Source organism: Oenanthe melanoleuca, chromosome 3 (assembly GCF_029582105.1).
Source record: "Oenanthe melanoleuca isolate GR-GAL-2019-014 chromosome 3, OMel1.0, whole genome shotgun sequence".
NCBI classification, from domain to species: domain Eukaryota; kingdom Metazoa; phylum Chordata; class Aves; order Passeriformes; family Muscicapidae; genus Oenanthe; species Oenanthe melanoleuca.
Window position 1 is genome coordinate 97459944 of NC_079336.1, and position 142633 is coordinate 97602576.

Here is a 142633-nt window from a genome sequence, read left to right on the forward strand (position 1 = left end):
GATTTGATTTCATTGGTGCAAGGAAGGTATCACCTCTTGTCAGATCTCTCATGCACCCTGCAGGTGCTTGATCTTTATTATTAATTCTTTCCCTTATGTTTTCCTTTGAACATCCTGAGAAAATCCAAGTTGCTTTTTCCCTGGCTTTCTCCAGTATCCCACACACTTAGTTTATTTTTTTGAGAGAAGAGGCAAAGAACAGTATTTTTCTGTTTGGAGCCAAGAAAAATCTTTTAAGACTTCAGTATTAACCTCTTAGACAGGAAGCCCATTCACAGATTTTTATATTTCATTTTTCTGTACAGAAACTCTCTCCCTGTGTTAGTTGTCCTAAGTCCCCTTGCAGCTGCCTGGAGATTAGTGGGAGCAACTCTGTAGGAACCCATTCCTAAATTCCCAGGCCAAGGTGCCACTGGCATTTTGAGGAAGACACAGATGTGCCATCGTCACTTGCCATCTCCAAGGAATTGTAAGCTGGTGGCAGCTGAGGAATGTTCCTTTGGCTGAAGGTGCCCTGTGTCTGCTTCTGGACTGGCATTTCATTTAGTCCAGCACCAAAACATCCTAAGAGGCATTTGGGAGGGACTTAGGGCAGGGTGTGAGAGGTCAGAGTGGAATGTCTTCTAACAGCTGAGCTGTAGGCTCATTGCCATGGCCCAGAGTATGTTTAAAGGTTGGATTCTTGTTTTGATTGGCAGGGGAGTTCTCTTGAAAATGGACTTCCTGTTATTTTCACTTCCTGCCATATCCATCAACACAAACTATCTTTTCTTCCTTCTTTCTTGGCTTTCCTCACCACAGACTAGCAACTGTTAGCTTATTCATTTGGAATCTGGCATTTCCTAACTGATCTGATTAGAGTTAATTACTAATTATTTGTATTACTATAACCCTGATATTATACGCACCATGGGAATAGAATTTAATTATGGAATAATATCAATCAGATGCATAAATTAAAATGTTCATGTGGACCAATTTTCTACTGTCAGCTGTATGATCTGCCAGTCTTGGAGGAGAAAAAAAAGCTCTTTCTCTAGCATTTCTCTCTAGCAGGAAAATGGGGATTTCTTCATAATCAGGCTCTCAGTTGAATAAAGGGGACTCACGGTTCCCAGGTGTGTAAGAATAATTTTTCTGGATGGATTTTAACAAGAAAAGCTGTTACTGAACACCATTATAAGCTCTACAGCTCTCTTCATGAGGATAATTCTGGGCAGGATTATGTGCAGGATCTACTCCCACTTCCCAACCTTGCATAGAGGGCTGGCACAAAGCTGCCTGTTGCCTCAGGGATATTTGGGGCAGACGTGGGACTAGGTGCTGGGTCAGGGCTGAGATGAATGTAAACAGATGTTTCTCCTGGCAAAACACCCTGCAGAAACTCAGAGCAGGTGCTCCCAGGCTCTCTTGGCTTACAGGCTGCCCCTACTGCTCTTGACCTGGGAAAAGCCAAATGTGCATCCAACAGTTTATCTGCCTCACCCCTACCACCAGTCCACCAGGATTTACTTTATGTGACCTTCTGCCATGCAGTCAAAGTGGAGCTGTGGCCACACAGCACCCTTAAAATACCTAAAAACAGCCACCCTACAAATCATGCACATCCCTTCCAATCAAAACTGGCCAGGGCAGAAATCTTCTTCCAGAGTTCCTCACATGTGATTCATGAGCTCACACAGAAGATGTCTTTTTGCAAAAGTTTTTGATTATCAAACTCCAGGTAGGCACTGTTCTTTATAAGCTCTATATCTTCCCTGGAAATCCTTTTTCTTTGAGGCCCCAGGCTCAAGTTCTCCCAAGGTTTAGGTATCCTTTCCCATCATAACCCAGGTTTGGGGCAGGTGGGTCTAGCAGCCATCACCCACAGGTGGATGGGTCAGGTCAGTTCTTCCCCTTCTAACCATAGTTTTTTGGGCAAAGCAACATCTACAGCATATCCCCAGCTTCTCCTGGGAGTGGAACAGCCTTTGCCACACTCTGGCCCATCTGCACCCAGTCTGCTAAGAAATGGTGAAACTCACCCTTTCCCAACTCTGCCTAACCCTATGGATGGCAATTTGCTGTTATTGTAAACTTTCTATCGATGAAAGCAGCAGTGGAACAATACCAGGTAATGAATATACTGGAGGGAGCAGAAGATACATCTTGAATGTGGAACTAGATCCTCCTTTGACTTCAGTTTCTCTGCTTAATCGTGGGTGTGCTGTATACATTCACCACATACAATAGAACTAAACCCAGGAACTGTTAGCATCACTTGTTACCTCTGGAGAATTAAAAAATTGAGTGAAAGGAAATGTACTTCTGTTGGTGGAACATCAGCTGAATGCTTATGAATTTCAAACAGTCAGCTACAGGCAGGAACTGAAATACCAACATCTCCGGCTTCTTTCTATACCTTACTCCTTTCTTCAGAATTATTATTTTTTTCTTTCTTCCTCTGTTCATTTGAGTTTCTCCACTGTTGTTGATGTGGCTTGCATCAACAAAAAAAGCTTTGAATAGAACCAGCATAAGAAATCTTTGATATACCAGCATGGAGCTTGGATAGCCAAACACTCAGACTATGAAACCAGGATTCCAGTGCCTGGTGAGAAAATTTTGAACCATGATACCTTTTGTCCTTTGATTTTCTATTTTTGTGTTTGTTTGAGTTTTGTTTTGTTTTGTTTTGTTTTGTTTTTTTAATTTTAATAAGATTTTAGTAGTTTTATCTCCTAGGACACAAAAGTTGTATTGGAATAAAAGGCTACAGAGAAATTAACTTATTTTCTTGAAATAGTCACACTTTCTGTGTACATATATATGTATGTATTTTTAGCAAATGAAGCAGTAAGTATAATTTAAAATTTCAGCCAACTGAATTAAATGGTTTTATAGAGAAACAGAGTTTTACAGCTCCTGCTAATTAGTTCATGACTCTGATGGAGCAGCTGAAAAGCTAGATGAAAAAAGCTGCATTTTCTAACTTAATTTCAAACTAGAAATTGTTAGTTTTTAATTTTATGTTGAAATGCTAATGGAATATTAAGGACTCATGTTTTCCAAAATTTGTGGCTGCAAAAGTTACTGAGACAAGGAGAGTGAGTTTCATCTTGATTCTGTCATGCTTTGTTCCTTAAAGGTAAAAAAAAGAAAAAAAGGACCCAGGGAAAAGAAGGTGTTGAGAATAAATCTTGAAGTGAAGATTAATTGAGCAGATGCCAATTAAAAAAAGGAGAATGACAAAGGAATGGTGAAGTTACCTTCTACAGACCATTTAAATATTTTAAAAAGAGAACTTTTTTCATCCTTATCTATTTCTTCTCACACCACACACAATTACATCTTTGTCACAATTCCTGTGATGAAAAACAACCAGCTCTGATTGCTGTGGGGATTTACTGTTGCAGTTCCCTTCCCAGCAGATTTTTTTTTAGCACTGAGAGTTATAAGGAGTCCTTCAAGAGCCTACTTGGATGAGGTGCTTAGTTGGACTGCAAACTTTCCTGCAGACACTTCCAGAAGTTTGTAATTACCACCTTTGACACTTAGACATGCTGAGGTTCTACTCTGCATTTTGAGAAACCTGGAAAATGCAGACTCCAGAGCCACTCAGACTGTGCTGTGAAACCTTTCATAATTTTCCTCCTCTGCTTTACTGCTCCTATGCAACACATAAGCAAACATGCCAAGAAAACCCACTGTAAAAAAAACCCACAATAAAATATACTGTTAATGCCTTCATGCTCTCCAACCTTCCTTTGACTTTGAGGCCACCTGTAGGAGGCAGAGCCTCTCCATCTGCCACCTTCCCACCTCTCAGGATCCATCTCTGCTGGATCTCAGCACTCAGGTCTGAGCCAGCCCACCTGACAAAGCCACTCATGAACTTGAACAGCAAAAGCATTTGAGCCCTGCATGAACAGCAGCCCTGCTCCAAGATGTTCCCCTCTAATGGCCCCTCTGCTCTTAGCCTTTCTCCCTTCCTAGGCTGTGGAAATTCTGGTAACTCACCAGCAAAGATAAAGGGTTAAAACAACAAAACCATTCCATTAATTAAGCTGGGTAAAAACTGACTTCCCTTTGGAAAAAAACAAAACAAAACCAAAAAACCAAACAGAAGTGACATAGGAAGTTATATTTAAAGCCTTGGTTCCCATCAAAGGACTTGAGGACAGCTATGAACTCTCCCTCATTAAGAGATGAAGAGCATTTCCTGGTCTGCTTCCTGATTCCTGGTGTCTTGGTTGGAGGTGTCCTGTGGGTCATCATCAGGATGGCACGTTCTTGCACCTGGAGGATGCTGTTCCATCACCTTTACCTAAGGCACTGCCCTTCAAACTGCTTCCCATGGGATCCCCTGCTCTGAGGCACAGCTGGGACTCTGGCTTCTGAGAAATTCCTGCTGCTGTCTTCCCAGAGCAGCAGAGCCCAGAACTGCATGGTACAGTACAGACAAAACTGTAAAACCACAAGCAGAGTGAAAGGGATAAATAGCATCAATCCAGGACAATGCTGTAGAAATCACTCTGCTTGGATCTATTCTTTGAGGGATTAAAGGGAATACAAGGCAAATCAATCGGGTTTCATGGAAAATAAGCCTTGTCAAACAAACCTGATTTCAGTCTGTGATGAGATTACAAATTTTGTTGATAAAGGGAACTGTCCAGATGTAATAGGTTTAGATCATCAGAGTGTTTTTGACTTATTATGAAATGATATTTGGGTTTAAAATGTTGCACTATATAGCATCAATAAAGCTTGAAATAAACAGGTTAAGAACTGCCTACCTGACAAATATCAATAAGAAACCAGTAAGGGGAAACCAACACAGCCTTGGTGAGGTGGCATGAAGATCAAGACTATGACCAGAATTCTTTTGCTGCTTTCAGCTGTGCTCTGGGAGTTGATGCAAATAAAATTGGCAAATGAAGCAAAATCCAGCAGCTAGCAGAGATGATTCTGTGATACCAAAATATCTGGGTCACTGAGGATGAGGGGATCAGAACTGGGTTGAATATACACAGTTATGTGTCTAGAAAGGAGAAACTTCTTGGACAGAGACTGCAACCTAAAATGGGAAGTGCAATGGATGTAGGGCTGAATGTGACCTCACAGAACAAGGATTGGCAGAAAGACAAAAATCCTTGTCTACCAATTGATCGCACGTGGCTGAGTTTTCATGCTTTGATGAGGACATCAGCTCTGGCTCAATACAATCTTCTGGCACCTGGAGATCAAGAAATGGAAATGTCAAATGCAGAGGGAGGAAATGCAACATAAGCTATCCAGATCAGACCCAGCTTCTCATACACAGCTCCTTCCTGTAGGTTGGGGAGATTGGAAAGGATAATCAAGTCCTAGCAGTGCAATCTGACACACAAACAGGCCTGGGAATAATGGGCTGTGTTACTGTAATTTGCAATTTTTCCCAAATGACACATTTACATGTTAATTGTCTGCTACCAATTGCAAGATGGGCAGTACATGTCCTGAAAAATAACACCAGCCCCTTTGGGGAACATTAAAAAACTGTTGCAATCTCACCTGGGCATTTTCGATTTAGAGGCTTAACCAACCAAAAATGGCAGTTTTTTGTGAGTTCAGCAGTGCTATCTTGAGACAGCTAGACAACATTATTTTGAAGATTCTGGTTTTCAGGGTTTGTTTTGGTTTTTTTTTTTTTGTTTTGTTTTTGGTTTTGTTTTTTTCATGGAAAGGAGTGTGGGGAAGGAAAAAAGAAGAAATACAATAAGTAAAGAGAAGGCAAATAGCAGCCTTCACAAAGGGAGCTGGATCTCCATGATAAAAAGTGCAGGCATGAGCTTTCTGGAGGACACAAGACAGCTCATTGCATACAAGACCTAGCATCTCTGTAATTCCTTCAGGCCAGCTGGTCCCCTGAGGACGTGCAGGTCACCATGGCAATAACATTGCAGTTCTTCTTTCATCAGCAAATGCAACACAGGTACTGCAAACAGAGCTGAGTGAGCTCTCCAGCAGCACGAGCAGCTACTGCTCCCAGCTGCCCCCAGCTCCCAAAATGGCTTGGAGCAGCCCAGAGGAGGCTGGAATAAAACCAGTGCACAGGAAAGGAAAAATAGGCATCGTATAGGCAAGCAGCTTCTTCTTCAAATATTTGAGAATTAACCTTCTGGGCATAGAGCTGAACAAGGGAAGTGGTGAAACAGCAGAAGGAATTTAGTACTGGGAGGACTGTGCCTAGTTTAGGTCAGCTCATTTGACATCATAACCAGGGTCAAGGGAGATTTTTTGTTTAGCCTTTTCTTATGACCTGCCTGTTTGGCATCAAGCTGCCTCCTATCAAGCTTTGTCTCATTTCCCTCTCCAGGCATCCATACTGCAGTCAACATTTTTCCAGCAGACACCAAGGAGTTTCTGTCCCAGGGAAGGCTAAATTGCAGTGGGATGTGCAGAAACAAACGGGTTCCCTGCCCCATAGTCAGTATCAGACATCACCTCTTCATTACAATCATTTCTGTTGAAACAACACACAACCACTGAGGGCAGGTAGGAAAGCTCTCTCCATTATGTGGGAGATGAAGTTTTTATTAAAAAAGTTTTTATTAAAAAATGTTGAAAGGGCCCTAAAGGTCTTCTATGAGTAACATGTCTCACAGACTGGCATGCAACTGGGTATTCTTTTATCTTCCTAAGGACAGCAAAACATGTTCTTGAACCAAGGGCTGGAAGATTCAGGAGGAGAATTTCATCACCACTGGGAAGGTAACAGGGCTGTTCATCAGGTGGGTGGGATATGCCAGAAAATTAAACCTAAATCATATGGTGGAGAAAAGCTGTCCAGGATGCTTTTCCTGTACATGGGCTAGCAGGTTGAAATGGAAGCTGAATAGTGGGATTTTAAAAGCTAAACCTGCATGCTTTTAACCAGAAGCATCCCTGGGCTGAAATCTTATTTTTCTTTTCACACACTTGCCATGAGAACAAACAGCTAACCTCTTGCAGTTCTGAAACACATGGCACACATCTTGCCTCAGAAACCTAAAATGTACTGCTCACTACACTACAGCTAGGTGTTGTCCTCTGCTTTCAAAACACTGATTAAAAATTCATCACAATGTTTACAGTAGAAATTTTGAACATAATTATAACTGAAACCCAGGTCTCTTTTTGTCTTAATAATTTCTTGCTCAGTTTAAATACCTAAAACATTTGTTATACTTAAAAGGCAACAACAGTAGACTCTCATATAGGTTGGGATAATTTTTTCAGCTTTCAAAAAAGAAAAACCAAAACTGAAAACATGATAAATACCTCTGAATTCCAATAGCAGTTTAATGTACACTTCTCTTGCAATCAGATTGTGTTCATGGAACATGAAAAAACGCACAAATCCAAAAATGCACACTTCAGTTATAGAGATTGAGATTGATGACTTGTGAAAAGACCCCTCAAATCTTCCCTGGGTGTTTGTCAGTCTGCTGGCTTGTAAGTCAGCTTAAAGCTTCAGTTTGAAATTGGTTTGTAGGGTTCTCATAGAAACTAAAGAAAGCAGAGTGCTAATTAAGTGTTTTTATCCCACTGAACACCAGGTAGAGCTCAGAGCAGCTGCACTGCAGCCTTTTCCCTGCAATGGCCCACTTACACCTCCTGAAGGCTCCAGGCTGAGCCAGGCTGGAAAATGTATTTCCTCCTTTTGTGTTCTTAGCTGGCTGAGGGGGCAGGGGCTGTGCAAAACTGTGGAGTGCATAAAACTGACTGATGCTCACCTACAAGCACAAGGAGCTGCAATTGCTCCTAGGCCACTGCAGACAGATTTCCCCTGCCAGAAAAAAGCAGGATCCCCATAGGTCAGAACTGTTATTAATAACATAGAGAAGTCTCATTGCACATCATAAGTGCTCATTTGACCATGATAAAGATAGCGATGAGAGGAAGCACAGAGACTTCTCAGCTCAGTGTGAATGCTGCACCTTAAATCACAGAACAAATTAAATTCTAAGAGAAAAATGCTATAAGGCATTTGGCCAGGGTGCCTGAGCTGGAGAGTTATTTACAGTTTCTTTCTTTCAACAGCAAGTTTTCTGAGTGAAGCTAAAGCAGATATTCACTGGGGAATCTAATTTGTAATAGACATTGAATGCTAAAAAAAAAATGGAAGGCAGAGGAGAGGAGATCAGGCATGCTAGAAAGAGATAGCCTCATTCACATTTAATTATTGACCCACAGACTTCTAAATAAGCTCTCAAGAAAAATGTATAACAGTTCAAAGTAAGAAATTTGGACATGCAGGATGCATTCTCCCTTGTAATATTCTATCCCCAGCCAATACACTGCATTAGTGTACAGGAACTGAAGATTAAATCCTTCAAAACTGTTATCTCCCTATTAAAACTCAGGATAAGCCCAGATGAATTTGAATTTTACTATCAAAGCAAAATTGAGTCAAAATGCCATTTAAAAAAAGGCATAAATTACTCTCCACAAACAGGACTGCCATCTCATGTCCAAATCTGTACTTCCCAGACTTTTCTTTTTTGAAGTCCCTTGCTTTGAAGTCCACTAGCTGCATGATAACAATTTTTTGTTCTTCTGGGTAAGCACATAACTTCCATTGGGAAGATGAAATATGAAAACTTTGACCTGGAGGATTAAAAAAAAAGAAAGAAAGAAGAAGAGAGATGTTAGAAATGCAAACTTTCGTGTACGGAAGCTGTTTAAGCTCGGGGAAATGTGGCGCGGAAAAAAAGTGAGGTGTTGAATGAACACCTTCCTAACTTCAGCCTTTATTAATAAAATCAGTTTCAAAAATGTCAGAGACCAACAGGCAAGTCTGGAGCAAGGTGGAAGAGGATCAGGTCAGAAAACACCAAAACCAACTGGACACACGTAAGACCATGTGCCCTGGTGAGATGTACTTGATAGTGCAAAGAGAGCTGGCTGATACATCCCAGCCTACATCCCAAAGGTTCCCTCTGTTCCAGTGTTTGAGACAGCTTTGGTTCAGGGCACAGAGCACTGAGCACCTTGGCAGTTTTATCAGCTGGCAGCAAGGCCCCACTACGCATTTTATCTTTTTTGTTTGTTAAATTGATCCTTATTGGTTTGCTTTGGCACTTGGGCAAAAAGAAGTTAAAATGTTTAAAAATGTCAATGGGGTTGCTTAAGTGAATCCAGCAAATACAAGTGCCAGTCTCAGAATGAAAACATACAAGCATGTTAAAATAGCAACACTGCCTCAGATGACTCATATTCATTGAATTTTAGAACAATTTAGATTGGAATGGAACTCCAGAGGTCAGTTAGCCCATCCATCTGCTCAAAACATGTCTAATCAGATCAAGGGATGCTTGTCAACTCCTCATGCATTACAGTCTGTGTTTTCTAAAGCCTTTTCCAACCCTCTCAGTATATTACCAAGGAGAAGACAGTTCGACTCCTACTATTTACAAGAGGGGACTGGAAGAAACAGTTGGTCTGGTCAGAGCTGTAAACGAAACACAAACTCCCCCCATGGGTTTTTGAGTAATTTTCATGTCAGGTTGTTCTGGATCAGCCTTCTGGAATGAACAGAATATGGAGCTCAGCATGAGTGGATACAGTGGCACTGAAGATGCTCTCCAGCCCTACATCCACTTGCTCTCCATCAGGCCACAACACAGTGCCCAGCACAAGGCCAAACACTCCTTGTGACTAGGGAAGACAATCTCTGAAAGGAAGCCCAGATGTAAGACTTTTACCTGATCAGAGCTTCTCTCTTAGGTGCTATTCTCCACTAAGTGGGATCTCAGGGCATAAAGGAATGAAGAACAACTAGCACTGGGATCACACACAGCAATTCAATCTCCATCTGCTCCAGAAGAGCCCAGGGCCATTATCCTGTATTGTCAAAGCTGTTAATGAGATACTTGGCTTCACTGGTAACATGCCAGCCTGCCTCAAAACAGACAGCAAAATGAATGGATCAGGACAGAGGAACAATGACCCAGATGTCTAACAGTGTCTTGCAAACCATGACAAAAAGAAGATAGAGAATGGAAAAGAACTCATAAAGAATATTTCTGATTCACAGAACTCAGCAAAAAATTTGGCCACCCTCATTTGAATTTTTGACTACAGAAGAGAAGAAATAAATTCAAATCTAAAAAAAAAAGTTTTAAAAAAAGCCTGATCTTTGCCATGAGATAGGGACCACCAGATAGGAACAAAGCAAGGCTTTTAGACTGCATCTATGTTTCAAGATAGAGAAGAAAGAAGGGTTCTGAAAAGGGAGAAAAATCCTTCAAAATTCTGGACCAGATGCCTTAAAGAGTAAAATGTATTCCAGAGCTCTTCCCTGTATTAAGTTATATCAATGTAGGTTATCAAAAATACTGAGAAGTGTGAATTCCTCCATTAAAAAAAAAAAAAAAAAAAAAAAAAAAAGAAAATAAAAGCAAAATACAGTTCAACACTGAAAGCTAAACATATTTAAAAGGAATAAAAGGAATTTCTTTCTGAAAAGTGGTTGTAGTCAGGTGGAGGTTGGTCTGTTTATCCAGGCAGCAACTGACAGAAGAAGATGACACTGTCTTAAGCTGTGCCAAGGGAAATGTAGGCTGGATATTAGGAAAAAGTTAGGGTATGTGTTGGACTTGATGATCTTGAAGGTCTCTTCCAACCTAGTCATTTTGTGATTCTGTGAATACACACCAATCCCTCAGGAATTCCCTCAGGACACAGCAGAATCACTGTCACTCTAAGTATGCAGCCAGCCAGGTAAAGGATCCATCCTAACTGAGTCAGGAGCTGGGGGCCAGAGAGAGAAATCACTGGGTAAAGTTTCAAGGCTTAAATTTATTATACAAGGGGATGATACAGAGCCACAATGAGCTTATCCAGCTTTAAGATCTATGAATGATGGAGTCCTGCTTTTGTTTTGGCAGCAGACAATGTCTTGGATGCAAGTCCTCAGAACTCCACTGCATACACTATATCTGAGCTAAGGGAGTGGGAACACCAGCTGATGATACTGCTTATGGGATGGAAATCTACAGAAATGAAACTAATTAGCAGCTTCCTAAGCTCAGCAGTATTCATCTGACTCTGCTACACTGAGTATGCTGAGAACACTCTGGCTATAATTATGCAGTCCTGTTCACTGCTCCACTGCCCAGACCAAGGTTTATAGAGTGACAGGAAAATTTTGGTTGTTAACCTTGGCTGTTACTGATTTTACTTCATCTTATCCCAGCCACAGCTGATGTTTATGTTTCCTATAGGCTTTATGAGGGTTTCACAGTTGCTTTTTAGGGACTGTTTTCATCTGGCAACATTGCAAGAGAACCATTGTCCTTCTTGCTTGGTAGGATCCTTCATCTCAAAGGCAGATTCAGAACTGCAGGCTAGGAAGGTCAGTTCAGATTCTCCATTCCTCACACCAGCCTTGCTAGGCAAACCCAGGCAGTTCAGTTTCTTCCACATATTCCAGTGTTACTGACACTCCCCTTGGATCCAGTGCAGATCCTTTCATACAGCAGTTTTACAAGGTGATCTTCAAGGCATCCAGAACTGCTTCATCACTGCTTTGTAAAAGGACACTTACCTTTTATTATCATGTGCTGATTGTATTGCAAACAGGCATTGCCCTCACATTATCAGCTGCCTCTGATTTATCACCAGATTTATTATATATCCATAATGGGGTCAGATTTATGCTTTCATTTACTTTTATGTCTTAAAGAGACCAGCACAGGTTACGTTTATCTTCTTTCCTGATATTTAACTGAAATCTTTGCTGCTTTCTAACCAGAGTTCTCTTTCAAACAATTAAAATCTCCCTTGCCATACAGAGAGAAACATGGCAACTCACACTTTCAAACAAGATTTTGACTCACTCACTACAGAACATGCCACAGAAGGGATGCTTTTCTGCACTGAGCAAGTACTTTTGCCAAAAGGAAAAAGAGGAAAAGGAGTCAAATAAAGAAATCTCCCAGTCACTACCACTGTACAGCCTTAACCAGACTCTTAATAACATTAATACCTCTAAATCAGCAGCTGTTTTTTCCACACAGAAATCCTTACACCTCTAAATGTGACAAGTGAAACTCAGCATTGATCCAGATGGGGTTTTCACAGCACATCTTAATTTATCATCTCATGTAGTTCCTGGGCATGAAGTGCCTACTCTGCTCTCCATGGATAAGCTGTGAAGATCTCCTGTTACAAGCCAGGAATGAAAACAGAAGCATAAAGCAGCAGAGACAGAAGCCCCTTCCAGGATGAAGCAGATCTTGGTAAAAGAATTTCTGATTACTGCATCCAAGAACTGTGCAGTGCCAGGTTAGGTATAGGCAGCAAGTTATCCACCTCACTGGCATGGGCAACATAGGCTATTGCTAATAGACTGTTTTTCATTAAAATATTGGTCCACATTGCACTTCCAAAATGGAGAATGCCTTGATTTAAGCTGTTCTCTGGCTACAAACACTCCAGCATATATTTTCAAGTAGTTTTCTCCTCATTTCCCTAGAGACTTCTCACTTGAGACATATTAAATGCCTCCTCATTCTGCTTCCTCTATCATCTGAATTTTTTTTTATATTACCATGGTTTCAAACTGGGATGATAGAATTAGAGTAGATATAAGAAAGTTTTATACAGTGATGGCAGTGAAACTTTGGAACATCAGTGAAGTGTAAATGCCCAGAGATCACTGGAAATATTCATGATCATGTTGAACAGGGCTCTGAGTGACGTGGTCTAGTTGGAGATGTCCTTGCTCATTGCCAAGCAGTTGGACTGATGGCATTTAAAAGGTTCAGTCTACCCCAAACTGGTCTATGATTATGTAATCCAACATTTCTGCCATTTGCTAGATGGGTTCAAAGCCAAAAGGAGTCCAAAGGCTCACAGCCTGCTAGAGAATGGAGCACATTTGTGCTCTTTGAGAAGAACCAGGGCAGCAGCACTCATTTAGCCCAGGATCCTACTTGGCCTGGGTACTGTACACACTGCCTACCTGCACGGTATGGTCAATGATACGAGATGCCTCTGCCCAAATTAAGGTGCAAAAGAGACCACATGCCAAAGTCAATAGTATGGATTTCATTCAACAGTAAATGTGACGTGGAGAGATAGAAAGATATAGGAGGAGGGGGGTGGGGAGGGAAGAGAGAGAGAAATAGAGAGACAGAGAGACATTAAGTAGAAAGATATCACCATGACATGGATCCCTGCAGAGTCCTGCTGGTCCTTCTTAACCCTGGTCTTTGGCAGTGAGGGCTCCTGAGTAATTCCTCTGAGGGAATCACTTTTATACAGTCCATGTCCTGGGTTTCCAGGGCATAAATGCTATTCCCACAACTTGGGCTGGAACATGTGTTGCCTCCCACAGCTTGCCATGGTGTGAATGGTAGGCCTGGAATTAATGCCCTCCTGTTTTGCCATCTGTGCTGACCTCAAATTCATGTGGTGGTGGCTTATCTTATGGGAACTTTATTCTCTAGCAGTGCCCTGAGACATGCAAATGCATCCTTTAAATCCTCACACTGCACTCATAAGATGGGACACTGGACACCTCCACTGAGCTCCCCAATCCATGCGGATCCAGCTGCTGAGCATGGAGAGAAGGCAGCAACTGGCTTGGCTCATTCCTGGGCACCAGCAGAATGCAGCAACAAGAGATGCCTTGATTTATGCCAGGCACTGCCTGACCACAAAAATTGCTTTTAGCACAGAAAGCTCCTTAAAATTCAATGCTGTTTTTGCTTGGCAGTGCTCCAGGACCCACGATCACTGTGATGAAATCCAGCATCCTCTAGCACAACAAGGCTTGCTGCTGACACCCAGGCCTGAAAGGGAGTTTGGAAAACCCATTTACACAGGCCCCAGACTGGCCACAAATCTCACCTCTGTGGCAGGGCAGTTTTCAGCAGAGCAGACACCTTTTGAACACACAAAACCTCCTTGCCACTGCAAGGGACTGCTGGAGCACTGTCACAGTGTGGCTCACCCACCCACTGCCACACAACCTGGTACAATCCACCCCAGCTGGACACTCCAGCCAGAGCAGCCAGGACAACCTTTCTGGATGAGCTGGCAGTGGCCCAGACCATTTACAATACTATGGAAGACTCTTCTACATTTCACATTTCAGTCAGTATAGAGACACTTCACATATTTTTACTAAAACCTTTTCTCACCTTGTTTCATTTCCTCCTGCTGCTACACAGAGCTTGGATTACTTAGTATCACAAAAAAATTAAATTAAATGTAACACCTTTCATCAGCTGGACTGAACAATCCTTTGCCCTATTTCAAGGCGACAAGGAATCCCAAATTTGCCTCTCTGAAGTGGTCATGCAGGTACCCAACCCAACTTGTTTTTTTATAAACTTTTGCGAGGAATGCTGCGACAGACATGGATAAACTGTGCTTTATCAGGAAAGGATGAAGCATGCAGTGTTCTGTCAACTCACTTTTTAAGCTCTCTGCTACACAAAGCACAGTGTGGAGGCACAGCACCCATGCAGGGCTCACTATCTTCACACAAAACAGCTCTGGATTTGGTCCACTGATCTCTTCCAGTCCCAATGTATGGTGTAATGACAGTCTTTGTACAATATCCTGCTCTGCAGCCTAGGAAATTCAACCCATCTCTCAACACTCCTGTATTTTCAATCTTCTCTGTCCCACAGAGATGTGTACTTCCACACCTGAGTATACAACCAGTCACCTCTTACTTGCCTTTCTTCTTGAGAAACCAGCAGCTGAGTTCTCCCTCATTTCTGTTTTGGGCTTGCTGGCAGGGGATTTTTGCTTCATTTTTTTTTCTTCCTTTTTTTGTGTTTCATTTGTTTGTTTTGCACTAGCAAGGTCAGGTTAAGCATTGTGAGGTCATGGCATGGCTGGAGAAGAACATGGGCCCATGGGAGAAGAACACTCTCAGGAGTACATATATTACAGTAACTGCTGGTGTTGATGAACACAGTTTTGTCCTGGGAAAGCAGAAAAATCTGGAGGGGCTGGGTTTACTAACACAGGTTAATAGGAAGATGGGTTTTAGTGAGACAATACCTTTCCATGAAATGAAAAAGGCTATGATACAATACAACCCTTCTTACAGAAACCAGGCAAAACCCAGATCAAGCCAGAAGCCAGCAAGCAGGGAGACATTGCTGGCAAGAATAAAACCCAGTCCTGCACTTCTGAGTGTGCAGCAGCTCAATGCTTTTGTAGTCCAGAGACTGGAAGGGACAGGGCATGGCAGTTCCCCAGCACCCCCATTAAATCAGGCTGTTCCTCAGAACCTGCCAGCTGCAGGAGTGAGCACAAATGAGCAAGGCAGCCACAGGATTGTGTGGGATTTTACAGTTCTTTTTTCCTCTCACTGACAGTCCAGCAGCCTGCGTCTCTTCCAGACCTGCAATGTCTCACCAGAAGTCCTACAGCAGAGTTGTCCAGAGCCTCGGTGGCAGGATTTTCCACTTGAGTTTCCTATGCTAATGTTCCTATGGCTTTGAATATTTTAATGTTATGGGAAGTTCCAGAACTATCCCATCTGCTCTTCTTTTATTTACCCCTTATTTTGTAGCTCTTGGTTTGCATTAACACAAAAATAAATCTTTGTGAACAGCAGTCACGATAAATACAAACTATTTACGCTGTTAGTTTTTCCTACAGAGTCCACCATGCCTGTCCCAGTCTCCTGCTGCACACACTACAGTCAACAGAGCACCCAAAGGCAGAGGAAAGACACCAAGACAGTTTTCATCTCACCAGGCCAAAGGGAAGCACTGCTGGGCTTTGGGGAGGACTGGAAGTGTATCTGTCCCACTTCTGGAAAAGGGTGAAGGACTTCCATCTTCTCCTCCCTTTCCTACCTGCAAAATCTTGCCCAGGGTAATGGCTGATTAAACACTGCAAACTGCATTATTTAAGACACTGTTGCTGTGATACAGCTTCTCTCAGAGCCAATACCTGTGAAAAACAAGCATCCAGACATACTTAGAGCTCCTGGAGTAGGAATTTAAATTGGTCAGGAAGGGCCTCTGAAAAACAAAAAATCAATTACAAAGTCCATTGCTAAAAGCAACCCCATGAAGAGCTGTGTTTTTCTTCACATGACCAGCTCCATTGACCTAAAACACACTGAATTATGTTTTGTTGTTGTTAAACAAAATTAATTCAGCAAAGGTCCTTTGCTTATTATCTTTTTTTCTGTAACTATCTTGAAATATTGGAGGATACCCAAAAGAAGGATATATATATATATGTATATATGTATATATATATAATTCATTGTTAATGGTGTTTACTTCAGACAGTACTGTGCCAATAGTTTGTGAAAAAAAGACATAATAATCTTTTATGAACCGGATGCTTCAAGGCGAACCAACTAAATAAGCTGCAAAGATTCCTGGAGGATTTGTGATCCAAAATCCTTGTGGCCATTTCCAGGTCTGAAGGACAAATTCTCCCTTGATGTTAGGACAAGTCTATTTAGTCCTGTGTGACCAGCTCTCCTTTCCTTCACCACAAGTTAAGAAAACATACTAGACTATTCAAATAATAAGTTTTTTTTGGGTAGTGACTGTCCCATCTTGAGTGTGAGCAACACTTATGACCCAGCTGCTAATTGCTAGTCTGGATTTGGGTCCAGTAGGGAGGGTTTGGGAGAAAAAGGGATGTTATGGGCACAGTCACAATAAATTACCTAGGCCAGACTCTGAGAAGGGCCTGTGCTCTCTCTGCATGGCTAATATTTCTAGCCAGAGCTTTCTCCCCTGTCTCTTCTCTCTTTAACAGTTTTATTTTTCGGAGCTACAAGATTTTTGTTTTCCCTGCTGAGTGCTGGGTTAACAAATGCAGGAAGCATATATTACAGTATTCTTTGGAGACCACCTACAGCACTGAGATGAACAATGGGCCCTGAACCATGACTAATTTGTAGCCCAGAAATATGGTGTACTTTTTAAATGTAAAACTGTTACTCAGACTTAATAGTTTATTTGAACTAAAACCATATTATTATCCCCTCATTATTTTACCTGGTATATTTTAGACAACTTATCTCAGGGTTGCCATGGCTACCTGCTGAGTGCCTTTCACTGGAGTGTTTGCAGTAATCAAAATTAAAGGCTTCTTATAAAAGGAATATACTCTGACTAAAGAGGAACTTGGACAAAATTGCCCATAATTGCATTCTTTTTCTCAGTGCTGCTGCTGTTGGGTGAGCTTGTGTGGTGGTTTGAAGCACAACTGGAAAATTAAACACACTCAAGCTGCTCCCTTTTCCCTGCCTCTTCCAATAATGGGGGAACACTAGAAGATTGAGAGTTGAAATAACAATTTACTGAAAATGGCAATAGCCACAATAATATTAATAACAAAGAGTGTTCAAAAGAGAGAAAGGGTTTTACCCACAGAAGGGTACTCACCACCAAACAAACAAAACCAAAAACACTTCAGTGTTAACTACAATCCCATTAAAAACACATGAAAAGAAAAGTTTGGACAGGACTCTGGAAATCTGTGGTCCAACCTGCAGCTCAATCTGGGTGCAGACAGGATTCGGACCTTGTCCTGACAGATGTTGAAGAACATCTGTTCTGTTGGAGAGCATCTATCCAAGGACAGAGGGAGTGTAAAGAAACCAGTGCCTGGCGCTTCTCAGTAAGGACAAAAGGCAGTGGTCACAAACTGAAACACAGGAAATTGTGTTTGGACACAGCAAGCACTTAGCAGTGACCAAGCCCTGGCAGAGGTTGTGGATCTCCAGCCTTGGCAGCTGTGCAACCAGGTGTAGGTGGAGGTTGCATGGCCCATCTAACCCCAACCACTGAAATTCACCAGCAAGGATGCAATCCCACAAACCCTTGAAAGGCAGGCAGGACAGACCCAGTGAGACCTTCAGTTTAAATGACAAATGCAATCAAAGGCAGGGGAGCCCCCAGTGAACTTGTTATCAGCACCTACCCCAACAGCTCTCTCCAAAACTAAATGCCTCCACCATGCCTAAACTGGCCTAAGCCACGATGCCCAACCCTCAGGAAGTGCAGGATGCATTCAAGCTCTGCCACTGCATCTCTGGGTGACACAAGGTAGGTCCTGGCTCTTCCCTGTTCCTCAGTTCCCCCTTTGGGTAGCAGACTAGGCACATCCCTGACCTCTGATCAGATGTCAAGGACTTGTGGGGACAGGGACCAGCGCCCCAAGTGCTCCAAAGCAGTGGCATGTGAAGCAGCTCAGCTCTCCATAGCAGTGTTTCAGGATACCTCTGCATGCATCTAAACACTCACTTTACTTTTGCAATGAAGTGAGAGCAAGTAACTTAATATTTTTGGAAATGAACCATTTTTAGTTAAAGCTAGCATGCCTTGCTGGAACCATCCAAATGAATTGCAAGTAGTTAGACAATTAAAATGAAGGTCACCAGAAGTACATACTAAACAGCCATCCTGATGAAGTATTTACAAACAGGAGAGCTGGATAGTGCAATTAAAACAGTTTGCACAGCTCTGTTGGGTTAGGGACAGACTTTTCTAAACAAATCAACAAGGCAACAGATTGCATTCAGGAGACAGACTCCTTTTCCACTGTTGCTAAAAGCAGCTCTAGGATCAAGTGGATCTGAATATTACCAGCTTTCTCCCCCACTCTACACCACCTCTTTACAAGCATCCCTGTATAGGGCTCACCTTGGAGAGTTGTGGCCTCTCCAGAGGAGAAGGCAGGCTCCAGTAACCTACTCTAATCCAGAGCGGGAGACGTGAAAAATTTCCTTTATTTCACCAGATAAAACATCCCTGTGAGCCATAACAGCAGCCAACTGGCAATGTAGGCACACAGGAAAAGTGAGTGGAGAGCTTGCAACACTCAATGGGTCCCTTGGCAGAGAACTGGAACCAGGACTGCACAGCCTACCCCTGCCTCTTTCTGGAAGGTGTGTAGAAAGGAGCCATTTGTCCTTTACCTCCATTCATTCAGCTTCCTAGAAATGAGAAACAAGCAAACAATCAAAAAAGCACAAACACAAACCACTGCAGATTGTGCTGCTACGGGGCCTGACACATTAATAAAGCAGGAAAACAATTTCTGCACTAAAAATATGGAGTTGATTTGCCTCACACCCACATAATAACCCATGTACCTGAAGCAAACCAGATGCAAAAAGTCATTCCCTCTGTGCAGAGTTCAGCACTCTGAGTCACTTTTCCAGAACTGCAATCTCCTGGTGTTCTGGTCTCCAGACTACCCAAATTTCCACTCTCCTCAGGCTTCTTAGATTACTTGCTCTACAATTAATCTGAAGTGAATTACTCCCTGAAATGAACTTTTTCTTGGGAAATTAAATGTCAGCCTTCCCTAGTGCCCACTTCAGCACAGATTTCAGGAGGAACTGTTGGCTCCCAGTGTCAATGTAAAAAGCTAATAATGCTCTTTAGGTTATCCACTGCCACATTTGAGGGATTGTCCAGTGAGAAAACCCTGGCACGTTGCCCAGCTGTTGTATAGGTCTGTGTCCAAGGTACATTTTGATCCTAATAGCTGGACAAAAGCCACCCCTCTGGGTCCTATAAAAGCAACAAACCAAATGTGAAACCCAAGGCAGTGCCCTCACACTCTCCTTGAGCTGGGTGACCAATGCACAAGACTTAACCCTGCACACTCACAGCTTTACTAAGGGGACCCACAGACCTGCTTAATTATTTCGCAGGTTTTTTATAGAAAGTTGGTTTACCTATTGCACAAAGGATAAAAGGAATTAATTCATGGCTCTTTCTGCTACCTATTTGCTCAAAAAGCCCAGGGCCAGTCACATACAAATTTGTGCTCTGCAGAGGCATGTCTAGAATTACAAACCAGCTCAACTTTATCTGTGACACACCAAGTTCAGTGGCACCCAGCTTGACAGATGCTCAGTGTTCAACTCATGCCCTTTAAGACACAGGAACTTGCACTTTTACCCTCTGACCAAGCCCTACCCTCTCACTGATCCCACTGACTGGGGACAAATAGAAACTCCCACTGAGCCTCCCAACACTGCAGCCATAAACCATCCCTCTGTATCATAGCAGTGATTCCATGCTTAGCAAACAAACCTGGGGTGTGTTCTGATCCAGGACATTTCAGCAACAGTAATAAAGGCACAGGACTCATAGCCAGCTACTCCTAGTTTGTGATCCCTGAGCATCCCAGAGCCTTTCTGCATTCCTGTGCTAAACCATGCACTGCTGCAGAAGGGAGAGCCAGAAAACTTGCATCACAGAGCTGCCTGCTCCTCCCAAATGCCTTACCAAGTGTCATCCTTCAAACACTGACTGCCAGGCATACCCAGGATACATAATTAGATATATAGAGATATCTTCTTAACTCACTTCTCCATGATAGCAAGGTGCTGTCCCAAGCATGAGTCTAGCACAGAAATGTCTCTCTTCTCATCTTGCCCAAAACTGTCTTGCTTTGCTTACTCACTGGGAAGAGCACAGCCCACTTGCCTGGCATCAGAGGATTATGTCCAAAGACAAAGCTGCAGGAGATGGGCTTTCAGCACAAGCTCAGGGACACAATTTGTCCCATCATGACAAGAAGCTGCACTGCCACAGCTCTCACCCCCACCACTGACACCATGGAAAATCCAATCAGCCTTGGCAGGAAGTTGACTGCAACAGGCACTTAAAGGAATTCATCCTTAGAAGGGGATGAGTGTTGAAATACTGACAACTCATTTGGCAGCTGAAAGGTGCCTAATGTGTGTCTGGTGCCAACATGAGGAAGAGAGGCTGGATTATCATTTAACCTTGTGTTCCAGCTCATTCAGCTGCTGAACCAAAGTTCACTCCATGCAAAAGCTGCAGTGCTTGCAGGGTGTAGGATAGAATGGGTAGATGGGTAGAAAACAATCCCATTTCTATCCCATGCCTATACCTCCCTATATACTGGAGAGGGACCAGGAAAGCAACTGCTGCCTGTCACTGTGGGATGGCAGAATAATGTAATTGCACAGCTCTTGCCAACTCCTGCATCCTGTGCTGTTTGCCTGAGCTGGACTTGCCCAAATGGCCAGAAAAAATTGCCAGTCTTCTCCATCACCTGAATATAAGGTAAATAGCAATTGCTCTATAAAGCAATAGAGGTTGTTGTGTTTCACCAGTTTGGTTTACATTTTACACTGAAATTGTTCCTCCCAGGATTGTGATTCCCCGCAAGGTCTGGTGTATGGTTGAACCCTTGTTGGATCTCATATTTACCACTGCTGTTCTTTTCAGCATCTCTTGGTACACCAAACCTTCACCTTCTGCTCCAGACCCATAAATGTGTCTCAACAGACACATTCACCACTGGCAGCCTGTTCTCCAGCACCCCTATGCTGCTCTGCACCCCTCCTGAAAAGGCTTTTTGTACTGTGCAACTGAAGCTTGAAGAAAGGAGCTTCCCTAACAGAATCTCTTCATCCAAGTTTACTCAGTGAAACACAAAGCATAGCTCATGTTCCTGTTTGTGAGCATGAAAATTGCTGCACTCTGTTTTAAGCCTTTTCATCAAAGCAATTATTCCAGCATGGACTGTATGATGAACATTAGTATAAAAGCAAGTCTATTAAAAAGTGTCTTCAATGTCATTGTGTAAAAAAAAAAAAAAAAACAAACCCCTGCACCTTTCCCACTCCGTATTGCATTTCATGCACCTTCTAAAACTGGATTTTTTGGATAGTCTTCTTTGCAGGCCAGTGGTCACTGGAAGAAAGGACAATGTATGGAGATTTCCTTAGAGCTTTGATAACACACTACACAGCCAAATACTGAGTTGCAAAAGAGAAGGATGGACTAAAAACCAATGCATTAATTGAACCTCAGGTAAAATTCTGTACAGCAGTACTTCATAAAAGTAAATGAAACAAGACTCAGTGGGAAAAACAGGTTTGTTCCTCTCACAAAAATATATACCTTAGATTCACAAAGAAAAGTTCTCTTCACAGTTCAGAAATCACCCAGGTTAGCCCTAAGCATTGAGAGCACAAATCAATTTTTCTCTGCTTGCAGGGCACACACTCCTGAAGCAGCTCTAGAGGTTTTTCTTAGGGCATCATCACAAGTACAGAAAAAATGCTTTGGAGTGAAACACACTTCAACTAAAATAAGGGGAAAAACAACTTTGGTAAGCTGCCAAGTGACATCCCTGTCACAGTGATCTGAGAACATTTGTTTTCCAGCAATACCAGAACTGTAACCCCATCATCTATCATTCCAACCCTTGGCTTTCAAGGACAGCCACACAGCAAAGTAACCAACAGACATGATGATGGAGGAAGAAATATTGAGCTACAAAAAGATGGTAGACAAGCAGATTTTCCTGGCATATTTTCCTGGGAGCTGATGCTGCTCAGCTAAATCCCAATAAGGACATGATCTGCAGTTTATAAACCATGCAAATGAGCTTCACAACCACCCCCAACTCAGCAAAGCAGCCCCTCCCTGGGCTCCATGGGTGGCCATCGCTTCAAACTTTTTATTGTAAATACACTATTCTGTAAATGTCACAGGTGAAAAGGAGAACAGAGGCTCAGGAGGAAAAAAAATCTAGTGAGCAACAATTTGAATTAGCTAAATATTGTGACAGACGATCTGCATATACACAAAGTGGATTTTGTGTTCTCAAGCATCAACTGTCGAAATACAACTAAGTTTTATTTTCTGCACAGGAGGAAGAATAGGTAAACTTCTGCAGTCTGTTAAATACCTCCATCATAGCATGAAAATAGAGTAGCAAGAGTGAGTGTTTGTTTAAAACAGCTTAACTGCAACAGAACACCCAAATCTTCTTAGCTGATAATGGAAATTGTTTGGGTATGATTATCCATTTAAACATATTTATGTCATACCTCAGAGAAACGAAAAACTAATGTTAGAGCAAAAGAATCTTTCAATGTACAATTATCTTGACTCTTGTAGCAAAGAACATTCCTATTAAGTCTACCACCTGGGGTTTAAATTTCACATTTTCTTTACAATTTTATTTTTCAAATAGCATACCTTACAGGTATTGGGGGGCTGTATCAAAGAGATTTTATAGCTCCTAGGTGTAATGCTCAGTAGCTGTTTTTCTTCTAGTAACCCACCAAGTCTGATTCTCTGGGGGCTCAACAGGGATGGCTCCAAGAACCACATGGAAGTTTGGGGGGTTGTTGGTCTGATAAGCTTGCCAGACCCATTGCTGTATTTCTCTCAGTTTAAGTCATGTCTCTCCTCTTGCTAACATTTCTCAGTGGTCAGTGGGAAGGAACTCCATATCTTTGCCTGAGAGCCCCTTAATTTCAAAATTATAATAAATTGGAGGGAGGGGGATTTGCACTCTCCATCTCAGGGAGGGGCTCCTGCCTTTCTTGGCAAATACCTGTCTTTCAAACCAGGGCAAAAACACAGGTGGCAAATCTCATGACAGCAACAGCCACACAGTAAAGTCATAATTTTCCTACACTCTGGAGACTGCTGTATCCCCTCCTCATTTTCACAAGCTTCCCAAGCCTCTTTGTTGACATCCTTTCAGTGATCCAATGCTCTCTGTGAGCAGATGGCATCAAGCTCAGAAATCTTACACATGCATTGTTGCATCAAGCCCTGTCTGACCTGAAGGTATTCCCAGTGATATCACTGGCTTTCTTGAAAAAAGAAAGCAAATCCATCTTCAGAGATTTTAGGCTCTTGTATAACCTGTAACATTATTTAGGCAAGAAGAAAATACATAAGCCAGATTTTCCTGGATTTTGTTGACAGGTGTATCTCAACATCTTACTTTATTCAAAGTTTTAGAGAGAAAGCAGTTTTTCTGCGAATTCCAAGCCTACTGGTTCCATTCAGTCCCCTGCCCTGAGAGTAAAAGTCCTCTCATTATTGCCAGAGGAATATATTTCTCCTGTCCCCTACTTCCTTCCAAGTTCTATCCTCTTTCCCTCTTCTCTTTTTTCTAGCCTGGCCCTTGGATAGCAGCTTTCACACAATCATCCACCACTGTGTAGAAAATAATTCTGTGCCTCTTTCAGCTGCTGTGTGTGAAAGGTATCCACAGGACACATCAACAGCAGCAAGGTACATGCTTGTACATGGAAGAAAACTGCAGAGATATCTCTAAAACAGGCTCAATTGGAAGCTGAATTACTCCGGTACACCCCAACCAGGACTGAACCTGTAGATATCAGGGAAGTCTCTCCTTTGTTACCACAGTTTTGGGTGGGACTGCAACTTTCCACATCAAATACCAGCTTAGGCTGTGCATTTGCCTACATTTTTGCACAGAAACCATCAAATGTACTGACTTTTAGTGCAGGCAGAAGAAAACTACCCCAGTCTGTGGCTACACTGCAGTTAATGCCTTACCAGTGAAGCAGCTATGCCACACTTTATTTGACCTGATGAGCTCTGACTAAAGTTTTGCATGCCAGATTAATATTTTTGGCCTGGGTTTTATTGGCTGCACTGAAATGGAAGGGATGAGACACTGGTGAAGCTCTACACAGAGGGACCTACACAGACAGGAGAAGGTTAGAGGAGGAAGAACCTCTGCTTTGTGGTGGTGCCATTTGAGTCTTTCTTCTGCTCCATGATTCCTGTGCCCCTGAACTCCTAAATAAGGGAAGTTTTTGTCTTTGCCACTTAAATTTGCACTTTGTGACACAGAATCAAAAACTGGGCTGCACTGCTACAGCAGAAGGTACAAACTGATGCAGCATTTTGCAAAGGGCAGCAGATAAAAGGAATCCAGAAATTCTGCTGGGGACAGTGTGTGTGTGCTTAGCACTGGTGGAGATGCAGCAGAGTCCAGCAGCAACTGCCCCAACACAGGCTTAACTCTTCTGGGAGGTTGGAGATGGGGAAGAAGTCTTCTTGCTTGAAGGAAGTTTTTGGAGAAGTGCAAGTGGAGATGTGAAGTCTGCACAGCATCAGATGTTATAAGAAAGAGAACAGAATCTTCTCCAAGACTCTGAACACCCAAGGACACAGAAGGAAGAAAATTCAGAGCCTGTACTCAGTGGGTTGGGGGAAAAAAGACTCCCATAATGGAAAAGACTGTAGGGTGGTGACTTCAGGCACCAGGAGGAAACTTGCTTCTCCACTTTCAGGTCAGCAACTACAGAATAGATTTAGTGCCATGATGTCAGATGAGGGGCTCAGAGCTGTTTTCTGAGCAGTGTTGGAGGGAACTGAACCTAAATTATACAGTGGCCCCAGAAGACAGAGGGAAGTGGGTGCTGGGTAACAGCAACAGTGTCTCCCTGCTGGACAGAAAGCTCTCACATATTCTTCTTTCAAATTGATGTGTCTCTGAAGTGCTTGAGCACTAATCCATGCAGCATGGGGAACAAGCAGGAGGAATTCTGACTCTGTGTGCATTCCAGGGTTATGAACTCATTTGGATCACAGGCTCATGTGCCTGGAGGGCTTTGATGGATGGATATGGTTCTCCAGGCAGAACTGGCCGGAAGAGCAAGGATGCTTAACAGCTGGACACAGTCATCTTAAGGGTGTTTTCCAAACTAAACAATTCTATAATTCCACAACAGGGAGATTGCTTTAATATGAGAGAGAAGAGGAATGTATGAAGCTCTATTTTCAGGTGGATGATGAATCAGCTGATAGCTAAGGGGTCATGCCCTGAGCACCCTGTTCTGGTTTACACTGCTTTGGGATTGGGATAGTCTCCAGAGATGCACATTTGTCTAGGACAAAGGCCCTAGGCAGAAAACAAAGCTTCATCCCAAATACAGCAAATGTGAATTTTAACTTCATTTTCTCCCCTTGTTCATAAGATTTTTCACTCCTCTCTGCTCAGAAAGGGAGAAAATTAAAGCTGAAAGCAAGGACTCCAGGGGACTCATTAACTATCCAAGCCTAGACACAGAGTTCTGCAAATGATGGACAGTAGATATTAAATTAATCTCAGCATGTTCCTATGCTATATGAAGGTGAGGCTGAGCATGTCATCCTTAACAACCATGCCATGTTCAAACAATACTGTCCATTAATTACACAAATCACACACAGGCCTACAATTTTACAAAGGCTTCCAGAAGTCATTTTTTGTGGGATTTCCTGAGATCTCTCTGAATGTCTCCTTTACCTACCAGGTGTCATTTTATGGCTAATGGGCCATAAGAGTTATTTAAAGGTTGTCCTTTGCTGCTTCAGGCTTGTCTTTTACAGGTATAGTGTGTATATTTTGCAGGAAGCACATTACAGTAAAGCTAACTTTCCTCATCTAGAATGAAGCAGAAGAGTCAGCTAACAATTCCAGAGATGTTCAAATTAATATCTTCAAACTCATGTCTTTTGGACAAAATAGACCAAATAACCCAATACAGGCAAATGGTATAAATTTCACACACTTTGGCAGGGAATCTGCCCTTGAAAAAATGAACCAAGATGGACAGATGGCCTTTGAATCCATGAGAAGCAGGGAAGGGGAGCTAATTGGGAGTTATTTGGCACACAAATGTTTACAACATTCACTACCCTGAGAGAAGATAAGCTTGCACATCTGCACCTTCAGGTTCAACAGGTCCTACCTGAAGTTCAGAGGCTGGGAAGGACTTTCAAAGTGAAATAACTTTTTGTTATTATATAACCTCATTTATTCTGGGCCCTTTCAGAAAGACAAGAGCTGGCCCACAAGAGCTCCCTTTTTTCTTTTTTAACGCAGACTTTCCAACAGAACCTGAACGAGAAGGGCAGAGCACATCCAGTGACAGCAACCACAGACAGCAGTCACCTCTGAACACGTCATTGCTGATGAGAAAAGTTGAAGGTCAAACAGAGAAATAAGGTCAGTATCAGCAGGTACAGGACCAGGCATCAACCCACCTAAAGCTCAAGAAAATACCAAGAGAAAGATCTGAGCTTAAGGCACGTTTATGACAAAGTTTATTTTCCCAATACCATGATCCTAGGTTACATCTGCACTGTACCAGAGCCACTGCTGAGAACAGCCACAGTCCCAGGAGTGGGAGGAAGAGTGTGCAAACCCCATTTTGTTTGCTCAGGTCCTGGCAACACCACAAGAAAAAGAAAGTAATGACACAGATAATTCTATCTATTGAACAGATAGGAGTCAGAACGACTTAGCAGAGCTTAAGAGTGAACCCACATCTCCTGAATCCTTATTCTGTGTCTAATCCAGGAACTCTGCCACAACACTCAGTCACCTTATACACCTTAAGAAAAATAAATAGTGGTTCTTAAGAGAACTTCAGGGAAAAGATTCGTTTGTCTTGTGCCCAGCTCTTCCCAGCTGGATGAAGTTATCCTTCTTCAAAATAAGGAAAATGATACTTTGAGAGTGCTTCGATGTTCCTTTCATCAATAACGAGCAGAAAAAAAAGATGTGTGAGAACTGCAGAGAGAGAGGTCTGCAGGGCTGAAAGGACTAATTGGAGACAGATGGTCAGATACAGGCTCTTAGAAGCATGAAGATCAGCTAAGAACATCTGAAAATCGCTTGAAATACTGAAAGAGGAAATTCATATATTTTAGTTCCGTGAACCCATCTGCAGTCTTCAGTAATAAAACCCAACACAGCTCAGTAAACATGAATGTGGTCACAACTGATGGAAGACCACAGACTTTATGCTGACCTACCTGTAGATGCTCTCAGCAAGAAACCTGTGAGAGATCCAGCCCCTCTTGTTACTCACAGCTTTACCCCACTGCTGCCACCTTTGACTGAATGCTTATAACGCCTGCCTTAAATCTTCCTTCACTTTCTCCTCTCATGAACTCTGCTACCCCCTTGCCCCGTGACCACCACCCCACTGCCTGATTCAAAGGGTCTGCCTGACATTTACACCTCTGCTCCTTGCAGAAGGAGTGACAACAGGCCAGTGAAGCATTCCCCATGTGGATTAAGCCTTGCCTTCATAAGCAGTGTGTGTGTGTAGGCTTTGATGGACCCAGTCAGTGACTCCGTATCTTCCCTGTCGCCCTTTTGGTCTTGAGAACAAGCAGAAGTGCTGGATTGAGGCAACCCCGTGGTCTGGGACAGATGACATGGATGGGACAGATGACTTACACCTCCAGAGGAAGGTCTGATCTGCCTTCTCATCACCCAGCCACGCTGCTGCTCCACACAGACAACCACCCTGCAGGAATGACATTGATCAGCTTCCTACAAGGGATCCCAAAATGAACAATCCTCACTTGCACTCAGTTTCTGAGCCATTGCAGGGGAGGGCTGCGAGTGTTCCAGCAGGTAATGTGGGAGATGTGGGGATGCCCATATCCCCAGTGTGATGCCCAGACACAGGTGAGCGGCCTCTCCACCAACTCTGCCTCCCTGGGAATTGCCCAACATCTTCCTGTCAGCAGGAACCCCAGGAAGCTCAGACCTTCACTGCTGCAAACAGCACTGATCTTTCATGCTGCAAATGGGACCATCAATCTCTGGCTAATGCAGCTTGTTAAAACAGCAGCCATCACTTTGATGAAGCAGCACAGTGAGAATGTCGTTTCCTAGCTGCCACTTTTAGGGAGATAAGTCCAGAGATCTCAGATAACTAAGATGTTACAGGAAACTTAAAATACAGTGGATAAAACTCACCTCGCTATCTCAGTCCCCTATCAAGGGTTTTTTTCCTCTCCTTATATTCATTTGGATGTTCTCTACACATGCTATAGTCACTCCTTCTTTCTCCCATGTTCAGTACAGGTGACTTTTACTCCATCTACTCAGAAACAGCATCTGTTATGTTCCTAAGTCAAATACATCCCAGTGGAATTGTAACTATTTGTGGCACATAAAACACACTGTATGAAGTCCCAAATATGAGAAAGATTGCTCCAGCAATAGAACCACAGCACAGACAGGGGTTAGTGAGAGAAGATATTTGGACACAGAGAGAGAGCTGCTCTTTCTTTACTGGGACATTGTGCCTGCCTGTTTGATGCTAATGCCTCTCCCATCCAACATTTCTCTCCCCTATCTCTCCATCTTCAATGTTTCCCTTTTGTTTGAGACTCCCTGCCATCAGGCTCCCAATACTGTGAATTTCCTCTTAAACACTAGCTCTTTATGAAGCTGCTGATGTGACACAGCTCTTAACTTTTGCCTTTTGAGGTGGGGGTTAATCATTAAAATTCAGATCTTTGCTATTAAAATCCATCAGACAACAAATGAATCAAGGTAACGAGACAAGGCTGTCACTTTGTGGGAAATCAATGTCATGGTGTTTTTGAAGCCAATTCCACTTTAAAGTCACATTACAAGAACAAATCTATCTAGGCCTCTCATTTCAGTGTTGATTTTGAGACATGCACCATCAAACACCAGCTATGCATCTTGTGCAGAACATGAGTATGAGCACACAGCTTATGTTCAGAAGAAATGGTGCTAGACTGTACTTCCCAAGAGCTTTGGATGAAGGCTTCCTATTTTTTGTAGCTTTGCAGTCACATCCAAAGTCTTCAGTAGAAATAAATAGTCAGTGTTTAGTGTGGTTACATAGGTCAGTACTGTTATCTTGTCCCTTAACTACAGCAAGATGCTGAATCCACCTTGGAAACCCCTGTCCTGCAGAAACCTGCAGTTCCTGCAAGAAATTCCCCAGGAAAGCCATTATGACACCCTAAAATAGTGTCCTGGCAAGGAACACTGTTTTCTAAAGCTCATTCTAGGATGCATCCTGTGAGCAGAAGTTTGATCCTGTGGGCTTGAAGATCCAAAGGGTTTTTCCTCACCAGCCTCTCTGCCAGGTTTCCAGCTCCTGGTTGTCTCCACACAGCAAAGCCTGTATCTCAAAGGTAAAGATGCTCACAAAACACAGAACAACAAGAACAAAGAACAGTACTGGCCCCCACACAACCACCAGCAGCACTGACATGAACAAAATCAGCAGCCCCATCTAACTGCAGTGAACCATGGTAGTACAGAGTTCCCTCCTCCTCTGATACAGAATCAAGCACAAATGTCCTTTAGAAGTCCAGAACAGGGTGGCAGGTCTTCTTTTGGGTTTATTGTTGTTGCTGTAGTTGCTTTGCTTGTTTTGTTTTTCCAAGACAAATACCCAATAGGAGATCTTCTCCTTTGTCACAGGGTGTGTTTTTTCACAAGTCACCTTTAAAGTGAAGACTTTTCTGCTCTCTACCCACCTGGAAACCTGCAGCCAGGCCCATCAGAAAAAGCTGTGATGATTGTTAGCCACAGGGGTTCCTGTTATGGGGGTCTAACAGCTTGGGTCAGGAATGGTAGCAGCACCAAGCATGAGGCTGCCCATTCCCTGCAGGGAATCTGCAACAAGGGAATCTGGGTCTTCAGGCTCTGACACAGGAAAAAACACCTGGAGCTCCCTGTTAAAGAAGCTTTGCTTTGGCAGCTCTTGGAAAAGACCTTGCTGATTTGTTGGCTGTGAACTAGAGTCATCAGCCCAAAGATGGTAAAACATTCAGAAGGACTGGAGGGCAGTTCTTTCTTGTGCAACACCAACTGACTGATTTAGTGTAAACTGAGAAATACAGCTACCCCTCTGCAGTGAGACTTTGGACCCATGCTTTGAATTAATCTCTTTGGAGAATGCACAGAATCATTTTAAAAACAGACCCAAACAGTATGGCAAGAGTTCAGTATCATTGCAGGAAAATCTCAAGGAAATTTTTTTCCTGGCAAGACCTCCTGACTGTCCGTCGCTTAGGCACAGAAAGGCTGTAAATACATGTCATCAAAGTAGGTGTGTGCCTTAGGATTAAAGTCCAGGTGGAGTCCTGATCCTGGAATTGCCTCATATCAGAAGGCTGCTGTCCCTGTCCAGAGCCCTTTGCAGGATCAGGACCTCTTTGCACAGCCTGAACTATTTCAGGGAGTAGATCCAGAGCAGTGGTGACTATCTGTGTCACAGTGTGAGGACCCAGAGACAGAACATCCTCTCTGTTCCAACAAATTGCTCCCAATGCCAACAGTCCAAGGTCCAGCCCAACCCCATGCACCTTCTTAACTCTAAATTATGTTGGTTACTTTCCTAGCAAACATTCACAGGCTTCACACTTCCTTCATGAGGGGCTTTGCACTGCAGATGAGTTTAAATCAGCTTGCCATGGTGTCCAAGTTTAGGACAAAACTGGGGAAAAGCCTCCAAAGGAGCCCCCCAGACTAAACCCCCCACACAATTCCTCCCCCCCACTGGGCTCGGAGAGAATTTTACTCGGGGGGAAAAGTGGAAAAAACTTGTTTATTAACAAACACAAGAAAAAACACTTCCCAGCAACAGGAAAGTACAATCCCAGATGACAAAAGAACTGTTTTCACCGAAGTGAGAGACGGTCGCTGCTGGGAAGGGCGAGAAGCTTCTTGGGCAGGCTCCGGAGGCAGTCTCTGATGCTCAGGTCCCGTCCGGAGCCGGTACAGGTCTTGGAGCTGAAGGAGAGAAGGGGGAGGGGAAGGCAGCAGCAGCCGGGACAGAGCCGGGGCAGCAGCAGGCAGAAGCAATAGGGCAAAAGCAGCGGCCGGGGTAGCTAGCGCAGCAAGCAGCAGCAGCAGCAGCAGCAGCAGGGCAAGCCAAGCAAGCACAGCCCGGGGCACCACCCCCCCAGGGGGGAGAAAGGGCACCGGCAGCAGCTCCATGCAGACAGAGAGGTGTGGGAGCGGGAGAGGAGCAGACAAAACACCAACCCAGGACACATGGCCAATGAGTCACATTAAACCTGCTGTCCACCCTGGATTTCCCTGCTGACAGCTGACTTGCTAAAGTGGTTGCCTCTTTGGGCCAGATGCTGATGTTTTTATTCACAGCCACTTCCTCACCCCACAGCTTGCTATAGGCACAGTGTGACCTCTCTCTCTCTGCTTCTGCACTTGCCATGGCATCTGAGTCACCTGCAGACTCAGAATTGAAGCCTTGGTGCAGGAAAGTCCCCAGAAATCTGGGTAAAATCCCACAGGGGCCTATGCAAGCCAAGCACCATTCTCCTGTCCATCCTCTTCCATGCTCCTCTGAGGTGTGGTCTGCACCAGGAATGTTTAAATTAATAACTGTGCCACTCACGCCTCACCAGCCTGACTTCCAAATCCAAAATGAAAGCTGGGGGTGCTTAGGGCATGAGTCAGGATGCCGTTTTCCTCTTCCATGCTCTTTCCAAGGAGAGAAAGGCAGGCACCTTTCAAAAACAAACCACAGGGAAGGTATCACTAAGGAGGAACCTCTGCTCACCCTTCTATCAGGCCTCTTAGGGCAAGGCTTTACCCTGCCCTGAACCAGTCTGGGTTTAGCATTTTAGCACGAGGAACATCCCTGGGGCCTGTGGCCTCATTCTGTTCCAGGTCTTTTCAGACCTACTGTACTAATGAGATAGAATTGTCTAAGAACCATCACTATACAGATTTTCTCAGCCAGTGGAGATGGCATTTTACCCTTGTTATAAAGTTCATTTACGGCCCAAGTGTGCTGGAAGAGAATTTAAATTTTCCTCGCCTTGATTAAGCACTCTTCCTGAAAAGCTGGATTCACTGCTTATGGGCAGCATAGGACTTAAACAGGACTTCCTCACATTTCACACTTTCTGGCCTGCTGAGCCCTACAGGAATCTCTCTTGTCTGCAGCAGACACCGTACACAGAACATGGTGCCTGGACAGACACACACAGTCCCACAGGTAGTGCTGACCCTGGGGTTTGGCACAGGGCAACAGGCAGTCCAGCACGTGAGGCTTGCAGGATCCTGTGTGTTCCTCCACAGGAGCCCCTGCAAGGGAGGAAAGACTTGGGGGCTGGGGGTACATGACTGGCAAATAAACACCTCTCTGAATTTCAGTGACCCCAGGATGTTCCTATCCACTGGCATTTTAGTGGGCACTGTATAATTAGTGAGTAAAAATAACTTTAGGTCTATTCCCATGAAAATAGGAAGGGACTTTACTTAAAATCTTATCCCTTTTGGGATAAGATTATCCCTTTTGATAAGATTTGGGAATCAAGGAATAGGTATTTTTACTTAGGGTATAGAACCAAATTACACCAGCAGTAACTGTGTTTTATCTCTTGGTAATGCACAATAAAAGAGTCAGATCTAACTTTATAAAAGGCAGCAGTAATCAAAAGCCAGCACAGACTCTTATCAAAGATTTCAAACCCACTAATATTTATTGAACCTTTTTTGTGTCTCTCTTTTTTTTTTTTCTGAGGTGACTTGCTTATTTTAATGATGGTAAAATGGAGATGAAAATATTGACAAAAATTACCCAGAGTTTCTCTTGAAGTTTGCTCAATGTGACTACCAAAAAGATCTGTGTGTACCATGTGCACATGGGTCAGAGTGAGTTTTGGGGGTTCATTATTCCCAGTGCAGATAGATAAAAATATGAAAAAGAAAACTGCAAAAGGTAAGGAAAATTACCACAATGGTGTTCCCAGAGCTGTGCTCATTTTGAATCAGGAAACCACACCAGTAATATCCCATTCCAAAGGCCCCAACACCATGGAACAATTCCTGCAGCGTTGGATGAGAAAGGGAAGGTCTGGCTGGGTTGGACCCACTGCTTGTCAATAAGGCTGAAACAGCCCCTGGACTTGGCTTTCCAGGATCCAAGTGTCATTCCATCTGTGCTTCTCAAGGCATGGAGTGCTGCCATTTAGCTCTGAGACCACCAGCATAGCAAGGACATGAAACTATTGGAGCAGGTCTGGAGAAGGCCAAGATGCTCAGAGGACTGGAACACCTCTCCCGGGAAGAAAGGCTGAGAGAGCCTGGAGAAGGGAAGGCTCTAGGAAGACCTTGTAGCAGCCTTACAGTGCTCAAAGAGGGCCTGCAAGAGATCTGGAGGACTTTTGACAACAGGCATGTAGTGACAAGACCAGAAGAAACAGCTTTAAATGGGAAGAAAGTATATTTAGATAAAATTCTGGGAAGAAATACTTTACAGTGAGCATGTGAGACACTGGCACAAGTTTCCCAGAGAAGCTGAGATGTCCCATCCCTGGAAGTGTCAAGGCCAGGCTGGATGGGGCTTTAAGCAATCTGGACTAGTGGAATGTGTCCCTGCCCATTCTAACCACTAGAGGGGTTAGAACTAGTTGATCTTGAATGTCCCTTCTGATTCAAAATTCCATGATAACGACAGCTCTTTGCAGCCACCTAATTTAAACCTTCACAAATGCGTTTTCACTTCTATTAAGAAATGCTTTGCACACTGAGGGAAAGAGTCCAGAGCTTGCATTCATAAAGCTTAGATATTGCTACCAATAAAAATAAATAGATGGCAATTACTTAGGTATTACATTTAGAGCAAAAATGACTGAATTTATTACCCTTCTGAACATATGCACCATAATATGCAGCAAAATAGAAGTTTGAGGAGAAGGACTGGGCTAAGAAACTCCTCTTTGATGAAGCCAAGAGCCAGCCAAGCTCATACAACATCTGAAATCTGAAGCTGTATGTGAAGAGGACCTCTAGGTACAGCACTCATATACAGGTAACAGCAAGTGGTTCAGCAAGGGGTATAACGTAAAGAGCAGAGACAACTTTGCATTAAATGAGAACACCAGGCTGGGAAAATCCTATTAGAGAGATGCTGTCTGTTAAACTTTATCTTCTGAATCAGGTTTTAGTCAAAATCCACTGATGCAACCAAGCAAGAGCACAGGGTTAAACACAGGACTTCTGTCCCTTTCCCACTCAAAGGCTGGTCGGAGGGTCAGGGTCCAGTGGGAATGGGATAAAGTGGGGCAGAGGAGGGGCAGCCAGCCAGGGGAACCAACGGGGTGGTGGGGGTGGGCACTGTGGCAAAACACAGCCAATGGGGACCAGTGGAGGGGAGAACATTCTGGAATGGATACAAATTAGGGGTGGAACAGGGGTGGAACAACTGTACAGACCAATCAAACCCAAGACATTAATATCTGCCTGCAAAGGCACATGGGAATGAGGCACTTCTCACCATAACCTAGAGAGGTAAACACTCCTTGCCTGTTTCTGCCTCTCTAGGACTGAGGTGTTGTGACCCTAATGTAGCCCCCCAGACCTTTGCAGGTTATCAAGCCTCTAAGTTCTTCCAAGTTGTATACATAAAGCTTCCCTTTAGAAAGGTAAAAATCACGTTCCTGGCATAGAAGCATGACTGCAACGTTTTTCAGCTTTTCTGCTTGTGGGCACTGTGCTGTAATGGGAATGTGAGACCAGCAAAGGATGCTCCCACACAGCCCAGACCATTCCCAGATTAATAATGGCAGCTTCCAAGATACATTGTTTTAATACAATATTGCTAAAATATAAACTTTTTATTTTTTTAAAGAGCATGTAAAAGCTGGGAAATTTTGAATGTTAGTTGCCACAAGTTACCTCTGACTGTATGAGGTACATTTTTCGCTAAAATGATAATAGGCTCCTGGTTAGGAAGTGGCAGTGCAATAGCTTACAAAAGATATTCTGAAACAGCTTCCAGATGATGTTCTTGAAAAATGAGGAACTGTCTAAAACCAAAATCAGTACAAATTATTTTACATGTGCTGACTGTCTCAAGAGTAGAGACCCTTGCTTCCACCCAACTCACCCAGGGATTCAGCTCTAGGGAAGACTGGTCTTTAGTTTATTTGTGAAATGCTTGGTGCTCAGCTTTCTCCCTTCCTGAGTCCTGTTCATCCTTACTCTTCCAGACATGTTCAACCAGAGATGCACTCTGTCCTAGAAGCATCACCGAGGAGATGCAGCACTTGCCACACACAGACTGATTGCTTGGTCGCCTTGTATCTAATACCCCTGCATGAAGTCCCAGAATTCTCTTGCCATTGTGCTGGCAGGCTGTTAAAAACACCTCCCTTTAATTTGAAGGCTCACATTGATGGAGAACTCAGTCCCTTGGCAATCAGGCCGATTGCTCTCTCTCTGGAAAATCTGCATTGTAGTTCTACATTGATTCTCGCTGACTTCAATTTCCAGTCACTGGGTATTACATTCTTTCCTGTTAAGAAGTCCTCTAACACCTCTTGTCCCTGGGCGGTCATTTCATCAGGTTCTTTGTGCCATACTAAATAAACTGGCAGCCTTATTTAGGCCCCACAATACAGCTGGTCCCAGCCTTGACCCTGCTCCTCCTGTAGTTCTTTAATTCCAGGATAATATCTTGTTCCTATTTGTCCAAGACTAGAGCAAAAAGGGACGTCACCATTGTTGCAATAGGAACAGAGTGGGATAGCCAGGAAGTCCCCCACCAGCTTTTTTTGTGAAGATTCCAGGCTTTTCAGGTCTTTTTTTTTTTTTCTTCCTGTTTGTTTATTTGGGCTGGGTTCTTTTAAGTGGGAGAGAGACTCAGACGTTTTATGAACACAGATCTATTTAGCTGATACAAGGGCAGGTGAGAACTCTGATTTCCATAAGGGCAAGCTGTGAATGCTGCTGTAGGTGCTTGTGTAGTCCAGAACAATCCTCAGGGAAGAACCACACCCCTCAGCTTGCCACAGACAGGACATGAGGAGTGCATTTGGGATTATCACTATTACTCTTCTGACCACAATGCTGCTGATACCCTGGGACATTTTTCTGATGTTGTGTATGAAGCCAAAATCTTGAACAAAGGCATCTTTCAGAAACCGTGGATCTTTGGAAGTGGGAAGGTAGGACAGCTTCTTCATATACCTAATGGAAAGTCTGTATTTTCCTCAGGCTGCTTAAATACCAGCTTAGTCTGCTCTCCCCAAAAGTACCTCAAGACATCTCTATTTGTTCCTGAACTCAACCAATTGAGGCTCTGTTCACAAGAGTCCCCATCATGCTGTTGATGTGGGGTTTGGGGCCAGGGTCTACAGAAGCAGGAGCAGGATGTCCTTACAAGCATGGACCGACTTGCCAAGAACACTGTGCCCCCTCGATACAACCTGCAATGGTACAGCAGCTCCAGATTTCTTTCCCTGTGGGCTTATCTGCACCCACTTTATCCACATTCAATCTCTCTGACTTTCCAAAAACTGCCAGAATGACCTTTTGACTGAGGTATTCTCCAATTCTTCCTCCAGCAGTGACATCCTCTCTGCCCCATGGAGCCAACCTCTGACTTCTCTGAATCAGCACGTTCCCCCATTCCTACTCACAGTTTCGTTCAGATTCTCTCAGGGTTATCTTGCAGATGGGCTTTGTGCAGTCTGACCCTCTGTGTGGAAAACTCCCTGAATGCAAAACCATCCCTGCTCCTGCTGCAGCAGCACAGCTCACACCCTGCTCACTGAAGGACCAAAACACTTCAAAAGAGGGTGAGCTGGAGAGAGTCCCTGACCTCATATGGGGAGAAAGACCAGGCAGGAGGCATGGGCATGGGGAACACTCAACCTTCATGCTCAGAGCCCTGGTGCAGGCATTCTTCCAGATACAGCTGGTCCTGGCTTGGTTTCCCAGCTGAGTATAGAGAAAGGCCTTTCCTCCTCATTTTTCCAATGGTCAGACCATATGAACAGTACTTGTTGTTTGAGCATGGATTGCCTGATTCCAGGGTCAGGCTGATCCCAGTGCCCCAGTCCAGGGAAAGTCCACACCCACCAGGCTGATAATTCTTCCTAACTGGAACCAGTGGTTGCCCAGTCTCTGTCTTCCCCTGTGCCCCTTTTTCCTCCCTTGGCCATTGCTGGTGGCAGTGACCTGCAGCCTTCCCTGATCCAAGAGGGCAGGCTCCCTGTCAGTCTTCCAAGCCAGAATGGAAGGCTTGGCTCCACTTATTCTGGATGAGCTGAGCCAGAGCTAGGTGTTACTGTTATCCCCAGCACACATTGACTCCAGCCCCTGATACAATCACACATTTATAGATGGCTTGGATACTGCCTGGGGGAAGGTCTTCATGCCTAATCCAATGTCAGTAAAACCAGTAGCTGTTGATGTGTCCATCCTTTCTGCAACTGCTAATAACAGACCGAAGGCCTTTGGACAGATCTCTGTGGGACAAGACTGCCACACAAGGCAGTTTGACACCAGTTTGACAGCTGGCTACTCACTTCCAAAACCTCCTCATTAGTAGATGGTGTTAATGCACAACAAATCCAAATCAAAGAAAAAGATGGTTTTTTCATACATTTATGCAAGAGCCTTGCATTCAGATCTCTGTTGCTTATCACATTTAAACTGCTCTACAGATGACAGACAATGAAAAAGAATCAAAGAGGAGCTGACTTACAAGTCACAGACCCTGTAAATCAAGAGAAAGCTCTCTTTTTACTGACTGGCATTCTTGCAGGTGTGCAAAGTTTAGCAGTATTGTCCTGGAGCTGAGGTTGAGCAGACTCATCAAGCTATTGGAGGTGATTTACCATTTGACACTAATTCCATCTAAAGGAAGAGGTAGGATGGAAACTGCATTTATGTCAACAGTTCACATTGAGCTGAGCTCCAAGTGCTTTTCTGAAAGATGCAGTTCCTGTTCCACACCTGGGAGGCCAGGGGAGGAAAATTAACTCCTTTGCTTCTGAATGAATCCCAAAAATGTCTCACCTTTTGTGCCAATCTCTGCCTGCTCCAAGGTCCAGTCCAAGGTCTTCTGGCCACTTTTATCAACCTCAAGATGAATACACAGGGCACACAATGTCCTGCAATCTATGCCCAGTTCAGAGCAAAGGTGTAGCTTATAGGCTCTGAGTTAATCTAAGCTCCACCTTTTCCTTGGTACCCTGCTGGTTTACAAGAAAATGTCCCTTCCCACAGGAAAGAAAAAAGTGTTCCCAGCTCTTCAGTGGTACAGCTGCTTCCCTAAGCTTTCATGCAAATGTCTTGGTTATTTGGCTTTCTGGATGATGCCTTCATACAAGTAAGCAGTCATAGACAAGAGAGTGTGTATCCCAAGTTATTTGGTGAAAGCAGAAATGTCCCAAGGCTGCCATTCTCCTCTTCCCCTGGCTCATTGTGCTTGTGTGATGATGCTGGGCTTCCCAGCAAGAAGGAGAAGAACAGCCTCCCTGAGTGTTCAGGGAATTTTTCTCACACCTCAGGGCTCATTTTAAATTTTCCCAGCTCTTTCCATCTCACACAGAAAATCTGCAGGACCTCACTTTACCTCATTTTATTACTCATCCTGGTGATGGGTCTTCCCCAGCAGCTTGTGACAAAGAAATTTTATTCTGTGGGGGAAAGTTCTTTCTGACTGAGACAGCTGCTCACTGATATCTGCTCAAATTCTGACATCCCATTGTCTTGGAGAGATCAGCAGTCTGAAGAAATGGAAATAAATGGGAGGATCTGATCACAGAAGCTGCTTGGGAGGTTGGAGAGGGTCAGCTTGAAGGAGGTCTGTTCCTCTCCTGCATCTCTGCTCCCACTACCAGAGATAGCTCCTTACTTTTCAGCTTTCACCCTCAGGCACAGCCCAGAAAAGCCAGTTTGAAGGACTGCAGGGCAGCACTGCTGACACACAATTTCCCTCTCTGCCAGTCTTATACAGAAGATACATCTTTGAGCCAGAGCAAGAACTCTGGTTATGGGCCAGGGGGAAGTGATGGAGTTTGCCTGCACCTAAGGCACATTCTGCAAAATAAGGTACCACTAAATGTGCTGGAAAACCAAGACAGGCCCAGAGGGAGATTAAAGTTAACACACAACTTAACCCTTTTCCATGCCGTGCACACAGCACGTGTTAGAACAGCTCCCCTGACACACTGCAGCAGCCGTGTTTAATGGCAGCGCAATCCAAAGCACTCTCACTTGCTCTAGCTGTGTTTTGCTCATGGAAAACAGAAAAAAAAAAATTAATTAAGGTGCCTGAAAGACCTTATTTCACAGCAATATATTTTGACATTGCAACGAAACATCTTCTACAGAAAATTCCCGGTGTCTCTAGTATGGCTAAATTCATTCTGCCAGTCTACAACAGCCACTGCACTTGCTCTTTCCAAGGGAAGTGTAGAAATCTCACAAGAAAGACCTCAAGACAAAGTAAAAAGGCATCCCATTGTTCCCTGTTCCACCAGTGCACAGCTCACACAGTGCTCTGAAGCAGGGAGGCTTAGTGGCATTTCTGGATCTTATTATAAAACTTAAGCACAGCTATTCCATCCTTGTTAACTACCTGGTTTTCTTCATAGGCACTGACAAAGCAGGGGCTGTTCATAACTGGCCTCTCAGGGGGAGCTGTTTTTGAGAAGTCCCTTTTGTGTGCAGACAAGGGCTTTGAAGCTTTCACTTCGTGCCTGTGATCAAAAACTTCCTCAGCCTTTCAGCAGGAGTGGAAGGACAAGGATTCCAATTGCTGAGAAAGAGCTCTTGTTGCAGTCTGGGAAAAATCATTAAGCCCTGATTGATTCTTCGCTTTTTTTGCTATAGAACCACTTTTTTTCAGTGATGGATTTCAGCAGGTAACAATTGTGTGGCTGTTCAGCCTCTGCCCAAACTACAGGGAGAAGCAGAGTGGCTAGGATTGGAGGGGGGATTTAATTTTCTGTCCTCAGCCTGGGCACCCCGTGTACCTACCTAAAGTAACAATGGCAAGCACACAGTTCTGCTTGGTTTTAATTTTATTTAGGACCTGCTTTTCTGCTCTTTACAGGACACCATTCTCCAATACCATCCTCTTAGCCCTGGGAGCATTTTGCACATGCTGGTGCTGCCACCTGTGTATGAAAGCACATCTCAGCCCTCCTTCGGATCAGCTGGTGGCTGTTCCTCATGGAGGTGAAGAATCAGGGAAGAGCAGGCAGCTCTGGTGAAATGGAACACAGCAGAGCAGAAGCAAACTGAGGCTGTCAGATCCAAGTCTCACCAGCACTGAATAGCTGGGTACCTGCCAAGCAGAGAAGCTCCACCCAGTTGTGGAAGGGATTTTCAAATACAGCTAGAGAGCACAGATTTTTCTCCCCTCACACTGGGAGACCTGCAGCATGCACTGCATTGCAGGCACAGGCCTGCCATGTTGTGCCAGTGCCTCACTGTGTCTTGCACTTGCTTTTTCATGGTTTGTGTTAGGACATCCTGAATACCAAAAACCCAGCATTCATCTGATCCTTGACAGCTGCAATTCTGAGGCAACCTCTTACTGCTAACCCTACTTTGGCCACGTGGATGGTTTTCGAGCAGCTCTAACCCTCTGCAGCTTCCGTAAGGGTCACTTTCCAATGTCATAAGACCCATTTAACCAGGTTGGTCTCCAAAGAGGACCCCAGCCAGCTGACTGAGCCAATGCTTCCAGGCATCTGGGCTCTTCAGTTGGAGAGGGAAGGGATGGGGGGTTTGTTCATATCAAAATTAATAAAACAGCTGTGAGATGTTACATAGTGATTCATGTCATTATAGAAACACACCATGGAATCAGTACAAACAAGAATACTGAACTTGAAGTAAAGCATGGACATGAGACAAAGAAAAATATCATTATTTCATTATATTTGTTAGAATCACTTTGCTGTGAATTGCTGGCTTTTTGCTGTTATGTCTTTTTTGCCATTACAATTATGAATTGCACCCACTTTTTATGTATAAGGAAAATGCAGGCTTGTGGCAACATGAAAAGACTTGTTACTGCTGTTACCTGCTTGCTAGGAGTGTAACCTGAGAACATGTTCAAGCCTTGTCCAGACCTGGGGAGGGAGGATTGTAGCCACTGCTGCTTGAGTGCTAGCCAACATGTTCAGGCTTACTCGGACTTGTACCCCAGCACAGTGGGCATGACATGGCTGTGGAGAAATGGGAGTTCCGGACAGCAAATCAATATGATTATGCAGAAGCCGATTTATTGTTTACTTTTCAGCCCTAATTATACATTCTAAGACTACTGTCCACACGATCACACATTTGATTGGTGCCTCTCTGCTGTTCACATTCCTTGCACAATCCCTTCAGGTACGATGATGGTCGCTGTCCAGAACTTCGCTGCCCACCTTTATCTTGGGTCTTCTAATCTCGGTATTAAGTTTTTCAGCTCCTTCTCCCCGCATTTAGCACAATTTATGTTTCAGTGGCCTTGAAGGGTGTAATATATGTTATAAAATAATTCGTGTTGGTTTGTAATTTATGCGAAATAAAACATGCTTGTATAGATAAAAAAATGAATAAGAAAATCTTTAGAACACATGTAGCAGTTGGGGAAAAAGGATTGCCTCACAAGATTGCGAAACTACAGCTGCCGACAAAGCAGAGGGACCTAAATTAGCAAGTTAATAGATGAGGCTCCAGCGGAGATGGGCTCTTTCAGAGACAGTCGGGGGAACACCCAAGCGATGAGCACTTGATAAGTATCACCAATCAAAATAACCAGGGAAAATACATCTCAATACTGGATTCCCGGTAAACTAACGTCAGCGTTCATCGACATTCATCGCTTCCCAGAAATGGTTTTGTCCAGCCTAGCGCAGAAAAAGAAAACTACATGAATATGCGAAACAACGAAAGAAAAGAACCTCTGCCCCAGGCGGAAAAAAACTGTAAAACCAACCCAGTCGAGATGACATTTGTGAGCAGAGGGGATCGGAGCGGTGGAGTTCGGATCAGTGTGTGTTCACCCAGCGCCGATCCCGAGCTTGGCGCTGACCTATTTTGATTGTGGCTATCAAAGACCGTATTTCTGTCGCGAAATAAAAATATTTTCTTATGATTATTCTTAATTCGCCTTGATCCTTTTATTATCTATAACAAAGGGTCTCAACTAATTGCAGAACACCACCTAAAAATGGCTCATCCTGTGCACTTGTTAAAAACATTGGTCTAAACTAAGAAATATACAGAAAAACAGCTAAGCATGTGAAGAGCAAAATATGCAGAAAAACAACTAGGCAGCAAAATATGGAGAATAACAGCTAAATATAGTTTGGCTGGTGCATACCATGTTGCAGACCATGGCCTAGACATGTCACTGTGGCTCAGACTTGTTCAGTATTACTACACACAGCCCCACCAGAGGCTGCCTATAAAAGGGGCAGTGACCAAAGGTGAGATAGATGTGTAGGTGGAGCATAGTCTCCCCATGTCCCCAGCACTGCTTGCCTGTTCCTTATGAACAAATTAATATATTTCCTTATTGATTGACCTACCCGATTGTGGTGAGTAAATTTGTAACACAGCCACAAGGTAAGACATAGAGGAGTCTTCACGTATATCACAGCACCCTGCAGTGCAATCCATAAGCCATCTCTCACAGCAGCTGATCGTGCTGCTGGCAGATAAACTAGATAACCACACCATTGTGTTCCCTACCCCTGCCTCAGCCAAGTCATTTCTTCTTCATGTCTCTCCTCTAGAAATGTATGCTAACCAGATTGTCCTCAAGCCTCCCAGATTACTTTCATGTTGGATGGAAATTCAGAAGTTATTGCAGGTAGGAAAAGAAAAAAAACCAGATGCAACTACATGACCTTCAATCCCCTTGAGAAGTCACAGTTCCTTATGCAGTTTGGCACAGGGGAGTGTGGGTGAGCTTCAGAGCACCTGGCAGGAAAGGCAAGTAGACAAATTCTCTGGTTGGAGGTCAACCTACCAATTTCTCCCACACATCCTCTTGTTACTGAGTACATGGATGCATATTCCCAAATGTGGCCACCACTGCTGACTGAATGCTCCTTCCCCTTGTACCTCACCAAACTTGTTCAACCACACTCCTGCTCAGAAGGGTATCATGTATCCTGTGGCCTGTCTGGGTGGTTTTCCACCTACAAAAGCTGGGCTGGTGAGGTGTAACTGCTGTAGAAAGGCAGAGGAGCAGCTGAGTCCTCAACTGAATTCTTTAATCTGGTCCTTCTTCCTTGAACTATCCTTTCTCTGGACCTCAACTTATTTTGCCCTGGCAAAGTGCAGATCTCCCGTGTGGAGTATCTTGCTCAGACCCTCCATTAAAGCAACACCTGATACAACAAACACCAACTAAATTAGCTGCCCTAGAAATCTGATGAAAGCTTGGAAAATGTTAAAAATATTTAAAAGCGAAAAAAACCCAACTATTGACAGTGGTAAATGTGTCTTAATTAAAACCTTGGAATGCACAGTTCACACTCCAGTCATCCTCCAACTCCCTGCAAAAGTTAATGAGATTTGTTTTTCTTACAGGCCCCCACTGATACACAAACTACATATAGGGAGTCAGAACTGAAAATGAAATGTTGTGTGTGCAGGGCTAGATGCTGATTGCATTTACAGGAGTATAATTACAACAGGATCCCTTGCAGATCCTGCTGGCATTGTTCCAGAAGGAGCAGTGACAGCTTCTGGGTTGTGCTGCAGGGACAAATGTGAGGCTGTAAATAACTAAAGCAAAAAGTGATGATGAAGTCCACCTCATGTTCCAAATGAAAATCAAATATCAGGTATGGTGGCTTTTCTGCTTTTTCAGTCCAAAGGAGAATATAATTACATCCCTGATTTATGAATAATAGAAGTTTGGTTGGGTTTTTTTTATTTTAATCTAAAGAGTCCCCAGAGTTGCACTGTTGCCAAAAGCCTCTTGTAACTCAGGCCAACAAAGAAAGAATGTAACAACCCTGCAAATTCCCTTGCAGAAAACAGAGCATGTGTATCCCAAGGCTTGCAATAAACATTCCCTACTCACACACACACAAAAAAAAAACCAAACACAAGGTTTCTTCATGCGTCCAAGACTTTCAAGATCTATATAATCCATCTTAATGCAGAAAGATCACAAGTTTGATTTAGACTAGGTCAGGGCTAGCTATTTGCTTAAAGCAAACGCTCTGTTTGCCCTGGGATAATCTATGAGTGTTTTTGTGCTCACTTACACTCATCCTCTCCCTATTCAGGATGCCAGCTCACACACTGGGAAATTCAGTGGGTGAAATCTACTCCACAAAGTGCCCCACATGACCTGGGCTATGTAGGGGGGATGCACACACACTTTCTAGGGAAAGGGGATTAAATTCCTATCAGTGGCCCTCAGGGAGCTTCAATGATAAGAGCATCTGATTCATTTTCTGGGCTTGGATGTCAGGCAAAACATCATGCTGTTCCACTTCTGCAGATGGATTTGGGGCACAGTGCAGTATCCCAGGAAGTGATATCTGCTTTGAAAGAAACTTGGCAAAGGGACAACCATCACAGTCTCCAGGCACTGGTTTATTCCACAGCACAAAATTTCCCAAGGAAAAATAACAGGTACCTGTACCTTGTGGCCTTAGAGGAGTTTGATACTGTTTGGCTCTTACTGGGGAGAGGGGGAGGATTTTGGTGAGATTTTTGGTGTCATGTTCTTTGTGATTTTTAAAAAATACCACTTAGCACTATTATACTACTAGTCATCAGTGAGCACTCTGTTACTTCCTAGGAATAAAGAACTAGAGAAACTTCCTCAACAAAATCACAAAAGGGGCACTAGAAGAAGGAAAAGTTGATATGGAAGACCTGTAAATTATCCATTTTTATGGAAAGAAGAGGCAATGGAAGAAGACAGGAAAAAATGTGTCACCTGAAGATACATGCTGGTTTTTTGAAATTGCTGTCTGGCTTTATTATAGTATCATAGACTGGTTTGGGATGAAAGGGACTTTAAAGGTCACCCAGTTCTGACCCCCCCTCCCCTGGGCAGGGACACAGTCTACCAGGACAGGTTGCTCAAAGTCCCATCCAGCCTGGCCTTGAACACTTCCAGGGATGGTGCATTCACAATGCCCCTGGGCAACCTGTGCCAATGCCTCACCACCCTCAAAGTAAAGAATTTCTTCCCAATACCTAATCTAAAATCGCCTTCTGTCAGTTTAAAGCTATTTCCTGTGGATCTCTCACTATATAAAAAATCCCTTCCCTAGCTCTCTTTTAGACCCCCTTTATGTACTTGAAGTCTGCTATAGGGTACTCTAAACATTTTGCCAATGTTTGCTGATTTTTTAAAGATGCCAGCAAAGGGGTTTTTAGTTGTTTTGACCCCTTGAGAACATCCTGTTGGTATTTCTCCCATGCCTCTATCTTGGAGTAAATGAAAACCCATAAGCCCTTTTAAGTCTCATCAGGCAAGTTTTGGGATCCCAACCACCTCTTTCTTGCACGTTAGAGGACCTGACTATAGGCTTAGAAAGATACTTGCCAGAACTTGTCAGTGAGGTTGCAAATGTAGAGAACAGCTCTTCAGGAGAAAGGCAGGAGGTGAAGATACCTGATGGCATCCCTACCTGTCACAGTCATGGGTCAGGCTACCATGAAAACTCAAAACAAATAAAAGGAGGGTGAGTAATTAAAATCCTCTCAATATAGTCCTTCTCATTCTGTATCAATGTTTTCCATAGGCTTAGCAGTGGCATAGGATTCAGCAGCCTGTGCAAGTGTGACACATCATGCTTGCCACATTCTTTCTCTATGAGACATTTCAAAACTGGATTTATCTAATCCCTTCCTACAACAAAGCTTTAAGAATATTTTCCTCCAGCCCCTTTGACACCACCCATAGTACCCTGTATTAGGACTTTATCTGAGGACATATGATGCTTCTGCTCAAAAAGGGGCAATGCTGGGGCAAAGTGAAAGGCAGACATCACCTTCCTGCTCACCTGAAACAAATGTACACACACACAGAGCAAGGTCCACTCCTCTCAGCCCTTCAGTGAGACAACACTTCGTCTCCCAGACTCCCAAATTTGTCAGTTGGTTATTTCAGCTGTGCCACAAAGCCTGGCAACTAAGCCCTTTGCCTGGTCTTTCAAGCTTCACAGCATGGGCCAGCACTGCCTACAGAGGGTCTTCTGGAAAGCAAGAACTTGCACTGGAGAATCCAACCACAGAGCTGAAGAGCTCTGCAAGCCACAGAGAAACAAAATATCCCTCTCCTATTTCACTTCTTTCTGGACATCACCTAGAATAAACTCATCTTCTCTAATGCAGCCCTTTCCTGTTGTCATGACACCTCTTATAAATGTAGGGTGCAATGTTCTCCTCTACCACAAAATCCAAAATGTTTTCCCTACTGGTTTTGTTCCACACAGCCCCCTTGGGTAGGTACCCCTAAAACTTCCCCGTATCCCTCACCCAAATCCCACATCTTCACATCAGGGGAAGCAAGACACTGGGCCCATCATCTCTGTCAGGTGTCCACACACAGATGCACATATGCAAGCCAAAAGCCACATCCCCCGGGCTCATTGCCTATTTCTTAGGTATGGAGTTTCCCCATGATCCTTAAAGCGCATGACTGTAACTCTCCTCATCCCCCAACACTTTCCAGTGTTGTGTCACATGTATCTGTCCACGCTTCTGCCCAATCCTTGAGGATCACAAAGCAAAAGTCCCTGTCTCACTGGTGCTGCTGTCACCAAGCCACAGCTTTGTGGCGGGGCTTCGAGGTATGTGGTCATCAGCAGGAGACAAAGTCTGCATCGGAGCTGTGATGATGCAGGGGGTTTTAAGGTAGTTTTTTTTTTCTTCCAGCCAATAAGAGCACTCACAGAAGCACTTCTTTGGCAGGAAGCAGGGCAGTTACTCCTCTTCTGACGTGGTGGAGATGGCAGTGAACTTTGCCTGCAGCTTCACTGCACTTTGCTGTTTGGCACTCTGGAACTTCATCGCGACTTCAGGTGGTGAGAATGGAAAATAATTGCTTTTTCCCTCATGGTTTAGGTTCTGTGAGTGCTGCTATGTAATGCTCCAGTAAATAACAGCCTTTCTGCCACTGCTGCCCATGCTGGCTCCGCACTGCAGGGTTCAGGCTGCAGCTGAAAAACCAACTGCTGAAAAGACTTCCTCCTTGTCTAGTGAACTATGCTATCCAGAGATATAATTTACGGGGTTTAAAGTCAATTTACTGTTTTAACTCATCTGTCAGTATTTAAACTCTGCATGACCTTGATTATTAAACCTAAAGACTGTGGGTAACAATCTGACTGCTAAGTACAGAAGGACACTTGAGTGCCGATGACTTACTGAAGCATTAACCTGTCTAATTTCTTTCTTTGCTGAGCAAGGGAACTCTCTTGATTGCAGCTGACCTTAAATCTTCAGAATGGGAGCTGCAGACATGAGTGTTTTTCTCTGAAGGTTTCGGTTCAGTTTTACTGAATATATTTCAGTATTTCTTTGGTTGCCATACACAGAAAGAAGTCAGAGATGGTGTTTGGCTAGCCAGTAGCTTTTTGTTTTCGCTGTGGTTTCCTTTGGGGGCTGCAGAGGAGTGCAGGAACTCTGCTACATCTTAAATGTAAAGATAAAGCCCTAGCCTTGCTAGGGGGAGGAAGTTTTTAAAGGAGGGAGTAATGGGGAGGAGATTTTCAAAGCATCTAGTGGAAAAAAAAAAAAAAAAATCAACCTGTTGCAATCTGCTTACTTGTTTCACTGCAGCCTGGAAGGGAGCATCCACAGAATTGCTCTCTCATTCTGCAGGAATACAAGGTCCCCAAAACAATCCTCAAGAAGGAAAGCACAAGAGAGAGCCTCTTAATACAACATTCAGCTCATATCTGCAAGAACAGCCCTCATTTGCTCAATAACAGTTGGTTGCCTGTTAATTTTGAGCAAGAAAAGGCTCTAACCCTACTATTGCCCAACAGAAGGAACAGGAGGAGGGCTGGCTTTTCCATCTCTCTCTCACATTTCCAAATCCAGGAACAAGGATGGGCTCTGAATATGAATGCTCTCTTCCAAAGCATCTCTTACTAGAGCAGCAAGAGTTGGCTGCTCAGATCCTGAGATCACAGTCATGGCCTCTGAGTATTGTGTGTGCCTGGCCAAGTTATGCTGTGCCTCTGCTCCCTCACAGGCTGGAGATTTCAGGAATGCTGGTATGCCTAGAGCCCTGCACTGCTATTTGACCCTCTGAGCCAGTCTGCTTTGTGCCTGGAATGGGGCCATCACCTTACACAAATCTGAATTTTTAGGTAATGGCTCTCAAACCAAGTCAGGGATGAAACAGTCAGAAAAGGCTGCAGAGAGAAAATCAGAATTACAGGTACCTCACACCAGAAAGTCTTTGGAGTTTGGAAATAACTACAAACTATTTCAAACAGTGATTTCAGACCAGTGTGTGTGCCATGCAGTGACCACCTTGAATGGGAATGAAAGTGCACAAAGAAAACCAAATCCTAGCCTCAACAAATCCCCAGAGGAAAATGGTGGCATAAACATCTCCCACAAGGACTCAATAGATTTTATACCTACTTTGCTCTGGCATGAGTAATTTTCAACACCAAGTTGCAACAGGTGAGAAAGGTAAAATGCCCAGTACCCCTTAGTGAAAGCTGGGGGGAAATATAACCTATAGCCTATCCTCTTCTTAAATACATGGTATATTGAGTCTACCTGTCTGCAACAGCTGTCCAGTTTGCTCACCTCTCCAGGTGATGCATTTCAGAGGCCTGGCCCTGTGTGATACTTCTGGATCTCCCAGGCACTGGAATCAGGACTCTGACTCTTGGTTTGAATAATATACGTAATAGTTTTCTTCCCATCCACACAGTCTGATTTCAGCCATTCACCCCATGCCTACAAAAGTCATCACCATGACTCAAGAGGTGTTGAGGGTTCTCAAAAACCACAAAAGGACATAGTGTAAAGGTTGAAAGAGGCTGTGGTTATCACCCCTTCTACAAAGAACAGTGTCTGATGTTATCACACCCCCCACCTCCACACTTGACTTTCCAACAGGCATGAGAGCAGATATACAAGCAAGGTGCTGGGGAGCAGCAAGAAGAGCCCAAGGCAGCAATCTGCTCTCAGCCTGGCAGGATGTCCCTGTTGCTAGGTGAGCTCAGGAAAAAGCTGGTCCCTCTAGCTGTTGGGTTGGTATTGATGGCACAGCAAAAGCATGGCATTTCTGAGCATGAGGACAGCTGGTCTTGTGGGCAAGCCAAGGCCCTGCTCTGCCTCAAGCTTCATTTCTGCTCCAGACAGGTCCTGCATCACCCTACTGAATCACCTATGGATGCCAGAGCCTTAAACCCCTATGAAAAGTTTTACCCATGAGCTGAGCACTGGGCAAGATGTGCTTGCCTGAGAAATGTCTTTGGTCCAAGGCTGAATGGTCACAAGCTTTTGTGACACTTGAATCCTACCCTTGCTGCAGTGGGAAAACACCATCCCACAGACAATAGTCTTGGGACCTACAAGTGGATTCTGGGCTGTTGGGTGAAAAAACACCACATTTGCCCAGTACTAGCTGCACACCCAGTGCCAACATAGATCAGAGGCATGAGACAGAAAAGCTCATCACCTCCACACCAGACACAAAGCCACCTGAAGAACATTTGCTCCTCTTCAACACATGGCTTGGGTCTCTCAGCTCCCACCTGCAAGAAAATACAGGGGTCATTAAGGTAGTTGGGATATCAGCCAGGAAGAGAGATGGATTTGGACATCCTTGAGTTGAGGAGGGATGTAGAATTGAGTCTCTCCTTTGCAGGTCAAGGTGTAGATCCCTGAGCACTGTTACAAGTGGGAGCAGCAATTAACACCTGTGAGAAGGATGTGACAGTATAAGTAGGATGTGCATAAGCAACATGCAAGATAAATTTTTGTCACCTTCCATGCTGATGATGACACATAATTCTGGTTTGGTTTCTTTTTCCTTTTTTTTTTTTTTTTTTTTTTTTTTTTTTTTTTTTTTTTAATTTTTTTTAAATTTTTTTTTAATAGACTCTGGATCATCAAGCTGTCTCTGTCTTCTTCTGCTTAGGTTTCTCAGTACAAACTGGCTTAAGTACAGAGCCTATGCTCTGTGCAGCTGGATATGGGTGAGAGTTTTAACTGTGAAAAATGCAGCACAGCAGATTTAGTACAACCTCTGTGTGTGCACAAGCACAGGCAGGCTCACTGCCTGCTCTCACACAGGGCCATCTCCTGTGTTGGCAGGCCTTGGCATTAGCAGTGGCTGGATGGCACCTCCTGCAGGATTGGGGATTTTTTCCTTTTCTTTGATTTCACAAGGGGAAAGATGGAGAGGAAGGGAAATGTAAAAGAGGGTGAAATAATGATATCAACTGTAGGCTTTGAGCTTCTTTCAAATGATTGAAAAATAAGTGGTGCATGGGGAAAGAGCTACACAGGAAAGCAAAAATATACAGTAAATGGTTCTATGAAATGCTATAATGTGAAAGGTCATAGGTTAACCCCCCCACACTCCCCAATTTCCATTTCCTACACACCTTGCTTCTCCCCTCCATGACCGTGGTAATCATAGAATTGTTTGGGTTGGATGGGACCTTAAAGACCATCTACTTCCAACCCTCCTGCCCCAGACAGGGGCACCTTTCACTAGACCAGGTTGCTCAAAGCCCCATCTAACCTGGAGTTGGAAACTTGCAGGGGTTGGACATATACCAGTGTCTTATCACCCTTTCAGTGAATAATTTCTTCCTAACATCTAAATCCTTCTAACACAGAAACCTCAAGATGCTATCAAAGGTTTAAGGGTGGGGTGTGGGTTAAATCTTATATCTGTAAGATAAGATACGCAAATTAAGAACAGCAGGACTCTTGAGCCACTGTTTGATATGTTATCAAAACTATGCTGTACTCTGAGCAACATGATCTATCTTCATAAGCAGATTCAAAGTTGGTTCTTCTATAAACTGTGAGTTATACCAGAGACATTTAAATAATATTTGTGAAACTCTGTCTTCTTCTATGTCATTTTGAACTCTGCTTTCACTTCTGGCAGCATCTCTTTACGTCATTTAATTTCCTAGGACTATTTCACCATTTCAGATATATAAACGAAAATTATTTTGTAACGGATACGAGCAGAGACCTTCTGAAGTACAAATGCATCGGACAAGTAAAAGGGTTTAACATTGGTTCACAGGGCTGAAGCTCTCACCCTTTGAAGGCCCTGATGTGCTGTATCCTGATGTTTTGTGTTGTTTCAGTTACAAATGTTCCACCACCCCACTCAACCATAAGACCTGGCTCCCCTGTCCCAGTGAACACCAACAACCCTGGGGTCCGCAAGGCCGCTCGCTTTGGGGTTTACAAATACAACAACAAGTCAAATGACCTCTTTCTGTTCAAGGAATCACAGATAAAGGAAGCCATGGTACAGGTAAGAGCAGCAGACTCCTGATGGTCCTTCAAACCATCCTTTAATTGACCCTCCTATGGCACATCCAAGATACAATATCCCTGATCTTCCTCAGGACTGCTAATGCTGTCCCCTACAGCACTGCTACACAGGAGGGCTCTGTGTAGGGGACACAGTTCTCAGTGCAGCATTTGACTCCTAGCCAAAGTTTTGGCATCTCTTTCCTCTGCCCCTATTTTAAAGGAGGAAACTGCTTTCTCTAGATTGTCAGAGGGCTGAAGTACATGCTTCACGTGGAAATCAAACGCACCGTGTGTGAGAAGAGGGATCACTCCAGCCTGGACAGTTGTCACTTTCAAAGGGAAAAAAACCTGCAACAGGTATGTGTTCAATTCATTTGGGGTTCTCAGGAACTGCAGGGGATTCTTGGCCACCTCTAGCTGTACAATCACCTTTAGACCAGCTCTGCCATGTCTTCATACATGTACAAGCCTCTCCTCTGCAGAGCCAGCTGGGGTGAGGCCAGGTTATCACCTTTCATGCATCCAGGGCCAGTTTCTTTCTGCAAGGAGTTGAACCAGACACATCTACCTGGCCCATATTCCTGAGTGACTGAGGAGAGTGTGAAGAAATAAAGTAGGTGCCAAATAGATTTCCTGGATGGGAGACACTTTACACAGGCTTTCCCACTAGACAGGATTACCTAGCAAACAGTATTTTTCCTAGGATAAAGCAGGCAGACAAAGGGATGTTGTTTTCTCCTGCCTCATCACAGCTTGCAATGCTGAGATTAACCAGCAGACACCTGAACTTTCTCACCTATTCCCTTTTTATTCACAGATGCTGAGATGCTATTTTGAGGTCTGGATAACACCTTGGACACATAAAGTACATATCCCTGTTGACCACTGTCACCAAGACCTTTCCCCATGAGAGCCTGACTTACAGGGCATTTCCCACCATGAGTTTTTCCTTGCCTGGACTGCTAAGGTCAATACTGAAGTGAGGAACAGCTGTATAGAATTGCCACAGAGCTTTTCTCTCAAAGCACATGGTTGTTTTTTCCCTGAGAAAGATACTCAAAAGACAAGGCCTGCCTTGACTGAATGTCTTGCTATGCAGCTGTGTATCTGTTTTTCCAAAACTAAACTGCACATGAACATGTGTTGTCCTTCATTCACCATCCATCCTCTGGCTGAATTTCCAAGCGCTCCCAGGAAGCTCTGTTGCACTTGTTTTGTGATGAACCTTCAAAAAGCCACGATGGAAACAAGTCTAAACCACAGCATGTGTGAATACAACACTGAGGAAAGCTTTACAACAGTGGGATGGTTTGCCTGAGTATACATACACACACAAGTTTTAAGATTTTCCAGTGCCTGACATATCTATCAGGAAGGCAAGAGGGAGAGCTGTTCTTTTTTTTCCTTAAGACAGAGGTATGGATAAGGATCTTGAAACACAGACAGCCCAGAAATTACATAGTCTAATGAGTCTTAATCAAAAGCAAAGCTACACTGTGAAAGGGCATTGCTGCAAATGCCACGGCAAATACCAAAGCAAATACAGCTAATCATATTCCCAAAGAATAATTCTGAGGTTAAACAGCATAGTTCCATCCAGGTTAATATACAACATTTGACTTCTGCCAGACAGCTTATATTCAGGTTCAACACAATGATGGTCTTCTTTAGGTGGACATCTACCATTCCTTCAAGTCTTCACTCTTCATCTGTCGGCTAATTATTGCTTACAGTGGACTAAGGGTCCTATTAAGAAGGATTTGCTTAGCTGCTCCCTTAAAACAGCCATAAAGTCTGAGCCCATGGTCAGTCATACAGACTTACAGACCAGCACTTCTAAACAGGCAAGACCCTGATCTAAGCCACAAAGAACACATTTTCCCCACAAATACTATTTTTTTTGAGAGTTGTTGCCTTTCTGCAGCAATATTGTAACTCCTATTAGCAGTAACACCCCCACTTTCAGCCATCATAACAACCACTCAGTCAAAAAAAGGCCAGTGAAGGGCTCTAAGGCAAGGTCTGGGGTTTTTAAAACAGATGGTATTAATAGTACAGTTGAGTATCTGCTCCAAGTAATCCCAAAGCTGGGCATGTCTCAAGTTCTGATTCAGAAACACCACTTGTGATGAACAGGTGGCCCAGCTGCAGCTCAAATTCAGCATCCAATGCTGGAGAGGCAGCTGTGCTGCATCTTACCTTTAGGAACAGCAGTATCTTGGCTGGGGAAAGAAAAACCAAAACCAAAACAAACAGTGTTTTAAAAAAGCTCCAGAAGAGCCACAAGAGGATGCAATGTGATGCTACATTCAGCTATCACACAAGCCACCCTCACAGCCTGGTGCCAAAGACAAGGAGAAAAGTCATCTATGGTGGTTTGGGCTGTCCACAAAGCAGGAAAGCTAAGCCACAGCTAAGTTTGTAGGAGACCAAGAGAAGCCAGAAGAGCTGTTCTTTGTGTCTCAGAGGGGTTAGGAATGGTCTCAATCCCTCTTCTCCTTCAGCTGCATGCTTCACACAATGCCAAGGACTCCCAAACAGGCTGTCATCTCTAGACAGTCTGGGCCAGAACAGGCTGGGCAGATCCATGTTCCTTCCTTCAGCCAGCAAGATAGCCTGGTGTTCAGGAACAGATGATATTTACCTCTCACGTGCCCCCATGGGGGCGAGCAGGCAGCACACTGTCACTTCAGGTCTGTGCAGAGATGCATGCAGGCAATGAGCACATCACACAACAGTGTCCCCTGTGCAACTCTCCAAGCCCCTGACACACAGTGCTTCATCTCAGTCACCTCAGCAAGCCAATTCTCCATTTGTCAGAGAACAAAAGTTAAAGCCAGGTGAACTCGGCACCATGCAGGCTGACAAACCCAACAGGCTTTTGCTGTTCTCCCAAGGAAAATGCAGTATGACTGTTCAAACCTCTCCATCCAAACAGACAAGCACCTGCTGAGAAAGACAGATCAGCCTTATGTTCAAATCTGCATCCAAGTGTTCACTGTTACGCATAATTCCAGTGTGCTTTACAATAAGAAAGGCTATTGTAACAGAGCTTTCATAAGCACCAAAGAAAGGAGCAGAGCCAAAGTCAACTGAGCTCTTTCTATCACTCCAGAGCACTTCACTCAGGAAGGATTTGGGTAATTACAGATGAGGATACTGCTAGCACTGACCTAAGGAACTGCATCTAAATACCATTTAATCACAATGACATGCAGCAGTCCAAAAGCCAATTTCTCTGCCTTCTGCATCTTGGCTCCAATTTAACCACGGTTAACAGTTCACCAATTCACTCCAAGGAGTTCATACCCTTGCAGACCTTGCTGAGTCTCTGACATCTATTTCCAAAAGATTTTTAGTAAAGATTTAGGGCATGAGGTGAGAAGGAAAACTCGTTTCTAACAGCCCTGTATGTTGAAGAAAAAAAAGGAACAATCCCAGCAGTGACATTAAGAGCTTGTGGGACAACAACCTGAATTTTACCAAAGCTCCAAAGTGGCCAGTGATCCTTAAACCAAGATCTGCATTTGCTCAAAGGCTCTGCTCTGCAAATATTTCCTCTCATACTCCCACCTTTTAAATTGCACAGGAGACAAACTGCTTGCACCAAAATATAAAGCATGGCTGACTGATAGACTTCCCACTTTGCATTCTCTTGACATCAGCAGCTCTACATGAAGGACCTGGAAGTTCTGCTTGTATCAGATGCACACCCAGTTTCACAAACTGACTGATTTTCAGAGCCCACTGACAGATGGACAGTCACAGCCACAAGGAACCAACACAAGGTTGAGCTGGCAGCAGACAGATAAGGAGACACAACAGCTGCTGAGTGTGAGGAAAAAGCCTTGCACACAGAGCTAACAACAACAACAACTTACTGCTACATTCTTCAGTCCCTACCTCAAACAAATTAGCAAAAATCAGCTGCCCCTGTGCTCATTCTTTTGCAGAACTGTTTTTAAGCAGGCTAGATGAGCAGGCCAAGTGTCAGCATCATCAGATCCCTGCTGTGATCACTCAGCAGACAGCCTCAGAAACTTAAGAGGTCATTATCTCACCTGCAAAGTTTTTACTGGCACAAAGCAGACACAAATTTAAAGGAATCGGATTTATGCCAAGACTTTGCAAACACTTTCCTCAGCTGTTCACACTGAGAAACCAACATTTGCATAAAAATGTCATGGGCACATAAGTTATGTTTCAGCAGCTCTAATACAGAAGTTTGCTCCAGACAAGAAACAGGGCAGTTAACTGTGGAGTAACATTCTAGATACTTTGAGCAAATTCCTCTCAATACTCAATGCCCCACAGAAACATCTATTCCACCAACAAGGCAAAACAAAACACATTCTTTAAATGCACAGCTGTGGTGTACTCCAGCTCAGTTCCTTTCCTTGATAGTTTTACTGCAGGGCTTTATATTAAATCAAAAATTTCTCCAAGCCTTTCAGGACACAGGGCAACATTCTCTCATATGCCATAGTCTGCCCGAAAAGAAACTTGGGTAAGACACAGGAAGCAAGCTCAGGCTTCTCTGGGCGTTATGCAGAGAGGACTTCCTCCCTTCTTAAGGAACCACAGCCCCTTTCTTCTTCCACCAAAAGCTCTGACAAGACCTTTGATACCTCTGTAAGTGTTCTTGCATCCAGTAAGACTTCTCACACTAGAGAAGAGCCAGTCTCAGAGCTACAGAGGTGTCATATTCCTGCACTCATATCATCAAAAGAGAAGACTGGCTGTTTTTTTCCAAATCTGACTTGTTCCAGGTTTCTCATTGCTCAAGGCAGGTGTGTCACCATCCATCTGAAATCAACACACCATTACTCAGCCTCTGTGGAAGTGGAATGAGCCTGTAAAACCAGTCCTCACAGGAGCATCAAGAGGACATTATGACAGTTTGTTTATTTCAAAGGCATTTTAGTGCTGCTGCTTTACTCTTGCATTTGAGAGCCAATAAAAGATTTGAGATTTTTTTTTTTAAATAGTTTCTAGAAAAATACTGTTCTTAAGCACCTCTTACGCTGAATAATGATCCCTATGTGTCAGTCAACCTGTTTCATCTGGGTTTTACTAAAGATTCCCCCCACTTCTGCATACCATGGATGGATTATCAAGATCCAGCACAACACTGGGAATGGGAGCCAGCTAAAATGGTGTTAAGGTTCTTATGAGAAATGGAACACCAGTGGTGTGCTTAAGCAGCCTGTCACCATGAAAAGTTTGTTGCTTAGCATTGTGCCACCCACCACAGCTGGGACTTTACAGACTTCAGAGATATTTAACCTCTCAGACTGAATAAAGCCTGTCTGTCCAGCCTGTATAAAAAGAGGGAGCTTATGGGGTACAAGTCCAGTCAGTCTGCAGTACGATTAAAAAATAACTGAGAACTGCACTCTGTCCAAAGGTTACTTGGTGAAACAACTTTGGCAAATAAATCACTAGTGATAATTGTGTACCAAGAGGCAAAGGCTTGCCCCAAGGGTGCCAATGCATCAACATAAAAAAAATCACCACAGCAGATTTGCTTTTTCAACCCCAACTTGAGATCCCATCGAGTTTAACTTTCATATCCCACCAGAAGAGGACAAGTAGTTGCGAGGGCTGGCAGAGCAGTGTTAACCAGCTGGTACTGAAGCAGCCTGCCCTGGACTGGGTTTTCCCAAAAACAGTAGCCCCTGGCCTGTACAGAAACAAGTCAGTCTGATCCAGCAGCCATCAGCTACTTGCCACAGGACTGCTGCAGCCTGGCAGTAATACAGAATGAGGTGACAGAGGCACTGACAGTAAAGAGTCATTTTCATAATGCCCTCCATTAACAGAAGAACAGAAGGCCAGTGAAATCAGGTGATATTTTTAGCATCACCTTCTCCTTTTCTGGTGCTTTTCGTTATGTATTTATAGCAAATCTCTTTCCTTTCCAAAGGTGACGAAATGCAGCAATTGTATAAGTTTAGGGTTGATTGTCACCCAGTGGTAGAAAAGGAGAGAGCAGCAAAAGCTTTGACTCCAAAGTATCAGTGCACTAAATTACACAGCTGCTGAAACAACCCCTCTAGTTCTTTAAGATGCAAACCATCTTATTTAAAATCATAGTATGCTTTGGGTTGGAAGGGACCTCAAAGATCACCAGGGACACTTCTCATGAGACTGGGCTCCTCAGAGCCCCATCTAGCCTGGCCTTGAACATTTCCAAGGGTAGGGCATCCACAGCTTCTCTGAGTAACATGCTCCAGTCTCTCTGCTCTATGATCCTGCCAGGCACAGAGGTGAGATTGAAAGGCTGTAGCTCCCCAGGTCTTCCTGTCTTCCTTTTTTATTTTTTTTTTTTTTTTGCTTTTCTAGTTGGTGGGAGCTTAACTGGACTACCACAACTCCTCAAATATAACATAGTGACTTAGCCCCTTCATCCATCAGTTCCCTCAGGATCCAAAGATAAATTTTAACCAGTCCTGTGGACCTTCCTAAGATGATCTAAGAATCCTACAGTGGGTGATTCTTCAGTCTCCCAGGCGCTGCCTTTCCCTTCTGCAACTTGGGCAGTGTGGCTGGAGCACTTCCTGGTGGAGATGGTCAAAAAGTCATTGAGCACCTCAGCCTTTGCCATGTCTCAGGTAATCAGGTCTCCCCTTCCAGAGAGGGTCCTCATTTTTCCTAGTGTTCCTTTTAGCACCCACATACCTGCAGAATACCAGAACATACCTTGTTGTTCTCCATGTCCCTGGCCACGTTTAATTCTCTTAGGGCTTCATCTCCTCTAACCTGATCCCTGGCTGCTCAGACAACCTCTCTATTCCTGCCAGGCTACAGCTCCTGTTTCTACCCTCCATGGGCCTCCTCTTAGTCTCTGAGCTTGTCCAGGAGCTCCTTGTCCATCCACACAAGGCCTCCTGGAATTTTTGCCCAACTTCCTCTCTATTAGGATGCATCACTCCTGAGCCTGGAGGAGATAACCCCTGAATATCAACCAGTTTTTTTGGGCCCTTCTTCCCCCCAAGGTTTTATCCCATAGTATTTAACCAAGCAGATCCCTGAAGGTGCCAAAGTTTGGCCTCCTGAAGTCTAGGGCAGCAAGTTTGCTCTACACCCTCCTCCCTGCCCTAACGAACTTGAACTCCATCACCTCATGATCCCTGCAGCCAAGGCTGCCCTTGAGCTGCACATTCATCCTCGTTGGTGAGCACAAGATCCACCATAGCCCTCTCCTCCCTGGCTCCTTGTCTGGATTCCTTTGTGCTGCCAGCCATTCCAGCCACAAAATGTAACAGCACAGGCTTTCCTTTGCAAATAGCTGGCAGCAAAGCATTCTCCATATTTACCAAGCAGAGTATCTGTTAACAGAGGAGGTCCCTAGAGAGGCATCCATGAGCTACTATTGCATTCCAAAAACTTCCACCAAAACCTTCCTCATCCACGAACGGTAGATTTTACAGGGACCATTTGAGTTCACATCCATCTTCAGACACCAATCTTCCCCAAAATCTTTGCCAGTTCTTCATAAAAAGCATGTTGAAGAGGATTCCTGCAGGATTCCTCTCTTCCCTGGAATGTTCACATAGATAGCAAATGGGAGACTTTCAGGACCTGGTAAAACATGGAGGAAATACTACAAACGACCCTTTCCAGACCCACTGGAACTAGTCCTTAATAATGCAAAAAATGCAACTTTCATTCATGATCTGACCTCAATGCTATAAAGAAACACAGGAGTCCACGGTGATGATCCAATTTGATTCTGCGTGTTGATTAACAGTTAATTGCAATATCTGATGTTACGTACACAGGTTGGGACTGAAGAAACCCAATGGCATAACTATATTCCTAGGCATGTCCTGGATGTTGCTGCCTCTACCACAGCACCATGGTAGAACATTAGAACATGCACTGCAATCACTCCTGGACAGGAGGCACTAAAACAGAAATAAACACATGCAAGCCACCCTCTTCCACCCAAATCACAAACAGTTAAATTCCATCCATCACAAATCTTTCCAGTGTAAGAGGATATACAGTTGCATTAAAGGCGACAATGATGGCATCTGTTCAAGATGATTCCAAACACGGCTGGGCACAGGAAAATCAATGGATTTCCTTGGAGGGACAAAGAACCAAATGAAGATGCCTCATCATAGTCCTTAGATACGAACAATAATACAGGCCAACTCCAGAGCACGAGCAGTCACCTAAGACGCAGGACAGGTACAGCGAGCTGTATCTCTTCCTATGGCCACAGCGCTCCTGCACCTGCACCTACCTCCTGCACTGTCACTTTTTGTCTTTGGTCACACACTGTCTCAAGCACATGCTTCCTTTGCACCCCTGGCAGAGTACAGGACAGTGGGACTTCATCATGGGTGGGCAGTTAAACATGCTGGAGATCAAGTCTGCCAATATAGGGAGAGCGGAAGGATCCCAGGTAAAGGTGTCCATTGTGTTCATGTGCCTCACTGACATAAGCTATTGTCACTCCGTTGGGATCATGGAAGCTTCTTTTGTAGGATCCTGTTTCATTGAGTTCAACAACAAGGCTATATTTGGGTACAAGCTTTGTCACAGTTTCCTGACTCAGCAACTGAAAGAAAAGAAAAATAAAATTAACCAAAGGTTTTGTTCTCCACACTGATCTCAGACATTTATACAGGCAAAGACCACTCCACACTCCTCAGAAGCAGCAGCTAAGAACACATTTTGAGTAAACTCTCTTACACAGGGTTAACACATTAATATCTGAAAAGCCAACTTGAGAAGAAACAAAAGGATCAGCAGATGCTCACTCTACTTGAGAGGCAGGCTGAAAGGCTGCCCACAAAAGAGACAGCAGCTTGCTCTGTGCAGCTGATGCCAAGCTCCCCACAGAATCACTCAGTGCTCCTACAATGCGCCAGGAGAGACATGGACAGCACAGAGCTTGTTCAGCTGGAATGGAATCCCAAGCACTGCTTGCTAATTTTTATTTTTCAAGGACAAAAGTATTTTCAAGTCATTGCATTGTTTAAAAAGCACCATGCTGTTTCTTTAGCCTTTAGAAAAACACATTATCCTTGCTCATCAAAGCAGGGTGACACAAAAACAAGCATAGTGAACCAGAACAAAATGTCACCTAACACCATCCACAACATACACTCTGTCTCCTAGGGTGCCTAGGGCAGTCTTGGGAACAGCTTTCACACTTCCCAAATGCTCTTCAGACACCTCGCAATGAGCAATTTAGGCACTTCAGGTGAAGTCTTCACATATCCAAACGTAGATCCTGTCTTGCTGAATGGTTAGAGATAGTCTCTTTTTCTTTCCTAAGATCAAGATGGAAGGCAACTTAAGAGATGTGTACCTGCTACTCAAAGAAGCAAATGTTAAATTTTTCTGCCTATATAAGGGCTGTTCCACTAGGGGAAAGCAACAACAGTTTTAACCACAGCACCTAATGTTTTTTTAAATCTTCCTGTAAAGAGGAAGAAACAGGACAAACAAATACTAATCACTTCCATTCCTCTACTAAAGGTGATATTTTTTAAAAAAAGTTCTCTTTAGCATTTTTTTTTTACCTTAAATATCATCCTTTTAATCCATGTTTTTTCAGATAAGAAGTCCAACAAAGAAAATCCAGGATTGGGTCGCACAGCTGCCATAGCTACCCAATATCCTCCAGAGCTGCTTAACCTGATATTGTCTGGAAGACCAGGCATATTCTCAACAAACATATCTGCTCCACCTTTCATCAGCCCAGACACATAATACCTGAAAGTTATAGATAATAGATTAGAACATCTTAACTTAATCAGTTTAAATAATAAACAAGAGTCCCAAGATTAAAAAAAAAAAAAAAAAAAAAAAAATTCCCATTATTTTGGTACAGGGAAATACAGCACTGCCACATCCTTCTCCCCAGGAAAAAAAGTCAGCTTACTCCACTGTGCTTAAGGTGCCCACAATTAAAAAAAAAACAAACCAAAGCCAACAAATTAAGTATTGAGGAAGATCACCTTCTTTGTAATTTTTAACTAGGCCTAACTAAAGGGTAGGGTTTCTTTTGTTATTCTATTCATCTACTTAAAAAATCCCTACACAGATTAGTAATAATTCTAAAGTCATACTTGCCTTCGGATTCTAGCCATGGTTGTCTCCAGCACCAGGACAAAGTCTTCTGCAGGAGACAGCTGTACACCATTGGGAAACCTCAGCCCCACCATTAAGACTTTCACTTCTTTTGTCACTGTGTCATATTCAAGGAGGCTGAAAATAAACCATTTTTGAGTGAAGATGAGCATTTATGCATCTGTTTCATTCTTCAGGCATTCCATCTTTTCTCGCATACACCACACTGAAGTTAAGAAGGTAGAATAGCCAGGAAACATTTGTTTATGAACACAAGAGAAATAACAAGGCACTTGAAACTGGCAACATTCATGAAGGATTTAGACTGAACGTAATGCTAACACCATCATTTTTAAAACAACCATTCCCTGCCAGTCCTCTTGAAGGAAAAAGGGGAATCTCATTAATTTTGCTGCAGGTCTCATTAGCAACACCCACACAATTCCCTCACCCTCCCCTGTGCAGTGCAGCGTTCACAAAGGTGGGTTTATAAAGAGAAGAAAACGTGAAGATCAAGGAAGTGTTGAAGTACTCTCCGACAGCTGAGCTTACGGCAAGTTAAATGCCTTGGGAAGGAGATACTTGCCGCCCATCATCTGTGCCTTCCATAACCAGGAACAAGTAGTCTTGTCTTTTCCATTTACTGCTGGAATCAGTGAAGTAGATCTTCCTCCCATCCCTGGTCACTGTAAGATCATTTACAAATGACAACTTCTGGCCTTCTATCGGTGTCTTGGTTGACACAAGTGTCTTCGTTTCACCTGGTTACAAAAAGAAAAGGAAAAAAAGACACACAATATAGCCACACCAAAATGCATCTCTTCACTTTGTGTAGATTTGGGTTTCAGGGAAGTGAAGAGCTTTTCACTGCCACAGTGAGATTAAGGCAGAAACAAAAGTACAGCAAACATAACGAAAGGTTTTATGTATCAATCTTTTCCCCTTCCTTTCACGAAAACCGAAACAGCTATAACAGAGCTCTATTCATGGATCCTGGGATACCAATTTTAACAACAAAACCCATGTAACGCCAAAAGATAAGTCACTGGTAGCTCTGATCCAAACAGCCAGAAACAGAGAGGAAGTGATTGCTACAAGAAAATAAATATCAAGTTCTTGCATGACTCATTTCATCCAGACAGCTTCAAATCACTTTATAAAAAAGACAGGCATTGTTTTGCCTGCAGCGTCTGGCAAAACTGCAAATGAAGCCCAGATTTGTCAGTGGAAGAAAACTTTGGAGCTGAAAAGTCATACCTGTATCAGGATCAACTTCATGGAGTCCGTAATAAGCATCTGCCACAAAGAGGGTGTTATTTGGCCCAACTCGCATGCCAAGTGGTCTTCCACATGTTGGCTCATCTTCAGGGCCTCCTTAGGAAACAATTTTAAAATGGTTTTCCAAACAGAAATAAATACAAGGCATTTAGGATACCTACACAGGTGTGTTGGGTCTGGCTGAGATGAAGAGCCCTCCCAGTGCTGTGCTTTGCACAGGCAGCTAAAAAGGTGTTTTGGCTGTTGCTCACCAGGGCTGGCACACCATCAATGCTCTCTCCAACATTCCCCCCTCCAGCAGGCTGGGGGTGGGCAAGATCCTGGGAGGTGACATAACTAGGACAGCTGGCCCAAACTGACCAAAGGGATATTCAATGCCATATGCTGTCAGCTGAGATATGAAAGCTAAGAAAAAGGAGAAAGGGGAAGCAATTATTATTTACATTTGCCTTTTAAAACAAATGTTACATGTGCTGCAGCCCTGCTTCCTGAGAAGCAGTCAGACATCACTGGCTGATGGAAAATAGAGAATAAAATATTAGAGGGTTTTTTCCCCCCCGCTTTGCTTACACATGCTTCAAACTGTGGCTTATAAAAACTCTATGGCATACATATGGCACATATATTCATTAAAGAAATTATTTAAAGAAATTACTTCTACTTTCTACTAGGAGGGAGTGAAGCAAATATCTCCATGCCATGTTTTCACCAGTCTAGAATTAATCATAGAATCTGTCAGGCTAGTAACTAACAGCTGCCCAATTTAACAAAATGCTTCTTCTCAGAAAGAATGAGTTTTACTGCAGGTTTTGGTGGGGCTGGGGGCTGAGTGGGCTGTTTTGTCTTTTAAATTAAATAATTTTTAATTTAAAAAACCCTTTCTTTTTCTGGAAATGTCCAACATTGTCATGAAACAGCTAGTTTCTCAATACAAAGACACCGAAGACTTCTATATGAGGAGGAAGGGGAATTCTGCAAATCTGAAGAATTTAGATAAATTCATGGAGATATTTGAGTCCTGAAGAGCTAAGAACTTCAGAACATCAGCAGTCTGAAAAATTAGCATGAGAAATTTTTGGAGAAGGCAGATGGCTTCCAGCCTTTCCACTTCCCAATTCAAGGAGCACAAAAGTCCAGGCTCCCCATTACCACTTTGGCCCCAAAGAAACAGGGCAGCACAACCTTCCCACCACTCCCAAGCTGTTCAAGTCCAATGGATGTGAGCAGAGGAAAGGCGCTTCTTTACACCTGCTTCCCTCCCCCACATTTATGCCTAAATCCAGCTTCCAACCAAGGCTGTTCTACATGTCAGGCAGCCAAGAGAGTACTGCCAAATCAGCCCAGTCTAATCACGTGAGCATCCACATAAAATTACAGAGAATAAATTATGAGCATGTCAATGAGAGCTAACAGGAACAGCAACAGTTCCTGACCTTAATTTCTAACTGGCAATCAGCACAAGGCTGTGGAACCTCAGGTGAGCTTCTGTATCATTCCCACAAACAAAACTCCCATCACTCCCAACGAACACCAGACAGGCTTTCTCAGACTGCCCAGGCACTGTTGAGATGGACACTAAGCTCCCCAAAGAGATGGTTCTGTAATAAATAAGCTGCTACTAGTTTTCCTCACTCAGTTCCAGAAATCCCATTAAATGAAGCAAATAATTCATTCAGAAAGAGGTACAGAATTCACAAGACATAACTGCAATTTAGCAGTGAAAAAACAAAAATACCATGACTAATGCAGGATCACTGCTAAATCAGGTGCAGCCACAACTCCCACTGTGCTTACAAACAGAGGAAGGGAAATAGGTACAACAAAATGCAAGGCAAAATTCTGTAGATAGGAAAGGTGGTATTTTCAAAAGTCTCTAAGTAAGTCGCTATTCTTCTGTCCTGGGTAACCAAAAAATTGTATTCCTTATCTTCCCTACACCAACCTGTCCAAGATGACCCGGGCCCCTTTAGAAACCAGGAGCTAGAAGAACTGGAGTGTTTTACTCCAGGTTCATGGAGACAGGTGACCTGGAGTCCCTTTAAAAGATAGCAAAGGGGCACACTGAGCTCCTCTGCTCTCCCTAGGGCTTTGGAGCAGAGGCTGCAGCTTTTTTTTTGCCAGGCTGCCAAGAAAGTTGCCTGGGGCAGGTTCTTTGAGTAAAGGCAGTGCAAGGCAGCCTGGCAGGTTTGTTTATCTCTAGGCTTTGGAGAATTCTGTAACATCTTTTTGGCTGCTGTTGCCAAGGGCAGCCCTGTTTCTGGGTCAAGGAGAACATTTCCTTCAGACCTCTTTTTGCTGCTGCTGCCATCCAGGACAGCTCCACTAGCATCATCCCCTCTCTCCAGGAGTCCCAGCCACTGACCCAGTTCCAGCTGCCACTGTCAGGAGAGCTCCTGTCAGTCCATGTGGAGCAGATGGATGGGCAACATTCGACAGATTTTGGACAGGAACAGTTCTCCAGGATTCTTCTGTTTTGTACTTGTTCCCTGGTGGCTGTTGTTTGGGGGATGAGGGGGTTCTGTGATCATGGAGGATTGGTTGCTGTCTTGGTTATTCTTTGTCAACAGGACACAGTACCTCTCTATCTAGTGGTCATTACTGTTATCTTGGTTGTTGCTGTTGTCTTTTTTAGTAAACTGTTTTTTTCACTTACATCTTCTCACATTCATCTCTCCTTATTGGTAAAAAAGGAAGGGTTAAAAATACAAGGAGAGATAACTCATTTTGGAGTGTCCCATCTGTATAACTGTTTTAAACCAAGACCCCTTCCTACTCACAAATTACCTCAAGTTCATTCACTCACACTTGTTTAGAAGTTCTCTTGGTGACTTCAGCTTCCACAAATATTAGACCAGGTTGCTGCCCATTTTTTTCTTAAGATAGATGCTTTTTATGGATGGACTAATGGGAAAAGGAATGTTACCTGTGATGCACTTCACTCTTGTCTTCCTCCAATGTTAAGATGCAGGATTTTCCACCAGCACATCATCCATGGCCTGGTAGCCATGACACAAAACCCCCTTGCATTCTTAAATTTTACTGCTGGAAACTGTGTGCTTTGCTATCAAGACCACCCATTTCCATTCTTTTGGCCCTCTATTCTACTGTTCTACTCTTCCTTCCAATGTACATATTTTCACAGACATGCACCTGCAATCCAGACTGAACACAGTTTAACCAACACATGCCCTTGACCCAGATATTTTCAGGCACACTGTGCCCAGAAGCTGTCACTCACCACAAGGACCATGGCCAATTCTGGCTATTGTCTGTATTTCCCCATCTTCAATTTTGATTATCTTCCCATCAGCTGTCCCAGTAAACAGAACATCTGCAAAAACAACTTGTGTGATTAGGTTATCACAAAACATTACTGGTAAACATCCTTCTACTTGCATGAAGTAGGGAATAAGGACACTTCAACATTTATTCACAGAAAACTTATTCCCTGTCAGGTTGATTATTTCACTCATAGGTCAGCTGCCCCTTGCAGGAAGGTTTCCATAAAGAGTTTCCAATGAGACTGATGAAACTAGGCAACATAAAAAAATCCACATTTTCAGGTAATCCCTTTAGCACATTGTTAACAGATACAGGTAAAAAAGTGTAATCTGAGGAAAAAATTTACAGCAATGGGTAATGTATTCTTTTACTAATATTTTACTAATAAATTAGAAGATAAAGTAGAAGAAAAATAAATTATATGGCACCTACTGAGCACCTCTTGCACCTGAAGGTTCTTTCAGTAAGGGTTAGGAATAGTTCCTAGCCTAATCTCCTCTTCAGGAGGCACAAGAAACACCCCCTGAACAATACCAGGCTCCAACTACAAGAATGTCATGGCATTAGAAGGACAGGTAATTCATCAAGGAATTGCTCAGAGATGGCATGGGTTTGTGACTTGGGAAGAACCCACCTGCCACAAGAGAAAAGTACTGGATGGCACCTATGTTGGTTAGATTTCTTCCAAGAAGAATCCAAGCTTTAAGAGTAATTAATATGGAATATACAGGAGTTATGAATATGGGATATGATATTATGCAACAGTATTAAAATGTAAATACACTATTTATTGACTTGAGATTTGTTTTCTGTCATAAAGGCAAAATGAACACCGCAAAATTCAGCTCCATCAGCAGCAATGAGTTTTAAAAGAACAGGCAGTGGCTTCTAAATATTAATTCCCAGTTAAGACCTAGTCAAATGAAAAATGGGACCACTTCCTTCAAACTTAAGTAGCTCCTGACTACATTGCTGATGCTCTCAGTCCTGGAAGACAGAGATTTTTAATCTGACAACAAGATTTATTTTGAACTCATGAAAGAGAAGAAAAACAGTATAGAGAACCTAGGTTTTTCTGCATAACACAATTACTTTTAGAAAACCTCCACACTGAAAATAACTCCCAGAGTTTGTTATCTAAGAGGTCTACTGCTGAACAAACTCTTACTAATGAAACAACTTTTAAAGTGCCTTCTTTAAAAGCTGGTTTTGTCAGTGCTTACCCCCAATATTGACAATGGACTCTGGTCCAACCAGCTGGTTTTCCCACAGCCGTTCAGCTTTTCGTAACTTGGTGTTGGGCTCCAAAACACCCACCAGGAGGGGAGGTTCCTTCAAACTACAAAACAGGAGGACCACGTGATCCTTTGCACAAAATGTAAACATTATTCAGCAACAAATTTGATCATGTTTTCCCCTACTTTGCCAACTCTTGCACACCTGACTTATGCTTTACATAAGGCATATTTTTAAAAGTGTTGCAGTAGTTTGAGCACTTGGACTTTAGTGAAAATGCAGTTCTTGTCTCACAGAAGGCAAGAGTGCACTGACAGCCTGGGTAGTAGAAAATAATTTTCTAGATTAATTATTAGAGAATGTAATTCAGCTCCTTCAATGATCAGCAGGACACACAATTGCACAAGATGGCTCAAAAACAAACTGGGTGTGGATGATATTGCAATCACTCCCCAGTTTCTCAATCCAGATAGAACCACTTTGCACTGTTAACTCTTGTTTGCTGAAACAAAACAACAAAGCACACAGGAAAACTTATGCTTCCAGAACATTTGCTTCAAAACAAAACAACTGTTTACCTTATGGGCTGAGGGTCAATAGGACAATCCAGGAGAAGAGTCACTCCAAGCAGTGGCACAGCCACAGACACTGCCAAAGTCAGGAAGGTAACACGGAATACCTTGCTGCTGTAAGTACTGCCAAAACCAAACAAGAAATAGGATTAACATTGTTTTCAGGTGCAATAGTCCTTAAAAATCTGTAGCAGCCTCTTTTTTTCAGAAAAGGAAACAGTAACACTTTTGCACAACTCCCATCCTCACCTTCAAGGTCATTTTGAACATATTAGGATAAGAGAAAGGTCTCAGGACACTGGCATGAAAGGCTGAACATTTTTATGTGAAGGTTTCATTCATGCTACAAGTTACAGCTAACTAAAATAAAAACAAACAAACAAAAAGATAAGCCAAAACAAAACAAACCACTTGAAAAGAGGGGTTTTTTTGGTTGGGGTTTGGTTGGGGGTTTTTTTAACTTGATCATTAGTTGTGGCAATGGTTTCTATCCAGCATGAATTTAGAATACAAATTTCCACTAAAACAACAGACACAGAGGAATCTAAATGAATGGCTGCTTAACTTAGTGAGCACTGGTTTGATACTCCAACCCCAGAACACAGAAGAAATTAAGTATTTTCTCTTTATCCATTAAAACACACAATAAAATACGTAAAAATTTCTTACAGGAGAAAAACATATTTTGCTATCTACAAGTTTGAGAGAAATCAACCAGGCATTTACTGAGAAAAACAGAGAGTCAAGCTCAACAAATCCTAACCTTGTACTGGAAAAGCAGCACATATCATTTTAGCTGTTCTGAACCATTCGTTGGCCCAGACAGACAGGCTCCTTACAGGATCAGTTAAATAAAGACAAACAGTGCCTGGTGGTTCTGCACTAATCCTTGGACCACTTCCATTGTTTTGTCCTTCATTAGTCAATCATCCAGACAGAAGGCAATAGGAACCACTGCCCAGAGCACAAATATCCCAACTGGGAGCTAAATACACATACTCGTGATACTGATATCAGCATCAAGGTAACCTTCAGCAAGAACAGCAAGGACAGAACTAAGCATAAGGATTTAGGCAGGATTTAAGCACTTCCTGCTTTAACAGTAGATGTCTTAAGGAAGCAAAACCCCTCCAGCCTGCGTCCCCTTGGATCTGGAATGGAGAGCAGGGTGTAAAAGTAAAACGCAACCCCCAAGTTTATAAAACAACTTCAGCCTCTGGCATTTTCTGTCCACTGTCCTTCAAGAGATGAAAATTCAACAGTATAAGATTAAAAGTACTGTCAGTAGCCATCTGAGCACCTCTGTGACAGCTGAGAACAGCTCACACAAAAGGAGCTGGGAATGAACAGAAAGAGAATGGGAACTCATCTGCTAAAGCCAACCTAATGAAAGCTCCTAAAAGCATGATTTAAGTAAGGGCCATATTTCTGATCCCCAACCAAACCTGCAAGAAACTGACAATAAAGAAAACAGGCAGGAAGAATAGGGTGATAAACAGACTCATACTTCAAGCCTGCAAATTGCAAGACCTAGTTTAGACACTGCTGAAACGACAAGATTTTAAATAAAATCCAAAAGCTTTACAAAAAAATAAACTAAAAGTAGTCTGCTCAGAATCCTTCTCAAACTCCACAATATTAAATAATGACAACGTCAGTCACTGGAGAGAATCACTGAGGTAAAGGTTCACCAACAGTGAAACAGAAAACCTTAGTCAATTGTGTCTCTGATAATTAATCCTACATGGCCTTCAGCCACAAATCTCAATAAAGCAACTTATCAGGACTCCAGCTATAATTACAGCAATTTAGTTGTTACTATGAACTAAAAAGCAAAGCCATTAAAACAGCTCTTGAAGACAACAGTAGGCTGGCAATGGGCTACTGTGGGTCACCATAGCCAGGAGGCCAGGCTGTCTCATCCCCTTGGCAGAAGAGCTCCTGGGCTGGAGAGAAAAGCATCTGTCCTCAAAAGTTTCTGCCATGGCTACCAGCCAGAAAAAGGCCAGGCCCAGGAATTTCCTCCACTGTTTTCATACAGAACAGTCCCTGTGAATAGTCTTGGTCAGTGATTGAGCCCTAGAAATTCAACTGATTTGAACACCAAGAGAGGCTGAAGGAAGGAGGAGAAGTCTCTCAAGCTCAGAGATGCTGATGCTTTTCTCCAAAAATAGGGACTGAGTGCAAACCATCAGTCTTTCATTCTGATGATCCCGAAGGGCAGAGATAAGAATCTGCAAAGTATTCAAATCAGAAGAGATATAATAGATGGTGAACAAAAGTATTACAAGTCATCAGCTACCTTATGCACTGAAAGTCAAAGCAAACGTTACCACTCCCTTATTACAGCTATTGCCTTTAGCCACAATGAAATGTTTTTTTTTTTATATCTAATTCCTAAACAGAAAATTGTAAATAGAAATTTTTTAACTTAGCCACAAACAGACTGTTCATAAGGTCAGACACACGTAGATCAGTTGAAAAACTGCAGGTTAGTCTTTAAACTATAACCAACACATAAACAGACTAACCACAATGGCACGGGACTTAAATCACACTCACAATAAACCTGTGCAGGCCACAATGGGATAACTGTTATTTTTTGGAAGAGAAAGAGAAGAGAAAGAGAAGAGAAAGAGAAGAGAAAGAGAAGAGAAAGAGAAGAGAAAGAGAAGAGAAAGAGAAGAGAAAGAGAAGAGAAAGAGAAGAACCAGCCCAGCCGGGAAACCGCGGCACCTCTCTGCACGCTCGCAGCGGCCTCTGCCCAGCCCCGGAGCAGACCCCAGCCCTTCCAGCCGCTCCCCGGGCACTCCGAGCCCGACCCGCCGCTCTCCCGGCCCGGCCTGTGCCCTCCCGGGCAGCGTTCTCCGGGGCCGGGCCCAGCCTCGGCCCTGCAGCCGCAGCGTCACGGCGGCCGCCCCGCCCGGGCACCCACCTGCCCTCCTTGGCCTCCTGCGCCGGGCTGTCCTCGGTGATGACCTGCGGGCGGAGCGGCCGCCGCTGCCGCAGCCCCTCCGCCTCATTCATCCCGACCGCGACCCCGGCCCGCGGCCGCCGCCGCCGCCGCGCACCAGAACCCCGCCCCGCCCCTCACGCAGGCCACGCCCCTCACTTGGACCACGCCCCTCACCAGCGGGCCACGCCCACCACCCTGGCCACGCCAATCATCACTTGACCACGCCTATCATAACTTGGTCACGCCCATCCCCACTTGGCCACGCCCATCCCTCTTGGCCACGCCCATCACCCTGGCCACGGCCCACTCGGGATCGCAGAAAAACTTTTAGCGACCCCCCTTGTCCGTGGCGGGTGCCCGGCGTGTGCCAGAAATTATTTATTTCCATGAGAAAGTTTTGGGATTTTTGTCATTTGGATACACTGTCATATACAGTGTTGCTTATTCACCAAAACCTCAATTAGAGACATTTTTTGGGATTTTTGGCATATGTGTGAGCTTTTTAAAAATATTTCACTAGCAGGAAAGACTTGGGCAGAACAGTGTTTCCTGTCACCTTTCCTTTGTAAACACAAGAAAGGCACTACTAAATTTCCTCTCTAATATGAAAGTGTCTTCAACAAAAATAATATGATTTTCTGATACACTAAATTTTCACTCACTCTCGCTCTAGTCAAGTTACTTGGGTTTCCTTTTCCTGCTTGAAGCCAAGATTTGGCTTCAGACTCAGGAAGCACCTCTGAGTGCTGTGTGACAGGAAGCACCTTCTACGAGGAGTCAGCAATGTGTAACTCCCTGCCAGTCCAACAGCAGGAGATGGGAATCTGGACATGGGAATGTGTTCAGTAAGTTCCTGAGAACAACTGTTGAACTGCCTGCATAACTTCAAGTAGGAAAGGCAAACTGCAGTGTGGGAAGAGCTGCTCTTCCCAGCTCCCCCTGCCCTGGTCAGTGTTGGACCCCAATCTGCAGCAGTTTGCAGGTGATGTTTTACAATGCACTCAAGTGGGGACACGATTTCACTCCTTATCCTGTGCACTGGGAGGTGCTATTGCTGCTCTGGTTTTGTGTGTTCTAGTTTTATCTGTGGCCCCACAAAGTTGTTGAAATGTCATTCAGAGCCCGTGTCTTTCAGCAACAGATCTCGGCCAATGATAGCTTCAGATTATTTACATGCTGAATTTTATGTGAATTTGATTTTGAAATAGCTGCTTTTAATACAAACAAGCCTATGAACTGAAATTAAAATTTTGCTTAAAATTAAGTAGTGCATTTTTTTCAAATTCATGGTGGTGTCTGATAAAAAAAATACATTGATTTATCCTATTAACGACATGTGCAAATTTGCTGAAGCTCCTTTTGTATAATTTTGCTTACAGAAAGTTCCTTACTACAGTTAGTACAAGTTTGCTTAAATTACATTTACCATAGGTCATGAAAACCTTATCAGAAGCACAGCTTCTGTGTCTGTGGAGTGAAAGCTGTTTGGGGGAGTGGGTGTAAAACCTCCCCAGTGTGTGGATTGAGAACACATTGCACTGCCTGTACACAACTGTTTTCTGCTGAGGAAGATCCTCAATATTAGAAGAAGATAATTTGATAGTGATTTTACGCTTTTAATATTTCATAAGACTTTAATCATAGTAAAAATTTTGACAGGTTTTGTTTTCAAACATCTCTTCTACCCTTTTGCATATAACAATGAAAGCCTTAACAGTGTTATGGTATATAATGAAAAAAAAAATTTGTGTCCCATCATGGGAGTGAGGAAAGATTTAGAAGAAAAACCTTAAATTGCCAAGCTGGCTCCGTGCTCCAGTTGCAATTTTTGAGGAGTGTGTGTAGTTGTCGTACTCCCATTATGACAATATACAATCCATATTTCTCCTCAGAACACCATCCAGCGCTGTAGCCAAGTGTTTCAAGTAATTTTCCTCGGTACTTTGACGCAATTTGTTCCCCTGCCACCTGAGCAGGGATAGGGAAAAACACGATCCATTTGCAGTCACAGGCAGAGGGATTACAGCAAAACGATCGTGACTTTCCCGGTATTGCAGATGCAATTGCAGACGCTTGGTGGAGCAGGATGCTTACAAGTCGCTTGTCACTGCACGCTGTCGGCTCTGCCTGTTCACAAGGTGGAAAATCACTTTCTTTTTCACTTGTTTTTCTGCTTGCCCTCTCTGTAGAAGATTGTGAAAACGGTTCAGGTAGTTCATACACCCTTTAGTTCCCTCCTCGCCTAGGGCACAGAAAGTAAAGCTGCCTGGGCAGCAGTAGGGCCTTAAAGAACAGCTGCTGGATTGTAAGCCCATCCCAGAGACCTGTGTGAATTGCAAATGGAGATGACTTGTAATTGAAAATAAGGAATTTTGAGGCAGTAAAACTTCCCCTGTAAAATACTTCTTCTGTGGAAGACACAATGTGGAGAAAATGTCACTCTGCACAACAGCTGTGCTAAATGTCTTTGCAGATGTCCAGAAAATATATTTAACATTAATATTAAATATTTAATATTGATCCAAAGGGTGAGAAACATGGCTGATCGTATATTAACCAATGGGAACGTGGTCCAACATATAAACAGGGGAAAGATACATACAGCACTTTGTTCCTTCTAGATAACTAGATGTTCATATGACCCATGTGTCTGGAGATCCCTGAGGCTTGGACTATCCACACATGAGCTTTTCTGCTTTTCCTAGGACAACATTCCCAGAAATTTTCCTTATGGTGCTTGTATTCTCTGCTAGACCTGTGTGTTGCTAGGTTTAGTCAGCCTGGCTATGGACCTTCTTTTTCCTTCTGGACCTTCTGTATTTCAAAATAATTTTTGTATTTCTTCTGTATTTCAAAGGAATTAATGTATTTTTGTATTACAGAAAGAGAACCATCTAAACTTTAGAATCAGATGAAGTGAATTCCTGTCAGAATTACTGTAATACATGGCAGATACTTAGGAGTAGTAGTGGAAATTAATGAGCAGAGAAGAAGAAAAAAGTTGGAACAGAAAAGGATGTAAAAACCAGTTGCTGCTGGCAACACTGCTTTAAAAAAAAAAACAAAACATTAACTCGTCCTGTAACTATAATAGAAAAGCCTTTCTACTGGGAAGAGAGATGATGCTCCTGCAAAGTTCTTCAAATACAAAGATGATGCAAGGACTCAAAGCACAACTATTTCATGCTCTTTCCAAATTCTAATTTTATAATCTTATCAAGACTGAAAGCAAAGTGATACTGTAGACAGAAGATGGACATTAGAGTAATACAGCAATTTCTGCACCTATTTATATAGGCTTAACACGACCTTTAGGGAAAGCAACTTTGCCAGGCCAGAAATTTCAAATTCCCACCAAAACAAATGGGAATTGTAAGTCTTAGCAGTAAATAAGACTAAATCTGTGGAAATGCAAATCTGAAAAGGATCAAAAAGGACATTATACCTTCAGCAATCCTTGATTGTACATCTGCATGGTTAGTCTAAAACTCAGACGCAGAAGAGCATGAAAATCTACAGCTGAATAAAAAGATGGTTTCAAAGGAACATTTGATGCTTCCTGACCAAATTACAGGAATAAAACTAAGAAACAATTCTGTGGAAATCAATGTGGCTGTAACAAGGCAAACTCAGTAAAGATTACAGAGTAATCTTAGTAAAGGAAAATATATCAGACCACAGGATACAACACTGTCATAAAAATATTGTCTACTCCACCTGTTTCAATGTTCCCTAAAAACACTGGAATTTTAATATAAACTTTGTCTATTCTCACCTCGTGTTGCAAATAAGGCCTTCCTGGGGGAACTGGGTCCCCTGCTGTCACAGGCACATGCATGAGAGTATGCTGGGGACTGGGGCACAAAAGTGCAAAAAGATACCCCAGGAGATGTCTAATATTTGCAAACAAAATCCTGGGCTGCATCAGAAACAGCATGGCCAGAAGGTGGAGGACCAAGACAGGGATATGCTGGAGCAGGAGCCCAGCTGGGACACCCAGGTGCTGCCAGAGCTGCAGCAGCTCTCCTGCAAGGAAAGCCTGGCACAGCTGCACATCTTCAGCCTGCAAAAGAGACTTAGGCTTAGGCTTGACCCAACTGCAGCCTTCCAGCACCTGACAGCAACCTACAAGAAAGCTGGACAGGAACTTTGTACAAGGGCAGGCAGAGAGAGCACAAGGGAGAATGGATCCAAAGCGAAAGAGAGTAGCTTTAGATGAGGGATTCAGAAAGGAGACTTTCCTGGAACAGGTTGCCCAGAGAAGCTGTGCATGCCCCAGCCCTGACAGTGAACCAGGCCAGCCTGGATGGAGCTGTGGACAAGTTGCTCTGCTACAAGGGGTCCCAGCCACAGCACGGGGATGAAACAACGGGATCTTTCAGGTGCCTTCCAAACCCAAAGCATGCCATGACTCCGTGATTCTGGGATACCTCCCCTCCTCATCCTCTGGCAGAAAAAGGAACTTGGGACCACGTTCCTCATTGCAGACCATGTCTTTTGGCAGCCTGCAACTGTTTCAACAGAGAATGGAAAGACATGACAATATTGAAACGATTTCTTTTTCTACTTGAAATTTAAATGCTTCGCTCCTGTGCACACTGGCAAAACTGTCAGAAGAGGCCATTCTTCTCTGTGAAATGCTTTGTCTCACCCAAAGAAGAAAGCCACAAGCCAACAGTCTTCTTTATTCCTACATTGCTTTGTTTCTGATAATTTCTCGGGAATTCATTACACAGGCAAGCACTGATCCATGGTAACAAATGATCCCATTTCCCTGGGCTGAATGATTTGAGGAACCATTGACAAATGTTATTGACCTCACAGTCCACTCATCCTTCTGCAAACAAGTAACAAACAGCATTGTTGGACTGCTGTCCTGGATAAATGTACATACACATGACTTCTCCAAAGCAGTGCATCTTTCCCCATGACCTCTTCTAACCTATGAAATTGTGATTCAAGACACATCTGAGCCAGATTTGGGTGAGATTGCAAAGGAGCAAAGCTTTGGGATTTGGGCACACTTCTCTTTGTTTCTCTGCTCAGGACTTTTGTGAGCACAGAATACATCTAACTAGAAAGCTTTAGACTATACAGGATGTGTTGTGGCCATTGTCCCCCAAACACGTCAATGAGTGTCCCTGATAGAATTCCAAGTTATAAACAGCAGCACAAATGACACAAAGATAAGAAGGCAAAAGAGGAAGAGGAGAGGCCAAGGGAAGAAAGAATATGGTGAGACACTGGCACAGCCAGTGAGCTGCACTCTCCTAAACAGAGCATATCTCCTCTAGACAAGCATGTCCTGGTCTCAGATTTTCTGCTTGTATTTTTAAAAGTTTAGTTTATTTAAAAATAAAAAAATGCAACAAGAAAACCACAGATGATATAATCAAAATGAAATATATACAGTGTCAAAAATCAGAATTGTAAAGATAACCAAAGTGAAAACCAATTTATTCAAACTTACAGCTAAATATCAGAACATATACACATCTGCAACTATAAAGCCTAATGCATAAATCCTATTCTTCAATCACTATTTTGGCAGGTGGCAGCTTCTTCCTGAGCATGGAGGAAAGAGCTCTTCTGGACCAGATGAAAGGACTTTGTGGGTAAATGCACATGGGAATGTCCAGAGAAAACCTCTTGGCAGGAGGGCAGCCAGTGAGGTCTGCAAAATGGAAACAGAAGAGTAACAATGCAAACCTAAGCATCTAAAGCTTCATATTTTATTGGATACAATTCTTGGAAACTTCTATATAACTGCCCAGGGAAACATGCTCCTGCCAGCAGCCCCTTGAGGCAGGCCAGGGGCACACCCTGAGCCACTTGCACAGAGCTGCCAGGGGAACAGCCTGGCCTCTGGCTGCCCTGGGACAGCAGGGAGCCCAGAGCCCTGTGCTTTCCAGCAATGGCTCAGCTGCACATGCAGCCTCCTGCTCCTCTCCCTGCCCCACAGCTGAGCAGCCCTACAGCTCCACGGGGCACTGGGAGCAGCACAGCTGATGGCAGGGGAGAACTGCAGGGCAGAACTGTTCCCTGGCAATGTGCACAGGCTCTGCAGGCTGGCACAAGACCCTTCCTCCTCCCAGAGAGCAGCCCAGCTCCCACCTTACCTCTGTGTGAGGCTGAGTCACGCTGGCCCTTCCCCTTGTCCTCAATCTGCAGTTGCTTCAGGCCCCCCATGGCATTACAAGGAAGGGCAGTGGAGAGAGCAGGGGCAGATGCACACTCTTCCTTTGTATTTTGTATTTTCTGGCACAGCTAGAAAGTCAACTCCGGTGGTGTCCATCTCAGCAGTTTGTGAGCCTGCTGGAGAACATGAAGCCTTCACCAGCCCAAAATGCTGGAGAGGTTGTCCTGCACGTGTCGGGGCTGGCTGGCAGCACATTTCCTCAGTTTGGTATCCATCACCTCGTAGAGGGCTGAGGCGAGCCTGGTGACCACCGTGCGGACATTGGCGCTGCGGACAGGCAGCGCCTTGTTCTCCAGGCAGGCCCAGAGCACGGGCAGGGCGCACTGCTGGACAACTTCAGGGCTGCTGGCATAAACCTCTTCCACAAGCTCTGCCGGGACAGGGACACGAGCTTTTTAACCACCAACCTCAATGCAAACAAGGATCTACCTCTAGTTTTGCTTCTTGGAAGCCTCTCTGGCTAAGAGCAGCAAAGTAACACACAGATCCAGAAATGGCCAAAGCAGCTGATCCTCCCCAAAACAGAACCAGCAACCCCTCAGGGCCAATTTCTCCACACAGAGCCTTGTAACCATGGGAGATTTTATACTTTTACTAAATAATTTTACAATCTGTTTCTCTAGGAACAGTGACTGAAATGTCAACTTGCCTTTTATTTCCATTAAGAAGTTGTCTAAACCCACCCTGAAGATTTGGAAATGCACCGTAGAGAGGCAATTGAGAGATTGCTAATGAAAAGGATGATTCCATTTTTGTGACCTTTAATGTCAAATGCCAAAAGTCTAATCTGGCTTTTCCCTTTGCTCAGTGGCACACAACAAAGAGCAGTGTTAGACCACACTTCCAAACTCCAGCCCAGCAGAGACGGGTGCTGCTTGACAGCGGGACTAGAAACAGCAGTGACTAGCTGGTGTCTTTGGCAGAATGATTTTGTGGCTTCCAACCAACAGCTCTTTCAAATCTTAGGGTGTCTTAGATAATTAGCCAGACCTCAGTGCTGTGGTATTTGTGCATTTCCACATTTTAATGGCATTTCCTCTCCCAATGTTAATGGCATTTTTCCTACAATGTGCACTGAAATAGCAGAATAGAGAGAGAAAAATGGTACAGAGGGAACTGAAATTTAACCAACACACGAGTGTTTTCTTGCATTGTCTCCGAAACATGCTCCCTGCTCATTTTCTGAACTGAACTGGAGCAAACACAGACAAAAATTTACTACCAGCAGGCTCCTTGCATGGCAGATTTGGCTGAGAGATCAAAAGCAGAAATGGTCAGGAGACCATTCTTATTTTCTGATCAGGCAAAGTAGTAGCCATTTATTATTCTGTGGTGGAAGAGACTTCATTTTCTCTATGCTGTTAATCCACCCACAGTCAAAAATATTTAAACAGCTCCTGAAAGTATCCAAAACCAATTCTTCCAAGCAGAAAAATGGTTATGGTGCCCTTATCAAAATGGGAGTTAATTTGATTTTAAATGCAATTAAAGACATTGGTTACTATAGAACTTGAGCATAGAAGGAGCTGTTTGCTCCCACTAAATCTCAGAGAGAACAATGGCTCTTTCTAAAGCAGTCCCAATTCATGCTTCTGTCCTCCTTATCAAAAAAACTGCAAAACTATATTCCCTCTTCCTGGAGAACTATCTTATTCAAATGCTCTTTAAAGGACCTTTGACATTCCCAATGACTGAATATGCCCTTTTGAGATGTCTGATGAAGACACAAGGTGTATTAAACCTTGCATTTAAAGATGCTGGCATACTTGGCAGTGGGTTTAGCCCCAATTAACGCAAGGCTATAAATCATCTTCTCTGGTATATGTTGAGATGATCATTTTTCCATTCATTGGCTGTTGCTGACATAGCCAGCTCCTCTGAGGAATCAATTATCAGCTGCATTTATAGCTTTTTGGACAGCGCTGACACAGGAAGACACTGTTTGCACACCCTGAAATGCTCAGTCCACTTTGACAGCACAGGCAGGGAGCCTCAGCACTCTGCTTTTGCCCCTGTGTGCCCAAAGGCTGCCTTGCACCAAATCCGTGCCTCTGATCTGTGTGCTGAGTTTTGACCCAAGCTGTGACCCCCAGGCACTGCAGGGTTCAGTCTCAAAAGTTTCCACAAGCAAAACAAGAATTCTGTGAGGACAAAACAAACGGATCCCTTGCAACAGCACTTGTCACCATTTTCCCTAAAGGATCACAGATGTCCCTGAGCTTCCAAGAGAGGAGCCAGCTGGGTATTTTTAGCCCCTGCCTTTCCTGCAGGTGGGTTCTGAGATGCCCCAGTGAGAGCTCAGCCCCCAGGCCGAGTGCTGCCCCATCTCAGGTGCTGCACAGCTCTGCAGCAGCCAGGGAAAACCTGCCAAACACACCTGCCATGGGGATGGGGCAGGAGAGACAAGCTCAGCAGCCCAATTTGGAGCAGCTGCTCTACTGTCTATTCACAGGCATTCCCTGTAAATACTCCCTGGGAAGGGCTCTTGGCTTAGAAGGGGAGCCCATACCTGTGATACGCTCTGTGACATCCAGAAGAGCTTGGCCACCCAGTTGATTCCACTGGTAGCTGAACTCTTTCATCAGTGATGTTTTATCTACAAGAGAAACAAACTGCTCACTCTTCTGCGGTCATAGGAGAAAGGAGAGTGGGGAGGGAAGGGGCAGTGGCAACCCTATATTATATATTATAAACTATATATATATATTATAGCGCTGTATTATATATATTATGAAATCAAGTAAATTTCTGTTGATTTTTGCATCTCTCTTCTTTTCTTCAAGCCTACTTAGGAGGATTTTAAATTCCCAAACAAGAGCTCCCCTTTCACATTTGTAAATGCAAAGTTGTCTGCTGTGTCAGGAGCTATGTTAAACATTTTAGATCAGGGACCTGAAGAGTTCAATCACACATAAGCAGTGAAAGGGTTTTGCATTCCAGAGCAAACAGGAAGAAGCCCAGACTTGGGATACAGAAATGCACTGAGTCAGGCAGTTCATGAGTTCACAGAGCAGCTGAGGTGCAGAAAGTGGAAAGAGCCCTTGAAGACCTGCCTCTTCAACACTCCACTTCTCAGGCATATTTCCCCAGTGCAGCATTTTCAGAGCTGACATAAATCTCTGCAGCAAAGGAATTTAGAGCCTCCCTTGCCTGGGTAGGTAATGGCTACAGCCATCCTGCCCCATGCAACACATCATGTGGAACAGGGCATCACTGACAGCTGGATTTCTATCTGTTTGTTTTAAGGAAATGGACTTGGTGAATCATAAGTTCCCCTTTGAAAAAAAAGACTAAGAAGAGAGGTGGAAAATAGGCAACTAATGCCTATAATGTGGAGCCTTCCAGGAGGCTGCTCTGCAGAAGCTCTGATGGGTCAGTGTCCCTTCATGCCCACAGTAAAGCTATTCATTTGGGAAGTAAAACAGAGCTCCATAACATTGCAAAAGCCTCTTTGCCTCAGAATTGTTGCAAAGCTGTAGTACAGGACTTCCTCTGCAGACAAGCAGCACAGAACCAAGGGCTCCTGGCACTTTTGGGAAATGCTGATGCACAGTCAAGCCTGTTGGGGGACTGGAAAGGACTGCACCTCCACAGCTTCTGGTGGATGTCAGCCGGAGCATTCCACAGGCAACAGGAGCTCTCAAGGCACTCAGTGTTCTCTTGTGTCAGAGAGGTAGAGACACAGCTGAGGAGAGTCCATGTCAGGGCTCAGCCTTACCTAAGTGAGCCATGGATTCTTCCAGAGCGTTCACAGCTGCACCATGAACCCTGGGGTCCTTTGAGTTCAGGCTCTTTGTTATTCCTTCCACCAAAAGGACAATCACCGGGTTCATGGCATCTTTCAGGATGGCTATGATTTCTGCCAGCACATTCAGCGCCTTCTGCTTTACTTTTTTGTTGCTCTCAGCAACTCTCAGGACAAAAGAATCAAAAATCTGGGAAGAGAACAAGCAACATGAAAGCTAGATTGAAATGTCCTTGTTTGAAATGAGCACTCAGCAATGTAAAAGATGAAAGTGATCCTTTCTGTCAGGTCAGCACTTGCTTGCACAACTTCACTCTTTTCCTGTGGGCCACTCAGTGGAATGCTTGTGCAACCTCATGCTGGTGTAAAGATTTTAATCTCTTTTTAAGAGATTTGGCAGGGGAAAGAATAGTTCCTATGCTGTTTCTCTCCGCCTATACGTCATTAAATTAGTCCCATTTGTTAATGCAAAATGGTATCTTTGCTTTAGAAGTATGGAAACAGATATTTACAATGCCTGTTCTTCTCTAGAGTTGCCTCAAGTACTGAGGGCAATTATGATTTTGCCAAAACTATGGCTGGAGGAGATCCAAAGTTTCTTTTTTCTGTCTCAGAATCTGTGTCTGGAGAAGTGCAGGGCTGTGATCAATTCTTCCAGAATCCAGATCTTTTGTCTAACTAACAGGTAGAGTTGTGAAATTTAATGTGCTTTCCAATTCCCATTAGAGCAGGTTCAGTCCCTTGACAGCAAACTTATCAGGCACCATTTTGTGGAAAAAGGAGCTACAGGGAGGAGAAGGAAGAGTTCTGTCCCTACTCATTTTCCTCCTTTCCAAAGAGAAAAAAATACCAAAACCAAAAAACAAAAAATGACAAGAAGGGTGAGCACCATGTTTACCAAGAGGAATAGAGACAAGAATGGATGCGAGTAGCCAGAGTTGTGCCTGTGCAAAACAAGATGGAGTTTACAGAAGTATCCGTTTAAAAACATTTGGTTTAATTCAACCCAGTCTGATCCTTCTCTTCCCCATCCAAACCCATTTTTTGTCTAGAGAATAACTGCCATGCTTTCAGTGGCTGGATTCCTTTCCCTTCACCCAACCAGGAGTAGGAGACAGCAGAAGTTACACCAGTGGAAAATTCAGCCGTCATCTGATGAACAGCACCAATAGGCACCTGCCAGACAAATACAGCTGGACTGAAAGAACAGGTGCATTTAGCCTGAACCTGAATTAAATTGGTCTGGGTAAGAGGGACCAGCCTGTCCCAAACAGCCAGGATGTAGTGCCAAGACACACTGAATTAACTTTACTGCTACAGGCTTGAGAAAGGAAGGGAGCAATGAAGAAACCCTACATACTTGGACAATGTTTGTGGCGATGAGCTGGGGGCTGTTTTTGCACAGGTCTAGGAGGAGTGCCACTCCTTCCATCCGTGCCTCACACCCCTTGGCTTCCAGGAGATTGGAAAGCTTCTGGAGCTGCTCTGTTTCATCCACAGCTGGAGGTAACATGACCTGGGCTTTTGGACGCTGCAGGAGGCGTCCATAAGAGGTAGACTTCACCCTGGAAAATAAAACCAAATTATGACTTGTTGATGATAATACAGATAATTGTGAGCAAAACGTCTAGAGGAGCTTTCCTAATCATGTGATTTCAACCTAGGAAATCATGAGGCTCTGAAAAACAATGTAGACCTCATGACAACCATTACGAGAGACAATCTACAAGCAGCATTCTCGCCAGTGCTCCCTCAGGAAAACCAAGGATGAGATGAATCTGATCTATCTTCTGATGGCTTCCCTGGCACACAGGTCACATTGCTTTGTGGAGAAAGAGAGACAATACTGCCAAGTTCAAATGCCTCCTCATATGGGAGGTGTGTGTCTTCTAATAAGGAAAGTCATCACTCTGGATAGGTGTCTCCACACCAGGCATGACAAGCTGGAACAGGAGCTCAGATGGATCTGAGGAGATGAACAGGGGCATATCCGAAAGATCCAGAAAATCAGTAACAGAGATAAAAACAGAAGCCAGACATCCCAGCACTGTGCTCACATTATTGCTTCCCTAGAGACTAGATCCACAGCTTAACAAACCCACTGGTACAATTCTCCTGGATCAACCTGTCTCTTCCACAGGCCACTGAGGCATGTGATCACTTTCCTGCCACCGGTGAGCATGACAGAGCTGAATAAATCCCCTCTGTTATCAGAGGAGAACAGGTACAAGTAGCTCTGCCACTGGCATGAAGAGACAGCAAGGACCAAATCCCTGTTTGAAATGCAGATTGCAGCACAGGGGGAAATCAGCCAAACATGCTGTCCATCAAGCAAACTATATGAAGGACAGGAATAGCAAGACAAAAATCCCCATTGAGACACCTTTCACCATATTGAGCACTACAATTCCTTAGTCATTGCCTTGCCATATACTACTCAGTCTTGGTAATGCTTGAGGGTAAGAAAATCCTGATTCAGACAGGCCAAACCACTTGCATGGCAACTGCTTGTTTGGAGAATAGCATCTTCTTTCTAGACTAGGACTTCTCATCAAAACACCCATCTAAGAAAGAGTCCACTCTGATGAAAAAAACCCTGGTTGAATTGACTTGTCCCAAGTCAGGCATCAGAGACATGGCCCTCTCCTGGCCTCCACAATACTGCCCCTGCCACTGCACTGGATTGCCTGAGCTGCAACCAATGGGTGTATTTTTGTCACCCAATTTCTGGGGAAACCCCTTCAGAGAAGTTTGTTCAGTGTAATGCAGAAGTAGACATTTTTTATCATAGAGCATTTGCAGGGAAAGGAAACAATCTCTGGCACAGGTTATCACTGCCAGAAGGATTTTCCTAAGGAAGAGACATGTAAAGCCTGTCATGTGCTTTGTCCCATCTAACAAAAGTGCTCAGTACCGTTGACTAGAAGGCAATGTGGCCTGGGGCTTCTTTGAGATATTGCTCCTCTTCCTCACAGGGTTCTTGACAGAGGGGCGTTCACCCTTCTGCTCTTCCTTCCCCTACAAAGACATAGAGAAACCCTGTGAATCTTTAGAATATCAAGTAGGAAATTTCTCTGTTTAAAGCACAAGTTGAAACCAGGATCACTGCTACCAAGGCTTAGGGAAACATTTCCTAACTGACAGAAGGAAACATCCCAGAGATTCAGTGATGCCAACTCTTTGTTTTAATAGCCCAAGGCAGGTTATGGGTGCTGCCATAATGAGCAGCAGTCTAAAATCCCAAATTCATTAGTGGAGCTTAGAAGGGAATACTGCACACAGGTAGACAATGAGTGTTCTTAAAGAAAGTTACAGAAAAATCTGGACTCTTTGGGGGATGGGCTATTTTGTTGGAAGATGATTTGATTCAACACTCACTCTTCCTGTTCCTGCACAAAGACACACTCCCTTCTATAATGTAGATAAAAAGAATAAAATCCCCTCCAAACAATTCAGAGGTTTTCCACTTGAGGCTGCTGAATTCACCAAGCTTCTTCCAGCTCCACAGGGCCTGACAGCAGGGCAGTATTCCCAGAAGACAGACAATAATCGTAGCAATTGGGATTGACTTGGACATCTTAGGGATTTTTGTAAATTTTCCTGGCACTACTATTTCTGGTGTCTTTTGCACAGACTCTGTTATCTTCAGAAGCACCATTCTCACTTAATGGCTTTACTGGGGGCAGAGCAGGGAGAGTGCAGTGGGGGGTTACACCTAAATGCAAACCCATTTTCTCCTCTTCCCCTTTCCTGTTTGTGAGCAATATTCAAAACCCCACTTTTTCCCTAATAGTATCAGTTCCTTTGTGGTCTGCATATAAACAGGTTGGGGATTAACAGTACAATCCCAGCAGCAAAATGATTCAGCAGAAGAGCAATGAGATAAAGGCAGATTAGGTATGTTTGATCTCCTATTAGCATGGCAATACTTGCACAAAAGAGACATTTATCCTGCAAGGCACTTACTTTCTTCTTAATTCTTGTCAGAATATCTTCCAGGTCACAGGTGGAAACAGATTGCTCCAAAAGCCTTTTACATTTTTGATGATTCATCAACATCTTCACCATCTCCTGTCCATAATGCCTAAGGAAGGAAGGAAGGAAGGAAGGAAGGAAGGAAGGAAGGAAGGAAGGAAGGAAGGAAGGAAGGAAAAGAAAGTGAACAAACAGAAGAAGGCTGTTAACAGAATAAGCAGATGCCTAAACTCATCAGGTGCCATCCTTTGATGAGAAGGCATTGCCTACTCATCAAAGAGAGAGATTTACCCCTACTTGTCACTGTACAGTGCTGTCAGCTGAAATATAAAAAAGGCAAGAGGAGAATGTGGAGCAACAGAAAAATACCATTTCACTCTGAAACTCTGGGAATGGTTCTTTGGGATCAAAGGATCCCTGGGAACACGTGAAACACCTCTACTTTGCTTTTAGGTCCTATTAAGCAGTGTCTTGCTGCCATTGCACAATAATTTGCCTTTCTTTATGTAGCAGGGAAGCCAGGACAAAACATCTCATGCTTCCTATTGATTATTCTATACAATATGGATGCACAGGACGCTAGTTGCTGATGTGTTCTGGACAGCTATTAATGGGAATTTGTTCACGGGAATTGAATTTTAAAGTAAGGGGATTTTGGTGATTTGGGTTGATTTTGGCACTATGAAACCACAGTTTTCTTCAAGAAGAAATTTGGAGGTCATTAAGCCACAGATAACAGCATTCTAGAAATCTGCAGAAGAGGTTTAGAAAGACTGAATACATTGGCTAAAGAACCCTGAAATATTTCTAGGAAAGTCTTAAGTTTATGAGAAATAGATGTTTGGGATCCTTCAGTGATGAACATTAGCCAACACTTTGGCTTTGTGTTGTGCACCTAAGGCCAAACAAAACTGTTTGACTTGCTAATCGGAGCTTTTTTCATCTCAGGAAAAAATCCTTCAAGTCACAGGAAGTTGGCAATGCTCCTTTTTGCTGGACAACTTCAGTACAGTCATTTCCCCAGGCAACCCAGAGCAGTGGTCACAGCACCAAGCCTGACAGAGCTGGAGAAGCGTTTGGACAATGCTCCAGGGCACATGGAGTGACTCTTGGCATGTCCTGCACATGGCCAGGAGCTGGACTCGAAGACCCTGATGGGTTCCGTACAACTCAGGATATTCCATGATTCTATGGCCCTTATCCACACAGTGACGTCATTTAATATTTCCTTACGTTTCCACTCTTTTGTGGTTTCACCTTCACAGACAGACCCCAAACAGTTTTCCTGTCCCAGGAGGTGAACTGAAGATGGTTACCTTGTGTCCTTGTGACAGTCCTGAGCAAGTGTCCCTGCCGCGTGCGCCAGCCTCCCAGCCCTGGCTGTGCCTGCGAGCTCCGTGACTCCAATTTTCTCCAGCAAGGACAGCAGCAGCTCGGCCGCACACTTCCGCACCTGGACGTGGCGGCTCCTGGGAAGGGAGAGCAAACACTGGGGCACAGGGAGAAGGAGCCACAGCAGCACAGGCCTTGGCCACAGCCTGCTCCCTGTCATTGCTGGGGAAGGAGGCCTGGGCTCTCCTGCAATTCAGACACATCTAGAAGCTTCTGTCCTCAGATAAACCCAAAGTTGGCATTGCACAGAAGGACTGGCTGTAGGAAGAGGGAGGAATTCAGTCTCCCTGCACGATGGGATACTCAATTTCTGTCCCACAATTTCCTCTGATAAAGATTAAAGAAGTAGATTACATATGAATTCTTAAGAAATTAAAGACAATTCATGCTGATCCATCAGAGAGCACCCGCTACACAGAGCTGCAGCGGGACTGAGGCTCTTTCCAGCCATTTATCCCCAAATCTGCAAACCTTTGGAAAAAAACAAATGCAGCAAGAACACGCTGTGGGCCGTGAAGTTGTAGAATATACAGCAATGCCGCCTGTTTCTTCTGTGAGGCTTGGCAAGGGATACATCTGAATGTGTTAGCCTGTTCCACAGCTGAGGAAAGGGTGGCAGTCAGTTTGGCCAGGTTGTCCTAGAGAGTGTCTGTTGGCAATTATCAGGCCCAGCACCAACACTTAAGGCAGCATTTGCTTCAGCTGTCCCATGGCAGTTGGCCTGTGAAGGTGCCTATGAAGTGATTCATCATCTCAAGGCTAACATGGAACATCAGTTTGAATAGAAAGTAGAGCCCTAAGGTCAGGACAGTCATACAAGACTCCTTTTGGGAGGAGCTGCACCTCCTGAGCAGGCTGTTTCATCCACAGCACATTGTCCCCTATGTTCTCTATGGTGCAGCAAGTACCCTCCTACATTCTCAAGTTAATGGCATAATAAAGATACATGGTTTTAGCTCAGGGGTTCTCTGTGGTTAGTGCTGTGAAATATCAAAGTGTAGAAGATGTTACTTCCCCCAAAATGTGACCCTGGGATGCTATCCTTTGAAACAAAAGAATTCCTTGAAACAGGGCCCCTTTCCCTTATCGAAACTCCTGTCATCTCTTAAGATTTTTATTGGTTCTTAAAGTTATAAGATAATTGGTTCTTTTCTTAGAATTTTAAGGTAATTGGTTAGTTTGTAATTTGTAGTTTTTATTGGTTAGAAGTTCAATCCTCTAGAGACCTATAAAAACCCTTTGTTGTTTGATGTAATTAGACCGTTGTTAGAAATTCCCTTTGGAGAAATAAAGTCATCTTGGGAACTTTTGCAACGCGATCTCAGCCTTTGTACTTCGCTAGCGAGTAGCTGCGGGCTCTGCTGCCTGAGTTCTGAGATATCTGGACTCTGAGTAGCAACCCCAGGGTTGGAAAGCATCCGACCCCCCAACAGCTACATCAAAGAGTGCTCACAGCTGCAATTGCAATTGTCCCTCTTCCCACAAATGCACAAGGCGCTCTCTTTAGTCCTTGCATGCACTTTCATTTCCCCACCATTCACCAGGTCTAGGCTACTGTGACAGTCTGGGAGAACTCCAGGAAGCAGCAGGAAGCTGAGTCAGAGGAGGTTTAGGTTGGATATCAGGAGAAGGTTTTTCACCCAGAGGGTGAAACAGGCGAACAGGCTCCTCAAGGCAGTGGTCACAGCACCAAGCCTGACAGAGTTCAAGAAGCATTTGTACAACATTCTCAGGCACATGGTGTGATCCTTGGCGTGTTCTGTGCAAGGCCAGGAGCTGGACTCCATGATCCTGATAGGCCCCTTCCATCTCCCCATATTCTACAGTTCTGTGATTCTAAGAACTCATGGGCTGCAGGAGTGCAGAAATAGGGAAGAAGAGGAAAGAAATGAGGTAGATTGGAGAATCCAGTCACTGAGTTGACAGAAGATGCAGGATACAGCCCCCTTCCCTCCCACCATTCCAATTCTTCCTGTCATCCCTTTCCCCCACCTGCACACTAGAATGTGAAGAATATCACTGAAAGAAGAAGAACCTACTGGACTCCACTGTCCAGGAGAGCAGTCATTGCTCGTGCAGGAGTCACATTCTCCACCATGATCCCCAGGGTCTGACTGGCTGCTTTCTGAACAAACTCTGGGGAGTTCCACACCATGCGGAGAAGGACCCGAGCCACCTCATCCACCTCAGGGTCCATGTCCTTCTTCAAGGTGGCAAAAAGCTCTCCCAGAGTGACAATGGCCGCGTAGGACACCTTTGTGTGGAGGCTGGTCACCTGGGGAAGTCATAAGGGAAACATAAGAATCACCTTGAAAAGAAAACCAGTTGCCTGTGACAAAAGTCCCAGGAAATGACAACACGTCCCACTGTGTCCAGAGGCACACAAAAGCACAAGAAGAGCAGAAGAGCACAAGCACAGAAAGGCACTTACTCTGGCACCAATTTCTGGCCTCAGACCTGCTTACTGCAGGCCTAAAAAACCCATTTCCCTAAAGTGATCTCCTTAACCCTTCTAGAATGCCAACTGCTTTGATTCTAGTTCGTTTTATTTGAAAAACAAAGAACTAAATAAAAGCAAGGGCTTCTTTCAAACCATAAAGACACAAGTCATAAGGATAAAACAGTCATCTGCTGCTGTTCAAGAAAGCAACACCAGCAGTTGAAGCAGTCAGCAAGGGAAAAGAAAACTCTGGCTCAGGTCTACAGACTAATTTGCAGTGTTGAATTACAGCTTGGGCAGAGATTAGGACTCCGGCAAATAACATAATTAGTGTATCTGTTTCTGTATTTGCACATTTCATTATAATGGGAGTTCACTGAAAGATGAGTGGCAGGTACCCGACCTACCAGTAAATACAGCTACATGTATGCACAGATCCTATAGATAGCTGACAGACATTAGAAATATAAAGTCTAAAAACAGAAATGAAGGCAGTCCCTGAGCACACCTGGAGATGAACAGGCACATATCAACTCTACACCCCGTGCATGAAGTACAGGGGACAATTAGAACAATGTTCTCACCTCACTGGTAAGTGCCAAGCAAATGTCATGACGTCTTGAGAGCAGGACTTGTGAATGGGAGCCAGCCAGGTGTTTGATGCTGAAGAGTCCCTTCTCCTTCATCTCCCTGAAAGGCAAATACCAAAAAGATTGATTTTTCTCTCCACCCAAGAACTAGGCAGCACCCTCTGATATTACCAGGCTGGCAGCTCAGTCAAACAATGGGAGGTGCATTTCAAGGAGTGCTTAATGAAATCATGGAGCTCGTTGCCACAGGATGCTGTGGCTGTCAAAAGCATACACAAATCCAAGAGGCAAATAGCAGAATTTCAGCGTCTTCATTTGTGGTCATTTAACAAGACAGCCTTTCCAAAATTTCTGGCAAATGTCACTGTTTCCTAGAAGCTGTGAGACCAAACTATGCTGCAGTTTCTCGTCACCTCTCTGTACCTGTCCCTGAGACACAATCCCATCAGGCTGTTACTGGGGCATTTTCCTTCTTTGCCAGCCCCAGCAGGCAGTTCAGCAGTGAGAGTCTGAACTGGCCCTTTGGTTTCCTTAGTTTCCACTCTACAATCTAGGCCTGTCTGTCACCTACTCCACTCCACCTGCACATTCCCCAAGAAAGCAGCAGGATATCCTAGAAAATTCCACACTAGGGCAAGAACAGTTAAAACTCTGCCTTTTACCAAAACCTCCTACCTAAAACAGCCCACACAACAGCAACATGTTATTTAAAAGGCACATACAACTCTGTCTCTCAGCACTTGCTCTGTGCAGGCCCTGAGCTACAGGAAGGTGTGTGAGGCATCAGGGCTGCAGCACAGGGCTGGAGATTGATCCCACGGACACCCCTGAGTGTCACATGGAGCCCCCCACACCTGCAGAAGTTCTCTGAACCTCACAGGGCACCAAACAGAAATGGGGAAGAGAAAGCAGAAGAGAAAGGGCAAAGCAAAGACGACTATACAAAGAGATGCCTCGTGGAAGATTTTCTTGTTTATTCCAGGGTGAATGTCCTTATCCCTGTGTAAATGAAGCACCCACCAGTGAGTGGATGTAAACCCAGACATCAAAATACAACCAATATCACTTAATATTTATAGGCTTATCACCTCTGGCCCTCCTTCTGTCTGTGTCTAATTTTGGGGCACATGATGAGTGTTCATGAAACATCTCATGTCCATATGTAGCAGTGAGAAGGAAGAAGTTGCATTCCAAAAGTGCAAGATTCCTAGAGGATTTCATTTCTTTTTCCTTCTCTTCTGCCATGAACCCTTCAGGAGTAATGACAGGCTGAGGGACTTGAAAGCACAACTCAGTCCACTTCTCAGAAAGAGGAATGGACTCTGAGCTGGAGCTGCTTCTGGGACTCACGTGCAGGAGGTCACGGGGAGACCCTGTCACCTGCCATTGCTGCCAGCAGTGGGACCAGAGAGAAATCTTACACAATCTCACTGGGGCAGTGCCCTAATGCACCCAAATCTCTACACTCAAAACTGCTGCCATCCTGCTTCTGCCTTCAGCCAGCAAATCACCTTGTCCCACAGCTTCCTCTCTTCCCTCAAGATTCCCTTTGCAGCTCCATGGAGCAGCAGGCAAAGCGAGGAAACAGCACAGATGTGCTGAGCTGGAGAACAGCTGCAGACCAAGGCCAAGAAAAGGCTGCTCTCAAATCTTGATCCTCTCACTGTTCTGGAGAGGTTTCCCCAGTGCCCTGTGGCCCTCTGGGCTGTCGGGGCTCAGAGGCAGCAGCAAGATTCCCTTCTAACCTCCCTTAACGCTGAGGGGGAGACAGAGTGACCGGGGCCTTTCTTACCAGTCGTGGCTGCCCAGCAAGGAGAGTGCCTGGAGCAAGGACTGCTGTGGCTCAGGAGAGGCTGTGTCCTTGTGCCCGTGCCCACGGAGCAGCTCCTCTCGGCGCTGGGCACCAGGGGCCGTCTGCGAGGTCACTGTGAGGAGAGGGTCAGCCCTGAGCGCTGCAGCCCCGGGCAAGGCACCCGCCATGGAGCGGCTGCAGCCCCAGCTCCAGCCAGGGCTCCGTGGGCTGCAAATGGCTCTGCCTCAGACACCTGCCTGCTCTCTGGCTCCTGGGGCTCCTTGCTTTCTCCCAGCCCCCCAGCTGGGCACAGCTGTGGGCTAAAGCTGACATTGCCCACACAGCAATTGCCAGCTCCCCAGTGCCACAGGCAGCACAGCCAGCGGCAGGTTCCTGAGGCCGCAGAGCTCCCGCTCCTGCCAGACAGGGCCGAGCAGCGGGAATGGCGAGCCCAGGAGGGAACCCCAGGGGCCTCTCTTGTCCCAGCACCCTGATTCCCCCAGCCCTGAGGACTGAGGCACTCTGCAATCCCTGAGGAAAGACCTGCAGCTGCCTCGTGACAGCACCAAGCCAAGCCTGAACAGCCCAGCCCTGCTGGGCCCGGCTGAATCCCCATGGAGCAACTCCCAGGGAGCAGCCGGAGCTGACCCTGCACCCCTGACAGCGCCTCTGCTCACACTGACTTCAAATATTCTGGACAGCAGGCAGCTGAGTGCACACACATTTTACCCTACTCTTGGGAAAGGAGTCGTTTATGGATTTTGTTCTTTCCAAGCATTTCCAATCATCAGTGTTTCTGAGGTACACACTGGTTGTATTTCACAAGATGCTGAGGTGAAATTTATTTACTGTCAAATGGACGTGTTTGCACACTCTGCAATGCCTAAGATTTCTCTTGAGGAAAAATGCAATTTCCAGTCCAGACAGTTGACAATAAAACATTCCAAATGCAAATCGAGCATAAAAATATTCAAAAAATAGACGCAAGTTGTTGGCAGACACACTCTCCTGATAATCAGTTGTCCTGAGTTTACCATAATTGAAAATTTTGATAAAACTTTACAAGGTATGAGAAAAATCAGATGAAAATGCATTTCTTATGAAAACCATTTGTCATCAAATGCACTGTCAATCAAAAATTTCATGTCATGCACTCAAAAGCAGATTTTCTAATGTATAGGTTGAAAACATCTGAGCTGACTAAATTGATGAAGCATAAATATTGCACAGAATCTAGATGAAGTGCTGTAGACTCAGCAGGGTTTTTGTGGTACATTGCATGTTCTCACAAACATGGAGAATGATGTTATGGAGGAAAAGTAACATCAAAAATATTCAGATGGGCGCTAATCTGGATGTCACTGATGTACCCCAGTGACTGACATCAGTGATGTCACTGCAGAAGTATGTAGACAAGTATGTAGATGGCAGCAGCCAGGAGCCATTGGGCACTTCTGGGAGCAATAGCACGATGGCACCAAGCCACTGACTGCCATGCAGAGACAGCCCTTGCTGGGATAGCAGAAAATCTGGCTGCAGAGCTGGGCAGCAGCACAGTCAGAGGGCCCTGATGGTGAGTGGACAACTGATCGTGGTGGTACTCGTAGGTGCACAGTGAGCACAGCCTGGCACACTGCCCCACAGCTCATCCCTGCAGTTACAGCTGCCTCCTGGCACCAGCACTGTACTTTGGACTAGGAGGATGGGCAAAAGACAGAGCTTAGGCCTTTACCACTGCTTTATTCAGGTCAAGTTTCTGATGGAGCTCTAAGAACCAACTGCTGCAGTACTACCAAGTTGGAGTAACTCCAAAGTAGATTTGCTGTTCATTCTCAGGACAGCCTATGGACTAAAGATCACAGCTGTGCTGGCTGAGGCAGGAGGCAGTTTGTGCTGCTTGTGCAAGGAAAACCCGTGTGGGAAAAAGCTGCCATGGAGCAGGCTTACCTGAGGAGCTGCATGGGACAATGCCTTCCTCATGGGTGATGGGCACACTGGGCAGTAAGGGCAGCTTGTCCTGCTTCCTCAAGACCTTCTTCAAGGCACTGCCAGGGTGTTTTGTCTGTGCGCTGGAAGCTGTGCCATTGACAGATGGGAGGCAAAAGCCTGCAGGGACCAAAGGGGAGCTTGTAAGTGGAGAGTGCTGGACAGGGTGACAATGGCAAGAGCCAGAAAACCTGCTGGAGCTGGGTAACATTTTGTTATGCCAAAGAACTTCAAGTAGAACACTGGCACACTAACATGGAACAAGGATCACATAATCACAGAATCGTAGAAGAGTTTAGGTTGGAAGGCCCCTTTAGCAACTATCCAGTCCAACCCATGGGAGCAGGGGCATTTATATCTAGATCAGGTTCCTCACAGCCCCATGTAAACTGGCCTTGAACACCTTCCAGAATGGATCAACAACACCTTCTCTGGGCATACCCTTCCAGCATTTCATCACCTTCATTACAAAATAAGTCTCCCTAATATCTAATCTAAATCTACCTTCTTCTAGTTTAAAACCAAACTGCAGTGATGCTTTTCCTAAGAAACAAGGAAAACCCAGTGTTGCTTTGCTTTTGCTTTCCTGTTTCAGAGGCTGGCTGGGGAAGTTCCCAAAAGAAAGTGCAGATAACCCTGCGTGATGCCCTGGGGCTGAGTGCTGTCCCTAAGGTCCCTGCTGCCCCCTCGGGGCAGCGCACACAGCACTGCAGCCAGAGCCCCCAGCCGGGATTCACTCGGGAACGCTGCTGGCTCCTGGGGTGCAGCAGCAGCACTGCCTCGGGGCTTCAGCACAGCTCTGCAGCGCCAGCTCCTCGGCAGGGAGTGGCGGGGGAAGGATCTCTGGAGTTTCCATTAGAAGGAGCTGAATTTGGTTTCTTCCATGCTGCACCTTGGTTGAAGAATATTATTTTGGACTCATCTTCCCTGGAAGCTGCTCTCCAGGAGGGAGTCTGAAGCCCCAGTCATCTTTTCACAAAGGAATTTTTTACTCTGAAGACTTTAGAGGTGAAGGTGGAAGCTGATATTCTGTTACTGACTCAGTGAGGCCATGGCAAGAGACTTCATGCCTCTGGATTTTTCTTTGGGGAGTGGAAATCAATTCTATGCAAGCTTCCACTCAGATGCAAGTGGAACAGACACCCAGTCTGATTGAAACACTGCGCAAAGGGCAAGCAAGTCTAGGAAAAGAAAGGACCACGAGTGTAGGCACCACTTACTTGCTTCAGCTGCATCCCTGGGCTCAACTGTGTGTGGAGGCAGCTGCAAGGATGTTGTGTTTTGTCTCCTTTTCTGCATCTCCTTCTCAAAAAGCTCTGCATCCTTCGGCTCTAAGTTCTTCTCAGCCAACTGGCACAATGCAGCACGGATCTAGTTGCAATGGAAATACATCAGAGACTGTAAGTAGACACACAAACCAGACACAACACCTCTTCAGCAGCACAGAGTCCAGAGAGTCTATAATGTTTAATGCAGCTCCATATACATTCCCACAGTTTCAGCAGAATGTCTCCTATCCTCACCTTAGCAATCCCTCTCAGTGAGGTGGAACACTTCAGTGCCACAACCTTACACTGCTCCAACTGCAGCCTATGCCAGGAAGCCCTGCTTGAAGCATGAAAGTCATAGGAATGCTCCAAGAAAGGTGCAGAGCTCCCATGACCAGTGAGCAGGCATTTCAGTTCCTACAGGCCATGGCAGGAGAATGGAAACCATGTGCACTATGCGGCAATGAGGGGTAATTAGCTGTTGCACAACACTCATGGCCAGCAATTGCAGCTGTTTCTCACTTCCCTGCTTCTGAAGAACTCAGCTCTGAAGGACTCTGGACGACTTGGTCTCTGAGACCAGGAGACCAAAAGGAGGAGTCATGTGAAAACAAGTTGCAGAAACATTGATATTAATGAGCAGAAAATGAGAGAATGAGAGGGCTGTAAGATAGAGTCAGAAAGGTAACCAGGAAAAATTCAACTCTCCCATTTTATTTTGCAGACTTGCTCATACTCAACATTAGGATCTTTGCTCCTCTGCTTCTCAGGGTGCCCTTTGCCCACATTCACTGGCGTGTTACTTGCTGTGCCGTTCAGAACTTCTCTAAAATGGCCTTTGCACATAAACAATGCTTCAGGCATGACTTTAGCACCATCAGCAAAACAGTGACTTTGGCACCACTGGAAACAGCCAAGCAATTGCTCTGGAGCTGCCAAATCTATTTCCAAGAATCCCCATCCCCCAAGAGTGGAAGATTGTTATTTTCAGGGACACTTTGGGCCAAGCACTAAACAGACACTGGAAAGGAAGTCTGCTCATCCCTGTCCTTATACCTTACCTTTCCAAAGCCATCCCTCAGGTTTTTGTCACTCATAAGGCCAGGACTGTTGGGATGATCCATCTCTTTGGCCTGGCTCACTGGGAGGCCTGCTACTGGAAGCAAAGGATCATGTAAATCTCTGGCAGACTTCAAGCCCCCAAAATACTATGCTGGGCAACAAGCAAGACTGCAGAGCTCTCATAAAACACAGAGATGGTACAGGAGAGAAACAAGGTACATATGCCTAGACCCTCTCCCAATGGATGGGCTACTGGCAGCAGACATGACATTACTGTGTTGGCCAGCAGACTGAAACCAGCTGCATGATGAAGGGCTCAGCTCCCTGATGCTGGAGAGCCCCTGAATAGAGAAGGGCAGAGATGGGCTTGACAAATTGACAGAGATTCTTAGCTGCCCTTATGCTGATTTTAAGAAACGTCTTCTTTCCTGTTCCTAAAAGAAGTCTTGGGTTCTAACACCTGTATGCATTTAGATTAATATTTTCTTCTTTTTGATAGAATATTTTAGAGGACATTAAATTCTTAGGATTGCAGGAGTGTTACACAAATGTAAATTGTTTTCTTGACACTAGATAATTCAATTCCCCTGATGGTTTTCATTCTAAAGTCTGTGAGATTGGGCCACATTTGGGGCAGCCTGGCAAAAGACTGATTTTCTTAATGCAAGTCTAAGAATGTAACTTCTTCTGAAATACTCTTCCAACAGAGCTGTTACAATTCAGACAACTAGTCATTCTATACAACAACTTCACAGAGGATAAAATAAAGCGTCAGGAAAGTGTAAAAAATCCAATGCCATAAATCAGGATTTTTTGCCCTGCAGAATGGTCATCTGAATAATAAAGGAGAGATAGATATGGGCTTTGAGGAAGGAGGGCAATTCTGTATGGAAGGCAAGGCCTTGGAAGGTAAGGGCATCTGGGAATTTGGCAGGGAAAATACTGACCCCAGGGTAACCTCCTTGGGACCCCTGCAGTCAGTCAAGTCTTCAGAATGGACACCCAAAATGTAACTGAGGCAACAATGCAAACCTAAGGCATCTGAAGCTCCATATTCCATGGGACACACTTCCTGGAAACTTCTATATAGCTGCCCAGGGAAACATGCTCCTGCCAGCAGCCCCTTGAGGCAGGCCAGGGGCACACCCTGAGCCACTTGCACAGAGCTGCCAGGGGAACAGCCTGGCCTCTGGGCTGCCCTGGGACAGCAGGGAGCCCAGAGCCCTGTGCTTTCCAGCAATGGCTCAGCTGCACATGCAGCCTCCTGCTCCTCTCCCTGCCCCACAGCTGAGCAGCCCTACAGCTCCACGGGGCACTGGGAGCAGCACAGCTGATGGCAGGGGAGAACTGCAGGGCAGAACTGCTCCCTGGCAATGTGCACAGGGTCCACAGGCTGCCACAAGACCATTCCTCCCTCCAGAGAGCGGCCCAGCTCCCACCTTACCTCTGTGTGAGGCTGAGCCCTGCTGGCCCTTCCCCTTGTCCTCCTCCCTGGCAGTGACCCTGGGGGCAGCGCTGCTCAGCTGCCTCTGCCGGGGCTCCTGGGCCAAGGCCCCCTGAGCCGGCCGGGAGCCCAGACCTCCATTCCCAACGCCGGGGTTCCGCATATCAGGCTCCAGACTGAACAATTCAGCCAGTTTCCTTGGGAACAGAGGCATCCCAGGTCGTATCACACTCCCTGAGCTCTTTCCGTCCATCCTCTCGGTTTGTGCTGTCGACTCAGAAGAAGCTGTAAATCAGATACAAGAGATTTGAGTTAATTGAACTCACACCTGTATAATCAACCCATCCAATGGGTGGGGAATCCAAAGCATATTTCAGTTAATGAAAAGATTTTGGGTTTTTTTATTTTTCATGACACTGGCATCATTTGAATTTCTCTGAACAATGTGGAGCTGGCAAGCCAGGAGAGAAAGGTTCTATGATGTTTTTTTACCAGTTACCTCCCCACTACTACAGAATCCATTTCCTTCCAAAGAGTTGGAAACTCAGAGTGGTCTCTAGAATTTGAAACTGTCTAAGAAGAAATTGCTCTAACAAGTAGTTTTCAATGCCACTGTTTCTATAAATCCCATTCAATTAGAGGTTCGGTTTTGCATTTTGGGGATTTTTTTATTTCTCTTTACAACAAAGGAAGTGCTGGGACACAAAAAATGGCACCACATGTTATGAGCAAAAGAAGCTTTGCACTCCCCATTAGATGTACCCAGTATTCTGCAAGCCTGTACTTGTAGGGAATGAAGTGGTCATCCACAAATTTCACTTTTTGCTCTGCTTCACAGTTCAATGGGTTTATTCCCTGCGTCTTTCCTGCACAGACACCCAAGCCCAACATAAACATGATCTGCCTCAAAATATTTCTGATCATGGCTAATACAGACAATTCATAATTTTCTTAATGGAAACAGCAGAGTGCCGGTCATTCTGAAATATTTTCCAACAGAGCTGCTAGAAATAAGAAAACAAGTACATGCCTTCAGAGAGGATAAAATCATTTGGCAGCCAAGCAGTAAGAGGGGAAAAACTTTATCAAATAAGGATTTTATTTCCCCTGCAGAATGATCAGGACAAAAACGCACCAGGAAAGGTTTAATGATTTATCTCATTTCCAGTACAGAATTAATCCAGCAAAAATGTCAATTTACATTGTGAATAACAATTCTCCCTAACTCCATTAAGCATTCCAACTGCTTAACAGCAATTAAGGAGTCATTCGAAACGGGCTCTAGCCAGGATTTGGCGAAACTAACCCTAAAAAAAGGGACCAGAGGATCTGATCTCTTTTTTTGCAACAGCAAAGTTATTTCTTCAAGTCTCATCTCTCCTATCATGATATGCCCAGAAATGGCAAAGGAGCAACAGACTTTGATTGAGGCTTTCAACTGGAAGGCATTGGCTGAGAAGGGAGGAATGGGAGTATTTCCTATTTCATCTAAAAAGCCATCTATTTCACTGCTAATTGTAACAGTAGAAAGACAGCAGATAAAAGGCATGTGCAAGATGGTGAGGAATGTTTCCTTTTCTTGCACGACATTTCCAGGGCTCCAAGATACCACTCCAGCTCCTGCCACCTAACACTTCACATTGGAGGAATTTGCACAGCATCAACAGAGCTCACTCCAAGTGACTCTGGGCTCAGGGAGAGTCCATTGAGCCCATTAAGGAATTGAAACAAATGAGAAGAGATTTTGAAAAGAATGGTTTTTAACCAAGCTTTCAAAATGCCATCTCTGCATCAAGATTCCAATGATCATTTTGGGACACACATGCCCTGTACCTACCTGCATGTTCAGAGTCCTTCTCTTTGCTTCTGCTGCTGGATCCTGGCCTTGAGAAAATGGAGAACAAAACAAGATATGAGGAAGTGGAAGGAGAAGGTAGGAGTGTAGAAGAGGTGTAGTGTGAAAGGAGGCAATCCTTTTTTGCATGGTCACTCTGATGGAGGAGAAAATGCAACACATAAACCCAAGAAGATGCAAAGCTGATTAATTGTCCTTAAGCTTTCAGTTGCTGCAGTCAGACAGAGCTGGCCTTCTTCAACTCGCATCATAACTCCCCAATCCTGCTGTCTCTCCTTTTGGATCCAAGGGGCTCCTACAGCCTCTCTGAAGCAGCAAGAGCTGCTAAGCTGAGACACAAGTCTGTATGGAGGGCAGCTGCTTTGGTACTGCTGCCAAAGCTTGACTCTGCCTTCTCGTGCCTTATACTGGTGCCAGTCTCGAGCTACATATGTCCTGAGAAGGATATTCCACCTCCTTGCTCTTTCCAGATGAAAAAGGTTTATTGCAACTCAGCTGCTAGGGAAGGATATTCAGATTGCAGTTTAACATCTTACAGAAATGTTTCAATTGGAATGATGCTTCTGTGAGCCCTTCTTTATTGTAATTACTCAGATAAGCTTGACAGCTACATTTTCTCACACATATCCAAGCCAATATCTATCCATCAGGCACAGTCAAATAAGTCTTCTCTAGCACCTTGTCCTCTTTGATTTTAAGCCCAGACCTAAATATTAAACATTGCAGTAGACATCTGTGCCCCAAAATTTATCTGGGACCTCATTTCACAGCGGAGGCCAAGAAACAGACAAGTTACTCCTGATGTTTACAGGTGCAGCACTGGAATTTGCAGACACCTCTCCAGCAGCCAGTATCTGCCCAAACATATTATTTTGGATGCTGAAGTTGACAGTCAAGGATCATAGTGTTCCAAGATCTGCAGGATGCAGACCCATGCAATACAGTTCCCAAATGACACCACAAACATTACAGAGGCACTCAATAGTCCAGTCCATCAGAGGACTCGTCTTGAGGGGCTTCCAAGCCCTGCCTCCTCTTCCCCACCACCACCTCTGCTCTTGGGGCATATGGTGTGGGCTTTGACATTGAGCAGGATCATCAGAGATGGGCAAAATGGTGAATACACAGAGGTTTGCCTAAATGCATGGGAGAGCTGACTGTGCAAAAGAACATCACAGGATGAGAAGAGCAAGCAGAACATCACAGTGGAGCAGCAGACAGCTTGGCTTACCTCATCTCCTGGGACTCTTGGACATCCAGCTGCAGAGAGCTGTGCAGAGACCCTGCAGCACTGCCAACAACGGGACTGACTGCCTTGCGTATGGGGGGGATCAGAGGGAGTCCCATTGACCCCTTCTTCATATCCCCTTGTGTGGCATACTGCAAGGAAGCCTGGAAAGAGAGGAACACAATGCTCACATCAAGCATCCAGCCTTGCCCTCATTCATGGGTCAAGACATTTAGATATACCCTGACAGGAAAAGTCAAACTGATGAAGCAGATTGGCCTAGGATAGGGAAAGGTGTCCTAGGAAAGGGAACTGGTAAGGGAGAGATCCTGTCACACATTTGCCACCTCTCTCCTAGTGCTCATTACTCTGCCAGTGTGGCTATATTCCCAGCTGGAATCCACATGTTTGCCATCAAGATGTTCTGGAGTGCCACTGCCTGCACTGGCCTTTGGGATGGTGTGGGAATGGGTTTAGATCACTGGTCTCTCTTTAGGTACCGAACAGCCAGTGCTGATCTCCAGCCAAGTCCCCCCAAACCCACCCTGCAGGATGTCACAACTGGCTTTTCTCAAGCCCCTCATTTCTTCTGCTGCTGCCCTTCCCTCTTACAGTTCCCCAACAGCCTTTGAGCCCAGAAGCTGCTGAGCTCTTGGGATGCTTGGTGCTCTCCAGCTCCAACACATCCATAATCTCAGGCTCACTGGCAATAAGGAAGTTCAGCAGAGCTCCCTGCCCTGCTGCTCTCTGCAAGGTCTCTGTCTGCTCAAGTTGCTCCAGGGCCCCCATGCCATGGCAGCAAAGGGGGCTGTAGGCAGCTGGGGCAGATGCACACCATTCCTTAAGTGTCCCATCATTTCTGGCACAGCTCTAGAGCCAAATCAGGATCTGTACGAACTCTAGGGAACAGATCAGTTTCTGTCAAGGATACATTGGGCCCTTCTTCAGCAAGGCTGAAATCAAGAACACAAGCCTTTGACTGGACATTTTGTCTACCAAAGATGTAATTCATCTGCCTCCTCCTGCACCCCAAGGCAAACCCAAAACACCTGCAAGTGCTGGTCCTGCTGCAAAGGCAATCGTGTGGCTGGGCTCTGGGCTGCTCTCCACACACCCACCTCCCAACCCTTCCCTCTGGACAAAGCCATGCCAGAGCACACAGCTGCCCAGAAGCTGATGAACTCTAGAAAAAGCATCAGAGACAGCTGTGCAGAAGGCCATGGCTATACAGCTCAAAAGCTGAGACAACCTGGAACTGACTTTGCAGAACTGCCTGTTCCAGCAAACACCTTTTCCATCTAAACAAGACGCAGCTGACAGAAAACACCACCAAGGGATAGACTTGGTCCACAGATATCAATAGGTTACTGAAGGTAGAAGGATTGCTTAGCTGGAGTGGACAGCTTTAGCAGCTCTGGCTGCTTGTTGGTGTTTTTTCAGCTACAAGACAGAGGAGGAAGTACAACAGAGCCCAGAAACAATTCAAAGATCTCTCCTGCTATTGACACACGCTGAGGACATGAAGTCTGCATTACACACCCATTGCAAAGACAGCCAGAAGCACAGTGTCCAGCTGAGCTCATCCTTAGCTCAGCTGCTTCCTTTGCTGTATACCACAGGAAAATGTCTAAAAAGTCTCCCTACAACACATAATCTGAAAATATGTCACACCAGACATAGCTTGGGTCTCCTTACCTTACAAATTTTTCCTTCTGAACACAGCTCCTGCTTGTTTCTTCTGCCATCATCACCAGTGTCATTTTTCCCATTCTCTTGCTCTACACTGAAGATTTTAATTGTGTTAGAAGCAGGAGAGCTCTTCTGGATGGGAGGCAACGGTTTAGATGGAAGGAGCATGCAGGGAGGTGGCCGCACCAACTTGGAAAATATGAACCTCGTCAGGCCTGCAATGTGGAGATAAAAAATAGAACAGAGGCTGCGATGCAAACCTAAGGCATCTGAAGCTCCATATTCCATGGGACACACTTCCTGGAAACTTCTATATAGCTGCCCAGGGAAACATGCTCCTGCCAGCAGCCCCTTGAGGCAGGCCAGGGGCACACCCTGAGCCACTTGCACAGAGCTGCCAGGGGAACAGCCTGGCCTCTGGCTGCCCTGGGACAGCAGGGAGCCCAGAGCCCTGTGCTTTCCAGCAATGGCTCAGCTGCACATGCAGCCTCCTGCTCCTCTCCCTGCCCCACAGCTGAGCAGCCCTACAGCTCCACGGGGCACTGGGAGCAGCACAGCTGATGGCAGGGGAGAACTGCAGGGCAGAACTGTTCCCTGGCAATGTGCACAGGCTCTGCAGGCTGGCACAAGACCCTTCCTCCTCCCAGAGAGCAGCCCAGCTCCCACCTTACCTCTGTGTGAGGCTGAACCATGCTCACAAGGGAACAGGTAAGTTGGGTGAACTCCCACCTTTACAATGAATCCATCTAATGGATGAGGCATCCAGGAGTTTTTTTTAAATTATTCAGAAGATTGCTTTGTTGGCTTTTTCAGGAAATTACCATCACTATAATTACTGTGAACTGTATGGAAGTGGAAAGCCTGGAGAGAGCTTCTACTGCCTTGCTCATGTGTTCCTCATTCTCCCCACACCCCCACCTCCTCCCACCAGTACTTCGGGATCCCTTTCCTTCCAAACAGTTGGCAACCCACAGTGGTCTCCAGAATTTGACAATTACACCTGGGAAATATTTGCTTTCCAAATGTAGATTTCATGGCACTTGTTTCTGTAACTCCCACTCAGTTCTGGGTTTCGTTTTGTTGGTTGCTTTTATTTCCCTTTACAACAAAGGAAGTGCAGGCACATGAACGATGGCACTCCACATCAGAGGTAAAAGAAGCTTTGCACTCCCCATTACAGTTCCCCAGTATTCAGGGACCCCATATCCATAGGGGACGAATCGGCTTTCGAATGTGTTCCCTGCTTTCTTTCCTGCAGAGACACCCAAACCGAACATAAACATGACCTGCATCAAAACATTTCTGATCATTGCAGTTTAAAGCCAATTCAAAATTTTCTTGTTGGCAAGGACATAGGGCAGATCATAGAAATAAAACCTTTTGTAAATCTGTATTTCTTTATCCCTCTCGAAGGAGCAGGTCTTTTATAATAGCGCAATTGGTAAGGTTTAATGATTTAGCTCATTTCTGGTAAAGAACTAATCCAGCAAAAATATCAACTTACATTGTGAATAACACTTCTCCCTGACTCCATTAAGCATTCCAACTGCATAAGAGCAATTAAGGAGTTATTCCAAAGGGGCTGTACCCAGGATTTGGCAGAACTAACCCTAAGCAAAGGGCCCAGAGGATCTGATCTCTTTTTCTGCAACTGCAAAGTTATTTCTTCAAGTCTCATTTCTCCTATCATGACATGCCCAGAAATGGCAAAGGAGCAACAGACTTTGATTGAGGCTTTCAGCTTGAAGGCATTGGCTGGCACAGATGCACCAGAGACTGCATTTCCTCTGGCACAATTCTATTTGTCAGGGATCAGGCAAGGCAGGGACAGGGGACAAGGCAGAAAGCATCTCCTCCCCCAGCCTCAGCCTGCACCACTGACACAGGCAGAGAGATTTCAGTCAGCCAAGAGATTTGTCATTGTGAACCTGCCATAGGTGGCTTTGGGCTTGTGCTGTCAGAGCATGACAAACTCAGACCATGCATAGGCTGCATCCATTTGGAAGTCTCCTTCTCCTTAAGTGGAAAATTCACAAGGACTTTGTGTCAGAGACGGTTTCCCTATTTCTCCCAGTACAAAACCAGGCAATGTCCATGAATCTCCCTGAGATTTCAAAGGGTTAATCTCAGAAATGACCCCCAAGGAAAGGTTTTCCACTTTAAGGAGAGGAGAGTATATTGGCAATATCGCTGCTAATTTTAACACTAGAAAGGCAGCAACGAGATAAAAGGCATGTGCAGGATGGAGAGGAATGTTTCCTTTTCCTGCACGACATTTCCAGGGCTCCAAGATACCACTCCAGCTCCTGCCACCTAACACTTCACATTGGAGGAATTTGCACAGCATCAACAGAGCTCACTCCAAGTGACTCTGGGCTCAGGGAGAGTCCATTGAGCCCATTAAGGAATTGAAACAAATGAGAAGAGATTTTGAAAAGAATGGTTTTTAACCAAGCTTTCAAAATGCCATCTCTGCATCAAGATTCCAATGATCATTTTGGGACACACATGCCCTGTACCTACCTGCATGTTCAGAGTCCTTCTCTTTGCTTCTGCTGCTGGATCCTGGCCTTGAGAAAATGGAGAACAAAACAAGATATGAGGAAGTGGAAGGAGAAGGTAGGAGTGTAGAAGAGGTGTAGTGTGAAAGGAGGCAATCCTTTTTTGCATGGTCACTCTGATGGAGGAGAAAATGCAACACATAAACCCAAGAAGATGCAAAGCTGATTAATTGTCCTTAAGCTTTCAGTTGCTGCAGTCAGACAGAGCTGGCCTTCTTCAACTCGCATCATAACTCCCCAATCCTGCTGTCTCTCCTTTTGGATCCAAGGGGCTCCTACAGCCTCTCTGAAGCAGCAAGAGCTGCTAAGCTGAGACACAAGTCTGTATGGAGGGCAGCTGCTTTGGTACTGCTGCCAAAGCTTGACTCTGCCTTCTCGTGCCTTATACTGGTGCCAGTCTCGAGCTACATATGTCCTGAGAAGGATATTCCACCTCCTTGCTCTTTCCAGATGAAAAAGGTTTATTGCAACTCAGCTGCTAGGGAAGGATATTCAGATTGCAGTTTAACATCTTACAGAAATGTTTCAATTGGAATGATGCTTCTGTGAGCCCTTCTTTATTGTAATTACTCAGATAAGCTTGACAGCTACATTTTCTCACACATATCCAAGCCAATATCTATCCATCAGGCACAGTCAAATAAGTCTTCTCTAGCACCTTGTCCTCTTTGATTTTAAGCCCAGACCTAAATATTAAACATTGCAGTAGACATCTGTGCCCCAAAATTTATCTGGGACCTCATTTCACAGCGGAGGCCAAGAAACAGACAAGTTACTCCTGATGTTTACAGGTGCAGCACTGGAATTTGCAGACACCTCTCCAGCAGCCAGTATCTGCCCAAACATATTATTTTGGATGCTGAAGTTGACAGTCAAGGATCATAGTGTTCCAAGATCTGCAGGATGCAGACCCATGCAATACAGTTCCCAAATGACACCACAAACATTACAGAGGCACTCAATAGTCCAGTCCATCAGAGGACTCGTCTTGAGGGGCTTCCAAGCCCTGCCTCCTCTTCCCCACCACCACCTCTGCTCTTGGGGCATATGGTGTGGGCTTTGACATTGAGCAGGATCATCAGAGATGGGCAAAATGGTGAATACACAGAGGTTTGCCTAAATGCATGGGAGAGCTGACTGTGCAAAAGAACATCACAGGATGAGAAGAGCAAGCAGAACATCACAGTGGAGCAGCAGACAGCTTGGCTTACCTCATCTCCTGGGACTCTTGGACATCCAGCTGCAGAGAGCTGTGCAGAGACCCTGCAGCACTGCCAACAACGGGACTGACTGCCTTGCGTATGGGGGGGATCAGAGGGAGTCCCATTGACCCCTTCTTCATATCCCCTTGTGTGGCATACTGCAAGGAAGCCTGGAAAGAGAGGAACACAATGCTCACATCAAGCATCCAGCCTTGCCCTCATTCATGGGTCAAGACATTTAGATATACCCTGACAGGAAAAGTCAAACTGATGAAGCAGATTGGCCTAGGATAGGGAAAGGTGTCCTAGGAAAGGGAACTGGTAAGGGAGAGATCCTGTCACACATTTGCCACCTCTCTCCTAGTGCTCATTACTCTGCAAGTGTGGCTACATTCCCAGCTGGAATCCACATGTTTGCCATCAAGATGTTCTGGAGTGCCACTGCCTGCACTGGCCTTTGGGATGGTATGGGAATGGGTTTAGATCACTGGTCTCTCTTTAGGTACCGAACAGCCAGTGCTGATCTCCAGCCAAGTCCCCCCAAACCCACCCTGCAGGATGTCACAACTGGCTTTTCTCAAGCCCCTCATTTCTTCTGCTGCTGCCCTTCCCACTTACAGTTCCCCAACAGCCTTTGAGCCCAGAAGCTGCTGAGCTCTTGGGATGCTTGGTGCTCTCCAGCTCCAACACATCCATAATCTCAGGCTCACTGGCAATAAGGAAGTTCAGCAGAGCTCCCTGCCCTGCTGCTCTCTGCAAGGTCTCTGTCTGCTCAAGTTGCTCCAGGGCCCCCATGCCATGGCAGCAAAGGGGGCTGTAGGCAGCTGGGGCAGATTCACACCATTCCTTAAGTGTCCCATCATTTCTGGCACAGCTCTAGAGCCAAATCAGGACCTGTACGAACTCTAGGGAACAGATCAGTTTCTGTCAAGGATACATTGGGCCCTTCTTCAGCAAGGCTGAAATCAAGAACACAAGCCTTTGACTGGACATTTTGTCTACCAAAGATGTACTTCATCTGCCTCCTCCTGCACCCCAAGGCAAACCCAAAAAAACTGCAGGTGCTGGTCCTGCTGCAAAGGCAATCGTGTGGCTGGGCTCTGGGCTGCTCTCCACACACCCACCTCCCAACCCTTCCTTCTGGACAAAGCCATGCCAGAACACACAGCTGCCCAGAAGCTGATGAACTCTAGAAAAAGCATCAGAGACAGCTGTGCAGAAGGCCATGGCTGTACAACTCAAAAGCTGAGACAACCTGGAACTGACTTTGCAGGACTGCCTCTTCCAGCAAACACCTTTTCCATCCAAACAAGACGCAGCTGATAGAAAACACCACCAAGGGATAGACTTGGTTCTCAGATATCCATAGATTACACTGCAGAAGGATTGCTTACCCAGAACTTTAGCTACTCTGACTCCTTGTTGCTGTTTTCTCAACCATAAAACAGAGGAAGAAGCACAACAGAGCCCGGAAATCATTCAAAGAGCTCTCCTGCTATTGACACACGCTGAGGACATGAAGTCTGCACTATATGCCCTTTGCAAGGCAGCCTGAAGCACAGTGTCCAGGTGAGCTCATCCTTGGCTCAGACGCCTCTCTGGTGTCACACCACAGGAAAATGGCCTCTGATCTCTGCTTACAACACATAATCTGAAAATCTATCACACAGGACTTCACTTTATTTCCTCACCTCATGTCGTTTTCCCTCTGAATCCAGCTCCTGTTCTTTTCTGCTGTTATCATCATAGCCAGTGCCATTTTTCCCACTGTCCTGCTCTCCACTGCAGATCTTGCTTGGTCCGGCAGTAGGAAAGCTCTTCCTGATGGGAGGCAAAGGCTTGGAGGGAAGGAGCACAGAGGGATTTGCCAGGGAAAACCTCTTGGCAAGAGGGTAGCCAGTGAGGTCTGCAAAATGGAAACAGAAGAGTAACAGAGGATGTGTTGCAAACCTAAGGCATCTGAAGCTCTACATTTCATAGGACACATTTCCTGGAAACTTCTATATAGCTGCCCAGGGAAACATGCTCCTGCCAGCAGCCCCTTGAGGCAGGCCAGGGGCACACCCTGAGCCACTTGCACAGAGCTGCCAGGGGAACAGCCTGGCCTCTGGGCTGCCCTGGGACAGCAGGGAGCCCAGAGCCCTGTGCTTTCCAGCAATGGCTCAGCTGCACATGCAGCCTCCTGCTCCTCTCCCTGCCCCACAGCTGAGCAGCCCTACAGCTCCACGGGGCACTGGGAGCAGCACAGCTGATGGCAGGGGATAACTGCAGGGCAGAACTGCTCCCTGGCAAAGTGCACAGGCTCTGCAGGCTGGCACAAGACCCTTCCTCCTGCCAGAGAGCAGCCCAGCTCCCACCTTACCTCTGTGTGAGGCTGAACCATGCTCACAAGGGAACAGGTAAGTTGGGTGAACTCCCACCTTTACAATGAATCCATCTAATGGATGAGGCATCCAGGAGTTTTTTTAAATTATTCAGAAGATTGCTTTGTTGGCTTTTTCAGGAAATTACCATCACTATAATTACTGTGAACTGTATGGAAGTGGAAAGCCTGGAGAGAGCTTCTACTGCCTTGCTCATGTGTTCCTCATTCTCCCCACACCCCCACCTCCTCCCACCAGTACTTCGGGATCCCTTTCCTTCCAAACAGTTGGCAACCCACAGTGGTCTCCAGAATTTGACAATTACACCTGGGAAATATTTGCTTTCCAAATGTAGATTTCATGGCACTTGTTTCTGTAACTCCCACTCAGTTCTGGGTTTCGTTTTGTTGGTTGCTTTTATTTCCCTTTACAACAAAGGAAGTGCAGGCACATGAACGATGGCACTCCACATCAGAGGTAAAAGAAGCTTTGCACTCCCCATTACAGTTCCCCAGTATTCAGGGACCCCATATCCATAGGGGACGAATCGGCTTTCGAATGTGTTCCCTGCTTTCTTTCCTGCAGAGACACCCAAACCGAACATAAACATGACCTGCATCAAAACATTTCTGATCATTGCAGTTTAAAGCCAATTCAAAATTTTCTTGTTGGCAAGGACATAGGGCAGATCATAGAAATAAAACCTTTTGTAAATCTGTATTTCTTTATCCCTCTCGAAGGGGAAGGTCTTTTATAACAGCGCAATTGGTAAGGTTTAATGATTTAGCTCATTTCTGGTAAAGAACTAATCCAGCAAAAATATCAACTTACATTGTGAATAACACTTCTCCCTGACTCCATTAAGCATTCCAACTGCATAAGAGCAATTAAGGAGTTATTCCAAAGGGGCTGTACCCAGGATTTGGCAGAACTAACCCTAAGCAAAGGGCCCAGAGGATCTGATCTCTTTTTCTGCAACTGCAAAGTTATTTCTTCAAGTCTCATTTCTCCTATCATGACATGCCCAGAAATGGCAAAGGAGCAACAGACTTTGATTGAGGCTTTCAGCTTGAAGGCATTGGCTGGCACAGATGCACCAGAGACTGCATTTCCTCTGGCACAATTCTATTTGTCAGGGATCAGGCAAGGCAGGGACAGGGGACAAGGCAGAAAGCATCTCCTCCCCCAGCCTCAGCCTGCACCACTGACACAGGCAGAGAGATTTCAGTCAGCCAAGAGATTTGTCATTGTGAACCTGCCATAGGTGGCTTTGGGCTTCTGCTGTCAGAGCATGACAAACTCAGACCATGCATAGGCTGCATCCATTTGGAAGTCTCCTTCTCCTTAAGTGGAAAATTCACAAGGACTTTGTGTCAGAGACGGTTTCCCTATTTCTCCCAGTACAAAACCAGGCAATGTCCATGAATCTCCTTGAGATTTCAAAGGGTTAATCTCAGAAACGACCCCCAAGGAAAGGTTTTCCACTTTAAGGAGAGGAGAGTATATTGGCAATATCGCTGCTAATTTTAACACTAGAAAGGCAGCAACGAGATAAAAGGCATGTGCAAGATGGTGAGGAATGTTTCCTTTTCTTGCACGACATTTCCAGGGCTCCAAGATACCACTCCAGCTCCTGCCACCTAACACTTCACATTGGAGGAATTTGCACAGCATCAACAGAGCTCACTCCAAGTGACTCTGGGCTCAGGGAGAGTCCATTGAGCCCATTAAGGAATTGAAACAAATGAGAAGAGATTTTGAAAAGAATGGTTTTTAACCAAGCTTTCAAAATGCCATCTCTGCATCAAGATTCCAATGATCATTTTGGGACACACATGCCCTGTACCTACCTGCATGTTCAGAGTCCTTCTCTTTGCTTCTGCTGCTGGATCCTGGCCTTGAGAAAATGGAGAACAAAACAAGATATGAGGAAGTGGAAGGAGAAGGTAGGAGTGTAGAAGAGGTGTAGTGTGAAAGGAGGCAATCCTTTTTTGCATGGTCACTCTGATGGAGGAGAAAATGCAACACATAAACCCAAGAAGATGCAAAGCTGATTAATTGTCCTTAAGCTTTCAGTTGCTGCAGTCAGACAGAGCTGGCCTTCTTCAACTCGCATCATAACTCCCCAATCCTGCTGTCTCTCCTTTTGGATCCAAGGGGCTCCTACAGCCTCTCTGAAGCAGCAAGAGCTGCTAAGCTGAGACACAAGTCTGTATGGAGGGCAGCTGCTTTGGTACTGCTGCCAAAGCTTGACTCTGCCTTCTCGTGCCTTATACTGGTGCCAGTCTCGAGCTACATATGTCCTGAGAAGGATATTCCACCTCCTTGCTCTTTCCAGATGAAAAAGCCTTTTTCCAACTCAGCTGCTAGGGAAGGATATTCAGATTGCAGTTTAACATCTTACAGAAATGTTTCAATTGGAATGATGCTTCTGTGAGCCCTTCTTTATTGTAATTACTCAGATAAGCTTGACAGCTACATTTTCTCACACATATCCAAGCCAATATCTATCCATCAGGCACAGTCAAATAAGTCTTCTCTAGCACCTTGTCCTCTTTGATTTTAAGCCCAGACCTAAATATTAAACATTGCAGTAGACATCTGTGCCCCAAAATTTATCTGGGACCTCATTTCACAGCGGAGGCCAAGAAACAGACAAGTTACTCCTGATGTTTACAGGTGCAGCACTGGAATTTGCAGACACCTCTCCAGCAGCCAGTATCTGCCCAAACATATTATTTTGGATGCTGAAGTTGACAGTCAAGGATCATAGTGTTCCAAGATCTGCAGGATGCAGACCCATGCAATACAGTTCCCAAATGACACCACAAACATTACAGAGGCACTCAATAGTCCAGTCCATCAGAGGATGTGGGAGTCCAGAGTATTCCTCTGGCTTCCTTGGAAGGTTTAAGACCCCCCTGGCGGGGTCCCCAAGGACCCTGGAATGGGACCCAGGTGTCTCGGGGGCTGGATTTGGCTCCTTGGACCAGTTTGCCAACATTGAGAGAAGAAATGCAAGCCACAAAAGTAAATAGAGTGTAAATTAGACTGTTAGAATGTAGAATTAGCAGATTTCTAGAATGTTTGTGATAAGGGACACGTGGCCAACATGGAGAATTGGGGGTGTGGATATTCTTCCTCCTTCTTCTCCGTGTCATCCATGCTGGGTGACACGCTGGCACTTTTAGATTGGATGAGAACAGATCTGGACCATGTAACAAGATTGTATTGTATTGGGGGTCATTTGTAAATACCTAGTACGTAGTTTAGACTATAAAAGATAAGTCCTGCCTCTGCCAGGCGGATTCTGCCATGGACGTCTGGCGAGCAGACTGCTGTTCGCTGGACAAAGCATTCCTGAGATAAGCAACAATAAACAACCATGAAAACCTCTAAGAACAGCCTCCTGCAGTCTCTCATCGGCGGGCATTGGAAAGAGCTGGGTTCCAGACCACCTGAGTGTCCTCCAGAGGTGATCTCAGGTCTAAGGAGACACCTCAGGATGTGACAAGAGGACTCGTCTTGAGGGGCTTCCAAGCCCTGCCTCCTCTTCCCCACCACCACCTCTGCTCTTGGGGCATATGGTGTGGGCTTTGACATTGAGCAGGATCATCAGAGATGGGCAAAATGGTGAATACACAGAGGTTTGCCTAAATGCATGGGAGAGCTGACTGTGCAAAAGGACCTCCCAGGACGAGAAGAGCAAGCAGAACATCACAGTGGAGCAGCAGACAGCTTGGCTTACCTCATCTCCTGGGACTCTTGGACATCCAGCTGCAGAGAGCTGTGTAGAGACCCTGCAGCACTGCCAACAACGGGACTGACTGCCTTGCGTATGGGGGGGATCAGAGGGAGTCCCATTGACCCCTTCTTCATATCCCCTTGTGTGGCATACTGCAAGGAAGCCTGGAAAGAGAGGAACACAATGCTCACATCAAGCATCCAGCCTTGCCCTCATTCATGGGTCAAGACATTTAGATATACCCAGACAGGAAAAGTCAAACTGATGAAGCAGATTGGCCTAGGATAGGGAAAGTTGTCCTAGGAAAGGGAACTGGTAAGGGAGAGATCCTGTCACACATTTGCCACCTCTCTCCTAGTGCTCATTACTCTGCAAGTGTGGCTACATTCCCAGCTGGAATCCACATGTTTGCCATCAAGATGTTCTGGAGTGCCACTGCCTGCACTGGCCTTTGGGATGGTATGGGAATGGGTTTAGATCACTGGTCTCTCTTTAGGTACCGAACAGCCAGTGCTGATCTCCAGCCAAGTCCCCCCAAACCCACCCTGCAGGATGTCACAACTGGCTTTTCTCAAGCCCCTCATTTCTTCTGCTGCTGCCCTTCCCACTTACAGTTCCCCAACAGCCTTTGAGCCCAGAAGCTGCTGAGCTCTTGGGATGCTTGGTGCTCTCCAGCTCCAACACATCCATAATCTCAGGCTCACTGGCAATAAGGAAGTTCAGCAGAGCTCCCTGCCCTGCTGCTCTCTGCAAGGTCTCTGTCTGCTCAAGTTGCTACAGGGCCCCCAAAAAGAGGGCTGTAGGCAGCTGGGGCAGATGCACACCATTCCTTAAGTGTCCCATCATTTCTGGCACAGCTCTAGAGCCAAATCAGGACCTGTACGAACTCTAGGGAACAGATCAGTTTCTGTCAAGGATACATTGGGCCCTTCTTCAGCAAGGCTGAAATCAAGAACACAAGCCTTTGACTGGACATTTTGTCTACCAAAGATGTAATTCATCTGCCTCCTCCTGCACCCCAAGGCAAACCCAAAACACCTGCAAGTGCTGGTCCTGCTGCAAAGGCAATCGTGTGGCTGGGCTCTGGGCTGCTCTCCACACACCCACCTCCCAACCCTTCCTTCTGGACAAAGCCATGCCAGAGCACACAGCTGCCCAGAAGCTGATGAACTCTAGAAATAGCATCAGAGACAACTGTGCAGAAGGCCATGGCTGTACAACTCAAAAGCTGAGACAACCTGGAACTGACTTTGCAGGACTGCCTCTTCCAGCAAACACCTTTTCCATCTAAACAAGACGCAGCTGACAGAAAACACCACCAAGACATAGACTTGGTTCACAGATATCCATAGGTTACTGAAGGTAGAAGGATTGCTTGCCCAGAACTTTAGCTACTCTGACTCCTTGTTGCCGTTTTCTCAACCATAAAACAGAGGAAGAAGCACAACAGAGCCCGGAAATCATTCAAAGAGCTCTCCTGCTATTGACACATGCTGAGGACATGAAGTCTGCACTATATGCCCTTTGCAAGGCAGCCTGAAGCACAGTGTCCAGGTGAGCTCATCCTTGGCTCAGACACCTCTCTGGTGTCACACCACAGGAAAATGGCCTCTGATCTCTGCTTACAACACATAATCTGAAAATCTATCACACAGGACTTCACTTTATTTCCTCACCTCATGTCGTTTTCCCTCTGAATCCAGCTCCTGTTCTTTTCTGCTGTTATCATCATAGCCAGTGCCATTTTTCCCACTGTCCTGCTCTCCACTGCAGATCTTGCTTGGTCCGGCAGTAGGAAAGCTCTTCCTGATGGGAGGCAAAGGCTTGGAGGGAAGGAGCACAGAGGGATTTGCCAGGGAAAACCTCTTGGCAAGAGGGTAGCCAGTGAGGTCTGCAAAATGGAAACAGAAGAGTAACAGAGGATGTGTTGCAAACCTAAGGCATCTGAAGCTCTACATTTCATAGGACACATTTCCTGGAAACTTCTATATAGCTGCCCAGGGAAACATGCTCCTGCCAGCAGCCCCTTGAGGCAGGCCAGGGGCACACCCTGAGCCACTTGCACAGAGCTGCCAGGGGAACAGCCTGGCCTCTGGGCTGCCCTGGGACAGCAGGGAGCCCAGAGCCCTGTGCTTTCCAGCAATGGCTCAGCTGCACATGCAGCCTCCTGCTCCTCTCCCTGCCCCACAGCTGAGCAGCCCTACAGCTCCACGGGGCACTGGGAGCAGCACAGCTGATGGCAGGGGAGAACTGCAGGGCAGAACTGCTCCCTGGCAAAGTGCACAGGCTCTGCAGGCTGGCACAAGACCCTTCCTCCTCCCAGAGAGCAGCCCAGCTCCCACCTTACCTCTGTGTGAGGCTGAGCCATGCTCACAAGGGAACAGGTGAGTTAGGTGAACTCCCACCTTTATACCACCATCAACACATCTAATGGGTGAGGCAGTTAAGGGTTATTTAACTTTTAAGAAAATTTGTTTGGTTTTGTTTTTCTTCAAATAGCCCGTGTCTAATTCCTCTAATCACTATTGTATTAAGAATTCTGAATGGAAATGCTGAAGGATCCAATGATAAGGGGAGAACAAAGATTCCTGCTTGTCATTGGCCTTTTGTGAATACTCAGAAAATACCCCCACAGCTGTGACTGGCATTTCTGCACACCACAGAGAGCTCTCAGCAAGCTGGCAGTCCTTGCTGGTGTTTTTGTAGCACTGTAGTAGCATCCTCAGGGTTGGACCCAATCACCATGCAGAGGAAGAACAGGAAATTTATCTGTACAGGGACCGAACATTGAAGGCAAACAAAGAAACAGGACTTGCATCTCCAGACCATGTCCAATTTGTGCTCATCTGTGGCCACAGTCCCGTTCCTGGCTGACACTATGAGTGATTTGGCTGCTGTCCAAAAGGAGGAAGCAGAGTAAACTCATGACAGAATGTTGTGATGCCATGGGTGTCCTTGCAGGATCACCTATAATTGTCAGCCACCAACTCTGATACAGAGCCAGCACTTACCACCATGGACCAGTTTTCCCTGAAATCTGATGGGTTTTTTTTCCATTTGGCTCAGGCCTTTTATCTCCTTTCTATCCTTACCTTTTCCTTCAGTGGTGTTTCCTTTTCCAGTAAAGTCCATGTTTGACCCCGTGCTTCTGTCTCACAGAAGTATCTGGGGTTGATTTTGGGAACTCTCTTGCAGTCGACAGAGACAGGAGCCTGGTCCCCAGCCCCAGAACAAGGTGGGGTGACTCCAGTCGCCAGCAGTGGGCACAGACAGGCAGAGCCAGACGCGTCTCCCGCTGCTGTGTCCATGTCACCCACAACCTTCCCAGCCCCAGCGCGGGGCTGCCCCTTTGTGACGCGCTCGCCCGTGGTTCTCTCGTTTCCATGGCCACAGAACCCCCACCCCAACTCCATCCCTTTCCCTTCCCAAGGGCAGCCAGCCCTGGGCCCGGCCCAGCCAGGCCTGAGGGTTTGACACTGTCTAGGAAGTTGATGCTTTTCAAAGCTGCTTTTCAAGGCCTTGATTTCTGGAATTCTCACTCACTTCTGGGTTGCAGCTTGTTGGTTGGGGATTTGGTTTATTTCGCTTCACAAGAAATAAAGTGGTGAGACACAAACAATGGCACCAGGCGTTGGAAGTAAAAGAAGCTTTGCACTCCCCAGTAGATGACCCCTGAATTCAGTTTGCCATTTTCTTTAGGGAACACATTGACCATCCAAATGTTCCACTTTTGCTCTGCTTTATTGTTCTAGCGGTTTATTCCCTGCTTTCCTTATTGCCGAGACATTGAAACCCAACGGAAACAAGATCTGCTAGAAAACATTTCTGACCTTGGCAGCTCCTGACAATTCAAAATTTTCCTTAATGGAAATAGCACGGGGCAGGTCATTCTGAAATACTCTCCAAAAGAGTGGTTAAAACTAATCATGTTTGATTTGGCAGAACTAAGCCTGAGCCAAGGGACCAGTGGGTCTGATCCCTTTTTCTGCATCAGCAACGTTATTTCTTCAAGTCTTATCTCTCCTATCTAGTCAAAGAAGCTTTGCACTCTGTATTAGATGCTCCCCATATTCACTGGGCCAATATGATTAGTGTATCTGTAGGGTGGAAATTGGCCATGCAAAGATTTGTGGCTGGGGTTTATTCCTGCTTTCTTTCCTGCAGATACACCCAAATCCAGCATTGCAACAACAGCCTCAAAACAATTCTCATTTTGACTGTCCCTGAAAATTCAGAACCATACTCAGAGTGTTTCCTTGTTCCCCGGGACAGGCTCCAAGGCTGGGCTGTCACTTCACAGAATGAAGAAGAGCTGCTGCACTTGCCAGCAGCTCAGAGGGCTCACGATCAGTGCTTTGAGTGCAGCTTTTGTGCACACTCTGCCTCCCTGAGCTGAGCAGCATTCCTGGGCATGGACACTCCTGCTGCAGCCAACATCCTCCCAGCACAGCTGCAGGAATGAGATTGCAGCAAGTCCTGGCTGAAGGAGTCTCCAGTCTGCTGCAGCCCTTCACCTGCAGTGGAATCATCTTGTGCTGCCATGGGGGAGCAAAGGGCGCCAGGGGCTCTTTGCAGATGAGGGTCTCCTCAATGTGGTGGTGCTGCTGCTGCTCCCTGGGCCTGATTCAGCTGCTGGTGCCTTCCCCCACAGCTGTATCAGGAGCCTACCACTGACACATGACACTGCCAGTGCAAGTGACAGCCACCGATCCCTGCCATGGCCCTGCCCACAGGGCATCCTGCCTACCAAACTGCTCCAGACAGGTGATGTTAGACAACATAAAAATACGTTCAAACAATGCATTCTCCATATTCTGTCAAAATCATGGCCACACAGCCCACATGATGGGGGCAGAATGCTGTTGGCAGAATGGGGGCAGCCCCAGCAGCTGCTCTCCCCATGGCTGGATGGCCATGGCAGAAGAGGCAAGTCTCTCACCCTGCCCACTGCTGTGGCACCAGTGCTCTGGAGTTGTTCCCACTGAACTCAGGCTGCTGCTACAGTAGCAACATCACTTCACCCATTGGATAACAAAGCCTTGGAATGGCATACAGGACTTGCCCCAAGAGCCAAAAAAAAAAAAAAAAAAAGAGGGCAGTGGGCAGGCAAGTTTGAGTATTTTGCTCCTTTCTAATACAAGTGTACCTGTATTTAAGCAGGGACATTGAGCTAATCCTACTGGGAACTGCTTTGTAAGCCTTGTCTCTAGCAATTGCCACCAGTCCTCAAGATTTTTGCAGGAGAACAATGTAGATAAGATCTTACAACCCATCCATGAGCAAGTCTGAGCCAGAAGTCAAAGCACAAGACAAATACTCCCAAATCTGCCTTCCATAGGGAAAGGAAGCAGAAAAGGAGATAAAACCAGTGCCATTGCAGCTAAATTGCCTGCATTTATCCCATGCTCCAACCTGTCTGTACAAAAGCACCTCAATTCAAACACACAACTTCAGATCAAGGAATAAAAGTGTTTTGACAGCATTTAAAGCCTGAATCCTTTTACTTTCAAGGAAAAGTAGCTGTTAAATTCCTTAAAAGTACAAATGCAGGTGTGTTAGGGACTGCATCCTTCAAAACTAGGAATGGAAGTATAGAATTGCAGAACTGTTTCAATTCAAAAACCCCTTTAAGACCAGAGAATCCCCCTAATAACCTGAGACTGCTAACACTGCCAGGGCCAACACTAAAGCACCAGGACAGGATGCTCTTGGCCTTCTTGGCCACCTGGGCACTCGCTGGCTCACGTTCAGCCACTGCCAGCCAGCACCCCCATGACCTTTTCTGCTGGGCAGCTTTCCAGCCACTCTGCCCCCAGCCTGTAGCCTCCCATGGCTGTTGTGGCCAAAGTGCAGGACGGGGCACTTCACCTTGTTGAACCGCATACAGGTGGCCCCAGCCCATGATCCAGCCTGTCCAGATGTCTCTGCAGACACTTTCTACCCTCCAGCAGATCAACAGTCCCACCCAGCATGGATGCCTCTGTTCCCAGGGAAACTCGCTGACCTGTTTGGCATGGACAATTCTGTGTGGAACCCCGGCCTTGGGAATGGAGGTCTGGGCTCCCGGCCGGCCCAGGAGGCCTCGGCCCAGGAGCCCCAGCAGAGGCAGCTGAGCAGCGCTGCCCCCAGGGTCACTGCCAGGGAGGAGGACAAGGGGAAGGGCCAGCAGGACTCAGCCTCACACAGAGGGAAGGTGGGAGCTGGGCCGCTGTCTAGTGGCCACCCATTAGATGGGTTGACTGTAAAGCTGTGTGTTCACCTCACTCACTTTGTCCTTTTTACCTGATCTATAACTTCTAATTCCCTATCAACAATTCAGAAGAAGGCAAAGAATTCATCGAGAGTGGCATGCTCAGTGCACACTCTGCAGCTTCATCTGACTCCACATCAACAACCCTGCACGGCCGGCAAGGACAGCCACGTGCTGGAGCAGGAGCCCAGCTGGGACACCCAGGTGCTGCCAGGGCTGCAGCAGCTCTCCTGCAAGGAAAGCCTGGCACAGCTGCACTTCTTCAGCCTGCAAAAGAGACTTAGGTTTAGGCTTGACCAGCTGCGGCCGTCCAGCACCTTATGGCAACCTACAAGAAAGCTGGACAGGAACCTTGTACAAGGGCAGGCAGAGAGAGCACAAGGGAGAATGGATCCAAAGCGAAAGAGAGTAGCTTTAGATGAGGGATTCAGAAAGGAGACTTTCCTGGAACAGGTTGCCCAGAGAAGCTGTGCATGCCCCAGCCCTGACAGTGAACCAGGCCAGCCTGGATGGAGCTGTGGACAAGTCGCTCTGCTAAAAGGGGTCCCCAGTCACAGCATGGGGGGTGAAACGACGTGATCTTTCAGGAGCCTTCCAAGCCAAAGCATGCCATGACTCATTGTTTTCTACTTGAAATTTAAATGCTTCGCTCCTGTGCACATTGGCAAAAGCGTCAGAAGAGACCATTCTTCCCTGTGAAATGCTTTGTCTCACCCAAAGAAGAAAGCCACAAGCCAACAGTCTTCTTTATTCCTACATTGCTTTATTTCGTTCTTTCTCTAATAGGAATTTGCTTAATTTCTGTTTTTTGTTTGTTTGTTTGTTTGTTTGTTCGTTTTGTTCCGCGGGGCGGGCGGCGGCTCCTCCTCTGGGTTCCCGAGGCCACGGCGCTCCGGTGGCTCTGCAGCAGCAGCAGCGGCAGCAGCAGCGGCAGCGCCTCTCTCGATCATTTTCCGCTCGACTTCCAGTTCGCTCTCCGTCCCCTTGTCCCGCTCCCACTCCCTCTGCTCGTGTCCCGCCCGTGTTCCGCCGCTCCCAGCCCGGCTCATGCCGCGCCCCGCAAGGCGCCCGTGGCCGAGCCGGCCCCTGCCCGGCGCTCTCCGTTCTGGCTGCGGCGCCTTTTGAAGAGCCTCTGACAGAGCTCCTCGCTCTGCTGGTGCAGGTTTTGGAGCAGCACCGTGTTTTGGATCGGCCCGGCGCTGGCTCTGGCCCGGCCCCGGCCCCGAACGAGACCCCTCCCGCGGCTCCGCCCGCAGCCGCCCCGCAGCCGCCCGGCTCCCGCCCCGTGGCCGGCAGCTTCCCCGCTGCGAGCCCCGCCGCCCGTCAGCTCGGCCGGAGCCCGGGGCGGCTCGGGAAGCAGCAGCGCCCCGGGGCGGGCGGGTGGCCCGGGCGGAGAAGCCTCCCCTGGAGCAGCTCTAGCGGGAGGGCTCGCTGCTGGGGAGCGGCGGCTGCGGCAGCGTTTACACCGGGAGCCGGCTCGCCGACGGCGCCCCGGTAAGAGACGGGGCCGGCTGGGAGCGGGGAGGGGGACGGCGGGCGGCGGGCGGTGAGCTGAGCCCGGCGCTCGCCTTGGCTTGCAGGTGGCCATCAAGCGAGTGGCCCGGGATCGCATGTGGCAGTGGGCGCGGCTGGTGAGTGAGCGGGGCCAGCGGGAGCAGCCGGCAGTCCGTGCCGGGCGGGACGAAGGCCGGGCCCGGCAGGGTGGGTGACAGCCGGGACGCTGCGAGGGCAGCGAGCGTGGAGGGAGCGGGGGCCGCGCAGCGTCCCGGGCCGGGCAGTGGCGAGCTGCGGCGGGGCCGGGCAGGGGGTGCCGAAGGCGCGGCGCAGCATCGGCCCCGCTGACGGCATCGCGGTCCCCCCGCAGCACGACGGCGCCCTTGTGCCCCCGGAGCTGGTGCTGCACTGGATGGTGTCGTGCCCTGGCTTGGGCGGCGTCGTGCGGCTCCTGGATGGGTTGGAGCTGCCCGACGGCTTCGCGCTGGTCCTGGAGCGTGCGGAGCGATGCCGGGACCTGTGGCACTTGCTGGAGGCGGGCGGGTTCCTGCCAGAGCCCGTGGCGCGGGGGCTGTTCCGCCAGGTGCTGCAGGCCGTGCGACACCGCACCAGCCGCGGCGTCCTGCACCGCCGCATCAAGGCCGAGAACGTCCTCGTTGACCTGGCCAGCGGCGAGGCGAAGCTCATGGGCTTGGGCTGTGGCACGATCCTTCAGGACACCTTCTACACCTGGATGGCGGGTGAGCCCAAAGCCGGGGCCCATCCGAGCAGCAGAGGTTCTCCCCTTTGCTGACACAGGGGGAAGACAGACGGAGGGAGGGAGCGGGAATCGTTCTTCAGCCGGCTGCAGCCAAGCTGCTTTTCAGCGTGGACAGGGGCTGGCTGTTGTGGAGCTGACTGGGAGGGAGGGAGCAGCATCGGCCTTATGAGCTGCGCCTCTGTCCCATAGGAAGGCGAGAGTACTACCTACTGGAGTGGATCCTCTTGGGCTGCTGCCATGGCCAGCCAGCCACCATCTGGTCCCTGGGCACCCTGCTCTATCAGCTGGTGTGGAGGCACCTTTCAAATCCGGAGAGGACATCGTGCGGGACCAACTCTTCTTCCCGCCCCAGGTGTCTCAAGGTGGGGATGTGCCTTCAAGGCACGGGAGCAAGAACGGGTTTGGGAGTGGGCAGCTGGCACATCAGCGTCCTGCTCTTGCAGTTAGGGAGGAATTTGATCTCCTGGGCTTAGCAGGAGGAGGTGGCACGTGTGCCTCTGTGCTGCTCACCTCTGAAAGGGAAGGTGGATGGGAAGCTTTGGGTGCAGTTCTGAGCATTCCTGTTGTGGCGTGGGAACTGTAGAATCTGGGAGAGCATGGCCAGGAGCTGACCAGAGGTTTGTGGTTTCTCTCTGCAGAGTGCCAGCACCTCATCAGGTGGTGTTTATGCATGGAGCCTGCAGACAGGCCATGCCCGGAAGACCTTGTAGAGCATTCTTGGCTGCAGATGCCCCACGTGGTGCAGGAGACAGCAGAGATCCATCCCTGTGCACAGTTGGATCCAGGAGCCCAGCAAGGGCCAGCTGCTGGCGTCTCGTGGTGCTCAGAGAAATGCCCAGAGCGTTTCCCTGCGGCCGTGGCGCGGAGCAGAGAGCGCGGCCCAGGAGATGCTTCCGCAGGTCCCCGGTGAGTTGTGGAGGGAGCGGCTCAGGGCTCCCCGTCCTGTTGGAGAAGTCGTGGCACAGGGCGGTGAAGTTGCCCCGGAGTGGAAAAGGGGAAATATCCCCCTGCAGCTCAATGGCATCGTGACGTCCCCGCAAGGCGAGGCACAGCTGGCATGTTCTTGTGGAGCACGACTTGGAGCTGGAGAACGCCATCCTGGAGCTGGCTGCTGGCGGGGCAAAGCCGATGGGCTTTGGTTGCGGCCCCTTCCTGGAGGACACGCTCTGCATCCCGGGGAAATCAAGATGAGTCCCCAGCCAGCGCAGGGGCAGGGGGATGCTCGTGCTTCCATGCACGGCAGGGCTCGGCCTGGCCACGTGCCACAGGTTCCCCGCTCGGCAGCAATGGGGAATATTAATCTTTCTGCCGCCCGCCCAGCTGCTTTTTGGCAGGACAGGGGACAGGTGTTGTGGAAGGGGAACCGGCTCCTGGCCTCCCTGGGAGCTTCTGCCAGCATGCCTGCCATGGGCTGGTGTGGGGGCAGCCAGCCTGAGCAAATCATCCATGCGTGTGGATGGTGAGCGGCAGAGGGGGACGGGTTCTGAAGCCAGGCGCCAGCTGCTCTGCTTTGCAGGCCCTTGAGGAAGGGATGGGCTTAGGGGTGGGAAGGGTGGGGTTTTTCCCTACCCATGGAGAGGTTTCATTCTCGCATGGAGTGGTCAGACCCTCCTCAGACCCGTGAAATGCTGATAACCTTTGGCGCTTTTTCTTGTTTCCAGATCTTGCTTGGAATTGACTTTCATACAATTGTTCTTTGTTTCTTCCAGGAAGATTGCACCCGGTGCCCGGACCGGGTGGGGAAGTGCCAGCACCATCCATGGAGTCCGTCTAGTGCCGGCGCTCCCCCGGGGGGCCACGCAGTGCGGGGACATCCCCTTCAGGAAGGACGAGGACCTTGTGTGGGATCAGCTCCTCTCCTGGCAGCAGGTCTCCAGAGGTGGGTACCCGGTTCCACAGCACAGGTGGCAAGGAGGGCTTGGGGCAGAGGGCAGCGGGTACATGAGAGTCTCACTATTGCAGCTGCTGAGGAGGTTGCTGTGCCGTGCTTAATCAGAAGAGGTGGAGTGTGGCCATGCTGCTCTCCTCTAAAAATGGGAGCATGGGTCGGGAGGTTTGGGCTCTGAGCACAGCCAGCAGTCTGGCCCACTCACAGGCCGTGGTGGGACACGGGGGACAAGAGCCTGCTCTGACTGACCTTGGCTTTCTGGTTTCTCTGCCCAGACTACCAGCACCTCATGCCATGGAAACGGCACCGCTTGGCCGGCCAGTCTGGGAGGGCTGGAGGGTGGCGGGTGTTCACTTTCTGTCAAAAATAAACCTTTTTCTTGTTATTATCATCATCACTGAAGTGTTTCTTTCATCCTTTTTCATGCTTTTGGCCTCCCTTCTTCCAGGGAAATCCTTTTCTTTCCTTCCTCAGATATAGAGGAAAGTATGGCCGAACAAGGACATAATATCTTCATTGAGAGTAAAATGCGCAACCCTGTAAATGGCTTGGAGAATGGTGACGTTGAGCTATCCCTGAAAGAAATATATGGGAATGAGTCATAAAGTAACAACAGTAAGCAGAGGGGAAAGAACCATAAAGTAATAACAGTAAGCCAGTACCATAAAGTAACCACACGAAGGGGATGGGAAGGTGCATTAAAGTAGCGAATAAGTAAATAGGCGTGCAGGAAGTGGCAAATATGTGAAACACACGTGACTAGACAAGGCTACTAGACTGCTTGAGCCAAGGGGTGGGGAAGATGCTGTAAAAGCCCGTGAAACCAATCAGTAAGTAACAGGTAACATGTGGACAGTGCTTAATAACCTATTGTATGCTTGGTAGATTTGTGTGATCATTGTAACTCACCCTATAAAATATGTATGCTTTGATGCAATAAAGTCAGATGTCAGAGATTCACTCATATCTCCATGAGGACTCCTTGAATACTCGGCTAAGGTCTCCTGCTGTCTGGACAAGATTTCTCCCATCATTTTGTACCCAAACAGGGACCTGACCTCGGCAAAAGAATGGGAGAAGGAAGTTTCGAACAGACTTGCTCGGTGGGTCACGTGGAAGGCGAGAACAGTCCTGGAAGACTGGGGACGGAGGAAGAGCTGAAGTGAAGACTGAGGGCCAGGGGCCATCGGCATCAGGTAGAAACCTTCCCCCCGTCACAAGGTAGACTGCTAGCATGGATATAGAATTTGCAGCGGCTCAAAAGTTACTCCTCAGTATAGTTGCTAAGCAAGGAGAGGAGATAAAGGAAAAAGACTTGGGAAAGCTCATTATCTGGGCAAGAGAATATGATTTTTTTAAATCCCCCCCTCTGTTGTTTATGCAGGATGAGTGGAGTGACTTAGGAGACTGTGGGAAAAACAATTACTGGCAGAGGGAAAGAAACTCTGTTTTGGGAGTAGATGGCAAACTATGAATTATTAACACTTTAGGAGAAATGAAAGCTGAATCCAAAGTTGCAGCTGCTGCTGTTCTAGCTATGTCACAACAAGACACAGCCTTATCATCTTCTTCGCCGTCTCGGTCAAGCCGCCCAGTACATTTTTTGGGATAGGGAGTGTGCGGCCAGTAAAAGGAATAAAGGGAGAACAATGCAGCTCTGTCGCAGAACTCTTAAAAACCCAAGAAAGTGCTGTCTGTAAGTCTAATAAAGGAATGGAGCAAAAAGCAGAAATATCTGCTCTGGCAGCCAATGTGGAAATAAAGCCGAATGAGGAAGGAGTTGCAGCTGGGCTGTCAGAAGTAGAGTCCCAGACAAAGAACAGGGAGAGTCAGCTTGCATGCCAAAGTCTCAGATAAGTAAAGAACAGGGAGAGTCAGCTTGCCTGCCGAAGTGACACTTTTCTCTCCCTCTGCCTGCCCCTCTGACTAGTCCAGAATTAATACCTCTTCCCAAAGAAGATGATGATATGGATGAAATAAACGAGCAATTGAGCCTGAAAAAAGAAAATTGGTTAAATCCTTTAGTACTCCGAAAGAGAAGTTAAAAAGTTGAGCAATTAACACATCAAATGGAAAATTACATCGAAGGGCAAAAACAAAACATAACTGCCTGCCCAGAACAGCCCAGTCACCCTATACAATCAGTTCAACAATTACAGCAGATGTTGCAACCAGAGCCGACAGCACCTCCAATGCCAATTCTTCCACCTCCATATCCAGGCCCAATTGCAGGCCCAGCAGGTGCTGAACAACATTCCACAAAAATATCAGGAAAGCGATGGTCAGTGATAGTTTGTGATGCAATCGTTGAAGGAGAGTGGCAAGCAGCTGGAGCTTTAGCTGTCCAATTATGTATGATCAGCGAGCTCCTAGGTGTGAACAGCATTGCTGGAAAATTTTGCAACAAGCCAAGCGAACTGTAACAGAACATGGAATTCGATCTGAGGCTGCCAGAATTATGCTAGAGTGGATTTTCACCGCTGATGTGAATTCACCTCATGATTGTCGACAAATAGCAAGATTACTATGGACATAATTTGCTAGTTGCTAGTTGCAGCAGAAAAGGTGCAAAACCAATCTCCATGGCGGTACTTAGGTTGGGTATTAACCCCAGCAACTTTCAGTCCACAAAAATTGCACCTTACAACTACTATTGCAGCAATTCACAATGCCCAGAAATTAATTGGAGATTTGCAGTGGGTTCGAACTCTTGCAGGAATCCGCAATGATGAGACAGCACCTCTTATGAGTCTGCTTAAAGGCACAAACCCAAATACTGCAATTACCCTTTCTCCAAAACAATGTGACTGCCTTGACAAGCTGACTCAGTGTCTAATGTCACCTGCAGCAGACTGACGACTGTCAGATGAGCCATTAGGTATTCTTATCTTTAACTCTGCTGTTGCTCCATTTGCTATCTTATACCAGTGGCCTACTTTGCAAAAAGAAAAAAGGGGGAAAAAGGGGAGACCATCCTACAGGAGACCTCATGGGAGACTGTGCCAAGCAGGAGCAACCACAGGAACTACCTTGTGTCCAGCAAAATCATCAAAAAAGCAAGGAGCAACATAATCAGGTAATGCTATTGGAATGGGTGTTCCCACCACATACACCACCCATGAGCATTTGGCAAAGAACAGAGGTGATAGCGCATCTTATTAGGAAAGCACGGGAACGAGTGCTTGACATCACTGGCGCAGGAGCAGAACATATCAGTCCACCAATACAAACTGAAATATTTGAGTGGATGTTGAGACACTCAGAGCCTCTACAGATAGCTCTCCTGGACTGTGCAGATTCCGGACCGTTATGGGTGCCTAGCCAATGGACCAAGCCTGCTGTGAAGACTGCGAGAAAACTGTGGAAAGAACTGTGAATTCCACCAACTCTGGAGAGCCATCTCCCGGTTAAGTGGCGAAGCTGCCGAAACAGCAGAAATTCCAGGTTTTACCCGTGTGGATACATACACAGTTACTGAGCGGTCTTCAAAGGACTCCCTGGTGGAACTTGGGAATTGAATCCTATTATATTTAGAAATAGAAATCGTAGATGTAATCGCTGTGTTTTGCCCTTGCCTATTTACTTGCATTTAATTTGTAGACAATGTGGAATTGTATTTGATAGAAACAGGGAAACAGCGATAGGGTAGCAATAGAGGGACGCCTTTGTGATAATTGTTACAGTTTAAACTCTGATCAGGTTTTTTTGGGATGCAAGTGTAATATATGACTGCCCCCCTGAGGCGGTGGAGTCAGCACATCTGGTGGTGTAGGTAAGTTCCATTTGTGTAAACAAGTGTGGGCCTTGGAAAAAGCTATTCAACAAATCCGAGCAGCACATAAGACACAACTTGTGCATATAGAATGCTTAAGATGTGGGCAACAATTTACTCCATATTAGGGTTAATCGTTCCAATAATGGCATTGCTCACATCAGTGCAAAAAGAGACAAAACATGTGGATTACCCTTGCAAACATAAGTGGACAAGATTCTATGTGCTTGAGCCTTGCCACGCCAGGCGACCCGTTTCGTACCTGTTTAATAGGAGTCCCAGAGTGGGAGCCTGCATCCTTTCAAGGGATGGTGGCCAATCCAACAGTACTGAACTCTTCAATCATGATGCAAGAATGCAGTCGAACCCTTGTTGGTCTTACATTGGCTCAACTTGATGCATGTTGGCAAACAAAAATCATTCAAAGTCTTAACATCACCATACGAGACCCAGAAGAATTGGACTTATTAGGATCAACTAATACTTCAGGAGGATGGATTATATTTGAGCCACTTACAGTAGCTCTTGTCAGCACAAATCGGAAATGGTGGGCCACCGTAGACCCAAAGAGTGACTTTCCCTGCCAAAGTGAAATCATACACCGAGTTTATTCACTAGTTAACTGTACAGGAAAGCCACCAAAGAAATTACCTAAAGGTACTTTTCTGATTTGTGGAGCTAGGGCATGGAATGGGATTCCAGCCAGCCCTCATGGTGCTCCTTGTTATATAGGGAAGCTTACTCTGTTCCACCCAAACTTACACCAATTGATGAACATAGCAAATCATGCTCACTCTAATAATGGGAAAAGAGGCAGCGTCCATGAGCTAGATTGCACACAACTAGGGCCTGTTGGTTTTTGGGGTAGAGGAACAATATGGTCAGCTTCTGTTTTTACTCCACAAGTGGCTGCTGCAAGAGGTTTAGCACTTGTAAAGCGGCTCGCCTGTTGGGTCCTCTCAAAACTTAACATTACTTCTCAGGTGCTGGATGTTCTTTCTGCTGATGTTGCTAGTGTTCCTCACGCTGTTTTGCAAAATAGAGCAGCTATTGAGTTTTTGCTATTGGCTCTTGGACATGGCTGTGAAGAGATTGAAGGAATGTGTTGTATGAATCTTTCTGATCACTCAATGTCAATTCACAAGAAGTTGAGACAATTACAAGATGGTTTACACAATCAAAAAGAGGATGATGATCCAATTGGAAAATGGTTAAATGGATTGGGCATAACAGGATGGCTAAGATCTTCGGTCATAGAGAGTGCAAGAATTTTAGTCATAATACTCATGGTTTTGATGATGATGCTCTGTGTATTATCCTGTATTCCTAAAGGCGTGTTTTGGCAGTAGCAAAGCTGACCCGCACGGAGTGCTGTGCATGCTTTCTCCTTAGCGTTCTGTACACTGCAGTGCTCGTCCCTATGCAGAACTTACAGAGTGCACGGTACGCTTCCAAGGAGCAGGGCATTCTCGTATGGTACAGAGACTTGGACAGAAAAGTGCACACGCCAGGCGTGTTTTGGCAGTAGCAAAACCTAGCAGCAGAGTGTTCTGTGTTAGCAGGAGACGACACTTTACCTCGCCTAGAGAGATATCGCCGCAGGATACATAGCGCGAAAAAGGAGGCAGCAGAGCACTGGAGAGTGCACTTCGCAGCTACTCGCTTGTCAGTGACTGAAAGCATGAAGCAGGATCAACGTCAGCTTGCTTTGCTACTACATACCTATTGGTCAAGCAGTCTTCTGTGGTACATAGCCGTGATGCAGAGAACTCAGTTCTAAGTGTAGTGCCAAGTAAGAACTACTGTGTGCTGTGCATGCTTTCTCCTTAGCGTTCTGTACACTGCAGTGCTCGTCCCTAGTGCAGAACTTACAGAGTGCACGGTACGCTTCCAAGGAGCAGGGCATTCTCGTATGGTACAGAGACTTGGACAGAAAAGTGCACACGCCAGGCGTGTTTTGGCAGTAGCAAAACCCACCAGCAGAGTGTTCTGTGTTAGCAGGAGACGACACTTTACCTCGCCTAGAGAGATATCGCCGCAGGATACATAGCGCGAAGAAGGAGGCTGCAGAGCACGGAGAGTGCACTTCGCAGCTAATCGCTTGTCAGTGACTGAAATCATGAAGCAGGATCAACGTCAGCTTGCTTTGCTACTACATACCTCTTGGTCAAGCAGTCTTCTGTGGTACATATCCGTGATGCAGAGAACTCACTTCTAAGTGTAGTGCAAAGTGAGAACTACTGTGTGCTGTGCATGCTTTCTCCTTAGCGTTCTGTACACTGCAGTGCTCGTCCCTATGCAGAACTTACAGAGTGCACGGTACGCTTGCAAGGAGTAGGGCATTCTCGTATGGTACAGAGAGTTTGACAGAAAAGTGCAATCGTCAGGCGTGTTTTGGCAGTAGCAAAACCCACCAGCAGAGTGTTCTGTGTTAGCAGGAGACGACACTTTACCTCGCCTAGAGAGATATCGCCGCAGGATACATAGCGCGAAGAAGGAGGCTGCAGAGCACTGGAGGTGCACTTCGCAGCTAATCGCTTGTCAGTGACTGAAAGCATGAAGCAGGATCAACGTCAGCTTGCTTTGCTACTACATAGCCATTCGCCAAGCAGTCTTCTGTGGTACATAGCCGTGTTTGCAGAGAACTCAGTTCTAAGTGTAGTGCAAAGTGAGAACTACTGTGTGCTGTGCATGCTTTCTCCTTAGCGTTCTGTACACTGCAGTGCTCGTCCCTATGCAGAACTTACAGAGTGCACGGTACGCTTCCAAGGAGCAGGGCATTCTCGTATGGTTACAGAGAGTTTGACAGAAAAGTGCACACGCCAGGCGTGTTTTGGCAGTAGCAAAACCCACCAGCACAGTGTTCTGTGTTAGCAGGAGACGACACTTTACCTCGCCTAGAGAGATATCGCCGCAGGATACATAGCGCGAAGAAGGAATCTGCAGAGTACTGGAGAGTGCACTTCGCAGCTAATCGCTTGTCAGTGACTGAAAGCATGAAGCAGGATCAACGTCAGCTTGCTTTGCTACTACATACCTATTGGTCAAGCAGTCTTCTGTGGTACATAGCCGTGATGCAGAGAACTCAGTTCTAAGTGTAGTGCAAAGTGAGAACTACTGTGTGCTGTGCATGCTTTCTCCTTAGCGTTCTGTACACTGCAGTGCTCGTCCCTATGGCAGAACTTAGAGTGCACGGTACGCTTCCAAGGAGCAGGGCATTCTCGTATGGTACAGAGATTTTGACAGAAAAGTGCACACGCCAGGCGTGTTTTGGCAGTAGCAAAACCCACCAGCAGAGTGTTCTGTGTTAGCAGGAGACGACACTTTACCTCGCCTAGAGAAATATCGCCGCAGGATACATACCGCGAAGAAGGAATCTGCAGAGCACTGGAGAGTGCACTTGGCAGCAGATCGCTTGTCAGTGACTGAAAGCATGAAGCAGGATCAACGTCAGCTTGCTTTGCTACTACATACCTATTGGTCAAGCAGTCTTCCGTGGTACATAGCCGTGATGCAGAGAACTCAGTTCTAAGTGTAGTGCAAAGTGAGAACTACTGTGTGCTGTGCATGCTTTCTCCTTAGCGTTATGTACACTGCAGTGCTCTTCGCTATGCAGTGTTGAAACAGTGCATTGTAAGCTTACACAGAGCACGGTATTCTCGTATGGTTCAGGGCTTTTAACAGCAATGTGCACATGACAGGAATGTTTTGGCACAAGCAAAACCCATCAGCAGAGTGTTCTGTGCTAGCAGGAGACGACACTTCAGCTCGCTTAGAGAGAAATCGCCGCAGGACACATAGCGCGAAGAAGGAATCTGCAGAGCACTGGAGAGTGCACTTCGCAGCAGATCGCTTGTCAGTGACTAGAGGCATGAAGCAGGATCAACGTCAGCTTGCTTTGCTACTACATAGCCATTCGCCAAGCAGCATTCTGTGGTACACAATCGTGATGCAGAGAACTCAGTTCTAAGTGTAGTGCAAAGTGAGAACTACTGTGTGCTGTGCATGCTTTCTCCTTAGCGTTATGTACACTGCAGTGCTCGTCCCTATGCAGAACTTACAGAGTGCACGGTACGCTTCCAAGGAGCAGGGCATTCTCGTATGGTACAGAGACTTGGACAGGAAAGTGCACACGCCAGGCGTGTTTTGGCAGTAGCAAAACCTACCAGCAGAGTGTTCTGTGTTAGCAGGAGACGACACTTTACCTCGCCTAGAGAGATATCGCCGCAGGATACATAGCGCGAAGAAGGAGGCTGCAGAGCACTGGAGAGTGCACTTCGCAGCTAATCGCTTGTCAGTGACTGAAAGCATGAAGCAGGATCAACGTCAGCTTGCTTTGCTACTACATAGCCATTGGTCAAGCAGTCTTCTGTGGTACATAGCCGTGATGCAGAGAACTCAGTTCTAAGAGTAGTGCAAAGTGAGAACTACTGTGTGCTGTGCATGCTTTCTCCTTAGCGTTCTGTACACTGCAGTGCTCGTCCCTATGCAGAACTTACAGAGTGCACGGTACGCTTCCAAGGAGCAGGGCATTCTCGTATGGTACAGAGACTTTGACAGAAAAGTGCACACGCCACGCGTGTTTTGGCACTAGCAAAACCTACCAGCAGAGTGTTCTGTGTTAGCAGGAGATGACACTTTACCTCGCCTAGAGAGATATCGCCGCAGGATACATAGCGCGAAGAAGGAGGCTGCAGAGCACTGGAGAGTGCACTTGGCAGCTAATCGCTTGTCAGTGACTGAAAGCATGAAGCAGGATCAACGTCAGCTTGCTTTGCTACTACATACCTATTGGTCAAGCAGTCTTCTGTGGTACATATCCGTGATGCAGAGAACTCAGTTCTAAGTGTAGTGCAAAGTGAGAACTACTGTGTGCTGTGCATGCTTTCTCCTTAGCGTTAAGTACACTGCAGTGCTCTTCGCTATGCAGTGTTGAAACAGTGCATTGTAAGCTTACACAGTGCACGGTATTCTCGTATGGTTGAGGGCTTTAAACAGCAATGTGCACATGACAGGCGTGTTTTGGCAGCAGCAAAACCCATCAGCAGAGTGTTCTGTGCTAGCAGGAGACGACACTTCAGCTCGCTTAGAGAGAAATCGCCGAAGGCTACATAGCGCGAACAAGGAAGCCGCATAGCCCCGGAGTGCTCTTTGCAGCATAGCGCTTGTCGGTGACTAGGGGCATGAAGCAGGATCAGCGTCAGCTTGCTTTGCTACTACATGCCTGTCCATGAAGCAGCATTCTGTGCTACACAACCGTGATGCAGAGAACTCAGTTCTAAGTGTAGTGCAAAGTGAGAACTACTGTGTGCTGTGCATGCTTTCTCCTTAGCGTTAAATACACTGCAGTGCTCTTCGCTATGCAGTGTTGAAACAGTGCATTGTAAGCTTACACAGAGCACGGTATTCTCGTATGATTCAGGGCTTTTAACAGCAATGTGCACATGACAGGCGTGTTTTGGCAGCAGCAAAACCCATCAGCAGAGTGTTCTGTGCTAGCAGGAGACGACACTTCAGCTCGTTTAGAGAGAAATCGCCGAAGGCTACATAGCGCGAACAAGGAAGCCGCAGAGCCCCGGAGTGCTCTTTGCAGCGTAGCGCTTGTCAGTGACTGAAAGCATGAAGCAGGATCAACGTCAGCTTGCTTTGCTACTACATGCCTGTCCATGAAGCAGCATTCTGTGGTACACAATCGTGATGCAGAGAACTCAGTTCTAAGTGTAGTGCAAAGTGAGAGCTACTGTGTGCTGTGCATGCTTTCTCCTTAGCGTTCTGTACACTGCAGTGCTCGTCCCTATACAGAACTTACAGAGTGCACGGTACGCTTCCAAGGAGCAGGGCATTCTCGTATGGTACACTTTGACAGAAAAGTGCACACGCCAGGCGTGTTTTGGCAGTAGCAAAACCTACCAGCACAGTGTTCTGTGTTAGCAGGAGACGACACTTTACCTCGCCTAGAGAGATATCGCCGCAGGATACATAGCGCGAAGAAGGAGGCTGCAGAGCACTGGAGAGTGCACTTCCTAGCAGATCGCTTGTCAGTGACTGAAAGCATGAAGCAGGATCAACGTCAGCTTGCTTTGCTACTACATACCTATTGGTCAAGCAGTCTTCTGTGGTACATATCCGTGATGCAGAGAACTCAGTTCTAAGTGTAGTGCAAAGTGAGAACTACTGTGTGCTGTGCATGCTTTCTCCTTAGCGTTCTGTACACTGCAGTGCTCGTCCCTATGCAGAACTTAGAGTGCACGGTACGCTTCCAAGGAGCAGGGCATTCTCGTATGGTACAGAGATTTTGACAGAAAACTGCACACGCCAGGCGTGTTTTGGCAGTAGCAAAACCCACCAGCAGAGTGTTCTGTGTTAGCAGGAGACGACACTTTACCTCGCCTAGAGAAATATCGCCGCAGGATACATACCGCGAAGAAGGAATCTGCAGAGCACTGGAGAGTGCACTTGGCAGCAGATCGCTTGTCAGTGACTGAAAGCATGAAGCAGGATCAACGTCAGCTTGCTTTGCTACTACATACCTATTGGTCAAGCATTCTTCTGTGGTACATAGCCGTGATGCAGAGAACTCAGTTCTAAGTGTAGTGCAAAGTGAGAACTACTGTGTGCTGTGCATGCTTTCTCCTTAGCGTTAAGTACACTGCAGTGCTTTTCGCTATGCAGTGTTGAAACAGTGCATTGTAAGCTTACACAGAGCACGGTATTCTCGTATGGTTCAGGGCTTTAAACAGCAATGTGCACATGACAGGCGTGTTTTGGCACTAGCAAAACCCATCAGCAGAGTGTTCTGTGCTAGCAGGAGACGACACTTCAGCTCGCTTAGAGAGAAATCGCCGAAGGCTACATAGCGCGAACAAGGAAGCCGCAGAGCCCCGGAGTGCTCTTTGCAGCGTAGCGCTTGTCAGTGACTGAAAGCATGAAGCAGGATCAACGTCAGCTTGCTTTGCTACTACATGCCTGTCCAGTGAAGCAGCATTCTGTGGTACATAGCCGTGATGCAGAGAACTCAGTTCTAAGTGTAGTGCAAAGTGAGAGCTACTGTGTGCTGTGCATGCTTTCTCCTTAGCGTTCTGTACACTGCAGTGCTCGTCCCTATGCAGAACTTACAGAGTGCACGGTACGCTTCCAAGGAGCAGGTCATTCTCGTATGGTACAGAGATTTTGACAGAAAAGTGCACACGCCAGGCGTGTTTTGGCAGTAGCAAAACCCACCAGCAGAGTGTTCTGTGTTAGCAGGAGACGACACTTTACCTCGCCTAGAGAAATATCGCCGCAGGATACATACCGCGAAGAAGGAGGCTGCAGAGCACTGGAGAGTGCACTTGGCAGCTAATCGCTTGTCAGTGACTGAAAGCATGAAGCAGGATCAACGTCAGCTTGCTTTGCTACTACATAGCCATTGGTCAAGCAGTCTTCTGTGGTACATAGCCGTGATGCAGAGAACTCAGTTCTAAGTGTAGTGCAAAGTGAGAACTACTGTGTGCTGTGCATGCTTTCTCCTTAGCGTTCTGTACACTGCAGTGCTCGTCCCTATGCAGAACTTAGAGTGCACGGTACGCTTCCAAGGAGCAGGGCATTCTCGTATGACACAGAGATTTTGACAGAAAAGTGCACACGCCAGGCGTGTTTTGGCAGTAGCAAAACCCACCAGCAGAGTGTTCTGTGTTAGCAGGAGACGACACTTTACCTCGCCTAGAGAAATATCGCCGCAGGATACATACCGCGAAGAAGGAATCTGCAGAGCACTGGAGAGTGCACTTGGCAGCAGATCGCTTGTCAGTGACTGAAAGCATGAAGCAGGATCAACGTCAGCTTGCTTTGCTACTACATACCTATTGGTCAAGCAGTCTTCCGTGGTACATAGCCGTGATGCAGAGAACTCAGTTCTAAGTGTAGTGCAAAGTGAGAACTACTGTGTGCTGTGCATGCTTTCTCCTTAGCGTTATGTACACTGCAGTGCTCTTCTCTATGCAGTGTTGAAACAGTGCATTGTAAGCTTACACAGAGCACGATATTCTCGTATTGTTCAGGGCTTTTAACAGCATTGTGCACATAACAGGAGTGTTTTGGCAGTAGCAAAAACTATTAGCAGAGTGTTCTGTGCTAGCAGGAGACGACACTTCAGCTCGCTTAGAGAGAAATCGCCGAAGGCTACATAGCGCGAACAAGGAAGCCGCAGAGCCCCGGAGTGCTCTTTGCAGCATAGCGCTTGTCGGTGACTAGGGGCATGAAGCAGGATCAGCGTCAGCTTGCTTTGCTACTACATGCCTGTCCATGAAGCAGCATTCTGTGCTACACAATCGTGATGCAGAGAACTCAGTTCTAAGTGTAGTGCAAAGTGAGAACTACTGTGTGCTGTGCATGCTTTCTCCTTAGCGTTCTGTACACTGCAGTGCTCGTCCCTATACAGAACTTACAGAGTGCGCGGTACGCTTCCAAGAAGCAGGGCATTCTCGTATGGTACAGAGACTTTGACAGAAAAGTGCACACGCCAGGCGTGTTTTGGCAGTAGCAAAACCTACCAGCACAGTGTTCTGTGTTAGCAGGAGACGACACTTTACCTCGCCTAGAGAGATATCGCCGCAGGATACATAGCGCGAAGAAGGAGGCTGCAGAGCACTGGAGAGTGCACTTCCTAGCAGATCGCTTGTCAGTGACTGAAAGCATGAAGCAGGATCAACGTCAGCTTGCTTTGCTACTACATACCTATTGGTCAAGCAGTCTTCTGTGGTACATATCCGTGATGCAGAGAACTCAGTTCTAAGTGTAGTGCAAAGTGAGAACTACTGTGTGCTGTGCATGCTTTCTCCTTAGCGTTCTATACACTGCAGTGCTCGTCCATATGCAGAACTTAGAGTGCACGGTAAGCTTCCAAGGAGCAGGGCATTCTCGTATGGTACAGAGATTTTGACAGAAAAGTGCACACGCCAGGCGTGTTTTGGCAGTAGCAATACTTACCAGCCTACCAGCAGAGTGTTCTGTGTTAGCAGGAGACGACACTTTACCTCGCCTAGAGAGATATCGCCGCAGGACACATAGCGCGAAGAAGGAGGCTGCAGAGCACTGGAGAGTGCACTTGGCAGCTAATCGCTTGTCAGTGACTGAAAGCATGAAGCAGGATCAACGTCAGCTTGCTTTGCTACTACATACCTATTGGTCAAGCAGTCTTTCGTGGTATATAGCCGTGATGCAGAGAACTCAGTTCTAAGTGTAGTGCAAAGTGAGAACTACTGTGTGCTGTGCATGCTTTCTCCTTAGCGTTATGTACACTGCAGTGCTCTTCTCTATGCAGTGTTGAAACAGTGCATTGTAAGCTTACACAGAGCACGATATTCTCGTATTGTTCAGGGCTTTTAACAGCATTGTGCACATAACAGGAGTGTTTTGGCAGTAGCAAAAACTATTAGCAGAGTGTTCTGTGCTAGCAGGAGACGACACTTCAGCTCGCTTAGAGAGAAATCGCCGAAGGCTACATAGCGCGAACAAGGAAGCCGCAGAGCCCCGGAGTGCTCTTTGCAGCATAGCGCTTGTCGGTGACTAGGGGCATGAAGCAGGATCAGCGTCAGCTTGCTTTGCTACTACATGCCTGTCCATGAAGCAGCATTCTGTGGTACATACCCGTGATGCAGAGAACTCAGTTCTAAGTGTAGTGCAAAGTGAGAACTACTGTGTGCTGTGCATGCTTTCTCCTTAGCGTTAAATACACTGCAGTGCTCTTCGCTATGCAGTGTTGAAACAGTGCATTGTAAGCTTACACAGAGCACGGTATTCTCGTATGATTCAGGGCTTTTAACAGCAATGTGCACATGACAGGAATGTTTTGGCAGCAGAAAACCCATCAGCAGAGTGTTCTGTGCTAGCAGGAAACGACACTTCAGCTCTCTTAGAGAGAAATCGCCGAAGGCTACATAGCGCGAACAAGGAAGCCGCAGAGCCGCGGAGTGCTCTGTGCAGCGTAGCGCTTGTCAGTGACTAGGGGCATGAAGCAGGATCAGCGTCAGCTTGCTTTGCTACTACATGCCTGTCCATGAAGCAGCATTCTGTGGTACACAATCGTTATGCAGAGAACTCAGTTCTAAGTGTAGTGCAAAGTGAGAACTACTGTGTGCTGTGCATGCTTTCTCCTTAGCGTTCTGTACACTGCAGTGCTCGTCCCTATGCAGAACTTAGAGAGTGCACGGTACGCTTCCAAGGAGCAGGTCATTCTCGTATGGTACAGAGACTTGGACAGAAATGTGCACACGCCAGGCGTGTTTTGTAAGTGGCAAAACTCACCAGCAGAGTGTTCTGCGTTAGCAGGAGACGACACTTTACCTCGCCTAGAGAGATATCGCCGCAGGATACATAGCGCGAAGAAGGAGGCTGCAGAGCACTGGAGAGTGCACTTCGCAGCTAATCGCTTGTCAGTGACTGAAAGCATGAAGCAGGATCAACGTCAGCTTGCTTTGCTACTACATACCTATTGGTCAAGCATTCTTCTGTGGTACATATCCGTGATGCAGAGAACTCAGTTCTAAGTGTAGTGCAAAGTGAGAACTACTGTGTGCTGTGCATGCTTTCTCCTTAGCGTTAAGTACACTACAGTGCTTTTCGCTATGCAGTGTTGAAACAGTGCATTGTAAGCTTACACAGAGCACGGTATTCTCGTATGGTTCAGGGCTTTAAACAGCAATGTGCACATGACAGGCGTGTTTTGGCAGCAGCAAAACCCATCAGCAGAGTGTTCTGTGCTAGCAGGAGACGACACTTCAGCTCGCTTAGAGAGAAATCGCCGAAGGCTACATAGCGCGAACAAGGAAGCCGCAGAGCCCCGGAGTGCTCTTTGCAGCGTAGCGCTTGTCAGTGACTGAAAGCATGAAGCAGGATCAACGTCAGCTTGCTTTGCTACTACATGCCTGTCCAGTGAAGCAGCATTCTGTGGTACACAATCGTGATGCAGAGAACTCAGTTCTAAGTGTAGTGCAAAGTGAGAGCTACTGTGTGCTGTGCATGCTTTCTCCTTAGCGTTCTGTACACTGCAGTGCTCGTCCCTATGCAGAACTTAGAGTGCACGGTACGCTTCCAAGGAGCAGGGCATTCTCGTATGGTACAGAGATTTTGACAGAAAAGTGCACACGCCAGGCGTGTTTTGGCAGTAGCAAAACCCACCAGCAGAGTGTTCTGTGTTAGCAGGAGACGACACTTTACCTCGCCTAGAGAAATATCGCCGCAGGATACATACCGCGAAGAAGGAATCTGCAGAGCACTGGAGAGTGCACTTGGCAGCAGATCGCTTGTCAGTGACTGAAGCATGAAGCAGGATCAACGTCAGCTTGCTTTGCTACTACATACCTATTGGTCAAGCAGTCTTCCGTGGTACATAGCCGTGATGCAGAGAACTCAGTTCTAAGTGTAGTGCAAAGTGAGAACTACTGTGTGCTGTGCATGCTTTCTCCTTAGCGTTATGTACACTGCAGTGCTCGTCCCTATGCAGAACTTACAGAGTGCACGGTACGCTTCCAAGGAGCAGGGCATTCTCGTATGGTACAGAGAGTTTGACAGAAAGTGCACACTCCAGGCGTGTTTTGGCTGTAGCAAAACCTACCAGCAGAGTGTTCTGTGTTAGCAGGAGACGACACTTTACCTCGCCTAGAGAGATATCGCCGCAGGATACATAGCGCGAAGAAGGAGGCTGCAGAGCACTGGAGAGTGCACTTGGCAGCTAATCGCTTGTCAGTGACTGAAAGCATGAAGCAGGATCAACGTCAGCTTGCTTTGCTACTACATAGCCATTCGCCAAGCAGTCTTCTGTGGTACATAGCCGTGATGCAGAGAACTCAGTTCTAAGTGTAGTGCAAAGTGAGAACTACTGTGTGCTGTGCATGCTTTCTCCTTAGCGTTCTGTACACTGCAGTGCTCGTCCCTATGCAGAACTTACAGAGTGCACGGTACGCTTCCAAGGAGCAGGGCATTCTCGTATGGTACAGAGACTTTGACAAAAAAGTGCACACGCCAGGCGTGTTTTGGCAGTAGCAAAACCTACCAGCAGAGTGTTCTGTGTTAGCAGGAGATGACACTTTACCTCGCCTAGAGAGATATCGCCGCAGGATACATAGCGCGAAGAAGGAGGCTGCAGAGCACTGGAGAGTGCACTTGGCAGCTAATCGCTTGTCAGTGACTGAAAGCATGAAGCAGGATCAACGTCAGCTTGCTTTGCTACTACATACCTATTGGTCAAGCAGTCTTCTGTGGTACATATCCGTGATGCAGAGAACTCAGTTCTAAGTGTAGTGCAAAGTGAGAACTACTGTGTGCTGTGCATGCTTTCTCCTTAGCGTTCTGTACACTGCAGTGCTCGTCCCTATGCAGAACTTAGAGTGCACGGTACGCTTCCAAGGAGCAGGGCATTCTCGTATGGTACAGAGATTTTGACAGAAAAGTGCACACGCCAGGCGTGTTTTGGCAGTAGCAAAACCCACCAGCAGAGTGTTCTGTGTTAGCAGGAGACGACACTTTACCTCGCCTAGAGAGATATCGCCGCAGGGTACGCAGCGCGGATAAGGAGGCTGCAGAGCACTGGAGAGTGCACTTCGCAGCAGATCGCTTGTCAGTGACTGAAAGCATGAAGCAGGATCAACGTCAGCTTGCTTTGCTACTACATACCTATTGGTCAAGCAGTCTTCCGTGGTACATACCCGTGATGCAGAGAACTCAGTTCTAAGTGTAGTGCAAAGTGAGAACTACTGTGTGCTGTGCATGCTTTCTCCTTAGCGTTAAGTACACTGCAGTGCTCTTCGCTATGCAGTGTTGAAACAGTGCATTGTAAGCTTACAAGGAGCATGGTATTCTCATATGATTCAGGGCTTTAACAGCAATGTGCACATGACAGGAGTGTTTTGGCACTAGCAAAAACTATTAGCAGAGTGTTCTGTGCTAGCAGGAGACGACACTTCACCTCGCTTAGAGAGAAATCGCCGAAGGCTACATAGCGCGAACAAGGAAGCCGCAGAGCCCCGGAGTGCTCTTTGCAGCGTAGCGCTTGTCAGTGACTAGGGGCATGAAGTAGGATCAGCGTCAGCTTGCTTTGCTACTACATGCCTGTCCATGAAGCAGCATTCTGTGGTACACAATCGTGATGCAGAGAACTCAGTTCTAAGTGTAGTGCAAAGTGAGAACTACTGTGTGCTGTGCATGCTTTCTCCTTAGCGTTCTGTACACTGCAGTGCTCGTCCCTATGCAGAACTTACAGAGTGCACGGTACGCTTCCAAGGAGCAGGGCATTCTCGTATGGTACAGAGACTTGGACAGAACTGTGCACATGCAGGCATGTTTTGGCACTAGCAAAACCCGCCAGCAGAGTGTTCTGTGTTAGCAGGAGACGACACTTCAGCTCGCTTAGAGAGAAATCGCCGCACGACACATAGCGCGAAGAAGGAATCTGCAGAGCACTGGAGAGTGCACTTGGCAGCAGATCGCTTGTCAGTGACTAGAGGCATGAAGTAGGATCAACGTCAGCTTGTTTTGCTACTACATAGCCATTCGCCAAGCAGTCTTCTGTGGTACATAGCCGTGATGCAGAGAACTCAGTTCTAAGTGTAGTGCAAAGTGAGAACTACTGTGTGCTGTGCATGCTTTCTCCTTAGCTTTTTGTACACTGCAGTGCTCTTCGCTATGCAGTGTTGAAACAGTGCATTGTAAGCTTACAAGGAGCAGGATGATTCCATATGATACAGGGGTTTTAAAAGCAAACTGAACAAGCCAGGCGTGTCTTGGCAGTTGCAAAACTCACCAGCAGAGTGTTCTCTGCTATCAGGATACGACACTTCAGCTCGCTTAGAGAGAAATCGCCGAAGGCTACATAGCACGAACAAGGAAGCCGCAGAGCCCCGGAGTGCTCTTCGCAGGAGATCGCTTGTCAGTGACTAGAGGCATAAAGCAGGATCAACGTCAGCTTGCTTTGCTACTACATGCCCATTCGCCAAGCAGTCTTCTGTGGTACATAGCCGTCATGCAGAGAACTCAGTTCTAAGTGTAGTGCAAAGTGAGAACTACTGTGTGCTGTGCATGCTTTCTCCTTAGCGTTAAGTACACTGCAGTGCTCTTCGCTATGCAGTGTTGAAACAGTGCATTGTAAGCTTACACAGTGCACGGTATTCTCGTATGGTTGAGGGCTTTAAACAGCAATGTGCACATGACAGGCGTGTTTTGGCAGCAGCAAAACCCATCAGCAGAGTGTTCTGTGCTAGCAGGAGACGACACTTCACCTCGCTTAGAGAGAAATCGCCGAAGACTACATAGCGCGAACCAGGAAGCCGTAGAGCCCCGGAGTGCTCTTTGCAGCGTAGCGCTTGTCAGTGTCTAGGGGCATGAAGCAGGATCAGCGTCAGCTTGCTTTTCTACTACGTGCCTGTTCATGTAGCAGAATTCTGTGGTACACAACCGTGATGCAGAGAACTCAGTTCTAAGTGTAGTGCAAAGTGAGAACTACTGTGTGCTGTGCATGCTTTCTCCTTAGCGTTCTGTACACTGCAGTGCTCGTCCCTATGCAGAACTTACAGAGTGCACGTTACGCTTCCAAGGAGCAGGGCATTCTCGTATGGTACAGAGAGTTTGACAGGAAAGTGCACATGACAGGCGTGTTTTGTCAATAGCAAAACCTAGCAGCAGAGTGTTCTGTGTTAGCAGGAGACGACACTTTACCTCGCCTAGAGAGATATCGCCGCAGGGTACGCAGCGCGAAGAAGGAGGCTGCAGAGCACTGGAGAGTGCACTTCGCAGCAGATCGCTTGTCAGTGACTGAAAGCATGAAGCAGGATCAACGTCAGCTTGCTTTGCTACTACATACCTATTGGTCAAGCAGTCTTCCGTGGTACATACCCGTGATGCAGAGAACTCAGTTCTAAGTGTAGTGCAAAGTGAGAACTACTGTGTGCTGTGCATGCTTTCTCCTTAGCGTTAAGTAGACTGCAGTGCTCTTCGCTATGCAGTGTTGAAACAGTGCATTGTAAGCTTACAAGGAGCATGGTATTCTCATATGATTCAGGGCTTTAACAGCAATGTGCACATGACAGGAGTGTTTTGGCACTAGCAAAACCCATCAGCAGAGTGTTCTGTGCTAGCAGGAGACGACACTTCACCTCGCTTAGAGAGAAATCGCCGAAGGCTACATAGCGCGAACAAGGAAGCCGCAGAGCCCTGGAGTGCTCTTTGCAGCTAATCGCTTGTCAGTGACTAGGGGCATGAAGCAGGATCAGCGTCAGCTTGCTTTGCTACTACATGCCTGTTCATGAAGCAGCATTCTGTGGTACACAACCGTGATGCAGAGAACTCAGTTCTAAGTGTAGTGCAAAGTGAGAACTACTGTGTGCTGTGCATGCTTTCTCCTTAGCATTAAATACACTGCAGTGCTCTTCGCTATGCAGTGTTGAAACAGTGCATTGTAAGCTTGCACAGAGCACGGTATTCTCGTATGATTCAGGGCTTTTAACAGCAATGTGCACATGACAGGAATGTTTTGGCAGCAGAAAACCCATCAGCAGAGTGTTCTGTGCTAGCAGGAGACGACACTTCAGCTCGCTTAGAGAGAAATCGCCGAAGGCTACATAGCGCAAACAAGGAAGCCGCAGAGCCGCGGAGTGCTCTTTGCAGCGTAGCGCTTGTCAGTGACTAGGGGCATGAAGCAGGATCAGCGTCAGCTTGCTTTGCTACTACATGCCTGTCCATGAAGCAGCATTCTGTGGTACACAATCGTTATGCAGTGAACTCAGTTCTAAGTGTAGTGCAAAGTGAGAACTACTGTGTGCTGTGCATGCTTTCTCCTTAGCGTTCTGTACACTGCAGTGCTCGTCCCTATGCAGAACTTAGAGAGTGCACGGTACGCTTCCAAGGAGCAGGTCATTCTCGTATGGTACAGAGACTTGGACAGAAAAGTGCACACGCCAGGCGTGTTTTGGCACTAGCAAAACCTACCAGCAGAGTGTTCTGTGTTAGCAGGAGACGACACTTCAGCTCGATTAGAGAGAAATCGCCGCAGGACACATAGCGCGAAGAAGGAATCTGCAGAGCACTGGAGAGTGCACTTCGCAGCAGATCGCTTGTCAGTGACTAGAGGCATGAAGCAGGATCAACGTCAGCTTGCTTTGCTACTACATAGCCATTCGCCAAGCAGTCTTCTGTGGTACATAGCCGTGATGCAGAGAACTCAGTTCTAAGTGTAGTGCAAAGTGAGAACTACTGTGTGCTGTGCATGCTTTCTCCTTAGCTTTTTGTACACTGCAGTGCTCGTCCCTATGGCAGAATTTACAGAGTGCACGGTAAGCTTCCAAGGAGCAGGGCATTCTCGTATGGTACAGAGACTTTGACAGAAAAGTGCACACGCCAGGCGTGTTTTGTCAGTAGCAAAACCCACCAACAGAGTGTTCTGTGTTAGCAGGAGACGACACCTTGCCTCGCCTAGAGAGATCTCGCCGTAGGACACATAGCGCAAAGAAGGAATCTGCAGAGCACTGGAGAGTGCACTTGGCAGCAGATCGCTTGTCAGTGACTAGAGGCATGAAGCAGGATCAACGTCAGCTTGCTTTGCTAATACATAGCCATTCGCCAAGTAGTCTTCTGTGGTACATAGCCGTGATGCAGAGAACTCAGTTCTAAGTGTAGTGCAAAGTGAGAACTACTGTGTGCTGTGCATGC

The 142633-nt window shown here is 46.0% G+C and overlaps 4 protein-coding genes across 6 annotated transcripts; 2 read left to right on the plus strand and 2 right to left on the minus strand.

Moving 5' to 3' along the window:
• The first annotated feature begins 47261 nt into the window (after positions 1–47261).
• Positions 47262–52997, plus strand: CST7 (cystatin F). 2 transcript variants are annotated; one of them, XM_056486778.1, is made up of 4 exons: positions 47262–47387; positions 51666–51838; positions 52081–52197; positions 52658–52997. In XM_056486778.1, the coding sequence occupies exons 1-4, from the start codon at positions 47312–47314 to the stop codon at positions 52748–52750; spliced, it is 459 nt and encodes a 152-aa protein (XP_056342753.1). In that variant the 5' UTR covers positions 47262–47311; the 3' UTR covers positions 52751–52997. The 2 variants fall into 2 exon arrangements, with proteins under 2 accessions (XP_056342753.1, XP_056342754.1); XM_056486779.1 differs by having other exon boundaries at positions 47274–47384.
• A 6560-nt stretch (positions 52998–59557) lies between these two features.
• Positions 59558–71421, minus strand: APMAP (adipocyte plasma membrane associated protein). The gene is made up of 9 exons (XM_056486780.1): positions 71236–71421; positions 68307–68423; positions 67716–67831; positions 66449–66541; positions 63190–63306; positions 62519–62693; positions 61936–62070; positions 61383–61575; positions 59558–60412 (listed from the first exon to the last, which is right to left on the minus strand). The coding sequence occupies exons 1-9, from the start codon at positions 71325–71327 to the stop codon at positions 60203–60205; spliced, it is 1248 nt and encodes a 415-aa protein (XP_056342755.1). The 5' UTR covers positions 71328–71421; the 3' UTR covers positions 59558–60202.
• Positions 71422–76687: 5266 nt separating this feature from the next.
• On the minus strand, positions 76688–115092 carry LOC130251402 (TOG array regulator of axonemal microtubules protein 2-like). Of its 2 annotated transcripts, none has more exons than XM_056487989.1 (25): positions 114885–115092; positions 113469–113683; positions 111796–111956; positions 109898–109944; positions 107376–107590; positions 105694–105854; positions 104445–104491; positions 101928–102136; positions 100236–100396; positions 98987–99033; positions 97150–97434; positions 95705–95796; positions 94596–94746; positions 93337–93495; positions 91390–91522; positions 89592–89697; positions 88607–88842; positions 86492–86644; positions 85167–85284; positions 84115–84218; positions 82561–82765; positions 81174–81390; positions 79965–80051; positions 77376–77825; positions 76688–76930 (listed from the first exon to the last, which is right to left on the minus strand). In XM_056487989.1, exons 1-24 carry the CDS (start codon positions 114922–114924, stop codon positions 77590–77592), a joined length of 3585 nt encoding a protein of 1194 aa, XP_056343964.1. In that variant the 5' UTR covers positions 114925–115092; the 3' UTR covers positions 76688–76930; positions 77376–77589. The 2 variants fall into 2 exon arrangements, with proteins under 2 accessions (XP_056343964.1, XP_056343962.1); XM_056487987.1 differs by having other exon boundaries at positions 95705–95799.
• Positions 115093–119327: 4235 nt separating this feature from the next.
• On the plus strand, positions 119328–121016 carry LOC130251257 (serine/threonine-protein kinase pim-3-like). Its single transcript, XM_056487760.1, has 4 exons — positions 119328–119536; positions 119907–120276; positions 120486–120658; positions 120935–121016. The coding sequence occupies exons 2-4, from the start codon at positions 119949–119951 to the stop codon at positions 121004–121006; spliced, it is 573 nt and encodes a 190-aa protein (XP_056343735.1). The 5' UTR covers positions 119328–119536; positions 119907–119948; the 3' UTR covers positions 121007–121016.
• The last annotated feature ends 21617 nt before the right edge of the window (positions 121017–142633 follow it).

Excerpts from the sequence above, each read along its gene's own strand:
- CST7 (XM_056486778.1), top strand. The coding sequence starts at position 47,312 with ATGGCAGTGAACTTTGCCTGCAGCTTCACTGCACTTTGCTGTTTGGCA. Across the intron at positions 47,388-51,665 it reads CTTCATCGCGACTTCAGGTG|TTACAAATGTTCCACCACCC; the intron begins GTGAGAATGGAA and ends GTGTTGTTTCAG. Across the intron at positions 51,839-52,080 it reads TAAAGGAAGCCATGGTACAG|ATTGTCAGAGGGCTGAAGTA; the intron begins GTAAGAGCAGCA and ends TGCTTTCTCTAG.
- APMAP (XM_056486780.1), bottom strand. The coding sequence starts at position 71,327 with ATGAATGAGGCGGAGGGGCTGCGGCAGCGGCGGCCGCTCCGCCCGCAG. Across the intron at positions 61,576-61,935 it reads ACCATGGCTAGAATCCGAAG|GTATTATGTGTCTGGGCTGA; the intron begins GCAAGTATGACT and ends TATAACTTTCAG. Across the intron at positions 60,413-61,382 it reads TTAAAAGGATGATATTTAAG|TTGCTGAGTCAGGAAACTGT; the intron begins GTAAAAAAAAAA and ends CTTTTCTTTCAG.
- LOC130251402 (XM_056487987.1), bottom strand. The coding sequence starts at position 114,924 with ATGGACTTTACTGGAAAAGGAAACACCACTGAAGGAAAAG. Across the intron at positions 113,684-114,884 it reads AAACACCACTGAAGGAAAAG|ACCTCACTGGCTACCCTCTT; the intron begins GTAAGGATAGAA and ends TCCATTTTGCAG. Across the intron at positions 85,285-86,491 it reads GACTGTCACAAGGACACAAG|GCATTATGGACAGGAGATGG; the intron begins GTAACCATCTTC and ends TTCCTTCCTTAG.
- LOC130251257 (XM_056487760.1), top strand. The coding sequence starts at position 119,949 with ATGGTGTCGTGCCCTGGCTTGGGCGGCGTCGTGCGGCTCCTGGATGGG. Across the intron at positions 120,277-120,485 it reads CTTCTACACCTGGATGGCGG|GAAGGCGAGAGTACTACCTA; the intron begins GTGAGCCCAAAG and ends TCTGTCCCATAG. Across the intron at positions 120,659-120,934 it reads CCCGCCCCAGGTGTCTCAAG|AGTGCCAGCACCTCATCAGG; the intron begins GTGGGGATGTGC and ends TTCTCTCTGCAG.